Source organism: Cyprinus carpio, chromosome A6 (assembly GCF_018340385.1).
Source record: "Cyprinus carpio isolate SPL01 chromosome A6, ASM1834038v1, whole genome shotgun sequence".
Taxonomy (NCBI): domain Eukaryota; kingdom Metazoa; phylum Chordata; class Actinopteri; order Cypriniformes; family Cyprinidae; genus Cyprinus; species Cyprinus carpio.
The window spans coordinates 7,943,256-8,084,764 of NC_056577.1; the positions used below are offsets into that span (position 1 = coordinate 7,943,256).

At 36.5% G+C, this 141,509-nt stretch overlaps 6 protein-coding genes, 1 long non-coding RNA gene and 4 pseudogenes across 21 annotated transcripts; 7 read left to right on the plus strand and 4 right to left on the minus strand.

Annotated features, from left to right (window-relative positions):
- Positions 1 to 2,468: 2,468 nt before the first annotated feature.
- On the minus strand, positions 2,469 to 22,463 carry LOC109088998 (cyclin-dependent kinase 15). 3 transcript variants are annotated; one of them, XM_042757828.1, is made up of 15 exons: positions 22,370 to 22,463; positions 21,250 to 21,611; positions 16,069 to 16,100; positions 13,066 to 13,203; positions 11,735 to 11,829; positions 10,702 to 10,781; positions 9,934 to 10,028; positions 9,779 to 9,841; positions 9,571 to 9,694; positions 9,364 to 9,484; positions 8,115 to 8,208; positions 7,942 to 8,005; positions 4,388 to 4,436; positions 4,069 to 4,211; positions 2,469 to 3,849 (listed from the first exon to the last, which is right to left on the minus strand). In XM_042757828.1, the coding sequence occupies exons 2-15, from the start codon at positions 21,293 to 21,295 to the stop codon at positions 3,737 to 3,739; spliced, it is 1,257 nt and encodes a 418-aa protein (XP_042613762.1). In that variant the 5' UTR covers positions 21,296 to 21,611; positions 22,370 to 22,463; the 3' UTR covers positions 2,469 to 3,736. The 3 variants fall into 3 exon arrangements, with proteins under 3 accessions (XP_042613762.1, XP_042613763.1, XP_042613761.1); XM_042757829.1 differs by lacking the exon at positions 22,370 to 22,463 and having other exon boundaries at positions 21,250 to 21,800; XM_042757827.1 differs by lacking the exons at positions 16,069 to 16,100; positions 21,250 to 21,611; positions 22,370 to 22,463 and adding an exon at positions 14,719 to 16,056.
- Positions 22,464 to 22,492: 29 nt separating this feature from the next.
- als2b (alsin Rho guanine nucleotide exchange factor ALS2 b) lies at positions 22,493 to 48,141 on the plus strand. Of its 10 annotated transcripts, none has more exons than XM_042757817.1 (37): positions 22,493 to 22,666; positions 23,270 to 23,354; positions 23,474 to 23,622; positions 25,044 to 26,113; positions 27,461 to 27,637; positions 27,797 to 27,977; positions 28,448 to 28,498; positions 31,619 to 31,787; positions 31,959 to 32,055; positions 32,153 to 32,230; positions 32,589 to 32,783; positions 32,961 to 33,132; positions 34,100 to 34,289; positions 34,654 to 34,719; positions 34,920 to 35,082; positions 36,233 to 36,364; positions 36,555 to 36,683; positions 36,868 to 36,891; positions 39,042 to 39,112; positions 39,196 to 39,262; positions 39,344 to 39,546; positions 39,629 to 39,694; positions 39,778 to 39,876; positions 40,342 to 40,506; positions 40,596 to 40,707; positions 41,089 to 41,166; positions 41,569 to 41,708; positions 41,794 to 41,958; positions 42,916 to 43,033; positions 43,131 to 43,288; positions 43,368 to 43,475; positions 44,130 to 44,306; positions 44,403 to 44,448; positions 44,932 to 44,993; positions 45,086 to 45,235; positions 45,812 to 45,908; positions 46,355 to 48,141. In XM_042757817.1, exons 2-37 carry the CDS (start codon positions 23,338 to 23,340, stop codon positions 46,391 to 46,393), a joined length of 5,181 nt encoding a protein of 1,726 aa, XP_042613751.1. In that variant the 5' UTR covers positions 22,493 to 22,666; positions 23,270 to 23,337; the 3' UTR covers positions 46,394 to 48,141. The 10 variants fall into 10 exon arrangements, with proteins under 10 accessions (XP_042613751.1, XP_042613750.1, XP_042613755.1 ...); XM_042757816.1 differs by having other exon boundaries at positions 23,284 to 23,354; XM_042757821.1 differs by having other exon boundaries at positions 22,494 to 22,666; positions 23,284 to 23,354; positions 27,797 to 27,935.
- A 1,478-nt stretch (positions 48,142 to 49,619) lies between these two features.
- On the plus strand, positions 49,620 to 60,931 carry mpp4b (membrane palmitoylated protein 4b). Of its 3 annotated transcripts, none has more exons than XM_042757830.1 (22): positions 49,620 to 50,054; positions 51,252 to 51,370; positions 51,557 to 51,678; positions 51,754 to 51,831; positions 52,823 to 52,906; positions 53,196 to 53,327; positions 55,315 to 55,396; positions 55,520 to 55,605; positions 56,224 to 56,295; positions 56,887 to 57,083; positions 57,265 to 57,323; positions 57,429 to 57,446; positions 57,929 to 57,970; positions 58,073 to 58,093; positions 58,280 to 58,294; positions 58,430 to 58,471; positions 58,723 to 58,902; positions 59,019 to 59,099; positions 59,201 to 59,294; positions 59,393 to 59,501; positions 60,425 to 60,559; positions 60,670 to 60,931. In XM_042757830.1, exons 2-22 carry the CDS (start codon positions 51,319 to 51,321, stop codon positions 60,859 to 60,861), a joined length of 1,893 nt encoding a protein of 630 aa, XP_042613764.1. In that variant the 5' UTR covers positions 49,620 to 50,054; positions 51,252 to 51,318; the 3' UTR covers positions 60,862 to 60,931. The 3 variants fall into 3 exon arrangements, 2 of the variants coding, with proteins under 2 accessions (XP_042613764.1, XP_042613765.1); XM_042757831.1 differs by having other exon boundaries at positions 51,263 to 51,370; XR_006160216.1 differs by lacking the exons at positions 56,224 to 56,295; positions 56,887 to 57,083; positions 57,265 to 57,323; ... (9 more) ...; positions 60,425 to 60,559; positions 60,670 to 60,931 and adding an exon at positions 53,622 to 53,898 and having other exon boundaries at positions 54,046 to 55,396; positions 55,520 to 55,586.
- A 1,189-nt stretch (positions 60,932 to 62,120) lies between these two features.
- On the plus strand, positions 62,121 to 66,905 carry LOC109060098 (transmembrane protein 237B-like). Its single transcript, XM_042757832.1, has 14 exons — positions 62,121 to 62,282; positions 62,369 to 62,419; positions 63,250 to 63,281; positions 63,406 to 63,419; positions 63,584 to 63,655; positions 64,172 to 64,297; positions 64,416 to 64,509; positions 64,627 to 64,787; positions 64,944 to 65,070; positions 65,882 to 66,073; positions 66,209 to 66,282; positions 66,388 to 66,484; positions 66,565 to 66,656; positions 66,730 to 66,905. The coding sequence occupies exons 1-14, from the start codon at positions 62,265 to 62,267 to the stop codon at positions 66,792 to 66,794; spliced, it is 1,215 nt and encodes a 404-aa protein (XP_042613766.1). The 5' UTR covers positions 62,121 to 62,264; the 3' UTR covers positions 66,795 to 66,905.
- Positions 66,906 to 67,289: 384 nt separating this feature from the next.
- LOC122145225 lies at positions 67,290 to 68,101 on the minus strand. The gene is made up of 3 exons (XR_006160173.1): positions 68,070 to 68,101; positions 67,917 to 67,995; positions 67,290 to 67,303 (listed from the first exon to the last, which is right to left on the minus strand). It is a non-coding gene; the product is annotated as an uncharacterized LOC122145225 (long non-coding RNA).
- Positions 68,102 to 72,848: 4,747 nt separating this feature from the next.
- Positions 72,849 to 77,509, plus strand: LOC122145408 (annotated as a pseudogene).
- Positions 77,510 to 78,049: 540 nt separating this feature from the next.
- On the plus strand, positions 78,050 to 97,890 carry LOC122134380 (annotated as a pseudogene).
- Positions 97,891 to 98,616: 726 nt separating this feature from the next.
- LOC109089056 (integral membrane protein 2B-like) lies at positions 98,617 to 107,907 on the minus strand. Of its 2 annotated transcripts, none has more exons than XM_042757834.1 (6): positions 107,691 to 107,907; positions 104,578 to 104,709; positions 103,590 to 103,805; positions 103,357 to 103,467; positions 103,000 to 103,150; positions 98,617 to 99,614 (listed from the first exon to the last, which is right to left on the minus strand). In XM_042757834.1, exons 1-6 carry the CDS (start codon positions 107,775 to 107,777, stop codon positions 99,526 to 99,528), a joined length of 786 nt encoding a protein of 261 aa, XP_042613768.1. In that variant the 5' UTR covers positions 107,778 to 107,907; the 3' UTR covers positions 98,617 to 99,525. The 2 variants fall into 2 exon arrangements, with proteins under 2 accessions (XP_042613768.1, XP_042613767.1); XM_042757833.1 differs by having other exon boundaries at positions 103,590 to 103,841.
- Positions 107,908 to 109,812: 1,905 nt separating this feature from the next.
- LOC109089006 lies at positions 109,813 to 110,472 on the minus strand (annotated as a pseudogene).
- Positions 110,473 to 111,217: 745 nt separating this feature from the next.
- On the plus strand, positions 111,218 to 119,451 carry LOC122145268 (succinate--CoA ligase [ADP-forming] subunit beta, mitochondrial-like). The gene is made up of 11 exons (XM_042757835.1): positions 111,218 to 111,369; positions 112,312 to 112,507; positions 114,702 to 114,801; positions 114,888 to 115,050; positions 115,276 to 115,401; positions 115,495 to 115,633; positions 116,197 to 116,358; positions 116,474 to 116,616; positions 116,721 to 116,841; positions 117,536 to 117,624; positions 118,619 to 119,451. The coding sequence occupies exons 1-11, from the start codon at positions 111,286 to 111,288 to the stop codon at positions 118,691 to 118,693; spliced, it is 1,398 nt and encodes a 465-aa protein (XP_042613769.1). The 5' UTR covers positions 111,218 to 111,285; the 3' UTR covers positions 118,694 to 119,451.
- A 10,554-nt stretch (positions 119,452 to 130,005) lies between these two features.
- LOC122145269 lies at positions 130,006 to 135,036 on the plus strand (annotated as a pseudogene).
- The last annotated feature ends 6,473 nt before the right edge of the window (positions 135,037 to 141,509 follow it).

Below are 141,509 nucleotides of genomic sequence, written 5' to 3' on the forward strand. Positions count from 1 at the left end.
AATGAAACGTTACCCAACAGGCCACATGCCTTTCTCATGTTTATCCTCCATGTGAAAGGCTAATGCAAAATCCTGTTACATCGCATTCATGATTTAGTGCCTGTGTCATTTCAAGTAGTGTCATATACCATTTGTTTCTTCCTTCCTTTGGGTACAGTCAACACAGTAACATAAATCTGATATTAGTGAATTACAGTAGATAGCAGACTTTTTTTCAAAGCAACTCTCTGGTGCTCTTTGGTAATTTTTGACCGAAAAATTTTACGAAAAAGTTTCAGTTTTTTAGAATTTTCCAGTTCATTGGAATGGTACAAACCTTGGTAAAAGCTCATTGGTTGCTGAGGCATTACTATGCTTCCTAAAGTCTTCTTATCGGTTGCATAGATAGATAGATAGATAGATAGATAGATAGATAGATAGATACCAATGTTTTCTGTGCTGTTGCTAAAACGTTGCTAGGGTGCTCTGAGTGGTTGCTTAAGTGTTTCGTGTGATTGAAAGACATTTGTGAGAGAGTTCTGGGAAAAATTTGCCTTGGAATAATTTGAACTAATCACTCTGATGTTACGCTGATAGGATTTCCAGTAAGGAGGGGACTGTGCACATCTACTGAGAAGTGTGACTCAAGTTTTCTTTTCACTTCTAACAAATCATTTTTAAGTGGAGGGGGTGTTAAAAGAAGCTAAGAGGAGATCTCAGGGTGTTAGACTGGAGATACTGTAGTTATTCAGGTTAAAGTATCCTACAGTGGGTGGAGTGGGTGATGGCAGATGAATGGTTTAATGGAATGTCCTCATGCATTCTCAAATCGTCAGGATATCGGATGAGATGCCTGAACACTGGAGACAGACGACAGGTTCATTTTTGTTCTTTGTGTTCAGTTCTTCAGGGATCCTGACCTATGTTTCTGTAGGAACCGGCTGGAACTGACTCTCCTCGTATTGAATAAACTCATGCGTAAAGAGAAACAAGCATGTGCATCATCACAGATTGCTTTAATTCAGCAGTGAGTAATGGATCTCCATCACGGTATTGTGCACACTTTATGAGTGAGTTCTTGCTTGCGTGACGTTTTTTGGCTTGTATGTGTGTTTATACAGGCTTTTACCATTTTATATCTGTCAGAGCTTTACAGATGTCAGTAAGCACTTAATAGTTTCTGCTTTACCTAACGGCAGTCTTATGACCTTGTGCTTTGACATTAATTAATATCATAAATCCATATAAAACCTGGCTGGCGCTGCAGAAACGGTAACAAGACCACATCAGAGCGAGTTAAGCCTTGGAAAATACATACTGAGAGAGACCATCTGAGCTTTCAGCTTTTCATTTCATGGCCTTGAGTCACTCCATCAAAACCCTCTCCACCCACTGACTCCCGTGACGGAAACCAACACACATTTCACAGACTTGCTGAAATCAGCTTTAGGGAGAAGGTGTAGGACGCTAAAATGTCTGCAGATCTAAGTCTGAGGCTAGACTTAATAAGCAATTGAATATTTCTAATTCTGTTTCTATTCTAAAACAGGTACAGTTCAGTAAAAACATTTTAACATGTTGACCTTTTACGCCAAGGTGCCATTCTAAAGGCACATTTTCATGATGTTTGCAACCAACATACAAAATCAGTGTGTAAGCGGACTTTTAGAGCAGAGCCTTAGTTATTAAACCTCTTGTGACAACTTGCCCCGTCTTGTCTGTGGGTAGTCGTGCGAAAGAGCGCGACCTCTCATGGCTGCTACAGGAACTGCAGGAGCGCTGCATTTAACAGCCAGATGGATACTATTGAAACTGAGACGAAAAGACTGGAGGAAGGGAAGACAGAAAGAGGTTGATCTTCCTGTATATATGTGTGTGTGAAGCCCTTTAGGTTTAAATTAAATTCGATCTCTTGAGAGCTTGTTGGTACACTGTGTTGCATCTTCAAACAAAACTCAAGAAGTTACACAACTCACCTGATCCAGCCCAATGAAAATGTTTTTTCTCTCTCTCTCTCTCTTTATCTGTATCATCTTGTCACGTGTTTTCCATCTATTTCGTTGTCGTCCCTCCATCTGGATTGTGTTTTATGGATGGTTAGCGTACTACTTCTACTAATAGAAGAACCGGAACATTCATTATTTGTTGCGTCATTGATTTCAGATTCAGTCATAAAAACAGAACAAACTGCGGTTGGTAGGAGCTATCTTGATGTCTAAATGGGCGGTAATTGGCCAGAATAAGTAGACCATGCTACTCAAATGTTCTCCGGGTTGTTTGGGACGGAAATGTCCATGTAATAAGTGTAGATTTATGAGACCCATTTAAATTTTTGTCCCATCATTGAATGATCCATGTATAAACCTTAAGAGAAACATACTGCTATCAACAAAATAAAAAATACGAATCCTCATGAATTCCAACCAATTACTTTTATTTATGCATTATTTCACTACCCCATTCCACTGAAACTAAAGAACATACAATCATTTAATTTTTTTTCTCCAATATTTATTCATTAGTCAAGACAGTGGAATTGTATACAACTGTATGAACACATGCACAGTTTTCACAGTATTGCATGATGTTGAAGTGTGTGGATGTACTCCATTAATGACATCAGCATTGAGTGATGTGAAATCACAATGTGATTCTTTCTATTATTTGAAACGGTTGTTGTTGGTGACCAATATTGATGTACGTCGCTACTTTAATACGTTGACTGAGAAGCAGCAATTATTTGAATCTCAGCATCATATACAGACATTGCTAATATGTAAAAAAAAAAATAATTTAAAGATACTAAAACTATTTATTATGAACTTGATACAAACACAGCTAAAACAGTTCTGAACATGTTCTGACAGTGCCCATCAGCATACAGGAGAAATATGAGTATGTGCTGTACAAAAACAGGTAATTTCAGGTGAGACTCTCTCCAGGTGTGTTTTATGAATGCAAACCAGTAATTTTTTTCACCTGCACACTACACAATAGAGCTTTGAAATATTTGTAGGTATATTCTTCTACATATTTTCATATCATATTTCAAAATCATCTCTCACACACTCTTATTCTCTTTTCTGTGCAATATACAAAAACTAAATTACATATAAAATTAAGTGCATTTAATTGAAACTTATTCACAATGAAAGTGTGCTGTAAACAGTCTCTGGACATCAGTTTGCAAAGAGGCAGGAAACTGTAAAAGCAATATGCAAGACTTCCGATTCATTAACTGCTCCAGGTAAATAACTGGAAGAATAAGAAAAAGCTGCAAATGGTAAAACTATTTGTGCAGCAAACTAGTCAGTTTATGATTACGATAATAAATTAAAATAATATGATAACAAATACCAGTTTGCAATATCAAGCAGCATAAAGGATTATTTTTGTACAGCTAAACTGAAACTGAAAGCCTCACAAATTCAAGTTACAAAATGCCGCACCCTTGTTACGTTAAAAAATAAGGTGGTTATGAATCTCAAAATATAAAATGCATTTGAAATACAGTGGATTCTGATGAAATCAGCTTTGACTTGGATCATCATGATCGACTGTAAAACATTTTTAGGTAATACTGGTCCAAAATGTAAAAACATGAATCTTATGAAAGAGAATCTGATATTCTTTCAGAAATATATTTCTGAATAAACAACATACAAACTGACCGTCATGCTGCAACAGTGTCACGTTTACTCATGCTGGTGTGTTATTGGTTTTACAAGCACACCAACTATTTACAAAGGCGAGACTTTCACCAGCACTTGGCCAGCGGAGCAAGAGGTGATTTCATTCGTCTGCTGGGGCTGAAGATATCCCTCGCTTCCGTCTCTAACCTCACGCCCGGCACCTTAAAGATGGACACAGCTGACAGAAAAGAAGAAGGGTTAGAGAATGAGGAATGAGAGGGGAGGAAAAAGACGTTTCTAAGATTGCATAATCTTTAGTCTGCGTTGAAAAGGTTGCCAGTTTTGACAGTAACTAAGAGGGATTTAACTTTGATCTTGTGTGTAACTGGACCGGATTAACCTTTGAAGGTGGAATTGCGTGCATTCCGCTCATATAGTGAAATTCTTCAGCACTTACTGTCCCTTAGATGCATTAACGGAGGTGGAAGTGTGTTGAAATATGGATGTAGCAATGCATCCTGGGCTGAAATCCTGTCCTTTGGATTCATCATCAGCATCTGCTGGGCCAGATCCTCCGTCTTATAAGGTAACTGAGCGAGTCTGAGCCAATGTACACACACACACACACATACAGAGAGCTATGGGTCAGACATCCATTAGAGGTGGGGGTGGAGGAAGGGAGATGAGGACCGCTATACAAAAACCCTTCTGTTCCCACTCGGAGCCAAAACGCACACACATACGTGCACAAGCATGCACACAAAAACTGGTCTTACCTTTTCCAGACATCTCGAAATTGCTGGGGCTTGCAAGGCAGGAACCACTCTACAGGAAAACAAAGAGACCTTTTTTAGTTAACAGACCACCAGAACAAACAGCACTGATCAGGTATCTTCACTCAGCGCACGTTAAGACAATGAGCCACGAGACAATCTATGAAAGCCTTCATTATTTACTATCCTTAATGTTGTTCCAAACTTGTATCTTCTGTGGAGCATGAAAAGAGATGTTTAGCAGAATGTTCACGCTGCTCTTTCGCACACAAAGACAGTGAGTGATGACTGGGGGCTGCCAAGCTTCAAAAAGGAGCATTATTAAAGTTGGCACGAGATGAAAATTTAATATCCATTCTGTAAATACATGTTATAGATCTTATTGTGAACTATACATTCACGCACCTGCCTCATTTTTTTTTAACTCATATAAATTGATCTTTCAGTGAAAACTAATAATTTAGTCTGCTTAAACCCCTGACTAATACAATGACAACATTAAAATGAAAATAAAAAACAAATAAAAGCTAAAACTATTAATAAATTCTAGTATAGTAATAATAGATATATATCATGAAATAAAGAGTATATATATTGTGGCGATGATATAAAGTGTTTCTTAAATTGTATTTGTCCTATTGTTTATAATTTGCATATTTGTTCTTATTTTTTGTTTAAAAAAACAAAAAGAACAATATTGTGATATATATTGTTATCATGAAATAAAATTAGGAATACTCGTATTGTGAAATGTCATATTACCCACCCCTATATAACTATACTTGTTCCTGTGGCTCAGTGGTAGAGCATTGCATTAGCAGCGCAAAAGGTTGTGGGTTTGATTCCCAGAGAACACATGATAGGTAAAAAGTTAGCCTAAAAAGCGTCTACTAAATGCATAAATGTAAATGTATATATAAAAAATACTAAAATAACTACTTTTTGTTTGAGACAGTGAGATAGAATTTCCATTTTTGAGTAATTTAAGTATTTTAAGAACTTTTTTAACATCCACAGAAAAATTCTAACCACTTTTAAGAACCCTATAAATGTAAAAATGGTTCTTGCTATAAAGATGGTTTGAAGAAGCTTTATTATGAGTGTCTGTGGTCACAGGCCACCCGGCCATTCTTGGCTGAAACCTGAGGCCACACTTACGCTTCAGCACACCTGGATATACCCGAGAGACCACAGCGGGTTCAGGTTCTCTCCAATACACAGTATGCACACATACATGGTAGCCCGGGGCTTGGGTAAACCCAGATTCATGGAGAAACACAGCAGACAAGGCCTGCCAGCAGTTTACCTACCACACACACCATCTCCATCAGTACCCACACACTCTAAATGAGGCATATTTCCCAAAGCCACCTCACATTTCTCATTTGTGCACCTGTGTAATGAGTTTGCACTTTATTTCCAGGACTGCAATGGAAAGACATCAACCCCCTTTCCTGCAGGAGTGTGTGAAGGTGTGTGTTTGTGTCTGACTCAAAGGTGTCAAGTCAACTCATGGCCAACACAACCGCTAACAGAACACCTATACACACAAAATGATTTATACTGGAAACACAGCTTCAGCACAACTCTGTGAATTTGCTCTAGCCATTTTCTGTTTGTATGACTGCATGTTATTAAAACGACAGGCCCTTGGCAACAAGTTTACACCTACACATCACCCAGCACTCACGCAGTGCATGCAGATGACGGTGTCTATGTGTAGTTCTAGTTCTAAATTTAGGGGTACTTTACTGAATGTTTCAAAATAACAAATAAATCTACTAAACTGTAAGAATTGAGCGTGTGGAGGAAAAGTTCACAAAAAATTACAATTCTGTCATCATTTACATATGACTTTCTTCCATGGAGCACAAAATTAGAAATTTAAATTGAAGAAACTTGATATTTTGGAGCATATAGGCCTTAGTTTTTGCAATACAAAAGCAAGCAATTTTCATGTGGATATGTGAGACTGCCAATTTTTTAGCTGCTATAGGTAAATAAACAACAAATAACATATAGACAAATAACAAAGTGCAGTAAACATTATATTGTTTATACAATAATAAATTAATATAATATGATAACAATTACCAGTTTGCAACATCAAGCAGCATAGGAAACTGTTTTTGTACAGCTAATATAACTGGATTCACCTGACACTGGAAGTCTTGCACATTAAAGTTACTAAAGTCTTTTTAACTTAAAAAAATAGCATATTATCGTATTGTACTGTACAATATGTTACAGATTATAATATATAAATGGCTGATATTCAAATTCTATACATTCTGTCCAAATAAATTATAATAAAACACACACACACACACACACACACACACACACACACACACACACACACACACACACACACACACACACACACACACCACTTTGAACAAAAAACAAATTGTTTAAATGCTACAATTGAATTTAGGTGTTGTTACTATCAATTTTGTTTACATTTAACAGTGTCATTAAATTAATAGTGTTTTTAAAGATTAACTTTATGTGAGCATTAGTGGCAAATGTAATCTAAATAAAAAAAATGACCAATGTCCAATATCCAATATCGATAAATAAAAACATCTATCAATATGGTACCAAGATATTGTTTATATTCCCAAAACTATGTTTCTTAAATGTGGTCTTAGCAAACTTCAAAGGGGGCCTCGGGATGACTTTGAAATTATTTAAAATAAGAACAATCATTAAAATATGCTAAACAAGAAAAAAAAAATCAAGATACTCTTTACTTTAAATTACCCTCCAAATTATAATTTTTTTCCTCTTTGAAGAACCAGGATTCCCACACCCTCATTTTAAAAGTATGATTTCGAGACCTTTAAATTAAAAAATGAATTAAACTCCATTAGCATTTTTACAATTAATTTAAATTTTTAAAAATCCTAATACTTCTCGAGTAAATCACGAACAACAGTAAAAGTCATGAATGTTGTTGTTGACAATGAGATGTCTTGAGATGTCAGTTTTTTGGCATAAAAACTGCCCGTATGATTTGCAGCTATATTTAAAATCTTTAGAGACCATATGGGATGAGTCATTCTAGAATTAATTGCTTTGATGAATTGCATAATGCATCTGAATTTGGCAAGTTTAAATATATGCATGTGTGAATGAGATTTGAGTGCTATGATTTAGGGGATGATTATCAATGAATAACAACATAATTCAAAACATTTTCTGTTCCACAGAAGGAAGTCATACAGGTTTGGAACCACATGAGAGTGAGTAAATGATGACAGAATTACATTTTTGGGTGTACTAGCCCTTTAAGGACATATTTCTTCTTGATCTGAGCCCTAAAATTACTTTCATTGCTGCAACATAATTTAGTCAAGTTTATTCAATCATATTAAAACATTTATTTGACTTAAATTAATTTAGATGTTAACATTAAGTACAGTTTTATGTAACTAACACTTGCATTTAATGTATTAGACAAATCTGTGTTGAGGCAGGAAATCACCTCTCATAGCGGACACATCTGTGAGATTACAGTACAGAGACAGATGAAAGAAGGATTTTGCACACACCTGGTTTATAGTTCGGTAGATCACTGACACCTGGCCAGCCCTCCTCAGTCGGGACCCCGAGGACCTCAGACAGACAGAAGAGGACAGATGAATAACGGGAGGAGAGGAGGATAAATAAATGGATAGTAGAGACATTTCACACAATTCTAGTACATTCTCACAAAAAGACTCACTGTCCAAATCTTCAGCAGCTGCTCAAAGACATCAGCTACTCCAGGAAACGCTGGTGACCCCTGTAGCATCTCAATAAAAATGCAGCCGGCTCCCCTAAACATCAACATATATACATATATGTCAGTCCAGGGTTGCAGTTCTGCTTTTACCGGTGGTGGGAAATAGTTGATTTTCATTTCAGATACAAAATACCATTTTAATATGCAATAGATTATCAAAATTAAACAACACAAAGAACATTACTTTTTTCAAGAAAATTATGTAAAGAATTTCATTTGCATATCTTATGTGGGAAAACATGAATCCAAAAGTTCTGTAGACAAATATGTAAATGTTTATCATGTGTGAATTTATTACAATACACAAACTTGTACATAAGTACATATACAGGGCTGCACATTCAAAATTTGGTTTTTCATTGTATTTGACCCATGTAACCTTGTTTCTTAATAAATAATGTTAGATAAAGACAAATAAACAGTCAGTAATAAACTTAAGAAAAAATTAACAAATTACTAGCAATAGCACAAATAAATACAATAAAACTAAGATTTCAATGAAATAAACAGTGCTTTATTTTTTTCAGGTACATGTGTCTAATAGTATTATTCAGGTACGAAATAAAACATTGTATAAATTTAAAACAGAATCCTTATTAAAGCTAAACAAGTTATTTAGTCAAGAGCAGATGTGAGCAGAGTGATTTAAACATTTTTTTTATCTTTAATTAACATTAATGCTTCAGACAGCAGCAAGTATATTAAACTGCTGTCACTTTAAGAACAAATGCATGCATCAGACACACATCAGATTTTCTCCCAACTGTTTACGTTCATTTAATTCTTTTCATTCTAACTCAGTTAAGACTCTGCTTACGAGGATTCTCGCCAAAATGGGCATTTTCATTTAATTTTGTGTGCATTTGTTTATTCAAGAACTTCAGTAATGGCGCGCTGTCTGAGATGTGGCTCTCTGCGTGTGCACGCACAGAAAACAGTGCTGAATTTAGCACAGAATCTTTCGCGTCCTCTCGTACTTGAACAGTTTAAAATTATTTGAATGCTTAAACTAGCAAGACTTAAAAACACGTGCATATGATACACTTTCGTGACGAGTCAAAAATAAAGAATTAGGGGGAAATTATCAAAGAGTGGGGGGACACTGGGGGGAAATTCGCCGGTTGCTCTTACTCTTATGAACATTTCTAGAAACAGGAATGTCTATGTGTGTGTGTGTACAGGGACTCACCAGATGTCCAGGGCTGTGGAGTAATCAGTGGAGCCCATGAGAACATCAGGTGGCCGGTACCATAAAGTCACAACCTCGGAAGAGTATGTTTGGCACGGTATGGACTTAGATCGGGCCAGACCTGAAGGAATAAGAGACCCATCATAGTTTAGAACGTATGACAGAGCATATTATAAGCATGTCAGGGTTTGCATACGTGAAACCTACCAAAATCAGCTAATTTGAGTTCCCCCAAATAACTGATGAGCAAATTTTGAGGTTTGAGGTCTCGATGCAGAATTCTTCTGCTGTGAATGTAAGACAATCCTCGCAGCAACTGAAACATGAAGAGCTGAAGAAACATACTGAGCGTGAGAAAGCCGGCTCATTCTTTCTGACCTTTGTTTATGTTTTACGCATTCATGTGTTTGTTTACCCTGATGTTGTACGAGTGAAGTCCACCAGGATGCTGAATCATGTATTGAGCCAAATCTGTTTGCTGAGAGGGAAAAAGATGTAAAATATGACTGACAGATAGACAAAATTAACAAAATAATCTTTGGAAGGTGACTGCCAGCGTCTTAGACTCACCACATACTCAAAGACAAAGGTGAGAGACTCTCGCGTGTGGATGATGTCGTGAAGCAAGACTATGTTGGCATGTTTAAGGCCCTTTAGCAAGGAGGCTGGGAATAATCACAAGTAAAAACAGACATACAGGATCAACAAGTCACATATCTAGTCTTGATCACCAAGGTTGCATTTTTTTTCCCATCAGAAATACATTAAGAACAGTAAATTGTGAAATACTATTATAATTTCACATGACTGTTTTCTGTTTTTATTAATACAGTTTAAAATGCGATTTATTTTTCAGTGGCCATTACTTCAGTCGTCAGTGTCACATGATCCTTCAGAAATTATTCTAATATGCTGATTTTGTGCTCAAGATTTTTTTTATTATTATTATGAATACTGAAAACAGTGATACATGATTTTCAAGGTTCAAAATAACAGCATTTATTTGAAATAGAAGTCTTTTGTAAAATTATAAATGTCTTTACTGTCATTTTTGGTCAATTTAGTGTGTCCTTGCTGAATAAAAGTATTAATTTCTTAATAAAAAAAAAAATCGAACATATAATTTTTTTTAAATATGAACATAAATAGGTAAACATGTATTAATGCACAACTCCACTATTCACATTTCAATCACATATATATAATGGATACTTCGTGAATATATGCTTTATTGTTATTCTAGATTGTGTACAACACACACACGTCATAGCCCACGTCCCTTTGCGTGTGTATAAGCACTTTTGTATCTCGGCTGTGTGTGTTGTGTTGTTGCAGTACCTTCTCTAATAGCTGTGAATGGAATTCCTTCCTCAGTTTTCATGTGAATCACCTTTAAAGCCACAAGATGACCATTTATCCTGTCAGAAACACAGAAAAAAACTCTGCATAATCCACAAACATGCATCTGCAAACAGTTTACCTGACCTCTACTTTCTGGAGAATAACCACCATCACAAGCTCTCCCTTTTAAAGACCTTATGAAATCAAAATGGGAATTTTTACTATTAGCTATAAGGTTATTTATAATGTATTCTAAAAAGTTGGCAAATTAAACAAAAGGCTTTAATTTGTAAAAAATGTAAAAAAGTTTATATTTCATTTTTTGTCTAATTAAATGCAAAGAGAATGTGCCCTTGATCTAATAATACCCGTCTATGTCTAGCAATAGCATGTAACAAATCATAGTTCATGGCTGTAAATTAGTCTATTGGCTATTTAAAACTAAGGGGTGAGCCCCTGAATGTCCCAACACAACTTCTTGTTTCAGTAGGAAATACTGTGACACTAAAAAGAAATCTGCAATTTTATGGGGTCTTTAAAAGCTTCTCATCTTGTCATCTGCTGGTGTTTAGTAGTAGCTAAGTTCATGATGCCATTTATGGATCCAAATTCCACCCACTGTGGTGTTTAACTCTATTCCAAAACCTTCTTTAAGTGAGGTAACATTGTTCCTTTAACCGCATAAATAAGCAAAAATGTTACTAAATTTAAAGCTCTCTATTCTTAAACAGCTGCAAAGAGATATATGGGGGCTGTTTCTTATTACAAAATATTGGTTGTTGTACAACATCAATCTGCTTATCAGTGTAAGCCTCAGGTGGGTATCCATATGTTGTAGGTTGACCTTATAAAATGAATCCATGTAAAACAAGCTGAAGTCACAGGGTGGTGTATCTGAATAATGTGCTTGCAAACTGAATACTGCCATAAAACATTCATCTGCCTCAGTGAATACATTTCCCCCTATTGGCAACATCTGATTTCTGTGTATTACACAGTTTTGAATGTGTGTCTATGAGTGTCTACTAACCTGCTAATTCCTTTGTACACTGAGGCATATGTGCCCTCTCCAAGTTTTTCAAGATTCAGATAAGATGTTGCATTCCCAAACTGCAGGCCAGTTTTCTGTGAATGAAATGCACACGCTTAAAATAAAAAAAAACTTTTAAATAAATGACAGGAAGCTTTTATAGACCTCCTTGGTATAGCTGCCATACATTTTAAACTAAAAACAACTGAACCAATAAATTAGTAAAAGAAAAAACAAACAAACAAACAAACAAACAAAACCTGTGTGAAAGATTTCTGTGTAAATACACTTCTGATACATTACAAATTTGGGAAAGTCAGCTTTTCGTATTGCAGCCTTCATATCATTCTATGCAAACTATAAAAAATAGCAAATATAACACTTTTAAAGTAAAGGAAAGAAAGAAAAAAAGATTGCTGTCTCAAAGTGAGACAGCTGAGAAAATACAGCACAAAAGTACTGAACCCTGTAAAGTCTGACATATAAAATAATAATCAGAAAAAAACCTTTTTTTTAAAGGAACAGTTTATCATACCTTTAGACAAAATATTAAAGAAAATGGAAAAAATGTTTGCATATGTGTTTTATGTTTTATATCATATTTGATAGTTCAGGTTTTTGGATCATATTACATTGTGATGTCTTTAGAATAAGGTACTCATACTTGAGGAAGAAAAGAGTTTTATTCCGAGGCCCAAACTGAGCAAAAATATGCCATATATAGTCCAGATGCATATGGCCAAAAGGAAAGATGAAATTCTGATAGCTTGTAATCTTTATAATAGTATAACAGACTACTTCTACAGACACAAAATACATCTAAATATCAATTTTCAGTCGACATCTCCTAATAATACTTGGTGAGATGAAATTTAACTGCATTATGATTTTATGATTAAAGCTCTGTAGTTTTTATTGCGGGGTGCAAAGCATATAATGCAAAGCATTACAGTGATATGGATTCTCAAGTAAACCTAAGTTGCTTCAGTCCATTAAATGTTCATCTTGAAATATAAATAACAGTATAACATGTATTTTTATACTTTATAAAACTCAGCAAAAAAAGTGTATCATAAAGGTGGACAATTTTATAATTATACTAAAAGGACTTTTATTTGCTAAAAAGTCTAAACTATCAATAGGATGAGAGAAGGCTTATAGGGTTAAAATTACTTTTAACATAAAAACAATGTGACATTATTACAGTTTATAATAAGGCATGTAAATTTGTAATGTGTTACTGTATTCCTCAACATTGTGCACTGTTTGTTTATTTCTTTGAATCCGTGAAGAAGCTTAAATCCCTTGTTGTGTTTTGTTGTATATCTCACCCACTGGAACTCTTGCTGGAAGCTCTTTCCTCCCATAGGATCGCTGTTACTGCGGCCCCTCTGAACTCTGAGCCGTCGCACCTGCAGCGTGTGAAACCAGTGCGGCTGTGGTTTCTCCACCCCGTCCAGCTCTCCCAGCTGAAAGCAGAGACAAAGAGAGAGCAACACATGGGGATAGCTTGATCTATATCAGATACAGCATGAGATGTTATTACACCTCGTCTTACTGTATCCATCACACCTGTCTGTGTGCGTACAAGTGTGAACAGTTTCCTCAATTTCATGCCTATGTGGCTTCAGTGGCTATGTGGTTTTTATTTATACCAGCTCTGAAGCTCTGAATCCTAAAGTGCTTTACATGCTGAATATATGTAGATATACTACTGTTATAATGCAGTTAAATGTGTTTCAAAAAATTAATTATTTATAAATTTACAGAAGTTTTCTCTTTCAAATAAATGCTGTTATTTGAACTTTTTATTCATCAGTGAATCCTAAAATTGTATATCACAGTTTCCACAAAAAATATTAAGCAGCAGAAATGATTTTCAAATGTAATAATAAGAAATGTTTCTTGATCACCAAATCAGCATATTATAACAATTTCTTAAGGATCATGTGACAATGAAGACTGGAGTAATTGCTGCTGTAAATTCACCTAGGGAATAAATGAAAATATATTAAAATAGAAATCAGTTATTTCATTTTGTAATAATATTTCACAATATTACTGTTTTACTATATCTTTGATCAAATCAATTCAGCTTTTATTGCTTAATTTTCCATCTTTTTATGGTAAAAAGGACTCATAACATTAAATTCAGACTGAAGATGCACATTCATATAGAGTACAATATGATCTATTTTGTGTGTAGCTGTACTTTCTATAAAAGCAGTCAGATTATGTGTTAACAAAGAAAGAAAGAAAGAATGGGCCTACAGTTATTGATTCTACTATCAAACCATAAATTAATGTAAGAGTGCCTTCAAAAATCAATGTCATTTAGTTTAATTTGTTTAATTGTAATGACATTTTGGCAGGAACTATAGTTACCTTGTTTTATTTTTGTAAGGATAACAACAGCACATAAAGCTGTACAGCCAATGATGCCAGAATATCCTGACACAGAAGTCTATTTTAGCATTAATGTTCCCTATTTCTCTCTCCTTGCCTATATTCTATTCATCCAAGTGATTTCATCGCACACAGGGACAGCTGACATTTTCAGAATGGACTTCATGGTTCACTGTACAGAATGTACTGTAACCGGACAATTATATCTTTAGATCATTTGGAATTAAAATGGCTTCCCTTCAATCAAATACATTACTTTCGACTCTCAATATTTTCTTGAAAGTGACACAAGAACACTAAAATAGTTGGAAACGCTAAAATAGTTTAACCATTTACCTTACAGTAAATCAGAGACCATTATGATACAACATTCAAAACCAGACCTATTTTTCAATGACATTACAAAGTTAGTGACATTTTTATGAGACATTCTTCTATAATTTTACAAATTTCAATGTTATCGTTATTCAAAAAGACATAATCATATAGCCCTGTTTGATGTCAAACACACACTCTCTCTCTCTCTCTCTCTCTCTCTCACACACACACACACACACATGCACACAAACCCATCTGACCTCAGCAACTGGGAGGGAGGACACACTCCAAGTTTTTGATGGTTTTTCTTCCATTTTCATTGCTTCTTTTAACTCTTCCACTCTCAAGTCAAACATTTCCTCTTTTTCTTCCCTTCTGACTTCATTTGTTTTATCTCCACAACACCAACAACATCTCCTCCAGCTCACAGATGCCCAAACCCGCATTCTCCACAGGAAATCCTCCATCTCCAAATCTTCTCCTCTCTCACTCACTCTGACATCTCTGATTAAGCTGTACAACTCATATGACTTGCATGGGAAAGTGTGTGTGTGTGTTGTGTGTGTGTGTGTGTGTGTGTCTGCAGGCCTGGTCTTATGACTCCATCTCCAATCCATGAAAGCCAAACACAAACAGCCATGTTATATTTGCTAAGGGGAACAAATGCATCCATTCAACCGCAGGAGAGAAAAGCAGGATGGGACGGACAGTGAGAAATAGTGATTGTGAGACAGAAATAAGAGAAGAGAGAATAAGAGAACAAGAGAGAGAATCTTTTAATTAAAAATTTAACCCAAAAGTTGGGTTAGTCCATATCTGAACCAAAGTTGGGTTGAAACAACCCAACATTTTTTAGTGTGTGTGATGCAAAGCTGAATTTCCAGCATCATTACTCCAGTCACCAGTGTCACATGATCCTTCAGAAATCATTCTAATTCCAAATTGTAGGCTACTGGGGTTGCTGGAGTGTAATTGTAAAGAGAAAGAGCATGATGGATGTTTTCTCTGTTCTTTATTGTCTTTGGCTATCTGGACTCTGTTTCCAGATGGGACATGCTGGAGTGAGCCATGAATAGGACACCAGTTACTGACAGGAGGACAGAATGTTGTGTGCTGCTGTGCTGCCACTCTCCCTAAGAAAATACTAGTTTACTATTTACTGAATTCTGTGCAGTAATATTGCATATGCATTGTTGTCACGTTCTTCAAAATAAAAATAGTTATTGTGCAACATTTGGGACAGGGTGTATTTGCTCTGTTGTATAAATAATATTTCGGCAAATATAGTGGGTTATCTGGGTATTCTGTGCATAAAAAATTATGTTCATACTGCGTACATACTATACACTGCAGAACAAGTAAGAACAGAACGGCAGTATACCATTCCAAATACAGCCTCTCTTTCATTTCCCCAGTAGAGGGCAGTGCTGATTTTTTTCTCAGCTTGTTATTTTGTCTTTCCTATCTCTCCCTCTTTTTCTCCCCCATTAGGGGGTAGTGCTATATTTCTCTCTTCCACCTCCAGCTGTCATCTGTCCTTTCTCTGTGGGTGGAGGGATGTTTGTTTGTGCTCATAATATGTTGTGTAATGTCATGTCAAATGTTCTTACCTCCTCATAGCCCAGATGTCTTTGTTTTAATCCTGTAAAACATAAGAGAGCAGTTTAGATGGACCTCAACACTTTAAATGTCCAGACACACAGTGTGTTCCCTGCAGTACACTTAATGTGTAAGAAATGGGTTAACTATTTGTAATGGTTTTATAAAGATATTTAAAGACGTTTTTAAAGGGAAAAAAGCACACACACACACACTCTCTCTCTCTTACATGTACGTAAGTGTATTAAATATAATTATATATTATAATCTTATTAAATAATTATAAATTATAATTTGTACTTAATGTATTTATATAATATTTGATTTATTTAGCAACTATATATATATTAAATATTATTGCATATAATCTAAATTAAATACATAAATATTATATATTTAATTATATTAAACACATTTACATGCATTACTTTCATTCAATACATCTGATAAATAAAATATAGCATTCACTGTAGTACCCTTCATGTGTGATAAATGGATTTTGGTGTGTTTGTAATGGTTTTATAATGATATTTATAAGAACTTTTTATAGGAACAGCACTTGGTTGCAGTGAAAAATGAAAGCAATCCTTCTAATATTATGTCAGATGAGAAAGAGAGCGAAAGAGAGAGAGAGAGAGAGAGAGAGAGAGAGAGAGAGAGAGAGAGCCTTATCAAGTCATATATCATACAAAGTCAACAGTATAAATAAAGATTTAATTACATTTTAATTATTAATGTAAAAAAATACATATATAAATAGTTAAAAACACAAATATATTTAAATATAAAAATGTAAAAACATGTATGTACACAAGTGCACTGTATCAAATGATTAATGCTAGTTCATAGTATTTAAAGACTGGGTCCTATAACATAAGTATTTAAATAACAATATAAATATAATGCATAATATTATAATATCATATATTTAATTATATTGAATACACACTTTCCTTTAAAGGTGGGGTAAGCAATTTTTCAAAAGCGCTTTAGAAAACTGATTCAGGCCGACTAGCAAAACAAACTTGTAGCCAATCAGCAGTAAGGGGCGTGTCTACTCATGATGTGGAGGAGAGAGCGTTTAGTGCACAGGATGGACATTAGCTGAGCCGAGCAACAGAAAAATAGAGATGGCGGATAAAAAACTAAAGAGGAAAACGTCTGCGGAACAAAAGAAGGCTTAAGGCAAGAGGCAGATCTCGTGTAAATATTGGATCAGCTTTCCAGCACTGAAGAGAACTCAAGGAGCAGAAGGCCTGTGATCGGACGCCGAGGTTGCTTTGTTTCTTCTCAATAGGTGAGTAACACTGTGTCTGCGCCACAACAGCTACAGTCTGTCACACCGCTCGCGTCCGTTGTAGACACGGTGTAACATTGGTTTTGCTATGTTTCACAGATCTAATCGTTGCCTGAGTTGCGTATGTATGTGTGGGGCGGAGCTATCAAAATAGGGGAGAGACCCTTTTGGGGTAGAGGCGTGTTTGTTTTGGTGATTTCAAATGTCAACATTGGCTACCAGAAATCACTTACCCCACCTTTAATACATTTAATAAATGAAAAAGCTTTTATTTTATATAACAAGCAGGAAGAACACATAATACTTCGGAATTCTCTGTATGTAACTGTGTGTGTGTTTGTGTGTGTGTGTGGTTTGATAAAGCAGGTACAAGGTGAGTCACGCTCCGTGTTTAAGCTCCTGACAGGAGAGGCGAACAGGAGCAGGTGGTTGTGTACAGGGGGTCTGAGATTTACCCTTCACCTTCATTTAAATTTCAGCAGCAAGTTCAACACTAAACGGGATCAGAGAGAGAGGAACGGGTAAAGAGAGGAAGAGAAAGACCCCATGATCACAGTTCAGCTGATGGGTGCACCGTAAAATAGCACTCAGCTTTTAAAACGTTCATTTCGGTGATGTATATTTGAAAAGTGTCTCTAAGAGGCAGAGTACATCTGCTATAATGCGTGATTAGATATGTTCTGACAGTCAGTCACAATGAAATGAACTCTGTTTAGGCAAAAGATACAGGGGATATAAAAATATTCTCCAGGAAGACAGTTCTGCCCTAAAACTGTCCAGTACCTTTTACAATGTCAAATACTATAGAGAACTTCTCTGTTAAGAAGAAAGTTTTTAAAAATATATTTTTTTAAAAAACTCACATGATTGTGATATAGGAAGGATTTCATTAAAGGCTCCCTTTATAGTTGACTGCATTAATGTTGTTATAACTACATACCATTAGATGACTGAATTAAAAGGCCCTGTGAGTTGACCCAGAAGACTGTATGTCTCTGTTGGATCGTTTGAGATCTAATTTACTAAAATCTCTTTTAGGCACGGCTGCAGGTGTCACTCTGAGGAGCTCTGCTGCCATCAGATTAGTGTCGTCCTTGACAGGGAAGAAAGGTCATCATCCAGCAATGACCAGTCTCCATTAACCAAAAACTGCCATGAAACTCATTCTAGGAGGTTTTAGGGAGTCCATTTCACATCAAACATCTATTCAAAAATGTATTTATTAGAAATACATGCCAAGGGGAAGCATTAAATATTATTTCTAATATTTAAAGGAATAGTTCAATAGTTAGTAAATTGCTGAAAATTTACTAACCCTCAAGCCATCCAAAATGTAGATGAGTTTGTTTCTTCATCAGAAAAGAGAAATGTAGCATTACATCACTTGTTCACCAGTGGATCCTCTGCAGTGAATGGGTGCCGTCAGAATGAGAGTCCAAACAGCTGATTAAAACATCACAATAATCTACATGTAATCCACACAACTCCAGTCCATCAATTAACATCTTGTGAAGTGAAAAGATGCGTGTTTGTGAGAAACAAATCCATCATTAGGGCATTTAAACATTAAACCTCTGCTTCTGGCTAAAATAAGAGTTCATAATCCATAATAACGCTTCCTCCAGTGAAAAAGTCCATCCCCTGTTCTCCTCTTAGTTCAGAATCCACCAACATATTGAACCATTTTGGACTGTTTTTTTTTTTTTTTTTAACTGTAAACTGTTTTTGATCTGTATATATTTCTCTCCTGATTTCACTGGAAAAGGTAATATTATGGATAGAGGACTCATAATTTAACTTGAATCAATGGTTTGAAGTTAAATGTGTTAATAACGGATTTGTTCATTACAAACACACAGCTTTTCACTTCATTGGAGTCATGATGATTACGTGTGATGAATATTGTGATGTTTTTATCAGCTGTTTGAACTCTCATTCTGACGGCACCCATACACTCCAGTGGATCCACTGGTGAGCAAGTGATGTATTCCTAAATTTCTCGAAACCTGTTTTGATGAAGAAAAAAACTAATTTACATCTTGGATGGCCTGATGGTGAGTAACTTTTCAGCGAATTTTAATTTTGGGGTGAAAATGAAATGCAAACTCAGGCCCAAATGTTATTGAGAAGTATGCTGTATATTATAAAATGTCAATCACAGAGGTTACTCAGTGGAGAGTATATTTTGTTCACTCTTGTGTGTCGACCAATGATCTCTGCTGTCTCTGTGTGTTTCATTTTTTCCCTTCTCTCTGTCGATCTACACAGATATTTATGAGTCAGGGTAAGGCAGGGCTAAGAGAGCTCATAACTCATGCTCAGATGCATCACGGCTTCCTGCTCTCTGTTTTTATCCTCTCATCCATCTCTACACCCTTTCTGTCTCTGCACGAGTATCTTTCCTTATTCCATCAACTTTGTTCTCTCCTTCATCACCACTTGTCATCCTTTGCTTACTGTTCTGCATTCTGTTGCCAACTCTCCATGTTTTCCCTCCTTTACTGTCTCTCATTGCTGATCAGTATTCTGTGAGCAGTGTGTACAGCAGTAAGTGCTGTTTAGTATGTTGCCAGCCACCCATCACTCACATATCAGACAAGTGCAGTGATTGGTTGGATGAAGGCCATGAAACTCAGATAAATCATGTCAGGTAAATGAGTCAAGTTAAAGACCTTAGTAAATATCTGTCAGCTTAAATATCCAATATCAGCTGATAACTATATATAATAAATAGCAACCATGTACATTTTTTGTGTGCATTCAAAACTGACTTTCACTAATGCCTGCTTTTTTCACACATAACACACTGAGTTTTCTTCGCTCTCAGGCCTCCTGCCTCTCAAGAGGTGGACACAGATGCTGTTAAAGGCTGTTTTCCTCTTACCTACAGGAACCTGCCCTTCCCTCCTCCATCAAACAAAACCAGGGATAAAATCTTTGCTGTATTTTGTATCCACAGGTCAAGCAGAATCCTCTATATTCTGCTACAAGGATACATGGGCTATTTGTCTTCCAACGCACATCAACAATGACATGTGCTCAGCCACAATGAGTTGGCTTCCTCTGCTATGGTTTAGTTACATACCATGTTGAAAAAACATCTTAATGCAGCCTTAAGAAGATAATATGTATGTCTGTTTCGGTTCTTCTACCAGTGTTATTTTAATAATATATATATATACTTCTACAGTTTTTTAAAATCATTTTAATTAGCTTTTATTTTCTTTTTTTTCTCATAGTGTTTTTTTTTTTTAATATTACTATTTATTTAAGGTTAAGTTTAAGTTATTTTTTAGTATTTAGTTATTAACTTATTTCAGTTAGTTACCTAGTTTTTTTATATATATATTTTATATATTTATATTGTATTTTATTTTAGCCATTACCAAAATGTTTTTAATAGTTTTAATTAATGATAACTGGGAGTTAACTGGGAGACCAGATAAACCAGCTTTAACTAGCTCAGACGGCCTTAGATCGGTTTAAACTTGTTTTTGTTTTGTTTGTTTTTTCCCCCAGGAGGGTATGGTCTCTTTAGAAATTTAAATAGATGTCAGGAGCTGTTTCAGGGACAGTCAAACCAACAAATTTGAGACAGGTTGGTTTATTGTCTGATACAAGAAATGCAAATGAGCACAAATACAAATAATATTATCTAATAATTATGTGAGGCACAAACGAGAATGCAAATGTAGCCATTATATGCAGCTCAGAGTACATACATGAATCAAGTAATTTACAGGTTGAGAGATGCTGGGGATGAAAAAGATTGTTGGTTTATCTCTTTAATTATGTACTATTCCTACTTCCCACGTGATGAGACAGTAACACACGTTATTAAGGACAGATTGTCCTACTGATTGTATATTCTTAGATACAGCTGAAATGTACTTACCGAGACGCTGGAAAGCCTCAGAAGCTGCATGCCGGAGGTTCTGCATGCTGTCTGCTTCTTCTGAGGGATCTCGATGGAACTAGTGTTGTTATGACAGGAGGCTCTCACTGTGACCTGGACATTTTGAATGTGGTACCGGACATCATCGCTGCCCCTTTATCCAGCATGTCCTTCTCCTGCTTCAGACAGACAGCACCCACACTGACACAAGTTCCCTTCTCTGTCCTCTTACGATTACTCTGAGATCTCCTCCTGTCTCTCTGTACCACTCTCTCTCTCTTTCTGTTGCTCTCTTGCCTCCTGCAGCTGCTTGTGAGGTCACAGGCCAATCAGAATTCTTCTGGAAACTACCATCCAATTGGCTGAAAAATAAAGAGAGGCAAGAAATTGCTGGTTTGTTTTGAAAGGCTGGTGCATCTAAAACACCCAGAGGGTGTAAGTGTGTGTGTGTGTCTCAGTATGAGTATGTAAGAAAAAGAGCTGAGAAGGAGCAGTAGAGATATAATATTTTGAAATCAAATGTTAGCTTGAAATTCCACTCATCCCCCCCAAACAACACACACACACACAGAGGAAACAATGAATGAATGAATGAATTTATAAATAAATAAGCGGTTTCTGATTGCCACAGCAAAATACATGTACAAATATAGGCCTACTATAAACTGCTTTATTGTTTATATCGGCGCAAAGTGTAAACTTATCGCCCAGTGATATATTTAAAGTTGGATTTATAGTATATTTGACTTTATTCGCATATAAAGCAAATCTCGTCTGCGTGATTTGATCAACATTAAACAAAAAATCGTACTACTGTATATTATACATGTAGGCCTATATCCTGTATTAACTATTAGGATATTTAAGGGAATTATCATGATCGCAGAATAAATCCCGATAGGTTGGAATACTAATTTTAATAATTTTACTTGTAATTTAGCTTACTGCGTTCGCTAAGAAAAATATTCAACATAGACAATAATTACTTTATCGACACGACAACTGCAGGAGCAACAATAGTCCATTTATTATTATTATTATTATTATTATTATTATTATTATTAATCTGCAATCCAATTTACAGTTTCTATCGACTAGTAAGCTAATATATTTAGCTTACCAGCTCAACATTTCAAGCAACAAACTCATCTCTCCTCTTCTACCGAGTAGAAAAAGCGAAAGCGTAAATACGCTTTGTTTGTCCCTCCTGCTTCTCCGTCCGTTGAAGCGCTCACAGCAGCACCACAACAACACACCCGATTGTCATCATTATAATCATCACGAGCTTCGCTCTGCTGGGTCTGCTCTTCTCACCGGCTTATTTTACTTCTCTGATCAAGTGTTTTAAAAGCTGACAAGCTATATTAAGCCAAGAGTCATTCGCTTCTCTCTGAGATCTTTAATCTGACAAATCGGGGTAAGAATGAACGAAGCACCATATTTATTAGCTTGAGTGATGTTAAATCAGCGAATAGAATGAAAAATAGAAATATTTATGTCTTCTAGAGACTGTATTATGGCTTGACAGTGGTATGTTTAATTCATGAGTTATTTAACTCCTGTCGACGTAGGTGATGCAACGTTAGTTCCAGATTTGTTGTGTTTTGTTGTGTTGCATGACTTTTATTTATGACCATCTAAACCTGTTTGACAGCTTGTGTTTTAATAAACTCAGAAAATAAGTTGTTAATATTAATTTTGAGTATTTATTAAACAGTAACTGTTCTTGATCTGTTGCTGTGTGTTTACTAGTGTTTACTAGTTCATCTGATTTCATCACAGCTCTGCGTCACCTTCGGCCCTGACCGGTGTGTGTACATGTGTGCTTACACTGTCAGGACAAAAACATTTCATTTACTTACTTTACAATTAAAAAGAAATGTAGCCTAGGTACAGAAATGCTCAGAATTTGCTCAGTCACTTTGTGACTAGTTTTATGAAACATTGTCTCAGGAAAATTAGTTTAAACATACAAGTCATTGTCGAACCCTTTGTTGTCATCCAACATCTGAAATCATAGATCACTTCTTACAGGACAATCATCCACAGTGACAAACACAACAGCTGTGATATGGGGAACGTTTAGAGATGGAGAAGCAGATAAGGTGAGTGTGTGCAAAGATAGACTGCCAGCAGTGTAGAACAATGCAATGTTTGTACACTTCTTAGTTTGTTTTTTTGTCCTAAGACTTTTCTGAAAGTGTATTCATCACTGCGTTTCTAGTTGTGGTGAGGAGGATGGTTCTGGGGAGAGAGGACTTCTCCACACGTGGATGGGATACTCCTACAGCACCACACCGGAGAGGATTCTGCTCTCCCGGCCGGTTCTGCAGGCTGCCCTGGGAGCTAGACACGGTGTTCTGCTGGTAGAGGGTAATACATTTATTATTCACACTGGATACACATGCAAATTTGGCTGGCCAACCCTCTTCAAAATACAAATATTTGATGAGCAGCACTTTGTTAACAGGTTAAAGTCAACATCAAAATGGACTATTTACGTGGTCTTATTGTGCGCAAGTTATGGATTGCAAAGAACAAATGTTTTTCTTTGTGATCTTTTATCAAAATGTAATAGCATGGTCTGCCTTTGACACGTGCCTTTGGTGTGACAAGCCTTGGAATAGTAACAGTAATTTAACACGATAGTTCACCCGCATAAATAAATACTCATCGATTACTCATGCAGTGAAATTCAATGGTGTCCAGTGTTGTTTTAGACCCTATTGACTTTGTATGGGTTCTACAGAAGAAAGTCATATACTGTAGGCTTTCATTTTATTTTAAGGGAAACTGTCCTAAAATGAAAAAAAAAACATCTGGATACACTGAGGTGTTCTCAAGGGTGAATGTGACCCGCAGCCTCCACGTCATGATAAAAAAAGGTTTTTTTTTTTTGTTTGTTTTTTTATATTTGTTTCACAAGAAAACTAATGAAAATGCTTCATGTCCACAGTGATTTTCAAACTTTATGACTCTTAAGACTGCCTCATATAGGATAAAGGCCCGTTCACACCAAGAATGATAACTAGAACGATAGCTATAACTAAGTTTTGATAATTGTTCTAATTCTGTGAGATAAGGAACGCAACTATAATGATAATTACACAGAGGAACGATATTGTTGCAGTCACTTTCAGTTTGATTATTTTTTCAAGTTGATGAACGATAAAAACTTTGACAGCCAATCAGAATCCACCTGACTTTAAAACACTCAAGCATTTAAGATGGTAGATGACAAAACTGCAGCGAATGCTCGCAATAAACAAATCCATGTGACCAATTTAACCCTGTGATGGATAACTATTGAAATGACTGGATTTCATCTGCCAAAAAAATCACCTAAAACAGTAAATGTGTTTGCACCATAAGGGATTTCTCCTGCAATTATGACAAAGCAGCTGTATTATTCACAGAAACTGGGAGTTTAGAAATATTTAATTAATTAAGTAGAAGTCTTTTTGTGACTCCAGAAGTGAAAGAATTGTAAATTCTTGAATAAAAGCAATCATTATTGAGAGGGGGAAAAATAAATATGATTTCAATATACATCTTGATTTTGTGTGTTTTTAGCTTTTTAATAAAGTTATATTATATTAATATAATTAACTGAAAGAATTTTAAGTCAACCTGTGGCCCACTTGGAAGTTCCTCTAGCTGGCACCAGTCCTCAGGTGGAAAACCACTGCTTTAACCAGATTGGGAAGGTTGTGAAAAGACTTGACTATTGCTTCTCATACATTTTTCATTAATATTGCAATCCACAAATGTAATCATTTATATACTATATCTAGGGGGACAAGTCTACAGCTTTGGCGAGCTGCCATGGAAACAGAACCATACATCATCAGTAGTGACTGAGCCTGTTTTGGAGGCGGTTCTTAGTGAACAACGCGTTGTTTTTGTTGCTGCTGGCTCCGTCCACAGTGGAGTCGTGACAGAAGATGGAGGCATGCACATGTGGGGAGAAAACACTCACGGCCAGTGTGGCCTATCAGGACTCTCTGTTATCCCTAATCCCACCCCTGTGGGTGTGCTCGACTCCGAGGCCATGCCCCCTCAGACGGTGAAGATCCTGGAGGTGGCTTGTGGGGATCAGCACACTCTGGCTCTTTCAGCCAAGCATGAAGTTTGGGCTTGGGGAAGCGGGTGCCAGCTGGGACTGAACACTTCAAAGTTTCCTGTCTGGAAGCCCCAGAAGGTAGAGCACCTGGCTGGAAGGCACGTGTTGCAGGTGGCTTGTGGAGCTGCTCACAGCCTGGCTCTGGTGCGCTGTCTCCCCCCTCCGCATGAGCCTCGGAAACCCCCTCAAGACAAGTGTGGTCAGTGCCATCAGATGCTGTACACTATGACAGACAGAGAGGACCACGTTATTATCTCTGATGGACATCACTGTTCAGTAGGTGTTGAGCTGGACAGCGGTGAGACCACATCTGCATTTGAGGGCAGCCCAGATCAGAGCTCGAGGGGTAAGCAAGGCAAGAGCTCTCCTACAGAACCCGTTCTATCCATGCCAACCCAGATCCCAAACTCACCCACTTGCATCACTAACCCTGAATCTACACCTCCTCCTGAGAGCAAACCTGCCTCTGAACCACAAAACAAGGTTCCTGCATCTAGCCAAGAACCTGTAGAACCAACCATAGAAAACCCAGAGGAGCCTGAAGCTCCGCCCACAAATGGAGAATTCTGTGTTGAAGCCTCAGAGTTCAGCACTCCTGAGCCGGACAGCTGTAGAGCCACAGGAGGGAAGTCCTCCCCATATCCTGATGAGCAGGCAGTGAAGGCCTACCTTAAAAGACTTTCTGATCATGCCCTGGCCGAGCACACCACCAAGACTCCCAGCACACTTCATTCAGCTCAGGTTAGTCTCAGAAACAACTTCCAACAAGCAGTAAGTTGATATATGAGCACCATTTTTTATATATTTAAAACTTTTCTATATATTTAAAATGCTTTTTTTTTTTACTGTGTAAAATAGTGTGATCATTTTGATAAAAATGCATTGGGTATTAAACCCGTAACAGTATTAAAATTTTGCCTGATACCTGTAAGCTGATAATTAATTTCATGTTATGGCCAATAACCGATAAATGACCAATATTAAAATTCAATACTATTTAGTTTAAATAAATTAAAAATAAATGATAAGTGAACTGGGGTGTAGCAACATAATGATGTAGAACATGAAATAATGTAGATTCATTATAAGATTTGCTGAAGATTATTTTTAACTGTGTTATGAAATTATTAGTGTTTGTGAAGATTAAAAAGTGAGGAAAATGTAAAAGAAATGTGAAAATGAAAGTAAAGGCGAAATCAGCATGCACAGCATATATTTATCTATATCTACACTACCATTCAGAAATTTAGGGAAGGTAAGAAGTCTCTTCTGCTCACAAAATTACAGTAAAAAGGGTAATATTGTGAAATATAATTACAATTTATGATTTGTGATTTATTCCAAAGCTGAATTTTCAGCAGTCATTACTCAATTTTTCAGTGTCACACGATCCTTCAGAAATCATAATAATATGCTGATTTGGTTCTGAAAAAAAAAATTCTTCTTATTATTATTATCCTAGTTTAAAAAAAAAAAAGATTTTGCTGCTTAATATTTTTGTGGAAAAAAATATACGTTTTGTTTTAATTTTTTAATTTTCATTTCATTTATTTGATTCCTTGATGAATAGAAAGATCAAAACAACAGCTTTTGTAACATTATACTTGACTTTACTCTCATTTTTAATCAATTTAATGAATGAAAAAAAATCTTTAAAAAAAATCTTATTGACCCCAAACTCTGAACAGCAGTGTATGCTATGATGCATAAATTCACTCATAGCATTTACTGGACTGATTTATTTATTTATTAATTTTGGTAAATTTATTTAGACTAAATTTTTAATGCATTTTCACAGAATAAAAATATAATAATAAAAAAAAACACTTACTGACCCCACACTTTTGAACAGTAGTGTATGTATTTGTATATCTATATCCAAATTTAATTTAAAACTGTTAGCACGGTGACATGCCAAAATCTGTAACAAATATTATAGTTAAAAATATCTAGATTTTTGTTTATTTAGTTAAAATCACTAACCTTCCATCACTATCCAACTAGTTGACTCTTCCAAGCCATCATAAATCAAACTGTTTAATTGCTTCTAAATGCACAATTTAAGTTCTCACATCTTTCCTATCACAGCTCTCCAGTGACTGTGCTGATTGTTTCACCTCTGACCCCTTGATCCCGGTCGCCCAGTCTGTGACTCCAATGGGCTCTGCGTTAAACAACTTGGTGGTGTCCTGTGCCTCTGCAGTGGGGGAACGTGTAGTGTCCACATACGAAGCTCTCTCTCTGAGAAAGGTGATTGGTTACTGGGTAAGTGTGTTTTCCAGTTTTTATACTGTGTGTTTACAAGTTTGTTACATCTCCTTAAACATCAAACATTTATTTGATGTTTTTGGCACTTTTATTGGGAAGAAACTGAGAGATTATAATCTAGCTATGATGCGTTTGACCAAATTTTTTGTGCTCCAGGTTCCAGGAGAGCGAGTAGAAGAGAGACTGCGTCAGGAGGAGCCTATGCAGGGGAAGAAAAGCTCCAGCCTGGGGGACATCCGAGAGGAGGAGGCGGAGCTCAGTCGTCGCCTGTCCCTGCCTGGCCTGCTCTCTCAGGGTACACATGCTCTCCTTCTCTTACACCCAGTGTGCCGTCTCCGTAAGTCTGCATGGGCATGTTGATGAGCATCTTGTAAAGTTTTGCCTCTCTCATCCATCAGCTCATTGCACGCTTGGTGTTTCTGCTGCAGAGGCTATGAATAACTAACAACTCTATTCCTTTTTGTAGCAAATTTCATAAATATTTAAAGAAAATGGTCTGCTTTTTTAATCATCTGAGTGTAGAGAGTCTGTTCTGCTGTTTAGACGCATAAGAACCAAAGGAATGATTGCTATGAATGTATTCTTTTATTAGCTGAATATGTGAAGTTTCATCATAATCCTGTGCAGTGTGTTAAGAATTAGTTCATTCAGTTCAAAGTAAAAACCCTGCAAATCGCTGCCTGGCCAATTTTAACTTGCAGTAATATGTTTGTCAGTGGCATTGGTTGTTTTGCCATGGCTCTTCAAACTCCTGCCGATGGCACTTGTGGACAGGTTTCCAATATATTACTGTTGCCATGGTTACAGATATTGCAGAGTTTGAGGTGAAGGAGTCGGCATCCAACGCAAAAACTGAAGGTATTTTTATGTAGTTGCATTTGTAAAATGTTTTAAATTAGAAGTAGTTTCATGGGTGAATCCCACAGACACATGTCTAAATTTCAGCCCAAAATCAAAAGAAAAAATACATTTGCATAAAATAAATTAAGCTTATTTTTGTACAATTAAATTTTTTTTGCATTATGATTATTTTCCTGACACGTTAGCACATTCTGCTTACTTTAATGTGTCTGCACGTTACTTTTCATCACTTTTCATTCTCATTGTCAGTGGTCATTATATTAAAAACATAGTAATACTGTAATTAATACAAAATATATTTAAATTAAAATTAGAATAAATAAAAGGAAGCATAGCAATTTCTTGAAATCTAATAAAATATCTAGCAATTTACACTACCATTTAAAGTCTGTGGTCAGTAAGAACAAAAATTTTGGCAACACTTTATTTAACAAACAAATTAAATGATTACTGTCATATGAAAAAAAAAAATATATATATATATACACACACACAAATTAAATGATTATTGTCATATATATATATATATATATATACACACACATATATATATATAGAAATTTTTTGGAGAATCTTATATACATATACAGGTGCATCTCAATAAAATTGAATGTCATGGAAAAGTTAATTTATTTCAGTAATTCAATTCAAATTGTGAAACTCGTGTATTAAATAAATTCAGTGCACACAGACTGAAGTAGTTTAAGTCTTTGGTTCTTTTAATTGTGATGATTTTGGCTCACATTTAACAAAAACCCACCAATTCAATCTCAACAAATTAGAATACTTTATAAGACCAATAAAAAATATTTTTAGTGAATTGTTGGCCTTCTAGAAAGTATGTTTATTTACTGTACATGTGCTCAATACTTGGTAGGGGCTCCTTTTGCTTTAATTACTGCCTCAGTTCGTCGTGGCATGGAGGTGATCAGTTTGTGGCACTGCTGAGGTGGTATGGAAGCCCAGGTTTCTTTGACAGTGGCCTTCAGTTCATCTGCATTTTTTGGTCTCTTGTTTCTCATTTTCCTCTTGACAATACCCCATAGATTCTCTCTGGGCTTCAGGTCTGGTGAGTTTGCTGGCCAGTCAAGCACACCAACACCATGGTCATTTAACCAACTTTTGGTGCTTTTGGCAGTGTGGGCAGGTGCCAAATCCTGCTGGAAAATGAAATCAGCATTTTCAAAAGGCTGGTCAGCAGAAGGAAGCATGAAGAGCCCCAAAATTACTTGATAAACAGGTGCAGTGACTTTGGTTTTCAAAAAACACAATGGACCAACACCAGCAGATGACATTGCACCCCAAATCATCACAGACTGTGGAAACTTAACACTGTACTTCAAGAAACTTGGGCTATGAGCTTCTCCACCCTTCCTCCAGACTCTAGAACCTTGGTTTCCAAATGAAATACAAACCTTACTCTCATCTGAAAAGAGGACTTTGGATCACTGGGCAACAGTCCAGTTCTTCTTCAGAGGTAAGACGCCTCTGACGTTGTCTGTGGTTCAGGAGTGGCTTAACAAGAGGAATACGACAACTGTAGCCAAATTCCTTGACACGTCTGTGTGTTGTGGCTCTTTATGCCTTGACCTCAGCCTCAGTCCATTCCTTGTGAAGTTCACTCAAATTCTTGAATCGATTTTGCTTGACAATCCTCATAAGGCTGCGGTTCTCTCGGTTGGTTGTGCATCTTTTTCTTCCACACCTTTTCCTTCCACTCAACTTTCTGTTAACATGCTTGGATACAGCACTCTGTGAAAAGCCAGCTTCTTTGACAATGAATGTTTGTGGCTTACCCTCCTTGTGAAGGGTATCAGTGATTGTCTTCTGGACAACTGTCAGATCAACAGTCTTCCCCATGATTGTGTAGCCTAGTGAACCAAACTCAGAGAGCATTTTGAAGGCTCAGGAAACCTTTGCAGGTGTTTTGAGTTGATTAGCTGATTGGCATGTCACCATATTCTAATTACACGAGATTGAATTGGTGGGTATTTGTTAAATGTGAGCCAAAATCTTCACAATTAAAAGAACCAAAGACATAAACTACTTCAGTCTGTGTGCACTGAATTTATTTAATACACGTGTTTCAAAATTTGAGTTAAATTACTGAAATAATTGAACTTTTCCACGACATTGTAATTTACTGAGATGCACCTGTACTTTTTTGAGAATTAAATTTTTTCATATAACAGTAATTGAATTTGGATGAAAATGTGCATAATTGTCAAGAAAATAATGTCACAATGAAAAATCTATATATATAAAAATCTTGCTTCATTTTATTAATTCAAAATACAATTTCTTAGTTTTTTGCTTGTGTTTGGGGAGAGATATGAATATAAGTCATGTGTTGACACTGTGCGATTCAAAGTAGTCCTTCTGGTTTTAAGTTGACCAGCAGGTTGTTGATACATGAATATCTTTTAATATCCGTAGTCCAGAGCTGTCAGAAACTTTCTGCTCTAGTGCTTTGCATGTGTTTAAAGTGATTTACATTTAGTTTGCTGAATTAGAAATTGTAATGCAAGGACTTTTTAAGGTCTCTCTGCTCATGAGGATACCTCAGCCTGGTGTGTCAGTCTGAGTTCATAAATCAGCTGAAGGCTGATACGCATGCTAGAGAAGACAATGGTGGCCAGGCCAGCTACCTGCAACACACACACACACACACACACACACACACACACACACACACACACACACACACACACACACACACACACACACACACACCTTTTCTCATCTCCTCAGCCCCACCTATGACAGATGGACCCCAGTGGGGCTGGAACAGAACTCAGCATGGCAGCAGTCTGTATGTGTTTGTTTGTGTGTGCACCTGGCCATACTGTGTTTGAATGTGTGTGTGTGTGTGTGTGTGTTTTGCAGGGAGTAGAATTGGAGTTGGCCAAGTCTTTGGGTCTGCGTCTGTGCTGTTAAATGATTCATGTGAAATTTCCCTATGCTGTTTGTTTGTGTTTATATGGCAGAACTGAACTAATGCATATTCAATGAGGAACAAACTGCCAAGAGTTGCAGTTTCTTATGATTTATCATTTTGGTTCTTAGTTTGGATATGGATTTAGTTTGGATATCTCTTTCTTGTTGCCGCTCTCTCAGTGTCTCCACGTCTTTTGCGGCGAACGAGCCGCCACCGTGCACGGGCTGTCCCGCTCGCTCCAGGAGGCATTCCTGAGGCCGATGCCCACCTGCCGCCTTTGCAGACAGAAGTGTGGAGCTGGGGACGTGGCCAGGAAGGGCAACTTGGACATGGAGACCTCCTTCCCAGGTCAGAATCCTCCCATCAGCAGAGGAATGGAGACTATCTTGCCTAACAACTCCTAAATTACATAAGATTCCAGGGATTTAAAATATAAAGTGCTCCACTAAAATGAGGACAGACTCATTAGATACATCACAGAGGAACATAATGGGGTGATTTCTTTCTCTTTCTTTTCAGACCGCAGCCCGTCTGTGTAAAGAGTCTGAATGGTAAAGAGGTGTTGAGAGTGGCTGCAGGTGCTTATCACTCTCTCGCCCTGACCGCCCAATCACAGGTGACACACTTCGCCTGCATATCCGTGGCTTTTCTCTTGAGCACTGTATTAGTGTAATCCTCCTGTAATTTGTGTGTGTTGTGTGTGTGTATGGCAGGTGTTCTCCTGGGGCTGCAACACTTCTGGACAGCTGGGACACATGGAATCCCCCACCACCCTTCCTCACTTAGCCAAGGTGTGCACACATGCACTTAAAACAGAAAAAATATCACAAGAGGGAGAATAAAATTCCCTGCCTTTTGAAATCTTTTACATGGTTTTGGAAAATTCAAATTTAATGATGGCACTGTACTTAATATTATCTACAAAGAAAAAGCATGATAAACAAAACGTATCAAAAGGATGTTGTTTGTGATGTTATTGATTTACCAATGACATTTAATGTGCACTCACAGAATCATGTAACAGTGAACCGAGTCATCAGTGTTCCAGTGTTTAGTGGGTTAAGGCCCTAGCTATTGACCAAATTAGTGTTGACAACATACTGATTCATGACTGGTTTGCTTTGTTTGTCCTCTTTTGTCTTTACACAGCTGTCAGATGGGATTCGTGTGTGGGATATTGGGGCGGGGCAACAACACACTCTCTTATTGGCTGATGGAGATTGTATCCAGCCAATCCTGTATTATAGTGGGCAGCAGGTGAAAGAAGTGATGGAGCAAACTGAGGAAGAGGAGAAGACAGGAGAATACACACAGCAACCGGTGCTGCTGCCCTTTTGTATGAATGTGAGCAAGACTTTGTCATCTTCATCATCATTTTTTTTTCAAATTGCTATTGTATAGAATAAATATACTTCTCAAATAATTTTGAATACTACTGTGCTCTGAATCTTGTGCAGTGATGCTGTTATTTACATGACTTGTTCTGACTCGTTTCATTGTGTGTGTGTGTGTTTGTGGTAGTTGGGCTATGTAAGCAGTGTTTGCGCAGGAGGACGGACATGTGCGGCGCTGACGGATTGTAATGTAATGGGTTTTATTGCAAGCCTGCATGAGCTGGCGGCTGCAGTGAGGAAATATTACTGCAAACTCAGCAATATCAATAGTCTTCTGCTCCAGCCTCTGCTCAAACTGGGTATGACAGTGTGTGTGTGTGTGGGATGATAACTTGTTTTGTTCAGTTTAGACTTTCATTAGCATATCTCCATTATAGCCCTGCACGAGCTGTACAAGTATGGTGTAATTCAGTAGCAAGACCAGTGGAAGTGAAACAGCTGAAGCATTTAAAGTTCCTTAATGTATGCAACAGGGTTGTTCTTGTTAACTGAAACTAAAACTACAACCATAAACATTTTTTTTTGTGTTAATTTAAATAAAATGAATGTTAACTAAAATAAAATAAAATATAAAAAAAACTCAAACTTTTTTTCACCTAGTTGCCAAGGTAACATTTCTCATTTTTCATAGTTTAAGTGATAAAATAACTAAAACGAAATTAAATAAAACCTAATTAGTAAAAATCAATAAATACTATATAGTATGTAATATACTTGTACATACATACATATATGTGTGTGTGTATGTATATGTGTGTGTGTATAAATACATACACACACACACACTATATATATATATATATATATATATATATATATATATATATATATATATATATATATATATATATATATATATATATATATATATATATATATATATATATATATATGTATATATATATATATATATATATATGTATATATATATATATATATATATGTATATATATATATATATATATATATATATATATATATATATATATATATATATATATATATATATATATATATGTGTGTAGTCAACACTATATAGAAATATAAAATTGACAAAAACAACATAGTGACTAAAATTAAAGAGAAAGCAAGTTATAAAAATGCTCTATAATATATAAAAATCAAAACAAAATATACTCTATAATAATCTATTTTAATTATAATATAATGATGACTGTCCTGTTTATCTGATTTATTATTTGGGATTTTTATTTGTCATATCATCAGTAATTTTTTATTAATTATTTATTTATTTAATGCTTTTAGATTCCCTAAGCTCCACCCTCGGTCAGTCCTCTGCAGGACTTCTGCAGAATCTGATTGGACGATTTGGCCGGCTGTCTCAGCTCACTGGTCAAAACTCGGCCTCTCTAACCTCTTTCCTGCGGCGTTCACGTGATATCCGAGGGCTTGTTATTCTAGATGATGCACATCTGTTCCTGGACACATATTCTGAGTAATAAAAATGAAGATTAAAACAAAAATGAAAATGAAGTGGTTATTTTGGTGATGACCTCAGCAGATGGAATAAGAGGTGTTGGTTGTTGTTCCTTACTTCATGCTGAAAAGAATTCAAATTAGAACCTTGAAAGTCAAGGAAATCTGTGTTATCAATACATTCATTTCATTAACCAGAAATGTATCTTCGTGGCTGCAATCTCTATGCAGATATTTATAATGAGTATATATATATTATTTAGTAATAAAGAATTATTGTAAAGTCATGGGAATTAAATACTCAAAAATGTTGAACCCACCTTCTCAAGTGCTGATTTTCCTAGTTGTAATAATGTCCTTATTCTTCTAATTTTGTCATAAAGGTACTGTTCTGCAGTTGGTGATCTCTTAGTCATGGGAGGATTTCAAGCCCTTGTCAAACCTTGTCAGTAAGTAATATATGTGTGTGTTAGACCCTATCCCAAATGCTTTCCTAAGACTTTGCTGTCCTAGGATTCCACACTTGCTGCAAAACTCTAGAGTAATGGAAATGATTTGCCATTGTTCATGCAGTGTTCATATTTACATAATTACAGACTTAATTACATTAGCATGTATATTAAGACTCTCTGTCTTACTCTGTTTGAAGTGATGTGTTTGGCAAAGGGGCCGAGGTTGTTCAGAAGCTGTCTGAATGTTCTGAAGAGGATTTGCCCTTAGCGGATGTTCTGGCGCATCTCTTTTACCTGCCCATAAAACACCTGCATGAATACGGACGACTGCTGCTCAAACTGGCTACCTGCTACGAGGTGGTGGGTACTCACTAGAAACACAGTAACACTTCATGTTTTGTCTATTTTTTTTATTTTTTTTGTTTGAAGGAGTTATTTATTTTTCTGACGTTTATTTATTTTTTGCTTAATCAGGTTACTCTTTTAGTTATTCACACGTATAGAAATTGTTTGGACATACGAAATGTTAAACCAGACTACCTTAATAAGAAAATTTATGGTTACACTTTATTTTAAAGGTTCTGTATGTAAGTTTTTGACTCTGCTAAAGCATAAAAATACCATAATATGTTTGCAGATATTTAAGAAACATGCTAAGTTAACATACTTGTTTATGTGAAAAACAATGCTACAGTCAGTTATTCTCCTTTGAAAATGTGCGTTCGGGCTAGAATGTCGATCTTTGTTTTGGTTTGTAAAACCCGCCCACTGCCAGTTTACCCAATTGTACTTCGTCACCCCGGGTTGCCAGTTGGCGGGAAACATAGTGTATTTCATTTCAGTCATTGTCAAGTGCGCTCGTTCCTGTTTGTGTCGTCAATCTGGCAACCTGCATGTGCGTCAAGTCTCCAATATTTTGAATTTGGACTGCAATACCTAGTTCAACCACTCAGTGTCAATCCTACATACAGCACCTTTAAGGTGTCATGTTACAGTGTAATTATACATATAAGTACTGAGTAATATTAATTAATTACGTGAACTTACTATATGGTTAGGGTTAGGATTTGGGTTTGGCTTAGGGTTACTTGCATGGAATTATGCATAATTAATTGTTATTATAATAGTAAGTACATGTAACATGTAACAAGGACACCTTAAAATAAAGTGTTACTGTATTTATTTATTTGTTTGTGCATTCTTATTTTTTTTGCTTTCTTATTTAGTTTTTGCTTTTATATTGTTTACTTATTGCTTATGTATTTATTGAGTTTTTTTGCTTTTATGTTTTATTTACTTTTTTGCTTATTTATTGTTTTTTTTTTTTTTTTTTTTTTGCTTATTTATTTGTATAGTTGTTTATTGCCTATTTGGGTTTATTGGGTTATTCTTTTGTGTGTGTGTGTGTGTGTAATTGTATTCTGTAATAACATGACTGGCTGTATTGTCCACTGATTTTCACTCGGTGCACTATCACTATATAAATCCTACTTCTATATCTTTTTGACAGAGTTCTGTGGATTATCAAAAGCTGCAAGATGCCTGCTCAAAATATGAATCCATGGCTCTTCATCTGAAGAGGAGGAGGAAGGAAGCCGAGTACACACTCCACTTCTGGAAGAGCTTTCCAGGAAAGATGACCGTGAGTCTCCTTGCTGCTGTTCAGGCCCTTAGAAGCACTTTACCTGTCAAAAGCCAGTCAGTTTAATGCACACCAGACAGCCAGGTGCTCTTCCTGCCGAGCAAATCATTTTATTTCGGTGCACTTGTGGAGGGGAGCTAGAATGTGGATGAAGTTGGGCTGTTAATTAAGAGTTCTCCTCTTCTTTCAGGACTCTCTTCGTAAACCTTCTCGGCGGCTGATCTGTGAGAGCAGTAATAAGGCTTTGACTCTTCAGAACGCAGGCCGTTTTTCCGTCAACTGGTTTATCCTTTTCAACGATGCACTGGTTCACGCACAGGTTTGCTCTCTTCTATATACTTTCATTTAATTTCAGTATCACTTCTGCCTTTTCTCTGCCTTTTCTGTTGATCTCGTCCTTCCTTCTTTACACAGTGCTTTCACTTCAGTTTTTTATTCGCTTACAGGGCCAAACTAACAATCTGTATCCAATGTTTTAGTGATGTTTATCTTTGTTTTGGTAGGGCATGGTCCCCTATAAGAGTCTTGTAAGTATGGGCTGTACGAATGAAGAGTTTCCTCCATAGCATACTGTCCCCTAGTGCCCAAGGATGCACCCTACAGCTGTAGTGTTTTGTTTGTCCAGTGCTGTTGTTAAAGGAATATTCTGCGGTTAAATAAAACTTTTATTTGATTACTTTTTCTCACATGGAACAAGTTAGAAGCACAATTCATCCATGTAAAGTGCAAGATGCACAGGCAAATTTTGCTACCCTTTAACCCTGTGTTGTAAAATAACACTGACATAATAAAATGATCAATGCATTCAACAATACCTTAATATCTTCATAATCTAGACTTATTACTAATCATAGAAAAAATAAATATTATAGGCATTTTGCTTACTTGAATATAGATTATCCAGTCCAGTAAAACAAGATGATGTGCTTCAATGGAAGTTCTCAGGTTGTGTGAGTTCATGGCCAGGCAAACAGGCCCATGTTTAAAATCTAGCATCTAATAGAATTGCAAGGTTGAACAATAGGGTCAATGAACAATGTGGTCTTAGAGGAAAAAAAACAGATGAGCAGCTTTATTTTAGTCGAGCTAAAACTGATGTTGTAATATTACAACAGTGGACCCTACAGTGTTAATCCAGAAAATAATTTAGACACATTTAGACAGTAAAAACCAAGACGAAATGTAAATGCTAATCAGTGACATTTAGTATAATTGAGATACTATTATAGGTTTTATAAATTTTCATTTTATTTTAGATCAAGTTTTAGTAACTTTTTAATATATATATATATATATATATATATATATATATATATATATATATATATATATATATATATATATATATATATATATTTATTTATTTATTTTAATGTCTACATTGTTTATTTGTTTTATTTCAGTTTTAACTATTTTAGTACAACAAGTTAAACTAAATTAAATTGAGAAATTGAAAAAGTTTTTTTTTCTTACCTACTTAATTCCTCTGGGTGTAGGTTTGCTCCGCTAAAAAGTACTTTACTCATAGTTACATCAGTTACATGATGTTTTTATACTTTTGCATCAGTTTGACTGTTTCATATTTTCATCTTTTTGTATTGCTTTGCAATCTCTCTATAGGCTTTTATTTGTAATGCATTACTGGACAAACTGATGGATGTGTCAAAGTGATTTTCTGTGGCCACAGATACTGTCAAGAGATTTTAAGTTGTATTTAACTCTGAATATTCCTTTAAATAATTTTATCGATTAAAATCACATAATATCTGTAATAGCTCAAACTTTAAATTTCTAGTTTTTGACAGAAATTCCTGTAATGCTTCATTTAGACTCTACTTTTTCCAAAATGTAGTGTTCCTGAGTGGTTTAAAACCATAGAAAGATGACAGTACATCTGGTTGGGTACATTCCAAGGCTTCCTGCTTGCAAACCCTTTGTAAAAGATATGTTAAAGCACAAATGCATAAATGTACCTGGTTGTAGTAAGGGGCATGTTGTGCTGGATGGTTTTATGTTGAACAGTAGTGGTTCTGTTTAATGCTGAGTCTCATCGTAGTGAATGTGCCAGTGAGTATTTGAGATGATAATCCATTATTTTCCTCCCTGTTGTTTTGTTCTTGATACCTTTCACAGTGCGTGTATGTGTCTGTTTTTTCTTTCATCAGCATTGTCCCTTTCCATCATAATGTGCTCCTAGGAAAAAGAACCATATGTTCAACATTTTATATTTTAAAATAGTAGTTGTCAACCTACAGAAAATGTAAACCCTTTGACAGTTGGTTCATGCCTGAGATGCGCTTGTGTCAAGTTTTTGACAAATATTGTATGGCAACAAGGTTTTCACCATCATTATTATTAATTCAATCCTATTTAGTCTAAATAAATTACAAATAGAACACTCAAAAAACTAAATGCAGTACTTTAAATGCTATGAGTGAATTTAGACATCATCGCATACACTGCCATTCAGTGTTTGGGGTCAGTAAGATTATTATTATTTATTTTAATGAATCAAATTTGGCAGTAAATACATCAATAGATCTCCTGTATGCAGATATGGTACTGATATATTGTGCATCATTACTCTGGAGTGGACAGAATTGTGTACAATCCTAGTGCATTTATTTTCTGTATGCCATTCTTGCATTAGTTGCATTCCTTTTTCAACCCCTCCTAGTTTTCCACTCATCACGTCTTCCCATTGGCTACATTGTGGGTGGAGCCTATTTCTGAGGAGAACACAGGCATGTGAGTGTGCCAGTCATGTTTATTATCTTTATATAATTATCAAGTGTTATGAAACGTTATGAAGTTTGTGTGGTTCTCTGCAGATATGGTTTAAAAGTGACTTCACCTGAAGAGAGCTTCACTCTGCTGGCCTCGTCCCCAGCTGAAAAGGTAGACCTGACTTGATTATTTACAAAATTATTATTTACAGAAACCTGTATAGTTGGTTAAACACTGATGTTCTGATTCTAAGCGAAGTGGCTGCGTTCTATAAACCAAGCGGTGGAGCAAGCGCTTAGTGGACTGGGGCATGATGGGATACCTCCTTCTACGGGGGTGACGCAGAGAGCAGATCCGCCCATTTCACGGACAGCATCATACACATTCTACAAAGACAGTCGGCTCAAGGAGGCCATTTATGAGGGCCGATGGGTCTCAGGGAAACCTAATGGGCGGTAGGTCAATAGAGAGGGAATTGTGGGTGTGTAAGTCTTCTTAAAACGTGGAAGTTGATGATTGGCTATGTCTGTGTTCTAGGGGCGTGGTCAAATGGCCCGATGGGCGAATATACACAGGGACATTCAAGAACGGCCTTGAAGATGGGTAAGTGATTACACTTTTTTTTTTTTTTTTTTTCAGATTATTATGCTGACGTCTCTTACTTCATAATTTATTTTTCTTTGTAGTTATGGAGATTATGTTGTGCCTAACAAAAACCCGAACAGCTGTGATCATTACCAAGGGCAGTGGAAGGATGGCAAGATGCACGGCTTTGGAACATTCAGGTTTGTGGTTGTGTTTTTATTTTGGCATATTATTTTTCTGTATGTAGAGTGGAGATCAAAATTAGAGAACAAGCTACAATTTCCTAAATTTCAAGGTCACTGCTTAGTCCTGTTTGAAGTTATCCTAACAGGAGAAGAAGGGCTGGTTTTTAAGCACATTTCATAAATGAATAGTATTCTGAAGCACAGTATAAAAAACTTAAATGAGATATTTGAAAAATAACTCTGATCAGAATTAGAGAACAGTACAGATACCTCCAAGCTATCGGTGTTATTCTGGCTCCTGGTGCTAATTTCCTTAATTATATGACAAACCCTATTTAACTGGCAGCATACCTCTAATTTTCACTGAGATTGCAAGATGAATAAAAAAAAATCTTACTGACCCAAAAACTTTTTAACTGTAGTTTGTTGATGTGATTCGATGTAATAAAACTGACAGTGTGTGTGTGTGTTTGTGTTCAGATATGCCTCTGGTGAAATATATGAGGGTTCTTTCCAAGATAACATGCGTCATGGTCACGGGATGTTGCGTAGTGGGAAGCTGAATTCCACCTCTCCCAGTGTCTTCATCGGCCAGTGGCAGTATGACAAAAAATCTGGCTATGGAGTGTTTGATGATATCACCAGGTATGCAGATTCACAAAATGATTGCGGCACTTTTATGCCTTGAGAGTGTGTGTGCAGTTGTGCACTATACTAACTGTCTTCTGTGTCAGAGGGGAGAAGTACATGGGCATGTGGCTGGATGATCAGCGTCAGGGGAACGCAGTTGTTGTTACGCAGTTCAGCCTGTACTATGAAGGATCTTTTAGCAACAACAAAATGATGGTGAGATTGACATGCACACATTTGGTTTTATTTTAGCAATGTAGGTACGAGACACCATGTTATATTATGACTTTATTCGCAATATATCATGACCTCTTGTGCTTTATTGCTTTTATAAAACAGTTACTACAAAATAAAAATAGTATGGATACAAGGTTTTATCCAAATTATATTTTTTAAACAAACTGAAGAAAAGAAAAACAGCTCCTGTTTTTTCCCTATTGTTTCAACACATTAGGTATTAGGTTTTTAATGACTTTGAGATGCATTTGATTCTACCAAAATGACTAAACCTGACACATACACACACATACTTACTAAAGTACGAAAAAAGGAAACTTCAGATTATTAATTTTATCTTGTTAATTGTTTCTCTCCAAGGGAAATGGGGTGTTACTCTCTGAGGATGACACCACATTTGAAGGGGAGTTTTCTGAAGACTGGACTCTAAACGGAAAGGTGATATTTATTTATATTTATTTTTTTTGAAAGAAACTAAAAAAAAAATCTAAAAAAGGGCACACTACAATGATCAATATTGGCAATAAATACACCTAAAATGTTACAACAAATGTCAATTTCAAATAATGCTTTTTAAAAAAATTTGGCTAGTGCAAATTCAGCTTTACCATCACAGAAATAAATTGCATTTTAAAAAGTATTAAAATGAAAAACAGCTGTTTTAAATTGTAATAATATTAAAAATCTCATATTAAAATATGATAATAATATTATATTAATTTAATTGTATTATAATTGTGTTATTAATGTTTTTAAAAATATTTAAACTAATATTACAATAAATGGAAAATCTTGCCAACACCATTTTTAATGGTAATGTTTGTTTATCTCAATCTGCAGGGTGTGCTGACCATGCCGAATGGAGACTACATTGAAGGCTCTTTTAGTGGAGTCTGGGGAACCGGACTAAAGATGTCAGGAACCTACTACAAACCCAGCCTCTACGACTCAGACAAGGAGAAGGCTCATGCACTGTACGAGTGTGTGTTGATCTCTGTAGCACAATTCAATTTTAAGCTGCATTATCAATGTTGATGGGAAACCGATGTGTCTGTGCTCTTGCAGTAAACTGGGCAGGTTAGCAGTTCACTCTGAAGAAAAGTGGAAGGCCGTGTTTTTGGAGTGCTGGAACAGGCTAGGTTGTGATTCCCCAGGACAGGGACAAACCACTACAGCGTGGGACAACATCGCCGTAGCACTCACTGCTAACAGGAGACAGCAGAGAGACAGGTACACTTAAACACACACACACAGTGCAGAGTGGACCTCAGTGTCTACTACTGCATAAAAAAACTCTCCTGACACTAACATATGATTCCAGCAGAGTCTGACATTAGTTAGCTAACAAATCGGTACTCTAATAAGCAGAAAAATATTACATATCATACTAGGGGTGGGTGGTTTGACCAGACTCTGAAATTACAGTATGAGTAATGTTATACAACTGTAATTGTTCATATCACAAAACAAAAAATCATTTATATATTAAATCACAATGAGGTAATGCCTGTTTTTTGATAATCCAGTGAACTGATATATGAGTAGTACTTCATCTAATTTTTTTTCTTCTCTTTTTATTTGTAAGTTTATAGGTGTAAAAACATATGGAAGGCCATTTGTGCCAAATAAGAAAAGATTTAAGATGAATTTTTTTAATTGTTAATTATAAGTCGAAATTATGAAATTCATAAATTATAATTATGAAATGTCATAATAATGATTAATCAACTTTTATTTCAACTTTTTGTCATAATTCAAAAATAAAATGTATGAAATAAAAGGTCTAAATTATGAGATAAGAGGTCCTAATTTCAAGAAAAAAAAATCGAAATGCTGTGAAATGCTTTTTTCGACTCAGAATAAAAAATAACATAAGAGTAGCAGAAATAAAATATATTAAAAAAAGTTTGCCAATTTTTTTGTCATAATTTATACTTTTATCTCATAATCATAATTTTTTATCTTATAACTTTTACTGCATTAATTTTGATTTACCTAAACATGATTTTTTTTTTTTTTTTTTTTTTTTCCTGGGCTTCCACACAAACCAAATTATTCATAACAAATGAATATAAATGTAAATAAATTATGTTTATAATCTTGGATGAAAACCTATGGAACATGAATATTAAGTGTGTATTGTTAAATGTATAAAGTATAAACTGAATTTATGTGTGTGTGTTTCAGTCCAGAGTTACTGAGTCGCTCTCATCACAAAACGCTGGAGAGTCTAGAGTTCATTCCTCAGCATGTGGGTCCTGTGACGTTAGAGGTGTATCACACAATCCGCCGCTACCTTGTCAAGGTATGCATTGCCTGATGTCATAATTTGCCCCTTCTAGTAGTTCAGTTGTCTGATGATTTTGCTCTAGAATACATTGACCCCTGATTTTTGACCCCAGGCATGTGATACCCCACTGCATCCTCTGGGTCGGCTGGTGGAGACATTGGTTTCAGTGTACCGTATGACATATGTTGGTGTTGGGGCCAACCGCAGATTACTGCCCCAGGCAGTCAATGAGATCAAGTCCTATCTCAGCCGCATCTTCCAGCTTGTCAGGTAAATGTGTCAGTCAGACTGATGACAAATTCTGTTTTAAATGTTGTTTCCATGAATATTTATGTATGTGTTTGTTTAGATTCCTCTTTCCTGATCTGCCAGAGGAAGGAGGTTCACTAGCTGACCCTCCAAAAGAGAAGGGCGGCTCAGACCCTGCTGGGAAGCAGCTGGAGTCTCCTAAACCTGGGTACGTAAGATGGCTCACTTATGAGTAAAATAATACATAGCACACTGGGGGTGGTTGGTTTGACCAAACTCTGAAATTATAGCATGAGTAATTTTATTTTATACAACTGTAATGGTTTATATCACAGTTAGAGTTTTTGTTGTTGTTGTTACTGGAAATTAAATAAAAATGTTTATATATTAAATCACCATGAGATAATGCCTAATTTTGATAATCTAGAGAATTTATAAATTAAAAGTACTTTACTCATTTGATTTTTCTCATTTTAATTGAAACTTGATGGGTGCAAACTTTAAGAAGCCTAATTCTGGCACATTAGAAAAAAATCGTCTGTCATGCTCTCAAAAATCATAATCATGACATAAGCAAAATTATGAGATAAAAGGTTTGAATTGACAAAATGATGACACATTAAGTAATAATTATGAGATAAGTTGAAATTATGAAATACTAAATCATAATTATGAAATACAAAAAACTAAATTATGAGATAATTGTTACCAACTTTTTGTCGTTATTATTTTTCCTCATAAATTCAGACTGATTTTACTGTGCTTTTACCAGCAGTCTTTTGCACGTCATTTTTACAAGTTATCTGATGCATTGTCCATGTGTGTGTGTGTGTGTGTGTGTGTGTGTGTGTGTGCATGGCAGGTGTGTGGTCAGCAGCTCTGCTCTCCTCCTGCCGGTGCTGTTGCCCCGTCTCTATCCTCCTCTCTTCACTCTCTATGCTCTAGAGAAAGAGAAGGAGGATGATGTGTACTGGGAGTGTGTGCTCCGACTCAACAAACAACCAGACCTGGCACTGCTCGCCTTCCTCGGGGTGCAAGAGTGAGTCAGACACACAGCTACACTGAAAAATACATACAGTAGATTTTATTATCCTCTAGTGATCCATCCTACTGCCACTAATACCTGTTTTCACAGGAAATTCTGGCCTGTGACTGTTACAGTACATGGAGAAAAACAACAGGTAGTTATATGTGACCCTAGAGAAAGAGCCCTTCACACAGAATGTGTCTTTGCATCTAAAAACACGAGACGCCGTGCTCAGAAATGGCTTTAAAAAAAAGCGCAGCACAGAATGCCTCATCCGCCATGTTCCGGTCAAATAAAACAGTTGCCATGCCAACTTGCTCCTGTTAATAAAAGCTCACAACACTTGCCCGTCTCCAGTGTTCTGATTGGTCCACTGTTTTGGAACTGACATGATGAACAGTGCTGCGTGTTGAAATTCTTTTAACTTGCCCCGGGTCTTAAAAAACGCAGCACTCGTATGCATTTACATAGATAAACATCCAAAAGTAGTGCATTGTAATGGAAAAATGCATTCTGTGTGAACGGCCCCTAAGTTTCTTTTAAAGCTCTCATTGAAAGCTATATGCTGATTATATTACCTGAAATAAGACTCTGGAACATGAAGCAATATTCATTGATGTATTTTGGTGGTGTGTAGGTTCTCTCAAGCACTAAGGACACCTGTTTTGCCTCAGCAGTTGAGACTTTACAGCAAATAAGGTTGGAGATTTACATCAATTTCTGGCTAATAAAGTTTGTAATTTTTCTCTGGTAAATGGTTTTTAAGGTTGTTTCTCTTTTTATTTTGACAGCACAACTTTTACCCCCTCAGACAAGCTTCAGGTCATCCAGCTGACCTTTGAGGAGATAACCCAGGAAGTACTCGCACTTCTAAAACAGGATTTCTTATGGTCTATGGATGACCTTTTTCCTGTCTTCCTCTTTGTTGTTCTGCGTGCACGGTAAGGATGAGATCACAAGGTCCTGTTTTTTAAGACCATGTTTGCACACTACCTTTCAAAAGTTTGGCATTAAGAGATTTTTAATGTTTTGAAAGAAGTCACTTATGCATGCCAATGCTGCATTTATTTATATCAAAAGTATATGTCAAATATATAAAAAAATATAGTACATATAGTAAAATATTTCACAGATTTAAAATTACCATTTTTCATTTGAATATATATTAAGATGTAATTTATACGTGTGATGCAAAGCTGACTTTTCAGCATCATTGCTCCAGTCTTCAGTGTCACATGATCCTTCAGAAATCATTGTAATATGCTGATTTGGTGCTGAAGAAACATTTCTTATTATTATAATGTTGTAAACAGTTGTGCTACTTTGTGGAAACATGAAGATGTGTCAGATAACTCAAGTCAGATATACATACTAGGCTTAAATATAAACGTCTTAGATAAAAGAGGATGTGTTCCTTTAGACATCCAGTTTCTGTTTTTCTGCATATGTTTCAGCACAGAAAATAACACTTTGTTAAAAAGGCATGTTTTCGTTGACATAACGGTTGTTCTCTACAGGATAAGGAATCTGGGGTCAGAGGTCAGCCTCATCGAGGACCTAATGGATCCATGTGTACAACACGGAGAGCATGGCATCATGTTCACCACACTCAAGGTATAGTCTGCTGTATAAGGGTTTTTCACAAGGGTTTTGTCTTTTAAACCTTGCTGCAGAAAAGTAAACGGTGTGAAACAATGCAGTGTTAAGATGCAGACATATTAGCAAAATGTCATATTAGTCAAACATTGTTAAACCACAGTTCAGAATATAAAAGATAGTAACAGACAGCCAAACATAAACTGCCTCAGTGCTAATCTTATTAAACATTAATTGCATTAAATATCAGTATTACGTATTAATTTGCTTTGTATAGTCACAGGATCTTTTATGTGATGTGTTAACCACTGAGAGAAAAAGTTAAAAATGTTTTACGTGACAACATTTTGACAGATGTGCAAACATATTGTATTGTCATCTACTCAGCCATTCATCTCATAAATATGCAAATAAGCCCAGTGTGTACAGATTGCTGTATTGAATTCTTCCTCTTCCTCACTCAGGCATGCTACTATCAAATCCAGCATGAGAAGATCACATAATGAACACATCTCTCCAGACTCATCTGGTAAGGCAGTGGAATGACTGACAAACAGACCAGCCAATCACAGTGTTCGAGACACGGCGCTTGCCATGATGTGTGAGGAGCCAATCACTGGATCACATGACCAGGAAGAGTGATTCCATTGGAATCTGTGCTGTCTTTGCTTTTGAATTTATTAACGTGTTCTTTTCATTTTTGTGTCTTCCTCACTCAGGAAGCCGTTATCGAGGCTTTTTAACTGCTGTCATTCCATCATGTTAAAGATATGTTCTCCAGCTCAGTGTTCTTTTATTAAAGAGCCCATGCTTTGTCGGCTCAGAATGAATGACGTTCATGAACAGTATGTCACGATCACCTCTCCCTCCAAGCACACACTGACATACTGTATGAGGTTCATTAATGTACTGTAAGCCATCCGAAATAATGGGCATCTACCTCTGTCTTTGAAGTAAACTACTACATTAATTTTCCTGATCTTATTACATCATTCAGTGCAAACAGCAAACAGCCTTGGACCCAAATCATGAATCTGTTCACATAAATCAAAAAGATGTGCGTTTTATTAATGAATGTCCCAAGAAAAAAAAAGAAAAAAATAAACTTTTATTGCTGACTTCTGATCCATTTGGAGCTTTCGTAAGAAACTGGTGACCTGCTTCTTTATGTATAAATCTTTGTTTACAAGCTTCTTTGTTCAGCCAAATTGAACTTAGTATTGAAACAGTTGATACTAAACTGAGATAGCAAGTGCTTGTGGATCAACACACACACACATTTTTTTGTTGTTTCTCTGTGCACTCCCACAGCAGTTTTGTTTTGATGCACTTTTTTCGGGGGAAGTTAAGTATTTTTGTAGTCAGTTTTCTGAAACTGTCCAAGCCTTTATTTCAGAAAACGTTTGGAATGGTTTCAGATTTCCTCTGCATATCCGAGTATCTGCCTCCAATGTATGAGTTTTGTGGTGGATTTCACTGGCACACTGGAACAAGAAGTTGAAGATCTTGCTCTCTGATGAGCCACAACGCTTTGCATGCTGAACTAATTTGGTCATGAGATGTATTTCCTGCATTTTGCTGTTGTTAAATTAAGCTGTTTTTGCAGAAAGGTCACTTGACACACGCAAGCACTGTAGTATTCAATGCTAAAATCAGTGCAGTATTCTGAAAAGTGCCTCTGACAGTATTATGGACTTGTGTCATTACATCTCTATATCCAGCAATAGCTTCGAGTTGAGCCTCATGTTTTAAAGCTCAACATCCTAATACATTATTTTCTTTTATTGACATTGTTTTATTCATATGATGGTTAGATCTGGCTACAACACAGATAATGTGAGCATTGTAGAGTATTTCACGTACAGAGCACCAGAAGGGCGGAGAGTTTGAATAAATGGTCACAAAACCCATTTCCAAGGATCAGGGATGCTTGCGTGTGATTGTATGTTACTAAACGTAATCGTGAAAACTGTAATGATGAAGGACTGTTGATGTTTACAACCATTGACACTTGAGATGTTGCATGAAAACCATAGTTCATGTTGTACTTTGGGTTCAGGAAGGTACGGTTTGTACTTCCACATCAGTTTTTCTATGCTGAGCCAAGGGGTGCATATTAACCTGTGTTTGGATGTTTGTGTATGCAAGTATGTATGAAGTTTATGTGTGATTTTTGAAGAATATTGTTTGTGCCAGTTGTTTACTGACTCATAATTCAAATGGATGGCAATAAAATGGTTCGGAATTGAAATTGTCATCTTGACTCTTTTACTTGGCCTTTAATACAGCAAACAAAGCTCTGTTCTCCAATACTGGCTGAACAAGTCAAAATGGTTGCTCGCGAATCATTTGGTGCTGGGTTCAATGGGTTTTAATAAGATGCATTTATATTGGTCTGTTTCCATTTTCATCCAAAACTGTTGAACCCCATTTCATTGACATTTGTTTTTGAAAAATACAAAATTCCGGTCATGCTGCATCTGCATAATCTGAAAATAGTTTCTAGTTACAAACTAGAACAAATTTTGATGGATGTTTGACCGTTGATGTCAACAACAAATGAAGAAGAAATGGTGTTTCTTCTTTCTTATAAAAGTTCATGAGCCTATTTAGTTGCTATCTTATGCCTGATTAAATGGTTTGTTGCATTTTAGTATTTGCATTTATTATTTGCAGCCTTGTCAGAATGGACAAATCTGTGATACATCTTTTGAACGATTGCTTTGGCATTAAAGGGTTAGTATCAACATCTGTTTGTACTTTTTATGTTAAACTGATTTTTGGTTAGTAGAGAGAGAGAGAGATGAGATTAAGTAACAAATCATAAAAATTGGAAAACATTTTTTTAAAATCAGCTAATGCCTGTATACGTAATTTAAGAATCATTTTTCGATATATTTTAAAGGCCCCTTTTACACAAAGAGTTTATGGTGCATCAGAATAAAAATGCTCTGGATCATGTTGTGTTAAACAGACTTATTGTCATTGGAACTTATGTAAAGTGTTTCTAACCGCTCTGTAGTATTAAAAGTTAAAGTCAATAAAAGAAATATGGGAGACCTTATCAATGAGTAGGTAAAGGGATAGTTCATCCAAAAACCAATCACTGTTCCACATGTTCTTCCAAAACTGTATAAATTCCTCACATCTGCAGAACACACAAGTAGACTGACAAACAACATCCGAATGACTTTCATTATAAGGTCAAGATGAAGAACAAGAAAGTCATGTTTTTTTTTTTTTTTGAAAGAACACAGGAAAGTAAACAAAGACAGACTTATTTTTTTATTTACTTTTTTTTTTGGTTAACTAAATAAAAATAGGAATAAATTAAAACTGTTCAAATCAAAGCAAAGATAGACATTTAAAATAAAAATCTAAATTTTTTAAAACAAGCTTTTAGACAATTGAAATTTTTGCCCAAAAGTAGTTACTGAGATAACCCCCCTGTGACAGTTAGCCTCGATCTGCCATGCAGTTTTATTTTAAAAAAAGGTATAGTTTGAAAACAGTGCAGTGTGATAAAAAAACAAACAAACAAAAAAAACAAAAAACAATTGTGAGTGTGCCATTGGGTCCATTGTTTTAATCCCATGTACTGTACATGTGCGTATGTGATGCAGAATGTATTCAGTGTGGTATCATCAGATGTTAAATGTGTGTGTGTGTGTGTGTGTGTGTTTTTGTGTGTGTGTGTGTGTGTGAGAGAGAGAGAGCGAAGGAGAGAGAGAGAGAGAGATTGCATGTGTTGTGTGAGATTGTGTTATAATGAATCATTAACTGAAAGACTAAAGGAGTTTTGTGATAGAATGACATTTGAAAGAATATGAAAGGACACACATTCACTCACAGACACATCCTGAACTCGTTCTCCAATCCCTCCCTTCCTGATTTCCTCCCTACGTTCCTTCACACTCTCTCTCCCCGATTGACTCATTTGCTTGTGAGGGATTAAGCAGGATAGAGAGGGATTACACTTCTTTTTCCCAAGAGGACTTTTCCGTGCTCTGCTATGGAATACTATTCACGTTATTCCTCTGTTTATACCATTATATCTGAGTGAGTTAAAACTGACCATCATCATGCAAACCCTCTTCAGAAACTCTTCGGTGTGTTAAATTGGATCCAAACAGAAAGACAAACTGACCGTGAGGGAAGAGGGAGGTGAGTGGACAGGATTTGCTACATAAGTTTCTCTGCCTGAATGTGGTTTCTGGTTCTTTCTTCCCAGGCTTATATATGAGGAAGCTCCCTCTGTGACAAATGTAGTATGCTGTTTATTTACTGTAATTATTAAATCCTTCTTTGTGTGTGTGTTCCTGGGATGCTCAACTTGGATTCAGAATTGTTACGCGCAAATTCTAGACATAGGCCTATTCTGCAGTCAGAAATCAGATTTGGCTATGCAAATAGACTCAAATGCAGAAACACTGAGGTAAAACCACTTTTAAAAGGACAATAACTCTCAGAAAGAATATTTGAAGATGTCCTGAGTTTTCTATCACACCCGTTAAGTCATAAAGTCTAAAAAGTAAGTAAATTCAAAAGATCTGTAAATTAACATCCAGTGTCTTCACCTGCAGTGATCATAACAAATTTAAATCACGCTCTTCCTTCTGTTATTGTTATTGGTTATGTAGAGTTTTTTTTTTTTTTTTTTTATCCAAAGCCACTTAGGGTGCACTTATTACCAGGACATGCTCCTTGGAGCAACCTGAACTTACGTGTTTTGCTCAAGGTCAAACGTTGACAAGGGCATTCGTGGACCACCTCCACTCTGGGATTTCTGGATTTAACCTAAGACCTAAGCGTTATCAGCCCTTACACTTTAACCAATCAATTGTCTTTAGTTTTGCAAATTTGTCATAACCTTGATCCTTTTATTCAAAGTAACGTATTGTAAACTAATAATAAGGACAGTCCCTATAGACCAATGATCCTTATAGGGACCTACAAACGTTGGGTTACTAGCCCTGATCTTTATGCTACACCACCCTAAATTACCACTATTGTTTGTCTGTAAAGGTTTTAAGTGCATATCCAAATCATAATGTCTCAGACATTAACCACTTATTTAAGGTAAGGCTGGAAACTTGAATAGTATTTACAACCATAAAAGTTCTAGAATGCGTTTCCCAAAAGCATTGTAAGGCTAAGTAGATTGCAGAGACCATCAGTGTCAATGGTTCAACGGTACTTAACCTTATGGTGCTTTTGTGAAATGCAGCCCAAGCTAGAATGTCTTATTCACAACAATGAAGAGGAAGTAACAGCATAAACACAACATTTCTGTTGAATTTACAGTTTATTTGTATGTAACAGTCATCAGTTTTTCTTGAGTTCATGTGCTTTTTCTTGCAGCTGTATATGAGGAGGGTCAGTGCATCATTTATTTGTTCCTGAACCCCCAAACACTCCAGGATTGACAATGAGACCAGATGTGGAGACTGAGTCAGCTCCACTGGAGATGGGAGAAAAAGGTATGATGCTGCAAGTAGCTGCTTAAATTCCAAAGCTGCCACATTAATTCATGTTTTGTCCTGCTAATTAACATCATGCTAATATTGGCACTGTTGTAGCTGCTGAAAAAGCAGTGAGCATCACATATAACTGAAATGTACTCAGCCAGCTTTCAGTTCTGAAAGTGCTTGCATTGCATGTTCCAGGCCTGACACAGATCTTGGCACATGTGATTGCTGAAGTGAGGGGCTCTGTCAATAAAGATATAAATGGAGCTGAACTATTGCACAGTCTCCTCAATGCCCCCTGGTTGCAGTCCCTACTAAAGGTAGAGTCCATCCTAAATACACTTATTAACAGTGAGTTAAAGGTCAGGGTTCATCATCTCCTTCTTTCTCTGCAGGTGTATGAATGTCTACAGAGGCACCTAAAGGGTCCAGCTAGGCCATATCTTAACTATTCGTCTGGACTCTCTCTACAGGTCAGCTCAACTCTAACCGTCCTTAAAGGGTTAGTTCACCCAAAAATGAAAATTCTGTCATTAATTACTCACCCTCATGTCGTTCCAAACCCGTAAGACCTTTACTCATTTTCGGAACATAAATTAGTTTTTTGAAGAAGATATTTTAGATGAAATCTGAGAGCATCTGACCCTCCATAGACAACAATGCAATTGAATAAAGTCGTTATTTTTGTTTTGTTTTTTGCGCACAAAAAGTATTCTCGTAGCTTCGTAAAATTAAGGTTGAACCACTGATGCCACATGGACTATTTTAACGATGTGCTTACTACCTTTCTGGGCCTTGAACGTAGTAGTTGTGTTGCTGTCAGAAAGCTCTCGGATTTCATCAAAAATACCTTAATTTGTGTTTTACGGGTTTGGAACAACATGAGGGTGAGTAATTAATGACAGAATTTTCATTTTTGGGGGAACTAAACCTTTTTTTCACCACAGTTTGTGCCACTCATACCTTGTAGTTTCGGTTCATGCTTCCTTGATGGAGTTCAAAATATCCAAAGTATGACATCTAAAGCTTCATCATTTAATGTGCCTGAGGACTTTATTGCAGATTGTACTTGGTACTTAGACCTCTTAACACCACATGAACATAATGTTATTACCTGACTGACATGATGTTATTGCTCTGCTGGGTTTAGGTTTTGGCCTGAATGGGCCTGGGGCTCATGAGGTTAACTGTTGCCCTTGGTCTGGGCTGTAGGGGGTCTGGTATTGGTTTGGATCTAGGTCTAAGAACAGGGGTGGGCAACTTTGGCCTTCGAGATCAACTGTTCTAACTAAAAGTATTCAGGATTATTTGAAGATTAGAGGCAGGTGTAATTGAGTTAAACTGCAGGACATTGTCTCATCTATTGTCTTAGATGGTCTGTTAGAGGTCTTGGACTTGACTTCAATTTTTCTACCAATATATTTTCCATTCCTAATAAGTCCTGACTCATGTTTGGCACTCTAGATTCTGTCTGACCTGCTGGCAGTCCCAAAACCTTCAAATGAAGCTCGAGAACTATATGCCCTCCTAAGTCATCCCCACCTACAGGTGAGCAAACTTTCTAAGGATATAAATACATGTTTTTTTTAAATAGCATGGTGTTTTGAGGGGCATAGTTTCTTGGCCATCACCCTCTTCATGAAAGAACCTAAAGTCTCAGGCCAGACATTTTTGCAGTGTTTCGGGGCAGACTTTATGGACCAGTAGATGATTGTAGACATTGTTGCTTTGCATTTTTGCTTTAGAAGGTTTTCAAGTTGACCACTTCCATTATTTGATTAGTTGTGTGGAATGTGTGTCAACCACAGAAATAACAGAAACCACATGTGTTTTTCAGGCTCTCCTTTCTGCTCATGACACAGTAAGTTTGAGAGACTATGAGCCAGATCTGCCACCATTGCCTAAAGACCTGCCTGAAGATGAGGAAGCCATGAGGATTGTTTGCTTGGTCAAAAACAATCAGCCTCTGGTGAGCATGACCAGAAAAAGGAGTGGCAGGCAAATCTAAGGCTTGTTTTTACTAGCCTGTGATTTCTTTTGACTCTTTCAATGTACATTACTGGAGCCTGTCTTTCAGATCAGCATAGCAACAAGGTTCAGTGATAAACAAAATGGTTAAAAAGCTTGTTGCTTAGGAAGAGTTTTGGCCATGAGGTTCTTTCTTCTTCTATTTCTTAAATATAACATTGTTTGTTAATTCATTTTTTTTTTAATCTAGTAAAAGTGTTTCTGGTAACTATGAGCTGTGTGTTGTCATGGATAGACGGGAGCTGGTAGAGAGTTTCAAAGCCACTGGGACACTTTAAGGCAAGCAACCCACTGTAGACTCTTCTCAGCTGGGGGACGGCTGGCTGGAGGCTTAGATGCCATGTTGGAAGGTCCCAGGGTGGGTGGTTCAACATCCAGCAAGAATCCTGCATCCCGAAGCATTGTTGCTCCCACCCCAACACACCACTGCAACACTTTAGGCCACAACAGTATATTATGGAAACAGAGCCTCAGTTCCTCCACCACTTGTGTCTGTAGCTCTGTTTTGATTGGTAAGGACCAAAACCCTAGATTTGGAGGTTCCCATTATTACATTCATTTGTGACTTGTATGCCTCTGCTGAAAGCATTATGTAATTAGTGTTCTTTGTCTTCTTGTCTTCAACCATTTCACCATTCATTTCTCATTCTTTCACTGAGACAATTTGATTGAGGATTTAGACAGTGGGGATGAGAGTAATGGCAGTTCTATGCTACATAAATTTTCCCAACCATCCCCATGGATTTCCTCAACATCTTGCTGCTTTCATGCTTCAAATCCTCCTCCAAAACATCCTCCCCCTCATTCCCAAACTGCTCCCCCAAGCCCAATGCACTGTCATCAGGTAAGGGAGACCATCACATGCTCTCATACAAGGCCGGAAAAGGAGGAAGGTCTGAATGAATTGCGGAATACATTGCAGCAGGCCACCAGCTGCATGGAGCGCAATTCTGAAAACGTCCACCTGCTTGGTGAGAGGATGGCTGCTGCTACCGAATGCATATCTGAGAGTGTGCAAGAGAATTCTCAAGCTTTGGCGATGTTAACGCATGTAGTGGAGAAGCTTCAAGAGTTAGTCTCCACAAGCAACACAATTTCAGAATCACCACATGACACCGAGACTGCAAGTAGAGTGGTTAACCGGATGGGTAGCAGATCGCTCAGTGTTCCCACCAGTCCAGCTATTGCCTCATCCTCTCGCATTTCTCATTGTCCTTCCAGCTCCTCTTCCTCCTCCTCTTCTTCTTCATCTGCCATCTCTTTTCTGGAGCAGCCAATGCTATCAAATGGGAAATCCTTTAATCCCAAAACAAAGACATCACAATCTCCTCAACGGACACAGCTTGATGACCAGCACCAGATGACCAATGGCTCCTTGAGGTCCAGTCCTGCCCAAAACCACAAAGTGAACAGCAGCGCATTTAGATGTTTCTTAAGCCAGAAGAAAAAGAAAAACAAGAAAAAGGAATAAAGCCACTTCCACGTTTCCACAGTTATGAAACATCCTTTCATATTCTTGCTGTCTCAAGCATGCAGGTCTTTCAAATCTTTAATATGTGTGTATTCATCTAATATGTCACCACCGGTCCTTGATGTTACCATTGTCACATTAGTGCATGTCCAACCTATTTGGAAGTGATGTTTTGTTTTGTTTGGTATTTTATTGGACATTTTCATTGGTTCAAACATCACCATGACTGTCCGTTCTCATATTATCATTTCTCTTCTTAGTTATTTGATTATTCTTTTGATTTTTTTTAAGATCTTCTTTCTCTTCCTGTAGCATTGCAGTTCAGTTTGTCATTAAATATTGTTCCTGGCATGCCACTTCCATCAGATGTTTGATGAATGTATGTTTTGTGCTTGATTCATATCAAATGAAGCCTTGTAGATATTTAGATTGATATCTGTTTTCTTCTAACATATAGGGAGCAACAATCAGGAGAGATGATGTGACAGGGGAAATATACATTGCTCGGGTTATACATGGAGGACTGGTTGACCGCAGTGGTGAGGGTTGCCTTGGCTGTACTATTTTTCTGAATCCTTCCTTTCTATTTGTGTCTCTGATATACCATGCTCACGTATTTTATACTCTCTATGTCAGAATTACTCCTCATGCTTCTTGTTGAGGTCTTTTGCATGCTGGAGATAGGCTGGTGGAGGTAAACGGTCAACCCGTGTTTGGACTGGAACCAGAACAGATTATACAAATTCTGGTTAGTACACATTTACTCTTCTATTATATGTTGGTCCACAAAATGGGATTCTGTTACACTTATGGCCCACATTCCCATCCGGGTCACGGCACCATTGTCAGATAAAGTCAAGTCACCTTTATTTCTTTAGAACTTGATTCAGATTGTGTCAAATCAGTTTCACAGAAATAAACAGGAAATTATCAGAGTTAATTATGCAAACTCAACTATTGAGACAATGGTGTCATTATTTAGCTCAAGTCAGTTGAGTGTTGGTTCAGTTGATCAATAACTGTGTGAAGTTCATCAATTTGAAATGAGTTCAGTTCAGCTATAAGCAATTCTATAAAAGGCAGAAATGTCATTATTCAGTTTGAGTCAGTTCAGTGTTGATTCAATTCAGTTCAATACCAATTCAATGTTGCAATATGCAATTCAGCTGTAAAGCAACTCTATAGAAAACGATAGTGCCATTATTTATTCTACAGCAAAGTAGAATAGATAATTCTCTTTTAAATCACAAACCAAGGCTCTACTGTACCAAACAACTTTTCTGACTATTCTTCTATTTCAACAAGAAAATAAGGATAAATCAGCAATATTCAGTTTTGAGTTTCTTGTCTTCATTTCCTACCACAGGCCCACTCCCATGGAACCATAATGTTTAAGGTTGTTCCCATCACTGACAGGCCAGTCAACAACCAAACCATGGTGAGTTACCAAACATCAACCCTAGATCTATACTAGTCTGGATCTATCACAAGATCATAACTTGTCTATAGTATGGAATACCCAAATGAGCTACTTATATATTACTATTTTACTTATACTTATATATTACTATTTTTATTCAACCACATGTATCACAGCAATCAGTGAAACAGTGACACACACTACTTCATTTTCCCTAAACAAAGCACACTGTGCAGTATACTGTATCCCAAAATGCATTGCACTTGCCATGACCTTCAATTTGTAGTATGATGAATGATTTTTATCTTCAATACTTATTTGGCCAGACTTACAAGAATGAAAACATTTTATACAAACTTAGAATAAAAAATACAAAATAACTGTCAAAGGACATTATTAGATTCCACTTACAGAATTATTATGCATGTAATGAGGTCATGTGACAACATATTGGCATACTACTCCTTGACATATTTATTAATGTTGCTGACTGTTTCATTTTTTTTTTTTTTTTTAATAATAGGTAAAGGAAGGTTTATTGCATAGATCTGTGTGTCTATCAACTGTGAATGTACATGATATTTTTAATGGCTTTGCTCTCTTCACAAGCTGTATGTGCGTGCCATGGTGGACTACAATCCCCACGTGGACCCTTCCATTCCCTGCGCAGATGCCGGCATGGCATTCAGGAAGGGAGATATCCTGGAGATTGTGGATCAGTCAGACACTCTCTGGTGGCAGGCTGTAAAACTACCCAGTATCTCTGCCTGCGCTGGCCTCATTCCTTCCACCAGCTTGCTGAAAAGGTCAGTTTTAAGTAGTCGAGGGTTAAAAGTCAGTGACAGAATAATTACACATCTGCACACATAGGCTATGTGATGATGTGATGAGATTTGGCAGCTGACTTGAATGTGATTTGAGATTATGTTGATAATCACTGCCGGGCCCGATTTTAAAACCCAAATGTGACTGTGTGTGCTTTTGTAGGAAGCAGAAAGAGTTATGGTGGTCTCAGCCTTATCATCCTCACACTTGTGTCAAAACCTGTGAGTAAACAGTATATGCTGTTATTGTTTTTGTGCATTTACTCAATATGTGTTTAATTCAACTGTTATGTATTGGCTATCTTTTGTTTTCATGCCAACCTGCAGTGAGCACAGTGGATGAAGGTGAGCATTCAGTCGAGAGTCTAGAAATACACAAGCCTGTAGGTTATTATAATTATTCCAATTTCTAATTTCCGTAAAATTTCAGTAAATTATAATTTTTTTTTGAAAGAAGAAATTGTTTTGAATAAAGACTGTTATGCTCACCAAGGCTGCATTTATTTGATCAAACTACAGTAAAATTGTGAAATATTATTACATTTTAAAATAACTGCTTCTTTTTTTATTATATTTTATTTATGATTTGTTCCTGTGATAGTAAAGCTGAATTTTCATCATCACTACTCCAGTCTTCACTATCACATGATCCTTTTAATCATTCTAATATGCTGATTTGCTGCTCAAGAAACATTTGTCATTATCAATGTTGAAAAAAGTATTGCTGCTTAATATTTTTGTGTGAACACTGCTTGTGTGTGCATTGTGTAACACACCTTAGGCTCATCTCTGATCTTACTTTTTTCCTCTTTTTTTTATTCTTACAGAGGATGAACTGATTGCCATTGATGAAAAATGTGTAGAAGCAGGTATGTTTTCTTGTCTGATTTAAATAAAACCTTATCTATTTAATTAAAACATTATCTATGTAATGCTTGTTTTGCTTACACGTTTTTTTTCTTCATTCACAGATGAGGAGGCGTTTGAATCTGGTAGGTAAGTCCTGAACATATCAGGAGTAAACTGTACTGAATTCAGATTTAGGGTCAATGTTTACATCTTTAACTGTTCTTACAACTACAGCAACAACTAGATTTGTGAGAAAAAGTTCAGCTTTAAACACTTTCAAATGATTGTCTCTTAAAACTTATGTTCCTGTGTCCTTCATGATTCGTCAGAAGAGCTAAAGGATGGTAAGTGTAGAAATCATAAAATTTTATATTAATTGCAGCTGCTTGTGCTGATGATATTTTACTTTAATCAAGTCATTGCTAATAATACTGTATTTGTTATTAGATGCATTAACTGTGTCTTGTGTCATTTTTCAGAGGAGAGTGAATTCAGCACCAACGTTGAGGGGATTTATCTGAGTAAGTGACTCTCAGATATTACAAGAATTACTGGTTAATATTTATTATAGCTTATACAAACATTAGATGAAGGCAACTGAAAAATACTAGATGTAGGCAATTTAGGTTTATCTACGACTACAGCATTTTGCACATACTAGTGATTTAAAGGAGTAAAGGTCACAGTTTTTTATATTGACTAGTCAGGTAGAAGATGACATCATATGACTGTGTGCATTTTTGATTGTGTTTTTATTCTTTGTGTATGTCAGCTGGTTTTCGACGAAGTCTGCGTCTCTGTCGTCAACGGAGGGGTCAGGCTTTTGGAACATCCCAGTTCTGCACCCTACGCTACCCCGCGAGCTGTTACAGTTCACTGGCCAACCCGTATGAGGAGGTGGTGCGGTACCAGCACCATCCAGAGCACCCACACCGCCTCATAGCACTGCTGGGTGAGTGTGTCTGAGTGGGCTACAATCAGCCAGCAAAATACACTTATACCACCTTGTACAACCATCCTCGCCTGCACATTATCATGTGTGTCCTGAACCCGGAATTCTGCCATCAGGACCGTCCGGGGTCGGGGTAAATGAATTACGCAGGAGGCTAATTGAGATCAATCCAAAGGTCTACCAAGGAGCTGTTCCCCGTGAGTTTCATATTATAGATATGACTTTGTGTGATATAACTGTGCATATGAAAAAGTGGTCATATGTGCAGATTTTGAAGTTGACTTTCATTTCCATTCAGATACCACACGGCCACCCAAATGCCATGAGGAATCTGGCAGAGAATATCACTTTATCAGCCGAGAGCAGTTTGATACCATGGTCTGCAATCACAGGTGGTCCAAATATACTCAGCTATACTCATGTATAATCCAACAAAATGTTTTTATTAATCCTAGATAGGCCAGCGACTTTTTCTCTCTTTCTTCCTCAGGTTTATTGAGTTTGGGGAGTTGAGAGGTCATCTCTATGGCACTAGTGTCGATGCGGTTAAAGATGTCTTGGCGAGTGGAAAGATCTGTGTGATTGACATTGAGCCATATGTGAGTTTCTCTTGGGAATATATTCAACTGTTGTTGTTATTAGTGGTGTTTGCTAAGTTTTATTATAAATATTTCAGGTTAGGAAAGTGAAAAACACTTTAACTTACGTATTAAACTTAGGTGAGTAACTAAAAAGTTAAGATTTGTTGAAGAGAACAGTGTTATTTTAGTATTATTAATATACTATTAGGGTTATTATTGTTAACTAAAGTTAAAACTATTAAAAACATTTTCATTACTTGATATAAAGCTAAAATAAAATTATAAATTTAGATGAAATATGTAAACTAAACAGAAATTTAAAATCCTGCCATGGCAACTAGCACTAAAATATTATACTATTAATGTTTAGGCTTAATTTATTTGTTAATATTTAGATTTTATTATTTATATTTTTAATATTTAGGTTTATTTTTTTTTCAGTTTTATTTTTTGTTTTTTTACTTTTTTCCAATAATAAATAAAAACTAAAACTGAATAAAAATGAACCTAAATAGTAAAAATATAAATAATAAAACCTAAATATTAACAAATAAATTAAGCCTAAATATGAATAGCAAAGTAAACTATACTATTATAGTTTGTATTAATATTTTAAATTAGCTTTTATTTTTATATTATCAGTTTTTATTTTTTACTTTTTATTTAAATTTTTGTGTTCTTTTGCCATTTTTATAATTGTCTTATTATTACATTACATATTTAAATATTACTATTTTGGTTTAATTTATTTTCATTTTGTTTTTTTTATTTTTAAGTTTTTCATCTATAATATTTTTCATCTATAACGTTTCATCGATAATAACCCTGGAAGAGAAGTGTGCTATTATTATGCTACTATAAAGCAAAAATGGTTGTCTAATCTGGATTATGCCTGACTTGTTCTGATGCTTTACTTTGCTCTCTATGTTCTTGACCTCCAGGCATTAGAGTCTGTGAGGACTGCAGAGCTGAGGGCTTATGTCATCTTTATAAAGCCTCCCAGTGTTGAGCAGATGAAACGCACACGGATGGACTCGCATATCATCACAAATTACTACACCAGCCGACCTTTTAAGGTGAGCTAGCATCTTTACCTATGTCCACTCAATTTATTTTTAGGTATGATTTGTGTCTTAAAAGTACATTATTTTTCATTAATCTCTATATTTTCTCTCTTTTGAGTCAGGATGAAGATTTTCAGGAGATAGAGGATGCAGGACGCGATATGGAACAGCATTACTGTCAGTTCTTTGATCATGTGATAGTAAACGATGGCCTGCAGGCCGCATGTGTGCAGCTGCTGACCGCCGTGAGGAGAGCTCAGGATGAACCGCAGTGGGTACCGGCAGCATGGATCAGACCAACTGGCCAGTCTTAATATGAGCTCAGGGATACTATAGGAGAGCGGATGAGCACAAATATGCAAATAAAGTTTCTTTTTCAACTTTTTTGGTGAGAATAATGTGGGTTTTGTCTTTAAAAATGAATATTTGACGTGCATATTTTCATGCTTTTTTGTAACCTCTGGGACCCAGTCATAGACTTTTGTCCTCTGTAGAGGACATGATATTTTAGTGAATATCTCTGAGACCATACATACCACAGTCTTGATGTCCTGTACAGAGCACATTCAGGGCTTTTTAAGAATATCAAATGTTTGGAGGTTTGATCATAAACAGACCTTCTCTTTGTTCTTTAAAAATGACTGATCAAATTTAGCACTCTTAGGAAAATAGGATAATATTTGTAATTATTATTTAAATAACTAATTCTCATATTGTCTGTCATAGATATGGGGTTTCAAGACAGAATGTGACTTTTTGTTATGAAACAGGGCATAGTTTTTATACATGTCTTCTGTAGAGGACACCAGGACAAACATCATGTTAATCAGGCATTTTGGGGAAATGCAACAAGTCATAGGAAAAACAATTATAGATCAATATTCCTATGAAATATAAGATATTCTTATGAAAATGTTGTCAAGTTATTACTCCCTTTATAACACTTCTTTTTTGATTATGGTTTGCCCCAAGAACACATTAATATGCAAATTAGATGCAGTTATAAAATGTGAATATCAGTTTATGGATATTTTACACACATTGAATAAAGTAAAATAGTACATCACATCATTCTGTTATATCTTTCATAACATAGTTGAGAATCATCTTTGTACGAAGTTTGGTTAAAAATAGTCTGCAACTTAAAAACTGATTGGTGAATGAAAAAAAAATCATTATTTTTGCTTATACATGCCTTTCATGTCTATATATTAATTAATTTATTTTAATTAATTAGTCCTGACATCCTCTACAAAGGACATAGAATAAAATATGAATAAAATAAAAAAGTTTTTTCTACATTTGTTTCTTATGCTCCGACCAATGTAACGACATAAAAAAATCACAAAACTTTATTTAGGAGGGTAAATAAAAAGAATAAGATATAATAGGTCATATAGTCTATTACTAGAAGGAATACAAGTATCTTAAAACGTAAGTGTTATCTATCTTTTGTGTACATTGTAGTGTGATTTGCAGCCTTTTATAGCGATTAACAGCATCTGCCCTTATATACATATAATTACGGTTTGAATTGCTGGGTGCCTCTAGTACGTCTAGTACGTCCGGGAAGTTAGACACGCCCACTCGTCTCCAACATCAACAATAGACAACGTGCAAAACAAAATCTGAGACCACAAACGACATGAACATACAAAGATAATGGTTTTTCCTCATTAATTAAAACGACAACGCTTTTATTATTCAGCTCCAAACAATGGATACGGAAGCAAAGGTTTGTTATGTGCTTGAAAGAGAAGTCTCGTGCTCTGGAGAGTTAGTTTGTTGAAGCAGTTACTGACAGATGTGAATTAATTGTAGGTTCCCAGCATAAGGAGAAGAGATCTCCCTCCGATTCCTCAAGCACAGAGAGTAAGTCTAGGATTTTCATAAAATATCCCGTGTGTTTCTTTATATTATACTTTGAGCTGTTGCTCGTCAGTCTTCCAGTTCTATTTGATTTTAGTGAATAATAAGCTTCACATTGACAATCACAACAGTAGTCAGTAAAGCACAAGTTCTCAACTCTGGCTCTCGAGATCAACTTTCCCAGAGTTTAGCTCCAACCTCGATCATGAATGATTGAGAGCATAGTTCTCACTTAAATTTTCATTAATGTGATGCTTTAAGTTGATCATAAGTGAGTAATGACATTATAAAATCAAAGAATCGTTTAAAAAAAAAATGCATCATGGTTTTCACAAAAACATTAAGCAGCACTGTATTTTTGAACAAATAATTCTTTTTTTTTTATAGACACACATATTTGATCAAATAAATGCAGCCTTGCATAAATATAAACCTTTTGGGGGGAAATTCCCTAATACATTTGCTCAAAAAATTTAGTAGAAAATATAAATGGTGTGTGCTTATGTCTGACATAAGTAACAGTATTTGATGGTGACTCCTGAGTAGCTCCTCCCTTACATAATCCTGCTGCTTGGCAGATGCCCGTCTCAGATTTAGACTCACATTAATCCTTGCTTTAAGTGCTTGGGGATGTTTGTTTGTACATGCGCAAATATCCACATCTCTTCCTCTGTGTTCCTCTTGTACTCTTGAGTGGAATGGCGAAAAAGCCAACAGTAAGCTTTATTAGACACTATATACAAATGTAGAGCCCTCAACAGATGCAGCATCTGATGCATAAATTTTATTCGAACTGTTTATTGCTAATCTAATATTATCTTTTAACATTTTAGCGGGGACCACGAGCACTGCCATCTATGCCAAGGTAAGATCACCTAGCAGATCACATGTTGTTAAAATTTTACTTTTATACAGCAAACTCACATGCTTTTATTTCCTTCCTCTTCCTTCATTAACACACACACACACACACACACACACACACACAGTCAGGACACAGCAGGTGAGTGTTTCTCTTAGAAATGTTTTTCACATTTGGTTAAGTCTTATTATGTGTTTGAGTAGGTAATGTTTAAAATGATTGTTTTGCCTTTATGTCACAAATTGATGTTTATTGGTCAGTTAACGTTAGATCATATAATGAAGCTCTTCTGCTGTCCTTCAAAGAGGAGATTCCTGCTCCAAAGAGTAGGAAAAAGAAGCCCAAGAGGGATGTGGAGAGTGTGGATGAACCTGACGGTGAGTTTAGGTGGTAAAAGCAAAGCAACACACTTGATATGAGAGAATGGGGTTAGTTGTCACACAGGGAAGTTGTTACAAGGGTTAAATCTCAGAAACAGAAAAAGTTCAATTGCATAAATTCCTGGGACAATGATCAAGTAGACACAAAGAGCCAGTGTACTAACATAACATTTTCAAGTTATTAAGGAAGATGGGTCATATTTATACCACAGATTCATACAGCAACATACACGATGTCCTGGACATCCAGTCAAAGTACTCAAGATCTGCGTGTGTGTATTGTGTGTGCTTAGTCCCTGTTTTCATGCGGGTGTACCAGGGTGCCCAAGGTTTAGTTCTTGTTCTGTCTAGGTGTGTCCATGATGGGCACATAACAAAAGGGCAGTCAAAAGTGAAGGCCAATAAATAAGAATTATTAACACCTTGCAACCAGTCAAACTTGCCTGCTTGGTATCACCTGTAGAAGCATGGTGTGCATGTGATGAGTTTGATTCGCCTTTGACCTTTTTTTAGATGGTGGAATGGAAATGGGAGGGCTTACCAGTCGCAGACAATCCGAATGTCAGGAACCTTTGACCCCAGAACCTGTGGAGAATCCGCCACAAAGGAGGAAAAAGAAGAAGAAAGCCCAAGCCATTGGTAGAAACGGTGTTCAGTAGCATGTCCTGTTCACTTCGACTCATCTGATACCTGTAGAGCTGGGGCTTCATTAACATAGAAACCCCAGAAATAATACTGGTTTGCTCTTATTGGTCAGATATGGAGGGAGATCAGACAGACCTGGTGTCAAATGGAGATATGGTGGATCAGAATGTCGACGAAGAGGTGACGCGCAGACCAAAAAAGAGGAAGTACGTCATTTTTTTTTTTACCTTAAACTGGTTATCTAACTTTTATATGAAAGCTCTGTTGAATTTAATTTGTCATTCAACTAACGCTTTCTATTCTTTCTTTATTTCTTTCTCCAGAGTGAAACCTAAAGTCACAGAAACACAGTCCAACAATGAACTAGACATAGAGGATGATGACATCATCACAGACCCCCAGGAGCCTGTGTCCCAGCATTCCTTGTTCTCTGCTCCCCAAGGGCAGAGCCAGCCTGTGGGAAAGGTGTTTGTGGAGAGGAGCCGTAAGTTTCAAGCAGGATATTGTGCATATGTTGTGCAAAGTTCAGAAACTTTTGACATCTAAACATTTAAGTATTTCTAAGGGGTAATTGTTTGTATGCAAGTTGCTCTTTACATCATGAAATGAAGGTCGAGTGACCGTGTATGTTTGGCGGCAGGTCGTTTTCAAGCAGCCGAGAGGGTGGACCAGTGGAAGGCCAGTGCCCCGATGGAGCAGAGCTTTATGGACATCCGCTCAGTGTGGACCACTAGAGATGTCTCCTTGAGAGTCCACAGTGGCTTCAGGTGTGCTTTAAATGACACTTAATTTTCCAGTAAATCTTCAAAACTGCTTTCGACTTCAACTTAATTGGGTCGTTCTATACATAAGGTGTCTTTTTGACTGGAAAATAAGTCGGATCCGATTTTTTTAATAACTCAATATGAATGAGAATAATGATAATGGAATGTGGCATAACATGGTGGGAACAATAATAAGGTTTCTTTAAAAATTAATTACATTACTTCTTTAGTATACATCGAAAAATTACAAAATAATGCATTTTAATAAGATTCTGACCTATTCTAGTCTAAAGGAGCAGAATCTATCAGGGTTCAGACAAAGTTTAGATTTGTGATGTTGTGTCTGTTCAATGGCCGACTTTCTATTCAAGACCCATGTCACATGTTTTAGTTTTTAAATGTATTTTTCCATATAATTCGGCCTCCACAGGCTAGATTGTGTCAGACAAGCTGGTTATAGTGAAAAAAAGATTCAAAAGATCATAAATCAAGAAGAGTGTTAAAGCTTGTTACTAATTGAATTTCCCTCCAATGTTGATGATGTTATAGTATACAATTTAAAAGAACTGTTTTCTATTTTAATATATTTTGAAATTTTATTTATTGTAATGGCAAAATGTAATAGCTTTTTTGTTTTTTTTTATGTTTTTGTAACATTCTAAATGTCTTTACTGTCACCTTTGATCAATTTCACGCATCCCTGCAGAGTCAAATAATTCATTTTTCTTACAGAAAATAATCTCCCTGACATCCAAATGCTAGTGTACATCTGTGGAAAGACGTTTTCTAAACCCTGACTGTTGTTACTGCACAGGGTGATCGGCCTGTTTTCTCATGGCTTGCTGGCTGGTTATGCTGTGTGGAATATCATTGTGGTCTATGTTTTGGCTGGGGAACAGATGAGCACTCTGTCCAACCTGCTGCAGCAGTATCACACTCTGGCCTACCCCGCACAGTCCCTGCTCTACCTGCTGCTGGCCCTCAGCACAGTTTCTGCCTTCGACAGGTGAATCGCCAAAACATAATGCCCATTCACTTGGACTGAAAGAAACAAAAGTCGAGTAAACACAGTAGCCTCAAGTATTTATAGATGCCTGAACCATTGAGATGAAACTAGTGTTTGTTCTCTCTCTCCTAACAGGTTGAATCTTGCCAAAGCTGCTACAGCCATGAGGAGTTTAGTGACTCTCAGTCCGGTGGCGCTTGCCTCGTTCTGTGAGTTTATCACATTTCTTTTAAAAAAAAAAATGGATTTGTTTACTCATACAGAAGCCATATATGAAAACAGCAATGTTTTAATGTACGCCTTTTCTTTTTCAGTGTACTTTTCTGCCCTTGTTTTATCATTAAGCCAGCAGATGACGAGTGATCGGATCAATCTCTATAATCAGTACTCTGGCTATAATGTGACACTCTGGTAAGATCCCTCTCATTAGAGCATGCTGGGTAAATATTCTACAGCAATAAGAGCCGAGCAGTTGTTGTGTCTCCTCACAGGCAGCCGGGCTCAGAGCACACCATCCTTCACCCCTGGATCACAGTAAACCTGGTGGTCACTTTGCCAGATATTAATTCTGAAAACATCTTCAGTTAAAAACTGAAATTTTAAAATTAGAAATTAAACTTGCATTAATATTCCATGCATGTTTTTCCCCTCTGTAGAGTTTTTAATGTCGATGGAAATGGAATATCCAAAAGCAGAAGAGAAGGGAAACATCACTGCATAAGGCACCTGAAGGCATTTTTTTCCTCAAATATATTTTGATACATGGTTGTAGATTTGTCATTGTATATATTAGAAATGCCAAACACTTACCTATTATGGAGTCTCAGCAATTTTTAAATAAACCAGTGATCGCACAAGGTGTCACCCTTTTTTTTTTGTTATTTTATTAGCGTCACGCTGGAGCGGGCTGAGGGCGAGGTTTGGCCAGCTGTATTAAAGCATTCACCACAAATAGAGACACCTTAACACAGTGAGAGCCCACGCTGCCCATAATCCATAATCCAATATCTGCGGATGGACTAGAAAGGAGGCAAACATTTCCAGGTTAAAGCTAGTTGCATGGGTCATTAACTATAGGAATGTTAAGCAAACACAGAGAGTTCTTACCTTCCTTATCAGCTAGATTTAGCTTTCGACAATCTGGCCAAATGGGATACAAGTAAGGACTCTCCCCACCAAACTACAACCGTTCCTCAGAATCCTTCGAGTCTTTGCAGGAAATGGACCTTCCTAAAGGACAAAGAAAGAAAAAAAAAGAGGGGAGTTTTAAATAAAAGTACACACACACACACACACACACACACAAATTATTATTATTATTATTATAATATTACATTATTATTATGGTTTTCAATCTTAATTTAATGCTAATAATGTTGATAATTATTCATATTTATTAAATGTTACATTTTTGTAATTGATAATGATTATCACATTTATTCATTATTTGTACAATATTATTATTATGTAATAAACTGCAACCAATGTATTGACAATTATTATTACACACACACACACACACACACTATTATTATTATAATAATAATAATAAATTACTATACCAATGTATTGACATAATAATACACTTCATAATAATACAATAATAATAATAATAATAGTGTATTATTATAATAATAATAATAAATTATTATTATTATTATTAAATTGTAATTGTTGAAAAATGTGTTTTTATAATAATATTATCATTTCTTCATATTTATAAATATGAATGCATATTAGTTGAACAACAACAACAACAACAAAATAGAATTAGTAATAGTAGCAATATTAATAACTATTATTATAATTCACCACAATATCTTGAATCTATAGGTGTACTCACTTGTCCTGCTGCCACAGCTGGGCTCACATGACTCAGTGATGGAGGGATGGCAAACAGACGTAGTGCAGTGAATAAAAATCTAGTAAAGACGTGGCAGAGGGAAATATAAGTGAGAGGAAGGGAGAAATGTGGTGGGCAAGACAGTACACTTACCCTTTCCTGCAGAGAGTACAAGTGAGGACTGATCTACAAAAGAGAAGCGCCTTCACGACAAAACGCTTGTAATGAGATGGGTACTGCAGTCCTGAGTGCTCAACAGCAAGCATTGTGGCTCAGGTAATGGGTCATCCTATATATATGGTTACAGCTATGAAGAGTAACAAGTAAACCAGTGATTTGCATAATTTGAGGCTGTCATTTTGGGAATTGAACAAAATGCCCATTCTCATTAACTTATTTCTGGGATAAATTGGGGAAGGTAGGAGTTGCCTATGAAAAGAATTTAGGTTTACCCATTTAGCGGAAGGTCCATGAGAGGCAGACTGGTGGGCTCAGGATTAGAAGTGTGCTCCAGCAGTGGTCTAGGACCAGGATAAGGTTTGGATCAGTCCTCTCCAGAACTGCACCTCCACATACACAGGTTCTCTCAACACTTTAGTAACAGCAGGGGTAGTCTGCCTCCGAGTAGTATGAGGTGTACGTATGCTCTGGGTATAAATACACAGAGAATATTGAATTAAATCAATTGCATCACATCATGACAGTGATAATCATCGACCCTGGTAATGAAATGAATTCCATATTGAAGTGGTATCTAAGGTGAATTAAAAAAAAAAAAAAAAAAACCAATTAATAATATGCTAATATTAATAATAATACAAAAGAAATTCCACAGAACTGCCAAATCAAGCATAATTAGGAATGAGTTTCAAAGAAGAATCCATGTGAGCCGCTAGAAGGAATGACCGAAAGTAAGCCAATTACTTATTCACAAGAATAATAAAATTACATTTTAATACATTAAAACCGATGTTATTTAAAATTTGTAATAATATTTCACAATATGACTGTTTCTGCATATTTTTTTGATTAAATGAATGCAACCTCAGAGCATAAGCATAAGACTTATTGTATTTTTTTATAAACCATATTTTAAATCTTAACCTCATACCTTTAAATGATAGTGTATTTAGACATTACTTTTACTTTTTGGCTATTGTGTCCTTGATATTTTTATCCAAATTTCTTTAACATTTTGGCCATTGGAGAACAGTCCAAATTTAATATTTTTAGATTTTTTAAATCTTGTATTGTTTGAACAAGGGCATTTTAGGATGACTTTTGCGTAAAATATGTAATTAGATTATAGTGAGTTTACTAGATTAGCCACAATGTGCAAAAGACAGCTCTTATTGGTTTTGCTTTCTTAGAAATTGCATTTCAGGATTCTGTTTCACCATCAGAGCATCCTTTGGTAGAGCACTGTCCACTGGCGCAGCCTGAGCTCCACCTGGAGCAGGCCGCTCCCAGGGAAGCCAGGGGGGAGGAGGAGGAACCGCATTCACCTCCACCACCAGAACCTCTCAACTGCTGATCCAAGATACCTGCACTGGAACTTCAGCCTTCAGGACACAGATAGGAAATATTGGGCCACCCCTTCCACCCTTTGTTACCAAAAAACTTCCAGCATAAAAAACAGTTGAGCCTCCCTCACTCTCACTTAAGAACTATCCCTTTGAAATTGGATCCACGAGGGTCCAACAGCCACTTCATATGCGGATGACATCATATTCTCATGAAATAACAAAACCACTTTCTTCCTGAAGGGTATAATGGAGGACAAATATTAGTCACCATAGGTAAACTAAAAAAACAGTGATCTGCAACAATGTCATGCTCTCTTTCTCCCCATGATTAATAACATACTCAGAAGGCTCTTCCACAGTTCATACCCACCTTCATTCTGGGTGCCACAGGGCTAACAGTAAACTGATAGATGTAAAGCTGGCAGTGCTGTCGACAAGTATATGACCACTGAGGTCATTCTCCAGCATGTGGTGAGTCTAAACTGATGCGTGGCATGGCATCTGACAACACCAATACAAACTGCCCATCCTCCTCATTACTTTCTGCAGGAAGTAAGCGGAACAAACACAGGGAAAAAAAAAAATACCTTCAATGTAATGTTTTGCAGGTTGCAGTAGAGGGTATTATACAGTGACAGTGCTTAGCCCAAATAATATTTTTTCATATATTTAATGCATTAATCATAGTTTTATGGTGGTATTTGGAGGGAAACCTATAGTAATCACCAGAAAAATCATGGATACAACTCATAACAATAATTAAAATAGTAGATGGTTTCTATAAAATAAGAAAGTAGTATTTATGTAAAAAATAGCCTAAAACAGTGCATAGATGTCAAATGTTTTCACCCCATAGAGTAAAAAAATAAAATGTTTGGAAAAATTTTAAGATTTTTTACTGTTTTTGAAAAAAATCCCTTATGTTCAAAGGACTGATTTTTTTGAAAAAAATACATAAAACAGAATATTTTTTTTTTTTTTTTTTTTAATAAATGTATTTTAAAAAATTTTGAATGGTAGTGTATCACTTTTTCCAAAATAATAAGCGCAAAAACGGTTTTCAACATTGAAAAAATAAAAAATTTTACTGACAAATCGCATAATAAAGTTTTTAAAGGGCTGGGAATATACTGAAAATTGATGAAATGGCTGCTAAAAAAATCTAGCAGCTTTGATTTTTTTTTGTAATAATATTTCACAATATTGCTGTTTTTAAAAAAAATTTTTAAAAAAAAAAAAATTTTTAAAAAAAAAAAAAAAAAAAAAAAAAAAAATTAAACATTAAAAATTAATAATAAATTAAATTTATAGTTACTTTTCTTCATAAAATTTTTGATTTAATGTAAAAAACTAACAATAAAGTCTTGGAATCCAATTTTAGTTGCACCTGTCCCAAAATGTATATATAAAGGGATAATCTTGTTTTTGCTCACCTGCCCCGGCATGAACAGCCCCCCCCCATAAAACAGCTGATACCCCACCCTTCAGCCGGAGTGATGTCAGGCTCCCACCTCAAAGGTATCTGCTCCACCAAACAGGGTGAGGGCCGGGGCTAAACGACTCAGTCCCGGGGAAAAGCTCTCTGGGAAGTTCCTCAGGACCGGGGGGGAATGATAAACCCCCGGCCCCGAACTGGGGAGCCCGGGGAAACTGGGATCCTGAGCTTGCTCAAAACCTGCAAACCTTAAGCGTTAAAATTTTTTTGGGGGTTTTTTGTAAATGCGTTTTTTCCTCGTTCAATTTAAAGAGTTCATAACAGCCCAAACCCTTAGCCCCCCCCCTAATTTTTAACAAACTCACAAAATTGTAAAAAAAAAGTTAAAACTACAGCTTAGTCCCATTTACAATTTTTTCAAAAAGGCTTTTATGGATTTTTAAAAAAAAATAACGTATTTCAAAAAAAAATAATAAAGGAGGGGGCAAAGAGATTTATATTAACTGTTTTGGCAATGTGGGTAAAAATAAAAAAAAATAATAAAAAAATTACAATAGGAAGGTGTTTGGTTAAAATAAATATCCAGGGGGGTACTAAAAAACTTAAAAAAAGTATCCCCAAACAACAACCCTTTCGTTTATTGGTTAGCCTTGTTCCCAGGAGGTAGTTTAGCACCGGTACAGAAGCGCAGGGTTTCTGATGACCCCTGTAGACGTGGATTGTTGCTACTTCCGTGAACGTTTGATTAATTTATGCGGTCATTAACATTTCTGAAAAGAAAAATGCGGTTTTGCTATATTTTCAGTGACATTTGTCTTATCCTATCGGTGCCCCTTGATTTGTATCCCGGGGAAAAAAATTAAAAATTTTCTGATCTTTTTTTTGTTTTTTTATTTTTTGTGTTATGTTTTATAAAAAATGAATATTACACATTTCGGTTTTAAATTCTCACCCGCGCTTTGAAGAAATTTTTTGGTTTACAGTTAAGTTACTTATTTTTTTTAGAGAAAAGCATTTTTGTAAAAGCTGATATATGTTAAGAAAGTTAATTAAACCGCTGTAATTTGCTTCTGGGGGCATATTTAAATTTATTTAACCCCGGTTTTCTTTTTTTTAATTCCGTCATTTGAAGTGCCTCTGGTGTGCCTGGCTAAACCCCCCAAAAGAAATAAATTTGCATTTTTTCCTCTCTCTCTCTCTCTCTCTCTCTCTCTCTCTCTCCCTTTCTTCCCTCTTTCTTTTTCTTTTTTTTTATCTTTTTTTCTCCCCAAAAGTTTTCTTTCATACTTTTCCCGAGTGGGAATCTGCAAATTAGTGAACAAAAGGGAAACCCGCATGAGTTCCTGGTGGGTCTTTATGTGAGTTGGGTCTTGGCATCTTTTTGGTTTGGTGGGAGACCCGGGTCATCTGGGGGGCTGGGACCAACTCGACCCAAAAAATCAACCCCAATGGACCAGTGAGTAAAAACTTCCTTTAAAAAAAATTAAATTTTAAAATTTAAAAATTAAGTGATTTTTTTGTTTCTTTTATTCACATAACACCTTTTAAAAAGGGTGGGGTGATTTTTAATGCTTTAAAGAAGTTTTTTTCCCAGGCTGCATTTATTTTCTACTAAAACTAAAAAGAAAAAATTTCAATTTAAAACATCTGTTCCGATTTATTTTTAAAAGTAATTTTCAGCATTAAAATGATCTTTAAAATCATTCTAATGTTTTTGGTGTTAAAACATTTTAATATTTCAATGTTGAAAAATAAACCTTTTGTAACAATACATAAAGATACGTCACTTTTGATCATTAAAAAAAAAAAAAACTTTCTGACCTAAACATTTTGATGGATGTATAAAGTAGCATTTTATTGCCTTACCAAATTTTTTTTTACCTTGATGGGAAAAATACAACCCCCTTTTATGCTTTTATTATGCAGCTTTTCTAATGCATATGTTTGTACCCTCCTCACGATTTTGAGAAAATGCTCAAGTCGTTGCTGGGTACCAGTCGGGTTCGGGGGAATTTGGAGGACGATTTCGTGATAAGAAAAAAAGTTAAGGAGGGAGCTATCAATAAACCTGGAGAACAATTCCCTCTTTTTCAGGTTGTAGGAGTGTTCATATCACAGTTCAGGATTCACTTTGGCCAACAACAAATTTTTTCTCTACATTGCATAAATCTAACTGATGCAGTGATGGTCTGCCTTAAAGGAAAGTTCTTGAATTCTTTTTGATATTAAACCATAGGTGATTTTTTTTTTTGTCGTATAATAATGGTTGATAAGTGTAATGAACAGTGCCTATTTTTAAACATGCAATCTCTCTCTTAAACCTCTGCTTTTTTTAGCTGGTGGAGGAGCTGGTTGATAAGTGGGCATTTTATCCTAAATCACAGCAACACCTCTTTGGGTCATTGCTGGATTGGCTATGAAAGGGTGTCCTCAGCTCCGCCATGGGGAGTCGCTTTCGGGATGATGCTGAGATCATTTATTCCGTAAGAACCATGAAGCGGTTGAGATCCTCACTAGTTATATTAGGTCTGCTTATGAAAATTCTTGTTTATAAAATTGATATTTTACATGTAAATGATATAGATCTGGTTCTGAGATCGGTAAAGGTTATCTGGATGGACCCTAGGAAGAGTTCCAGCAGAAAGGCCCATTTTGAGAGTGGTAAGAAGGCGAAGCGAGCAACATTTGAAAGTGCTGACTTTATTTTGATTGTTCAATGTCAGTGATCATGTGGTTTGTTGTTTTCAGCTCTGGCTGGATGGAGTCGGTGCTGAAGTCTGTGGCAAAGCAGAGGAGTGGGGCAAGGATCCAGTCAGGGCATCTTTTGTTAACTATTTACTAAGGCCAAGCTGACAGAGCGACAGTAAGCATCAGCTCAACACAGAACGATTTTATTTTCAAATTGAGATACTAATATTTACCCTATTTATGCATCAGTTATAAATAAACAATTATTTCATATGTTTTTGCTGTTCCTCAGGTGAGGAAATGGTATGGTTTTTACTCTGGCTGTGGGGATCCTGCTAACTGTGAGTTTCAATTTCTTCTTTCTAGTTGATTTGGGATAGCTTCAATATATTTTAGTATTGTATAGTATTATAGTTTTAATTAACATTAGCTTTGTTTTTATATTTAAATTTTTCAATTTAATTTTAGTTTAAATATTTTTTATTTTTATGGTGTGGCTTTATAATTTTGTATTCTTTTTTTTACTATGTAGTTTTTTTTTTTTTTTTCTTAATCTTAAACTTTTCTACATTTTGTTTAGTTTACTTTTTTCATCTAATATTTTATTTTATTTCAGCATTTTTTCAGCAAACAAAAATGTTTTTAATAGTTTTAGTTTTAGTTAATGATAATAACACTGTGTAACTTTTCTCTTTTTACCTTATGTCTGTATTTTTGTTATTCTTATATATAATTTATGCCTGCTCTCATCTGTGTTATTTCCCGTGTGCATCTGGGCAGTTCACTTCCTATCAGTCTCAGAGAGCAGTGCAGGAACGTCTCTATCATGAGCTTGTGAAGTGCTCGGCGAGGAACTGTACCTGGGAGAAGAGTTCCACAACTAGGTGAGACCCCAGGTCATAGCTTGTGATATTATTTTGTAAGTATTAGCCACTGGTATTGTTACATTTATTTATTAGCAGATTGCTAAATCAAAAATGACCCAAAAGTGAAAAAAAATGTACACATTGACAAAATTAATACTACTTTTTTTTTTCATACTCCTTTTTTTTTTGTTTTTTTTTTTTTTTAAGAGCTGTTTTGGTCAAGAGAGGTTGGTTTACAGTATGTACATGCTTAAGGGTTTACAAGAGTTATCCCTGGTTAACATGTTAAGTTGCAGTTTTTCTTTTCGTTCACACCAGGTGGGCATGATGTGTGTCAAGTCTGTTGATTTTCCACATAAAATTACCTGTACTTTGAGTGATACTTTCTTCCACATGGCCATCACTTTGTCTAGAAGTAATATCATGTTTTGATCACATTGTACCTCAGCTAATGCCCAGCAGGTTGCTGAAGGAAACAGTCCGCACAGCCAAACTGACGCCCATGGTTTTGGCTGGCAGACTGCAGGAGGTGGAGGGGAAGGTGGACCAACCACGTCATTCCCAAAGAAGTAGAACCAGCCGTTTTTCATTACTAGGCCCACACCACAAACTTAAAAAATCTCTGCATGTTTCATTCATTATATCTAGTCTAGTCAATATAGAGAGTGCTGTGACGTATAATGTTAAAAAATACTTTCTGGTTGTATGTTTGTAGACATTGGTTATCTATGCCCTGGGCGTCGTCCTTCAAGATGCGATTCACTTGGTCACTTCCATACAGGCTGTGTTTGTGTGTTAATTTTATTACAAGGTTGTGTTAAGGTTCATGGTTTTGCTGGAATTCTCCTGGTTGGTCTTCTTTGACAGGTTATTCCTGATGATTTGCTGATGCGTCAGTAAATGAAGAGCTTCTCGCTGCTTGGGTTTTCAGGAAGCCAGGCCTGCATGAAAACTAAGGTTACAAGGAGGAAGAAAATACAGAAAATTTCTCTAAAATAAATAACATAACAAAGATCACCTGAAAATTATAAAAGTTTATCATTTCTTTACCCGCGTGCCACTCAAAGCCTGTATGGAATTATTTTTCTGTTAAACCAAAGGAGATGTTTAACAGAATGCTCAGGCTGCTTACTTAGTGAATGGGAACGCTGTCAGTCAGACTGCAAAAAAAAAAAAACATATGACAAACAGCCGACATAACAATTAGTCTCTACGAGTCCCTATTGAGATAGGGATACTCAACCTGTTTAATTCCCAAGACACTCATTTTCCAAATATTAAAGACTGTGTATACTTATTAAGGTGGTGCCACTCACATTACAGTGACTGAGAGAAAAGTGATAATGTGCCATTATGGCAAAATTAAGTCTTGCTTTTGGAACAAAGCTTAAACCAAAACTAGAAGTTAGGAACGAAAAACACATTTATTTGACAGGGTTAATGTTCAGATTTTTCCCCATTCAAGTTAGAAAGAGTTGTTCTTGTATGCCCCCAAAATAACTGCAAAGATATACTTGCTGGAATGAACGTTCCCTTTCATTGTAAGGGGACTGTTGACCACTATTTATAGTCCCATGTAAAGGCGATAATATTCTGGTACTGCTATAATGACCCAAAAAGCTGCTTGTTTTCAAACTTTATGTTTGCAACAAACTAGGAGTTGGGCTATATTGGTAACGGGTAGTTCACCCAAAAAATGAAAATTAGGCCTGCGTTTTTTACTCACCCTGAGGCCATCCATAAGATGTATATCACTTTCTTCTTTCAGACGAAATTCAGTCGGAGGCGAGTTTATAAGATTGTCTTTTATTCATTCAAGCTCTATCATTGCAGTCAGTGGGTGTTGGCATTGATTCAGTCCAAAAAGAAGGTCCACGTGAAATAAAAAGCGCCCCCCTCCATAAAAAACGTTGTTCTCACACGGCCTGCCGGGGGGGGAACAAATGCCTCCGGTAGTGAATCGATGCTTTTTGTTTAAGAAAACATATCCATATTCCAAAAAACGTAATAATCACTTGAAAGCTAGCTTACCTTCGCTAACTGTTGTAAAACGGAAGCCGTACGGGGGGAATTACGTTTGACGTCAGTTTTGCGCAGCTGCGCGCGGTTGTGAGTCTAATTTTGAGGACACTTTTGATTTTCTCAGTTTGATGAACCCCTTTAAAATAATTAAATAATTTGAAATAATTACAATTTAAAATGATTAAAATTCCATATTTCTAGAAGTTCAAGGAACTGAATGTTTGTCAAGGATCACACTCTTAATCAGACGAAGTAATGTACATTACTTTTTCACTCATTTGTTATTACGAGATAGTTTTTTTTACTCATAAATTCCGTTTTTTTTAAATCAATCTTGAGGTAACTAGAAAGATGTATTCAGTATGTTATAGAAAATTTCACTAAAATATATCTATTATTATTATATTTAAACTTTACAGGTCTAACAAAACCACTTTTAAAATTAAATCATATACCCAGGTCTTCTAGATTAATGGAAACCCTGGGTCATTCCAAAACACGGTTAGTTGAGGGAAATTAATTAAAATAAAAAAATATTAGCCTGATTTCTGATCGTTGTTTTTTTCTTATTTAAACGCGTTCCGTGGTTGCCTTAATTTTAAATTTTTCTCAATCATTTTGAGGTTGTGATTCCCCCTAGTTGGACTCTGGCTCATGGTAGAGAACCAATGCAATATGTAAACATAGGAATATATATATTTTTGCTATTTATATTTTTTTTTATCATAGAAATAAATTATATGTGTTTTAATCATCATGAGGCTGAGTAAATGATGACCAGATTTTTCATTATTGGATAAACTGTTCCTTTAAGAAACATTCAGATGTCCCATAGCTCACAAATCTTCTTGCCCCATCCTTCTCTTCCTCTCTTTAGATTTGCATACACTGTGGCCGCAGTGCTGCTCAGCACGCTGGTGCGCAGGTTGAGACTGCACAGAGTGGAAGGGCAGGTGGTTGAGGCCAGGTATGAGCTGGTGACCACACCCAAAGATGACACCTGGATCACAGTCAGCAAGAGGAACTGAAGGACTCATAGCTCACGTCCCAGAAATAAACTCTGGGAAATGTGAATTATGCATGACCAGATGTCATGTGCTCTTAATTGTGTGGGGCAGCAAATTGATAAGATCAAAGAAATGTCATTTTTAGAAAAGGTCCAGGTTATTAAAACTATATGCCACGGTTATTTTAGACGGTCATTCCCTTCTGAATGTCACAGACATTCCATAAACGATGATCAAACCCACATTGAATCGCAATCTTTTAAATGCAATCTTTCTATACTAATAAAAATGTGATAAAAAAGTATGCATCTAATCTAGCTATCTATCTATCTATCTATCTATCTATCTATCTATCTAGCTATCTATCTGTCTGTCCTATCTGTCTGTCTGTCTGTCTATCTAGGCCAAATAATGAAACCATTCTGTATAGAGCATTTTTTGGGATACAGCAAAAAGACAGAAAAGGGGGACAGAAAGAGTGACAAAGGAACATATAGGGGAGGAGGGAAAGAGAATGGTGAATGTGAGGTAATGTGATGGTGTTTTCCTCCTGCGTGCATCACACAGTGAGGCAGAGGGGAGTGTGATGGTGGTGTTTTCCTCCAGCATGCATCAGTAAGATGTGAAGATGGCGGAGCTGCAGATGCTGTTGGAAGAGGAGATTCCTGCTGGTCGAGGAGCTCTGCTGGACAGCTACGCCAACCTAGAGAGAGTCGCCGAGTACTGCGAGGAGCAAACTACATTCAGGTTCGTGACATTACAAAACCTGAAAACATCCGAGACACGGCCAGATACCGGATGAGAAATGACACAAGAGATTATGATCCGACTGCTTGTGTCTTGTCGAGTGACAGTGCAGTCGAGCGGACTGCCTGACATCGCGTATTATATTGCTTGTAATTCATACTGTAATTGCTAGCCGAAGCGAAACCAATGAGTAAACCTCAAGTGTATCACATCAAAAGACAGTTTACTTTAGCTCTTTTTAAATTTAATATTAATATATACACAATTAAAATGCATAATTAAAACCGAGTGATATGATTTAAAGTGGTGTGTTAATGTATAATAGCGTTTGTGAAGATATTTTAATCACAGCAGCGCAGTGTTTTTGAAGTTAGCTCTGCTGCTAAATACTGGGGGCTTATGGACTGTTTTATTTGATTATTTTGCTTTTTAGTGTAATTATCTATTAATGTTAGTGTTTTTACTAGTTTGCTATTATTATGGTGTTGTTTGTGTTAGTTTATTATCGAGAGCGAATGTGTACAGTTTTCTGTTTTAGTATTTTGGTACTATCGCGTTTATTTGCATTTTCGAAATCGCAAAATTTTACTATTGTTATACATGATTAACTGTGGTATCTTTTCATGACAAATATGGCGGTTAGGTTAAAATCTGCCTTTTGCCAACAAATACCGTTTGTTTGTTAGTTATGTTTGTCTAATTATGGTAATGCAGTGCTTGCTTACTATGGTATTACACAAGTACCATTGCTAGAACTATGGTAAATGCAGTTTTTCCTGCTAGCATGAGTTTTATGATTCACTCTGGAATCTGTAAAGTGCTTCTGGAACGATAAAATGAATGACTAAATTTGTGTTATTTTCAGCATTCCTGGGGGATCCACAGAAGTGGGTGTGTAAGGATATGGACTTCTCTGTTTAGTGTTTGTAGTCCCTCAGAAATAGTGCATTAGAAATCAAACTTTTGACATTTATTGCTCCAAAAATACAGAGTGTCATATGGACCCCAGCAGATCAGTGACTGGATGTCACTGGAAAATGAGTTTGTTCACTGTGGATGCTGATTCCAGTACTTTTGAGTCGTGATGTGTTCCCGGTTCCTGAAATATTGCATACTTGACTAGTGTTTGCCGGCCTGTTAAAGCGGAAGGTTAGAGTTTAAGAGTGAGAGCTCACAGTTGTAGAGATGTTAAACAGGTTTTGATTTGTGGTTTGACTCAGGGAATCGTGCAGAGCAGATATGATGCTCTATGAATGCATTTTGTTATGTCATCTGAAAAGAAAATCTGTTAGTTGTGAGCGAATTGTGAACATTGTATTTTCTCATGGCTTTGTCACAGCAGGTTCAGAAATGCCATAAAAAGCTTCTTGTGACCAAGCTTGGATTTCTTTCCATGGCAGCATTTAGCTTGGGTTGATATGAGTCTTGCTTGCATGTGGTCTGGTTTTAGTTTAGTATGTAACCCAATATTTCCCACTCCCTGAATTCATGCATATTGCATACAGATATGTTTGTGAATTCAGACAGGTTCTCATTCTTGTCAGGAATTATAATTTTTTTTTTTTTTTTTTGCAGAAATAAGCCTAATCACATTCGTTTTTTGTTCTGGGAAGGTCATATTAATAGATAATTGTTGCATTATTTTGCACGTGTCATGGTCATATATAGAAATGTTGCATTTGATAGAAACATTAGTGCGTTTTGGACCTCTAGTGTTTTATTGAATGAATCTGATGTTTTCCTCAAAGCGTTAATGACAAAAGAAGGTTTTTATCTCGAGCTGACAGTGCAATGACTGTTCTCCCATAGTTTGTCTCCTCATCATGACATTCAAACCCTGTATGATTGTCTTTCTTCAGTGGAACACCAAATGGCTAAATGTCCATACATATTAAAAAAGGAGAAGATGAAAGTACAATATAAGAAGTACTAGGACTTGAGAGCAATTCCAAATCTTGGAAAGCCATATGACTGTTTTGCAGGAAGAAAAAATAAAATAAACTGTTTCATCTCTGAAAATCTGAGCTGGAGCTCACAAATCTCTTTTATTTGTGTTGAATTAAAGTAAATGAACCTTTCATGACAGATATGACATTATTATTCACTCCAAATCACCCTTGGTTCTCGCATGTGTTGCATTGTAATCTGTCACATGACATCTAAAATCATGACTGTAAATTAGATTTAAGCGGTACTGCATATTCATTATCAGTGTATAATTATTCAATATCAGTATGTAAGCAACAGGCCATTCCTTACATAAAGCTTTCGTTTGGCTTTTGAAGACCTGACATATAGTGCTCAAACTAGTTTTGTGCCGATAGACGATAGTATTGTGTATCGACAATAGTTAGAGATATTGCCTGTTGCAGCATTGATGATATAATAATAATACTGCATATATTGGTATTATATTATCAGGCTGAGTATTATCTAATTAATATTAGGGCTTATGTGTTCCGTCAATATTTATTTTCTCAGGGATTACCAGGTTTTTACATGTTAAATAACATGTTAATGCGTGTTAATATTTTGTTTCTCAGTTTCCAATCAGGCAGGAGAGGTCGTACGTGCGATGTAAGTATAAGAGATTTATTCAACGAGTCATACGGGTGTAGATAGCTTCATTGATTATAACAAGAGTGTTTTTTTAAAGTGCGTAAACTCGCGCTAGACTGAAGTCAGTGATGATTTTCTTTGATAATGTAAATATTCTTTGCTCATTTTCTGTAGCTGCTGTTAGAATAACTTACAGGGTTCCCACAGGTGCTTGAAATCCTTGAAAGTTTGTGAATCTGAAAAAAAAATTTCAAGGCCCTGGAAAGTTTTTGAAAATAAACATACATTGACACAGGTCCTTGAAAGTGTTTGAATTTATTTTGTGCAAGAAGTTTTCAGGAAAAAATTCCATATTATTCAATTCAAGTTTATTTGTATAGCGCTTTTTACGATACAAATCATTGCAAAGCAACTTTACAGAAAATTAAGTTTCTACAATATTTAGTAGTAGCTTATCAGTGGTGACTGTCAGTTTATGTGCATACGGCAGAATTGTTCGGAAAAATCAATTAAAAACGTTAACAAACAGACGATTAACACTATTAATAGCAATTATGCAATCAAACTTATAGCAAAATGGGTTAGTTCTGTATGTTGTTTCAGGGTTAGCATCATCTGAGGTCCTCTGAGGGGTTGGCATCATCTCTTCTCAGGTGTTCTGGATCCAGACTGGAGCTTGTGTAAATCCTAGTTACAAAACAGAGAAACAAATAAGAGACATAATTAGCGTAGCTGCTGTTCCAACCCAAGTTAAAGAATAATAATGTGCATCTGATCAGATATAACTGCAGTCCAAAATTATGAGATGCATTATTTGAATGCTTGACCAAAGAGGTGTGTTTTTAATTAGATTTAAAAAGAGAAAGTGTGTCTAATGTGTTATTTTGCCAATACCTCATGGCTTATGCGTATTAGCTTGCTTGATTTACATTAGTTACGGGGATTTACGTGTTATGTTAAGTGTTTCCCACCTAATATACATTCACTCACAAAACTACAACAATTTAGAGTGACCATATTTCCTCTTTTTCCCGGACATGTCCTCTTTTTGGATCTAAAAAAAGGCCTCCGGCCGAGATTTCTGAATCACCCAAAATGTCGGGGATTCGGTTTTTACTTTCTACAGTCACCAAATCTGACACCTGCAGCTCGTGTTGAATGCAGGGTTGCCAAGTCTGCATTTTCTTTCCTATGTCTACCTTTAAACTGTAAATGGGTTAATTTTCCCCCGTGGGTTAAAGGTTTCAAATGTTGCTTAAATTAAATTTGACTGAAATGCTTGTATTGAAACATTTTGCATTCTGCCTATGATACAACTGTGCTAGATGTTAAGTTTTGTGAAGGAGGGGCACTAGTAAGAAGCTTTTTAGCTGTGTTTATGATCAATATGCATAACAGTAACTGTAAAAATGTATTTTAGGTATGGAAATGACATTTTCAGTTTTGATATTTGGAATATGGTCATTGCACTACTTTGGCCACTACTTTAACCACCAACTAACCACACCCCAGCCCCCTGCCCTGCCCATACCCACTGTCCTCTTTTTGGAAAACTAAAATGTGGTCACCCTACATGACATTCATGCACGCACAAAACTACTACGATGGTACCTCAACGTTTCACAGACACACCGTAAAATTAATGTTGAATTGCTTTGCTTGTTAAGATAATGCAAACACATGAGGTAAGAAAAACTTAAAAGCACACATATATATATATATATATATATATATATATATATATATATATATATATATATATATATATATATATATATATCTATATCTGACAACGTCTGGTTACATGAGCCTGAGCTCTTTACAATAAAATCCATGCAAAAGTTAATATCAGATCATTTTAGAATACAGTATAGGATGTACTGAATATTCTTCAGTTTTATGAGAACAGAAATACAACAAATGGAATATCAGATCTCTGTCATATGGCCAAAAATAAATGCAAAAAGTAGTAAAATAGTTGTGTTTGAGACATGAAAACTGTAACAATGTATCTTACAAGATATGTCTTACAATGTTACCTCGCTCTCACTTGAAATGTGTCCCCACATCAAGTCCTTGAATTTGAGGGTATTGGACCTGAAAAGTCCTTGAATTTGAAGTTAATCAAGGTGTGGGATCCCTGAACTTAGGACATGTAAGCATTATAATTAGTAACTTACAATGATTTTATCAAATTGTCATAATCATGTTAAAAACAAATTCAGTCATAGAAAAATGTTTTATGACATGACATCCATATGCTACTTTACTTAAAAGATATAATGTGTAGTTAATAGATTACACTAACATTAGGCTACTTTTAGCCTTACCCTGGAGTTTGTTCATTCTCTGGCTATGAAACTAGGTAAGTAAATAAATAAATTAGCACGATATTATCATATATCAGCGATCTCACAGGTTGACGATAGGATGATTTGACTATGGAGCATATCGCCCAAAACTAGCACAAACCAAGTGGAATATATTTATGATGCTTTTAAAGGTTGGCACTGGCAGAATAAATCACCATCCATTGATGTTAAATGAAAAATAGCAGCTCAGACATTCTGCTTAATGTTTCCTTTTGTATTTCATGGAAGAACCAAAATAATATGCGTTGGAGTGACAAGGGGTGGCCTATGGGTGAACTAATGACTAATGGTTAGCTCAGGTACAGGAGTAAGACTCAGTCAGCTGATATTTTGGAGAATTACTATTTTAGTTGGATTTGATATGAATTAGCTTTGGCTTTTAATTTGTTTTGATGGCTATCAGGCGTGTTTCTCTCACACTTTCAGTTCCACACACTACCCTCCTCCCCTGCTATCCTCACTCACCGTACATCACTGGGCCTTCCCATATATTTGACAGCATCACCATGGATACGCCGGCAGGGAGTGAATGAGGATTGTAGGCGGCCAATGAGGCAGTGACTAGAGGCGTTTTTTTTTTCCCTGTTCCAGTGCTTTGCTCTGATTGGTTGCCGCAGTGTCTGTTTTGTGCATTCATATAAAGGAAACAATCATGAACGGGAGAATAGTTGTGTGATATTGACAAAAAAATTATATCTCAAACTGGGATTTTTTAAAAAATATTTTGAGTGTATTTTTGTGTTGGTGCCTTGGCTGTTTTTTCAGTGAATGTTGATTTTATTTATTACTTTTAATATAAAAACTAAATCCAAAAGTAAGTGATGGCAGCTAAGTCACTGTCTTAAGCGAGTCATTGAGTCATTTATTAACAGATTTGTTCAAATGACTGATTCATTCATTCAGGAGCAAAATCAAGTGACTGCATTTATGTATTGGTCATTGAATCATCGACTCACTCGTTTCATTCAAAAACACGGATTCATTCAGAGACTTGTAATGGTTCTTCTGTGGCTTTGTTTGAAACTATTTTCATTGAAGACAGACAGTATTGTGTCTAAAATATATATCACCTAATATTAACTTGTTTATTCAGCTGTTGGATAAAATCAGTCACATAAATGATGCTGATATTGAGGAAAAGAGCACTCTTGCATGTGAAATTGCTCAACTTTATCACATAATATAAATAAAAACAAAATCTCATATGGGGAATTTTTCCCTCCATATCTTGAATTTTGGGGGTGTTTTAAAGGGATAGTCCACCCCAAAATGAACATTTTTCCATTAATCACTTACCCCCATGTCATTCCAAACCCGTAAAAGCTTTGTTCGTCTTTGGAGCACAATTTAAGATATTTTGGATGAAAACCTGAAGGCTTGTGACTGTCCCATAGACTGCCAAGTAAATAACAGTGTCAAGGTCCATAAAAGGTATGAAAGTCATTGTCAGAATACTCTGCCACAAGGATCTGTGCCACAAGGATGCGTTGTTTCTACATGTATTTTGCTTTGATTTGAAATAAAACAGCGCATCCTTGTGGCGTGGATGACACAGAAGAGCACACACAGCATACAGTGATAGGAAGAGACACAGAGGAGACCGTTGACAAAGGAATTATTGAATAAAGTTGTTGTTTTTGTTTTCTTTGCTTACAAAAAGTGTTCCCGTCTCGTCATATAACCCATATTGCACGTCTGATGGCAGATGAAGTATTCTGACAACGACTTTCATACCTTTTATGGACCTTGACACTGTTATTTACTTGGCAGTCTATGGGACAGTCTCAAGCCTCCCGGTTTTCATCCAAAATATCTTAATTTGTGTTCTGAAGATGAACTGAGCTTTTACGGGTTTGGAACAACATGGGGGTAAGTGATTAATGACAAAATTTTCATTTTGGGGTGGAGTATCCCTTTAATAGGATACATAACAAAATGAAAGCATGCACTCTCAAGACACACTCAATAATGTAAGCTCGCACGCCGTTAAAACAATTATTATGTTATAGTAGATGAAACATATTGCACACTCCTCAAGGGCAGTGTAAACGAGGGAACAGAAATTAGGCCACGAGTCAATATCATGTTCTCTTTCACCTCTATTCATCCTTCTGTGCTGAGATTAACACACACACACTCTCTCTCTCTCTCTCTCTCTCTCTCTCTCTCTCTCTCTCTCTCCTCTTCCTTTTTCTTTCCATATAGTCTCCAGATAAGCACAGAGCTCTAGAAGAAACCAAAAGCTACACTACTCAGTCTTTGGCCAGCGTAGCATATCTGATCAACACTCTCGCCAACAATGTGCTCCAGATGCTGGACATACAGGCGTCTCAGCTACGCCGCATGGAGTCGTCCATCAACCACATCTCACAGGTGCTTTTTACTGCTATACAGACATCTGCTAGTGTGGGTATCTTATACTTGTTGAGATGAGCAGGGTGGTACATTGCAGTTTTGTTTGCAAGTTATTTTGCTTCTATATTCAGTTAATTTTCTAAAGCAAGCGTCACTATTAAAATATTACTACCTAAAGTAAAAGATTTATTCAAATCAATAACCCTAAGTATTAAACTTTGGTGTATGACAGTACCTTTATATTAACTAAAATAGATTTATTTATCAACTGACTTTTGAAAACACGTCTATGGACTGCTTGTGTCATTCATATTTTACTTTTAGGCTCTTCTTGATTTTAACATGGTTGTGATTTCATGCTCAAACCTGTAATCTGATGTGTTTCCATGAACATTTCTGCATACATCAAATCATACGACATCATTCCTCCACAGACGGTGGACATCCATAAAGAGAAGGTGGCCAGGCGAGAGATTGGCATCCTCACCACCAATAAGAACACTTCCCGCACGCACAAGATCATTGCACCAGCCAATCCTGAGAGGCCTGTACGCTACATCCGCAAGCCCGTTGACTACAGTCTGCTGGATGACTTAGGCCATGGCGTAAAGGTAGGGATGAAGCCAGTTTATATGTGTGACCAACTTGAACCTGATGCTAAACCTGCATGGGAAACTCATTCGCCCTCACACAAAATTCCCAAATTTTTATTGAAATGACTTGATTTCAACAGTGAAAAACTGCCAGAAAACAGTAGTTTTTACTGCACCTTTAGAGTCCTTGTGTGTTTTACATAAACCAAGTATTATTGTTGGTTTTAACAAATATGTTTGTGAAATGTGAAATAAAGTAAATTCATATGAGATTTTCCTTTACATAAAGGGCTACAGCACTGCACCAGCCATGTTAAGATCACATGACCAGCTAAATACTACTCACTTTATTTCTGTCACCCATGTGTTATAAGACTTTTTGCCTTGTTAAATAAGTCAGCTAGTCAGCTGCTATATCAGCCTGCAAATCAAAAACAAAAAATTATTGTGCACCTTTTAATATTAATAATGTTGTCAAATACCAGTATACTGTGCATCACTAGTTAATATGAATGTATTTTGCTTTGGATCATATGGACTGCGCTACCTAACTAGCTGCTCTGTGTGTGTTTGCATGTGTGTGAGTTTCTCTTTACACTTCACGCTAACTGTTTGCATCTTTTCTCTCCTCACCTCTCTTATTGCCTTCATTTCTGAGTGTAGTGGTTACTAAGGTTTAAGGTAAGGATTCAGTTGGGCTTGTTTGATGTGTGTTTTGTGTTTGTGCTGGAATGTCCGTGTCTTTACATTTGTTCTGATAATGATATTTGACACTTGCCCCACAGGTCAATGCCCAGAATATGAAAGCGGGTACAACTCCACGCACAGCTGCCCCGACCCAGAAACCACCCAGCCCCCCCGGCCCGGGCAAAGGAACCCTGAGGTAAGTACATTTGCAAAGGCTCTTTTTTTATTTATCTTGATATTTATAAAATGAAAGCAATAATTTGTCAGGAAATGGCAGTTATATACTTTTGAAATATTTACTTGAACTACTCATGACTAACTGTAAATATCACACATAACTGAAAACATTTTCAAAAGTCCATATTGGCCATTGAAACATTCATAAAAAAAATTACTGAGTGCATTTCAGCCTACAGGTCTCAGAACATTTCAGCCTGATCTGAATTGTTTTAGCATCATATTTTTAGTGCAAAAAGCTTAACTTGCATTATAAATGGACATCTAGGAGTGAAATAATATGATAAAAATGCATGAAAAGACCCCTTTGAATTGTGAGATACTATTGTGCACATGTTGATCTGGTGGTTGAAAAGGAAATTCTCATTGTCGCTTCTCTCCATCTCTTATCTAATCTCTATTCCTGACAGCCATGCTCGCACACATCTACGAATGTTTGTATTGTAGTTAACAGTTTTGGCTTGTTCTCTGTTCAGGGACTGACACACTGAAGCTTTCTGGATCTTTGTGTTTCAGTCTTTGTGCCTTTTTCTGCCACTGCAGGTCACTGTGGAGAAAAGACTGTCATGTTGTGTTTGTGATGTGTTATTATTATTTTATGTCATTGAGTTTTTACAGCTGATGTCTGTTACTGTTAAATCTCGACTGTGTTCTTCCCGCTCATACCCGTGTCCATGGCCCCAACCCCTCACTGTCACCATGGCAACACAACGGCCAACCACAAGCAATGCAGACAACCTTCTGTAATGCAACACAACAGGCTTCTTTAATACATACAGACACATGACAGATTTCTGCTAGTATGGGAAGCCAAACAACCCAAAAGTGGGATGAAACAGCATGGTACAAAAGAGTTCATGCTGCACTGTCCTGTCATTTGTTATGAATAACCATATCTTTTGTTTTGCATCCATCTAAAAAAAAAAAAAAAAATAGAAGTTCATATTAGATGAAGATAAGGATTAAGCAGTAATGCTTTTTATATGACCAAACAATTTTTGTGTTTAAGTATCTGATTTAATAAGTATCTTATTCATTTCTGTTTTTTATATGTAATGTATACAGCAATTTAATATAAAACAAAAACTTAATAATAATAACGCATTTGCTTATTAACTAAACAATAGAAAATTGCATTTAGAAAATGTCATTAATAACAAAAAATGATGTTACATGAAATAAAAGTATTTCATTCTTTCACTGTGTCTAACTGTTAAGATAAAATGCTACATATTTCTCACTTGAGAATGAACTAACACTGTTATTTCCTGTTTAATGCACAGTGGTGTGACATTTACTGGTAGACTCTATTAGAGAACCACTAACTGAAAAGTGTAAAAAGTATTGGTCGAACCAATTTTTGCTCTACTTCTAATTAAGTATTTTTTTTAAGTATTCAGTTCACTTTATTATCTTAAGGCATTGTCAGGTGACTTTATTATTTAAACCTATTACTGTTTTTTGTTGTTGTTGAGTTTAAAGCAAAAATAACTGTATTGTCATACATTCTGTTCAAATATTGATATTATTTGTAGATCCAGACATAAAATTACTCCTTGGTCTATTTTGGTGATACTGCCAACCCTAATTGCCTCGCAGATCTACAAATCTATAAATTAGACATGACTCATGAGGGTTTGCTTTACTGTTGTGATGTTCTAAATGGATTTTCAGACTACAAGATGTGACACAAGATCTCTCAGTATGTAATTATTGGAGTCTGTCAACAATGATGTTTGACTCCACCCCTTAGTGGATATTAAATTATTTTAACCCCGCCCCCCCTCGGCAGGCGCCACTCCCCTTACCGGACGCTCGAACCTGTGCGTCCACCAGTCGTCCCTAACGACTATGTGCAGAGTCCAACACGAAACACCGCACCACCCCTGCAGAGCCCGGCTAGAACTGCATCCGTTAATCAGAGGACCCGCACGTACAGGTACTCACACACACAGACACACAGCATTATCCCCTGGACAGGCTTAAAAAAAATTAACTTTAAAAAGGAAAAAAAAGAGGTCCCTCACACTTTCTCACCCTCTTTTTTTTGCATCCTCTTTTCCTTTCCCGTCTGTCCTTCCTGTCGCTGTTGTTCTGTTTTTAAGCTGTCTTTATTTGGTGTCTGTTGCAGTGTGACTTTCGGCCAAAGTAACAGTCACTCACTAACTTTCTCTTTTCTTCTCCTTTGCTTTCTATCTCTCTTATTTGGATCTTTTTTGGGTTCAGACAGCCATAGCCTACTTAAAGAAGAGCTCTTTCCTGCTCTTTCACTTACCGTCTTTTTCTATTTCAGTCTTTTTTACACGTATCTCGTCATCTCTTTGCTGTGTGCATTCTCAGCACTCTGATTTTGAGAGTCTCAGGGGACAAACAGAGAGCACATAATTTCATTCTTACAGAACTCTTCCTCCTCTTCCTCTTCTCAGATTCTCACCCACAATTCCTCAATTCATGACCATGCGAGATGTGTATGAAGAGATCTATCTTTGTACATTAATACAGTACTGTTCAAAGTTTTTTTTTTTTTTTTTTTAAGAAATGAATACATTTATTCAGCAAGGATGCATTGAATTGATAAAAAGTGACTGTAAAGACATTCAAAATGTTGCAAAGGTTTCAGTTTCAACCTTTAAACTTTGTTCAAGAAATATTATCACGGTTTCCACAGAAATATTAAGCAGCAGATTATTTTTCAGATGTTTTCCACCCTAAAATCACCCTGAAGTTGATCATCCAGGTGGAGTGATTGGTACGTTTAGAAAACTTTGATTGTGCAAAAAACTAAACTAAGCAAAATTGTTAAAATGTAATTATCTTAAAACTCTTTAAATACAGAATGTGCATTATTCATTGACAAGGCTGTTGTTAGATTTAAAACTGACAAAAGAAGGAAATGCTTATGTAATTTGGCCAAGTGGATAAGTGTTGGCTGATCTAATCTGGAATTACTTCTGCTTGACATTAGCGGATAATTCAATTCAATTCAATTCAAGTTTATTTGTACAGCGCTTTTTACGATACAAATCATTGCAAAGCAACTTTACAGAAGATTAAGTTTCTACAATAATCTGACAATGGCCAAATACTGTCAGAATAATGGCCAGTTTTTCCAATCAGTCTGCCACTATTATTGTCAACCAATCTAAAAATGGTCAAATATTCTTCATAGTCATTTCATCATTCCACCATTAGTTAGTCTGAAAATGACCAAGTATAGTCTTTATAACCTTAAGTCATCTATTGGTAATCTGGATATGAACAAATACCGGCTATATATCATCCAGGCCAATTAAATTGTTTTATCTGTAGTTATGAGCCTATAATAACTGAAATTCTGAAATAATCAAAAATTGATTAATTAATTGGCCTGGTCACTGAAATTTTGATGAAATGTGCTGAAATGATTTTTTTTTTTTTTTTTTTGAATGTGAGGTAAAATTAATTTAATGCACACACTGTTGTGAATGATTCATTCTTTAAACGAAATGTAATAACATGTTCTTCCTTTAAAATGACTTTTCTTTTCTGTTGACGTCACTTATAACCAAACAGTTATTTAGCCTTTTATATTCAGTCTGACTTCATTCTGGTACAACCGCTTTTGGGGATCAACTCTCGAAGGATGAAAATGAAGTCCCACCCTACATTTTTTCCACCTAGTCTTGGAAATACGTTAAGTTATGGAAGTAAAAAGTTCATGCCGCGCTGTCCTGTCATAGGCATGGTTCTTGACCATTGGCAGTTAAGTAGCATGATGTGTTTTGTGTGTCAGCAGTGGCAGCAGCGGCGGCAGTCATCCCAGCAGTCGCAGTAGCAGCAGAGAGAACAGTGGGAGTGGAAGCGTGGGCGTGCCCATTGCCGTGCCAACCCCAGCCCCGCCCACAGCCTTTCCCGGTGAGATTCCTGCTCTTTGTGTGATTAAGTATTAGTAAATGAATCTGACAACTGTCCAAGGTTCTGAAGAAATTATCGTTGTTACTGTATTGAAGGCTATTTCCTGTCCCACTATTAGCGATGATAATTCTCTTTCTGTTCACTGCCTCTTTATTTCTTCTCTTTTTACTCGCTGCACCTATCCCTTCTCCCTGTGACCCTGTTTTTCCTTTCGACCTTTCTTCACCTCTGTTCTGTCACTCTTGTTATCTTCTCCCCTGGGCTTCCTGTTTCTGTATGGCACGCGGGGCTGCAGGTACAACACCTGCCCCTCCCAACCCTCCCAAACCCCCTCCGAGCTTTACTATCCCTGCCCCTCCCGTACCTCCGCCACCTCCCACCCCAGAGCCAGTGCCCCCTGCCCCTGCCCCGACCCCTGCTCTGCCAGCAGAGGGCCCTCCTGAAATACCACCACCCCCACAGCTTCCCCCCAACCTTCCCATTAGCACCAATACCAACCCTGCTGCTGCAACTAGAACCCCCGCTCAAGGTGAGTCCCCTCAGCTCCTCCTCAAATCCATCTCCACACTCGTCCATCTTTGAGTGACAACCTGCACGTGATCATACGTGATTTACCTGACGTCACCCAGGATTCATCCCTCCTGCATCTCACCCAGGCTTCACCAGCATGGGCTTGGTTTGTCTTGGCTTGCTGTGCATCCGTGCTCCAGCTCTTGGTTGGATTACATTCCCAGTGGCATTTGTCTCCATCACATCATTTGGTCCATCTTTACTTCCTGTTCATCCTTCTTAGATACTATTTTGGGGTCTTTCTTTTTAAGATGAGATGTTTCATAAATCAAAGTTAGGAATTTATCATGGGCCAACATATTTACATGGACAGATTGGTTCGAGGATAATATTTTTCTCTGTAGCTCTGTTCCAAAACTAGTGATCTGCCTACCTAGACAGTATTTTAAAGCATCGTTTTTAAGACAAGGTATATGTTCCCTTCTAGGATGCATCTTTTAGGCAACATTACATGTACTCTTCATGGTGAAGGTAATTCCATAATGCACTCCAACAAGCTCAGACAAAATGTATCCAATGCTATGGCCAAGTGAGAGAAATGTTGTTTATAGCAATGCACCGTATTTAATGGTATTGGCCAATATTGGAGTTTTTTAGATTAATTTGTGGATGCTCATTTCCCCATTTTTACATTTTAAATGTAGATTACATTTGTTACTTTAAATCTTTATAGGAATAGTTCACCCAAAAATAAAAAATTTCATTTTTCAACCCTCTTGTTGTTCTTTCTTCTGTTGAACACAAAAGAAGATATTATAAAGAATATTGGTAACCAATATATACTGTTGAAGTCAGTATTTGTGTTTTCAGTTCATTCCATATATCATTGAATGTATCGTGGTCTGCCTATTGTGTATCCCGTACTGCTATTCAAAGAAGAAACAGAATTAGTTTTATTAATTAATTTTCTCTTTGTCTCCCAGGCAATGGTCCTCACTTTTACAGTATGAACCGGCCAATGACACGGCACACCACGCCCTCAGTGGGAGGTTCCCTGCCCTATCGCCGGCCGTCATCAGTTACTGGACAGCCCAACAACATGCCTCAGAACACAAATCCAAACATGATCCAAAACCAGCTTAATGGAGGGCCACACTACAACCAAAACCAAGGTAGACACACAAGACATGCTCAAGTGTCCATATAATGGTAGAAAATTAATACAATAACTAGAGAAGGAGCTTGTTTGTATGTCATTTAAATCAGTGTGCTCGGTCTTAACTTGCCATCTCCTACTGTTTTCTTGTCAACTTCCTCTCTTTTCATTCCTTTTGTTTCACCCACCCCTCAATTTTTTTGTTGTTTCCTTCCCTTTCTGTTTTTCCTTTCTGAACTGAATTACCCCTGTTGTTGGGTTGGGTAGCCCTATGGCCCCTCGCCCCCCTCTATTCTCCAGATCACCCCCCAGCTACCGCCTCATGGGCTTGTGGCTCGGGGTTCAGGAGACCAGTAAGTTATCCATTGGGAAAATACTCTCAAATATATGGAAGCCCGTTTCTGCTGCAGAATAAAAAACAATTTTTTTTTTCTTTTTTTCACAAATCTGACTTTTTTCCCCCTCACAAATTTTTGAGTTTGTGTCGTACAAATTGGACCTTTTTTACCCTGAATTCTGAGTTTACAGCTTGTTTCAGCCATAGGATAACAAAAAAAAAAAGGTAATTGTGACCTTTTTTTATCTCACAATTTAGACCTTTTCTATTGCAATTCTGAGTAAAAAAGGTGAGATATAAATTTACAATTGCAAGAAAATTGTGAATTGTGATATGACAAGTCACAATTACCTTTTTTATTTATTTCATGGTTAAAGAATTGTGAGATGTTAACTCATAAATCAGAGTGAAAAAAAGTCAATTGTGAGATGTAAACTTGGAATTACAAGAAAACTCTGAATTGTGAGAAAGTCACTATTACCTTTTTATATCATGACAAAAACGGGCATGCATGCAAATGTGTGTTGTAGATTAATTAGTTTTTTTTTTTAGTGTTTAACAGTTTTTGCATGCTCTTTAAACATGCATGTTTGTGTTTACATATTAAAATGTCTCATTGTATTTCGCAGATCTGTTGCATGTTACTTCACATGTGATTTGATCCATCAATAACCTGCTAGAACATAGTGTTAAAGGGCTCATCAAATGAAAATCTGACTTTTTCCATGTTTAAATGTTATTATTGAGTGCCCGGTGCATCTACCACAGGGTTATTCAAATCTTGCCCTGGAGGGCCCATGCGGTGCAGAGTTTGGCTCCAATAAGGCCAACTTGTGTGAAATTTTAATTTGATGAGCCCTTTAAGATGTTCGGGGAATTTCCAACAGTGTGTCCTAACCAGACCCGATAAGATTTCAGCAGCAAGTAATTTGTCACAAGATGAAATCAATCACAAATCACAGCCAATCAGAAGAGCATGTGGGCAGGATCGTATTCGCAATGAAATGAGTACATTATTAAATGCATACAAATGAAAATCCATTTTAACATTATTCAATATACATAGTGGCACATAGATTACAGTTGGAACGTTCTTATTTCCCAAGATTTGAGCTAAATTATCCATTGTCGCTTTCATTATGGTTATTAAAATGTTACACACATTGAGTCAAAATAAATATGAAACCTTGTAAGATAAATACAAAGCACATAATCAGTACCTGTGATTGTCATTTGGACATATAGTTTGTAATGTTCTTGTTCCCAGCTGCGGCGTTGCAGAAACAGAGGATTCTATTTTTTTCCTAACGGTTTCTATCACAGCTGGTTAGGACAAAAAACTCTGATTAATAGGGGAAAGATACTCTTTGTGTTTTGAGGTTTCACGTCACGTCTGGTGAGGAGTGTTAGGCCACGTACACACTGAAATATTTTTTCTGAGAAAGTACACTGGAATTGTTCAGCTGTTGCTGTTTAACAGCCTACGTTCTGTAAATACACTTTGTTTCATTTGAAGTCAGACATGACTCAAACAGTTATCAATACTTCACTTTGAGTAATTCTATAGAACGGGCGTATAAGAGTCAGACTAATCATTTGTTTGTTTCATCTAATAACATTTAATTCAGACTGAAAGAGTTAAAAGTATAATTTATTAGATGTTGTGGTGGAGAAAACACTACCTTGGACCTTATTTATCTGTAGTGTGTACATGGCCTTAGTGAAGTTCCCTTTTCAAAAAAATAGCTTATTGCTGTTTTGAGGAAGTGGAAATTCTTCCCATTCTAAATTTAATACTCCCTAATTTCTGTACTAACACATTTTCCTCCCGAGCCCCATCCAGCATGAGTCATTTGTCTCACATCAGCTAAAAGAAGTTAGACAATTCTCCCAGAAATAGCTTGTGTCTAAGATTATTTGTTCATCGCTTTAGTCTCAGACGCTCCTCACCGCCGCCTCCTGCAGAGAGGTGGTGGAGTTTGAGGAAGCAACCCCGCCTCCACCTCCTCCAGAGGACTATGAGGATGAGGAGGGTGATGATGAGGAAGAGTCAGCGGTGGTGGAGTACAGTGACCCTTATGCTGAAGAAGACCCGCCATGGGCCCCTCGCAGTTACCTGGAGAAAGGTACATTTCTAGCTGTTTCTCAGAGTGTACAGTAGACACTGGTTTCACCATGTAGGAATGCTCCTGTTGATTTGAATGGAGAAGGATCAAATAATTGCATTTCAATAATGTATATCATACCAGCAATGAATCTGACAACGGTATCATAAATGTTACTTGTTTAGCTCAATTTATTTATTTTTTTTTTATACAGTTTATACGTTTTTATTGAAAATCTGTGGTAGCCCATTTTTGCTACACAAGAAAAAGAAAATCAAGCTTTGGTAAATCATAATTATGACATAAGTTGGAATTGACAAGTCATAATTAGTGACATTGAGATAAAAACTCAATGACATGAGTCCAAATTTCTTGTGTCATTGTGAATATTAGCTGATGACTTTTAATGTCATAATTATGTCTTAATTTACCAAAGTGTGTATTTGTTTCTTGTAGTGGAAATGGGTTACTATAAAAAATTGTAGGGTTTTAAATTTTAATTGAATTTGTAGGGGTATTAAAAAATCTGGCCGGTGCCAATTATTTTTTTATTATTTTGGCTAATGACCCATAAATAATAAATAAATATAGTAATATATAAATGAAATAATATAATAAAAACTATATAAATTAATAAAAATACAATAAAAATTCAAATCAGTCACTTATATTACAACTAAATAATAAATATATACATAATTGAAATCAACAAACCCAAAAAATCATTTTAAATATTAAAAGTGAATTTAGGCATCACAGTAATTTCCAGTATGAAAAATGGATACAGTGTTATTACATTATTACAACTAAAACTGAACACCATTAAAAAAAAAATTATTATTTGAAATAAACTTGGGGTCTAGGGGTATGATTCTCGCTTGGGGTGCGAGTTGTCCTGGGTTCAGATCCCGGACGAGCCCCCAATTGTCACGACCCTGTCTAGGGCTAAGGCCGCAACATGAACTAAAATCGACAATCAGCGATCCTTTACACATTTATTTACAGAACCATGAGTGAAAGCACAACTTCAGGGGTGCGCAAAGGCCAAAACAACAAACAAACACAAAGCTAGCTCCTAAGAGAAAAGCCTAAATTCCCTAACAAAAGAAAAGTTGATCACAGCATCACAATATACAATATTTAGAGTGTAGCACAGTCTGTCATGCTGTAATACTTAATTACAATAAAAACATAACCAGCCATTGATTTTCTTATCTTTATCACACTATTCCCATCAGTGGTGGCGATTTACGACTACACGCGAGACAAAGAAGACGAGCTATCCTTCCAGGAGGGGGCGATCATATACGTCATCAAGAAGAACGACGATGGCTGGTTCGAGGGCGTGATGAGCGGGACCACAGGCCTCTTCCCAGGGAACTACGTGGAGTCCATCATGCATTACGCAGACTAAGCCACCCGGTGGCGCCACTGCTCCTCTGTCCATCATCTTCCTCATTCTTTTGAGTGCGCACATACACACACAAACACAAATGAATTCAGCTACACTACATCATGCACAAGCTTGTTGAAGACAAACAGACTGAGGAAAAACTGCGGTGAAGATTTTAACGAAAAAAACTGTTGTATAAGATAAATACATTAGGAACATTTATTCATCTCTTAATTTCAATCTCTTAGAAACATGTATCAGAGAAGTGTTGGTTTGCTTGACTTGTGTTGATAGTGATCGCTTTGCTTTCGCTCCTATCCGTCTCTGCTCTGGAGGAATGGGTCTGACAAGTAGAAGGACAGTTGTACATTCTCATGTCATCACAGAATTGGAAGATTGCCATCTTGGATGTGCATGTTCCTTTTACATCACCTCTTAACCGTGTGCTGTCAACTGACCAGCGACTGACAGAAAAGCTTTTGCCAAGAATGACAGAACGGGGATTTTATGCATATTGTTGTGCCAGGTAATAAAGAGACGCATGGGTTTCTTTAGGTTTTCATTGTGTTGAGAGTTGAATTTCTTTTAAACCGTTACATTTTGAGTGCAGTTCAGTTTGATATCTTTAGCAGGAGGATATACCAAAGGATTTCAGAGGAGTTTGGGACCGACTACAACCTTAAAATACTTCTTTTTCACCATTCCTTTACAAGATTTTATTGCTTGAAATATTTGCAAGTATGTGTATTCTTTGTATGTATGATAAAAAGTAAAAACACTATTAAATTGTTCAGGAAGTTTGTGCCATAAAGAAATGTTCATAGATGGTCATATTTTTGGATGTAAGAGGTTTGTTGTTTCTTGAATCTCAGCACCGGATGTGGTGTTCTTCAGGATGAACGTGTATTGTGATCTTTAACCTCCGATTCATCCCTTTGACCAACTGTGGACTTAAAGATACAAGACTATTCTATATGTATGTTATATATTGATTTATATGATAGAAATACTATTGTGTTGGTGTATGACTGGTTTAGAGACAAGAGAACCCCATTTATCTGCAATAACAAAGGCACAGTTAGAAAGTCCTCAGTCGACAAGCTATAGATTTTTAAAGCACAAGAGATAAACGTGATCTTAGGGAGACCTTATAAAATGTGAAGAACTGATTTTTGAATGAAGAGATGTTAAGAACAGAAACCAGCCCAAGTTTTAAAATATCCTCATACCCACATGCAGATAATGTGGAACAAACTGTACTAATGCACAGAGACTTTTTTATCAAGTATTTTGATGTCTATATGTAAGTGAGAGTGTGAAACCAATTGATTTCACTGGATCATTGGTGAATGACTTGCTTGTCTGTGTGCAAATCTTTATTTTCAATGAACGGTCTGTGGTGAGGGTGTGTGAATTGAGTCTTGCATGTTGATCATTTCTGTGATTTTTCTGCTGATGGAGAATAAACTGGATATTTCTGGTCTACTTGCTCATGCTTCCTCCAAGTTCAAGGGTCGTAGAAGGTTTTCTACTGGAGCGTATGAGGAATTCATTTCTGGTTAGATTCATCTGTCATCCAGAGCAATCCTTACACTGCTGAGAACCTCTTAGGTAAAGAGAAATTTAGTAGTTTTACTCTAGGTTTTTATATTAAGTGAAATTAGTGGTTATATAGAAATATGTCTTAAAAAATTACACTTTAAATGATATAAATATAAATAAAGGAGAATATATTTTTTACTAATGCACAACGCCATTTCAATGTCTTTTCTGCACCTTATTCACATTTACAAAAATCACTCAGTTAAATGTGTAATATGCAGCATCATTACTCCAGTGATCAGTGTCACATGATCCTTCACAAATCAATGCTCAAGAAACATTTTATATCAATGATGAAAACAGTTGCGCTGCTTAATATTTATGCATAAACCATATTAATTTCTGCTTGTCACCAAGGCAACATTTCTCATTTAGCTTACCTGAAGGTACTAAACTAAAACTGAAACATTAAACTACATTTGCCACATTAAAAAAAGGAAAAGAAAAATGACAAAACGATTACTAAAACCTTAAAAAATGAAAACAGAAAATATAAAATTCTAAATACTAATAGATACTATAATAGTATTTCAACGACACTAAAATAACTGAGTTATACAACTACAAGATTTTCTTCTTAAGAAAAAGCAGAAATGAAGACAAGCAAACTGAGTGGTCAAATTTTTATTAGTATTAACATGTTTAACATTGAAACCTTCTGGGTTATGTGCAAAGTATAAATCATTCCAACTCATGTTGAACTTGGTAGACATTTTAGTCAATTTAAACAAGCTTAACATAGTTCATCCATCAGTCTACCCTCAATACCTCGGCAATCCCTAAATTAAATAACACACATTTTATTAGTCTGCATTTTGACATTTCAACTTTTTTAGATATTTAAGATTTTAAAAAATGTTTTGCAACCCTTAATATCTGATCCAAGATTTAACTTCTTTACTAAAGGATGTTTTAGCAGTGTATTAACTTACAGCAGAGCAAAATCTGTCCTTTAAAATAAAAATCTAAACTAAAGTGTAACTAGTACAAAAATCAGTTCTTTTTGTATTTCCTACATGTAATAACTGGCCATATATCACAAATCTCTAGCCAAATATATTTTCCAGTATATAATCTGGTATCTGTGACAGTTCACAGTTTTAAATGTACACTAAACATGTAGTTCATCTTTTATAGATTTCATAGTACATTTATCCTCTGCGAGTCTTTCCCTCTCCCATGGTACTAGTTGGTACTTGGTACTAGTTATTTTCATACATTACACCCCACACACACTTAACATAAACCCAGACACAGAAAAATGTTAACTAAGAGAGAGAAACTGGTCAAATGTTTGCCTAAACACAAATGTTTCTATGCATTATATTGCTCTTAGCATTCGGTCTCATTCTCTCTCTGCAATTTTGATTGTTGCTATACAGAGAAACAAATCTGAGAGCAGCACACACTCCCACGCACACACACAGGAAGAGGTTTAATGGAAGGAGAGGAAGGGTCAGAGTGGAATTTGTCAAAAGTGGTTTTATCTTGTTACCCAGCTGTCTTCACCCCACCCCCCTACGGCTCACAGATAAGCGTCTCAACCACAAACTTATTCTCAAAGTGGAGAATCTTGTGGCAGTTGAGCGCCTCTCGCTTCTGGATACCTGTGAAAAGAGAAAAATGGTATGGTGAATGTGTGTGGCTTGTGTGGTCAGAGTTCAATAACCTATATTTAAATAAATATCAACTTTAATTAAAAAAAAAAAAAAAAAAAAAAAAAAAAATATACATTAAAAATAATTTTATATATATATATATATATATATATATATATATATATATATATATATATATATATATATATATATATATATATATATATAAGGGCTGGACGATTATGGCCTAAAATCAAAACCTCAATTAATTGAACATTTTACCTCGATTACGATTAATGAACGATTATTTTGTTTCTGTTTTGTTTTTTTGCCCTCACAGTTCACTGACAAGTTTTGTACTGTAAATATGATTAACTATTAAAGGTGGGATTTTTTTTCCTGTTGAAAGAGCGATCTGACATCATAGCTCACTATCAGCAGTTATTTTATCTATGTTCGTAACATTTCTTACAGATTATTGCTCGGTGTAAGAGATAAATAAAGATCAGATAAAGATAAATTAGCACAGTACCAGTACGAGTGATTGCGTGTGAATTAGTCATACCGTCTCTATATTAATTGTAAAGCTGTGGGTTGTAAATAGCAGGGCTCTAGACTAACTTTTTGCACTGGTTCCACTGGTGCGCCTAACTTTTTTTCTTAGGAGCACCAGCACAAAAGTTAGGTGCACCCAAATTTTCGACCACATCGCATTTAACACCTCATTATGACAAGTTCACTTGTTTGTTTTTTTTAAATCGCTGTCCATATAGGCAATATTGACTTGTAGCCTAAATGATTAACTAAAAATCTGGTCAACATAATGTTCTTTATTTGAAGCACAATTCTACAAGAAAGGTAACTTACTGAAAAAGTGTTGGTGCTTAAAGTGCTTCCCTGAGCTGAAATTTACACTTAAAACATCTCAAGATAAAAGAAATAAAAAGAAAATCTAAATTAAGTGTTTTAAGGGCTTCAAACTGAACATCTCATGGCTCAATGTCTTATGGACTATCCTCAATTGCAGTCACATGCCCCTCGGATGGCCAACTCATTTAGTTTGGCCTTCTTGATCTTTGGCCTTGGCTAAACCAGCTGGCCACACTCTCTCTAGCATCAAAATCTTCCAGACTTGGCCCCTCTACACTGATTCTGATCAGATCTTCCACTGTGTCTGAATGAAGGGATGCTCTAGTGTCTGATCTGAACAGCTAAACAGTCCCTTAACAGCTTATACTACTGTCTCAGCTATTAAAATAGTTCAGTTTTGTATGTAATAGCAAAGTGATTATATTTTGTTTCGTTTTTTAATTAATTTAATTTAGAAAAACGTTAGGAAGAAATTTTTGTTTGTTAAATATAAGGTTTAGTTTTTTTTTTGTTTGTTTGTTTAAGTAACGTTAGACAGTGAGCCTATGTTTGATCAATTTAACCTTCTCAAATCATCACGACCTGCCTAAAATAAAATCTATAGATATAAAACAGTTCAAGCATATAACAATGTTTAAACGTTAGACCCAGATAAATGTGCGCTATATCCAATAGTTTGTGCGGAGATGCTTCAGGACATGGAGACGCCAGCATGATCACTTGCATTTTTTCAGTGGATACGCCTTCATTTTTGCTCATTAAGGTAAGAGTAATACATCATTCGTAACTGCAAAGGGTCTTTTTTGTGTGCACTCACAGTATCAACAAAACGTTGCGCTTTCTGCCGTGTCGTCTTTAACAGGAGTACAAAAAAAAACGACACTGCCTAAATCATAAATATATCTATAGACATGCTAAATATATCTATAGAAAGCTTTAAATGACTACTTAACGAAATAAAACAAATTGAAAACAAAAACTCTTTCGTTATAATCATAATCCGTAAAGATGCACTTCTCTTTAATGATCGTCTGAGGAGATGGCGAGCCTGGATCAGCAACTTCATCCTTGCGACACAGACTCAGAAAACACTAGTTTATTAGTAAATAATTCAAATATCTCCTTACTATTTCCCCCTGACACATTTATGGTAATTACTTTTGCCGGTGCTTTGCGGCAAGCTTGAGCTTATTGCATGTATTTGAACACAGAACAGGTCAGCTGCGCTGACAGCACACACCATACTGCTGCTGCGGGACACTAAACACCGTCCAGCCGCTCTTGACAGACACGGTAGCACGGTCTCATGTTGTTTCCACCAGCGCAACAAACAGGCGGGATGCCGGCCCCGCGTCTGAACTAAGACATGAAAATTGGCCCGAAGCCCGGTTCGAGGGGCGTAAAAAAGTCAGGGTCCGTCGGGCTTGTGCTGAAATGTAGCGCTCTAGTGTCTGTTGTTGAACCACAGGGAGACTTTCAGAGTCACGGATAATTATTTTTTCCCTTGAACGTTTGGTCGCACGGGTGCAACCTCTGATTTTTTGTAGTTGCACCATTGAGAAATTAGGTTGCATGAATGACCAAATTGGTCGCACTCTAGAGCCCTGAAATAGCCTAGTTCCTTCAAAAGTAGAAAAATATGCTATAATAATTTTTGAGATTCTAATCTACTTTAGTGATAAATCACTGGACAGCGCTGACAACTAGTTTCTGTGTTCCTCTGTGCACGCGATCTTCACAGCTACTGTTTATATGAGTGTTCGTGCCACAATGTAGCTGCGCGAACATGGTAGCTCGATAAAATAATACACATCCGATCGTCTAATCGCTTGAATGTCCAAATTATAAAACAAATACAACTGACAAAGTTTAGTGAAGACACAAGGCTCACCGCTCGCGCGCCATTACTATGTGTTGAACTGGCGTTCACCTCCCTGTTTTGCTTTTATGCCACTGACTGAATGGGGCAGAGTCATGTGGCTACACGTGGTAGTATGCTTTTAAGGGGGAAGTATTAACAGGATTAAAAAACCGAAATAACCGACATGGGAAAATTATGTCGGTTAGAGGTTCTGAATTTCGGTTTCGATTACTTTTCAATCAATCGTCCAGCCCTAATATATTATATGTATATATATATATATGTATATATAAAAATAAAAATAAAATATATATATATATATATATATATATACACATACATATATATATATATACACATACACATATATATATATATGTTTTTGTGTATGTGTGCGTGTATGTATATATATATATATCTGTGTGTGTGTATACGGTACACATATATAATACACACACATATACATACATATATATATATATACACACTATATAAAAAGGTATTTTGTAACATTATAAAACACTATTTAAAATACTTCCTAGTAAAGACTCATAAATGAGACAAAAATCTTAATTCGCAAATATTGTCTGTAAAGGTTAGTGCGTAAACAACCTAAGAACAATGGGATGCTCGTCAAAAGTATAGATGGATGCATGTGGTTACCAAAAACGGTCTCTCTGCGCTCCAGCATGTAAGTGTCTCTCCCTCTGCAGAGGCCATAGATGAAGTATCCCAGCTGATCCACATGCTCCAGCTTCCCGGTCACTACCATCTGTTCACGTACCAGGTAGGACTGCGGCAGGTATGTTCCAGCCTACAAACACAACAACAGTCACACTGTCACATGTTTGAACACCAGACTAAAACTGCATAGCAAAGACTTGCCAGCTGACAACCTAGACTTCATTTCTGGGCATTATTCAAGTGTCTAAGTTGGCAATTCATGAGGTTTTGTGGCAGACTAAAGGATGGCTATTTCGAAGAAGCTCAATTATAAGATAGCAGTGTTGCTGCAGTTACCTTGATGTTGACAAGAAGCTCCAGGAAGTCTCTGGGCGGCATCACAACAGAAGTGTTGAGAGGAATGACGTAGCATTTGTTCAAACGCAGATCCAGATAGGCTGTCAGTCTCTAAAAGCAGAGAAGGAAAACCAGCATGTTACTATTTTGGCAGAAGTGGTTTATTTTTGGGAATCTGATGAAATTGTGTGTGAATGTATGGCTTTGTGAGGGGGATAAATATCTGCGCTCACTCTGTTGAAGTCATGAACGATGTCAGCAGGGTCACTGTCGCTGAACTTGGGCACCGGGATGTTAATGAGCTCCACACCCTCATCCTCCAGAACCCTCACTCTCTCCTCAACCCTCTTGTATGCGGCTGGCAAATCCATGTCAGTTTCCTCCTGGCTGTCCTGCATCTTGTAATTTTCCTCACGGTAGTTCACCCCACAGAAATACATCCTCTCCTCCTGAAGACCATTATTATGAATAGACATATTCTTTCGCTGATCAAATAGACACATATCATTCGGTTAGATGTTTCAGCATGTCTGAGGAAATGGAACTTAAGACATCAATGATTTTTTTAAAGTTTGCAACAATTTTGTAACCAAAGGTTTTTTACCCCACATCAGCTAGGTTAATTATATGGGAGATATGGGTACAAAAACATCCTATATACAAAAATTACTGAAAAGAGGTGCTCTACCAAACAAAATTATGTCAATTATAAAGCGTGCAAATAGATTGAGAGTTGCACTTTTTCTAATTGACATACAAAAACATCCTAACAATTTTTTGCATTTTGATGCAAAATTCTTCTAGAGTAACCATAATTTGAACCATATAGCAATTATTACAGTGTAGATTAGTAACAGTTAAAGGGGTAATTCACAGATGACAAGATGGGCTTTTCCATTAGCCAAAAATGTCAACACCCATAATGCACTTTTGATTTTGGCCTGCCCCCTCTGTCCATACAACTTAAAAATATACTACTAACATAGTAACAAAAGGTGAACTTATCCTGTAATGCAAAAACTACAAAAAAATAAAATTCAATAAAAACCAAGTTAAGGCATTTTTTTTTTTTCATTTAATCATACTGAATCTATGTTTGGACTTTTTACTGCCTTAAATTTCGAAGTAAATCTTCATTTTAATACTTGTCAAGGACCCAACAGATTCACCATTTTATTCTGAGTTCTCATGTGTTGCAGCTGATGGAAATGACTCTCTCACCTCTATGAAGTAATACCTGTACAGGTAAGCTCCGCCCACAACCACACCAGACAGAATGAGGGCCAGACCCAAACACATGCACCAGCACCAGGCCCTGGACTGCTGCCTGATACGCAGACCGTCCTCCACATCCTTTAAACACACACAGGAAGAAATATTAAGTACATGCTCCTAGTAAAAATTATGTTTCTTTAAGCAGTTGATGACTTCAACAATACATGCTACATTTATTCTTAAGTTAGTTTTGGTATAGATATAATCTAAATTTTCATGTAATATATGGTCTTTTCTATGACGCCATGTGTTCAGGAACCACTGTCGGGAGCTGTGTTTTTGTTTCGATCTGTTCAGAGTTTTCTCTCTACAATCCCCACAGATCCCACATCACTAGTGCACCTGCATGAGTTTATCAGTGTTAAAGGAGAGAGCTTTCATAGATTTGATCTGTGAGTGCATTTAGTCTGGGTGTGGCTTTGTACAAAATAATTGCATTGTATGCAACAGATACTGGGAAATTTCCAACCTTCCTCCAGAGACCAGCAGGTACAAACACACTGCATGATGCAAACGAACAAAACCCTCAGCTGACACAGTGACTGATGAACAAGGACGAAAGTGAAAACAAATCAGACAGAATCTGATGACAACTTGGCACCAAATCCTTTTTTTCTCTCATTTGTGTTGATTTGTCATATTTTTCAACATAATAAGAGCAAAAGAAGCTAAAGTAGCCAAGCTTTCCTGTGTTTTCATAATTCATGTTGCAGACTCCAGGGGAATTATGAGCAACATAAATGACTACATTTCAGCTGGAAACGTCTATAATATCCAGAAAGGTTTGTTTACAGGTGTGTCTAAGGGATGCAGTCTGTGCTAAATTTCCTATGACGATGCTGCAATTTAATTTAATTATAATTTAGTCTAGTCATCATTAGCTCTCCTCTAGTTCAGTAAACACCAACCTCCTGATCTTCCACAGACACATTTCAGATTGTGTCTGTTTGAAAATGATTAGGGCTGCAAACACTGATCAATAATGAAAACAGTCAACTAACACGTTTTATTATCGATTAGTCTGGGCTGTGACTGGATTTAAATACTAAAATATCCTGTTGTTTATAATACTTGTTGTTAGACATGAAACTATATATATATATATTAGGGTTAGGATTTATATATATTATTTTTTGGAATAATTTTATTTTACAGTGTCCTTGTTATACATGCTACATGTACAATATATTATCATTCATAATAGTACTCAGTATTTATATGTGTAATTACACTGTAACAATGAAACCTTAAAAAAATAAATTACAATATAAAATTTTGTGCACACATACACACCAACATATATAGTATCCAAAACCCTCAAAATAAAAAACCTGTACATAACCTATAAATGCTGATTAAGCAAATATTTGAAGATATATTCTAATGATTTTTTTTTTTAAGTTTGAAGCTTGCCACAATCTACCAGTCCACAATTTAGGCACTACAGAAAAGACACCCAAAATCATCCTAATGCAATGTTCGGCTAAATACATTTACGTTTTCTATCATTTTAGATTTTATTTATTTCTATCTATTTAACTGCATTTACACAAATGCATCAATATCCTACGTTGTTCATGTGGTGCTCTGGTTGCATAAACGCACTTCCTGTTGTGGAGTTTGTAAAAAATGAGTTGAAAACAAAAGGCTTCAAAGATTCACTCACACTTTACACCCTCACACACACAGACACACACTGCAGATTACAGCTTAGCTAACAGAGGCCGTCTTTGTTTAAATAACCAGAGCCTTCAGGAGTTTCTCGAAGGAACAAAGATAGCTGTTTTTGGTAGTCGGCTCCAGCCACAAGTTCAGTGAGGCTTTGATCACCTGTGTGGCAGAGGATTTTAAACCACACAGCACGAACTTTTCAGCTTATCTCATGATGAATTGATACCTTTTAACCGATTTAGATAAGTATCAGAGTCTCTGATTGCTAGAAATGTCTAAAGGTAAGGAGCATTGCTCCATGCATGAAATCTTCTGAATCAATTTCTCCTTCCGAAACGCTCTTCGCTGAAACAGTGCCAGTGAAACCAGGCTGTACCGTTAGTCTGATAGCAGTGGCAGTGTTTCAGCAGACACCACAGTGTCTTATGAATGATTCACGACCTCTTCTTCTTGATTATCAACCCAGTTCGCACACTAGGCGCTGACTCATCCTCAGTGGCAGCTGATGATCGTATTTGAGGAACAGAAGCAGCCAGACGGTGCATGCATCTGAGTGGGAGCTGGTCTCACCCTTATGAAAGTCTCCCACGATAGACTGGTTAAACATGTCTTTCCTCTTCCTGATTTTACTATGTTTACAACTGCAACCTATTCAGGAAGTGCAAGTGACAAATTTATACACCCACAAACCTTTAAATGCAAATCTCATTTTAAAATTAACTTGTGTTTAATTTTAAATATTGCAATGACTGCACAGACAAGCATCAGGCTGCTAGAACAAGCATTTAAAAGTGCAATGCATGATTACTGAATTTTTTTAATGCAATATTTTTTATATTTCTGAACACTGCATGTGCATGTATTAGGAATCTTGATGGAAAATATCTTAAACGTGCGATAAGATTTTTGTGTATTTATCCTGGTGTTTGTGTCGAACTGTCGGCCATTTCCTGTAAACTCAAAGCTGACACTCTCACTCTCTCTCTTTCACTCACACACTCACACACACGCAAACACACAAGGCAGGAGATGGCTTCCCTTTACACACACAAAAACAAAACTATCTGACAAAAAATAAGGTTATAATCCTCAAAACCCAAACAAACATTGTCTATGTGTTTCAGTCACACTGATATCAACAACGTCTATAATAATCCAGTCAAACATCAACTGGTTATATTTTCGTGGTTTATTTTTGTAAAAAAAAAAATATATATATACTTCTTTATGCATTAATTTAATGTTGTCATGTTTATCTATACACTTTAACCGACCACCATTACAACAAATAAACACGTTAGGAATTTAATGGTTAAAACCAACGTTGTTGTTGTTAACCTTGTTTTTAATCTCAATGGCCGGTTAGCGTTTGTGCTAACAAAACTCACCACATCCTGAGGAATCAAAGCTTCATCCTTCTCCTCCTTTTTTAAATCCTTCTGTCCGAGAGCGGAGTTGAAAGCGAGTTTCACCATCTTGTGCAACTGGAATTAGTTTTGTCTATGCCTTTTTTCACCGAACTATAGCGAAACCTTGGCAAAGACGACGACCTCTCTGTGTACACTGCGCTGCTTAACTTGCTGTGGCGCATTTAGGTCGAGACGACCGGATTAATACTGTGTGTTCCTTAATGAACAGAAAGGGGGCGCTGTTTCCACCAAATACAAATAACATCGTTTGTTTTGTTTTAATGATGTTATACTTTCAACGTAATAAATATATTACATGATCGCACAATATAATATAATATAATATAATATAATATAATATAATATAATATAATATAATATAATATAATATAATATAATATAATATAATATAATATAATAATCAGTTCACGGATAGGGGGCGTGGTTTCTAAAAAATAAAAGAAAAGAAAGACTGTCCAACCTACCAGGTCATGTTTATCTGAGTGCAGGTAAGGTTTATGTGGAAAAAAATAATATGTTATGAAATCCTTGCAGTAGTATTGCAAATGCAAAGGGTGTTGCCTTGTGGGAACGGATAGACTAAGTTATGCCTGAGGAAGTTATGACGAAATATTGGTAACACTTTACAATAAAATACAATTCATGATTAATATAATTACATTCATATAATATTTATATAATATTCAATTCAATAATATAATCTAATTCATTATAGGTTAATGTTAATTTATTACTTGAAATGTTAAAATGTATATGTAGAGATTTTAACTTTGCGCAATATTGAATACATTCAAAGTATTGCTTTTGGGATACCTAATGTATTCAGTAATGTTAACAAATCTGACCATATTGTAAGCTGTTACCTAAATATTTGAACATAACATCACCTATAACATGTTCAATACAGACTTTACTGGCATGTACAAAATAAATATCTGACTGATTAGACCTAGTAGTTTAATAGACTTAGATAAAATTTAATACACATGTGTTCAATAAAATCATTAGGCTGCTGAGAAGCTGGAATAACATTCAGTAATTAATTAATTATGCATTACAGTCATTTTGAAAGTACAGTATGTCAGTCTCACAACTTAAGGTCAGGGCGTGTGTCGTTTCGTCAGGTGAAAGCTCTCTTAAAAATGAGTGAGAAAAGGCCTAAGGTGAGTCAGGAAGTGATAAGGTTGATTTATTAATGACAGAAACGCCTTTAACTCTTTCTAAATGGCTGGAAGTCCTGCTGTCTCAGGCTACGGGCAAGAATAGCTGGTCTTTGTCCAACTTGAGAAAGAAATAACTAATGAATCTGAATCTTTCGGTTTGCCATTTGAACAAATACAGGTAAATAATAAAAAATTAATCACTAATTTTTCAGTATTACCTACATTTTTACAACAAAAAACATGGGAATTAAGCATTTAGAGCTTTATATAAAAAATAAAAAAAAAGCCATGCCATCATCTTACACTGTTTTCAAAAAAAAAAAAACATTCAAAAAGTATTCAAAAGCCGCGCGCTTCAGTGAAAACATTTGAATCTCAAAAGCGCGCTCGGCGCGGGGGCGTGGTCGCATTAGAAGATAATGAAGGAAGACGTGAAAAACGGACATCGCGTTGTTTTCATATGGATTACTTTATCACAGAATATTTGTTTTCGGCAGCACTTGTTTAGTTTAAAAGTAGACATGTCAAGCTTTCTATAGATATTTCTCTCTCATGTCTCTTCGTTGAGTATTCACTGAGTTACAGTTCATTTTAATGACGCATTTGTATCTGAAGATCAGCGCAGACAAAGGCTGCAGACAGCACTCCTTGTTTGTTATCTTTATTTTATAAGTGCACAAAGTTTTGTTGTTATTATGTCTGTATACAAAAAAAAAGTAGACCCTTTACAGATTCGATTGATGTATTGCACTTATCTGTACGATCAAAACTGAAAGTGTAATTTAAGTTCTTTTCGGGGTTATCAGGAGAAAATACCCCAAAACGCGTATACGCGTTAATCGACTCCAGAGGGTTAATATTTGCTCAAAACTGTTAAAACCTGTTGTAATGGTGACTGCCAAGTTGGCGTGAGACAGGCAATAGTCTCACATGACAGATTTTTATCACTATCATGAATGATCTGTGGGTGGGCCATCTGGGCCTGAGACTACGCAGGCAATAACACATTCAAAGAAATGGTTTACCTTTATTCTTCTCTGGCTCCAAATTAACTGGTTCAGCTGAGAAAAACCTGTCCAGTTCTCCCTGCATGAAGATTGTGACATAATGGTAGTTTTCCTCCAGTTTGATGGAGTTGATGACGGATGCAAAGCAAATGTTCTTCAGTCGGACGCCAGCTTCCTCCATCACCTCTCGCTGGGCACATTTCTCCCAAGTTTCTCTGATAATTCAAATTAATTTACATGCAACCCGTGTGTTTAAATGCACTAGCACATAAGAAAAGTTAACACGAATAGAGCAGGAATTAGGAACATTAATGTCTTTCTGATTTGATACTGTGAAGGTTAACATCAGTAAATGGCAACACGGATGTACTTTTGTGACAGAGAACTCACCCAAATTCAATGTGACCTCCTGGTAACTGATAGGTGCCTTTCCCAACTTTGTTTGTTTTTTGTTTTTTTTCCTAGCAAGACACATCCTGGATTGAAAGAATCTGTCACAAGAACCCGAAGTCCCACTCCAGGACGTTTGAGGATGGGTTTTGCATTTTGAACAGCCTCGGACATTGTATTTAAACTGTGTTAAACCAGACAAACAGTTATATAGTTGTAGTCCAAACTTTATGTGACCTAAGTTATTTACTTGGAGTACCCTCTGAGACTTAAACCAAGTTCTAACCTTTCAATACAAAATAAATAATAAAAAAATAAAATAAAAAAAAAGTATATACCATAATAAACAAAATCACTCTTTATTGTATTTTACAAAGCAAAAAAGTTTTTATTTTTATAGTTTTAAATTAAGAAATTGAGATATCTTGAGAAAAGGCTGGAAGAATAATTAATGTGTAAAAATGATTGTTGACCATGCACAATTAAATTGATGTAAACTGTAGAAACTCTTGTTTCTGTCTTTTTGTTGTAGCTTCTCAAAAGTCATACATAGATCTTGACAAGGTGGAGGAAACATTATTAGATCTGCTTAAATATAATTTGTGGGTAAAACATCAATTTGTGAATGAATCCATTTTTTGAATGATAGGTACATGATTCAATAACTTGTCACAACCACAGACTGTATAGCTCTCAACGCACAAAAAGACACACAATTGCTGCCATCTACTGGCGTAAGGATGTAAAGAGTCAGAGGATTGAAAAGATTCGAGTCACTTGAATGATTCAACCCCCCCTCCCCATTATTCCCAAAATAAAGCTAATCTTTATCACAGTAAACACGTGAACTGATTTTAATAGTAAGCTTTGGTTCATGGGTAAGGAAATAGCCAGCTGCGATTCTCGATGCGCAGTTGCGCAGTTGACGTACGTCCTGACGCAGGCGCGTCCAGTCATTCGTTTTTCTGCTGCGCTGCTTGAGCACACAGAAACATGGCGACGTCCCTGATCTGCGGCCGGTTGTCCGCTGGACTGAGGAATTCCGGTTCCAGGACGACTTTAAGCTCGGCAGCTAAGGTCAGTTTTGCGTACACACATTAGATGGCTATATCCGACTGTCATTTGTAATCCCTGCTTGGTTTTTAATGCTTTTAATGACCCCAAATGGGCGATTCTCCTTTGACATTAGCCTTCAGGCTAACTGCCATCATTATTAGTAATGCTTAGATTAGCAAACCTATTTATTATCCACTGAGCGGATGCTCAGTTTGTAGTTTGTTCATATGGTTATCATTCACACTGAACCTGTCATCTGGGTTTTCGAGTTAACTTTGACCTACATGGACAGAGGGCCAGTCTGTGTTGTTTCACTTCAGTGTTTCTGTTTCAACTCTAGTAGTTAAAAGTCTAAGTTAACTCTTAAACCACTCAGATCTGCAAATATGCTTGTTAAAATGAACAAAATGATAGCGTCCTTAACTATAATCCTTCCTGAATCATAAATTTCATATCATAAATGTCTAAATGTTTGTTCAGTAGAAGGTTGTACCCTTGAGTAAGACACCCATGTTGCTCCATAAAGGACTATTCCTATATTGAGTGTCCTGTATGTCACTTTGGATTACGGCAAATTATTAATCAGTAATTAATTAGTCAGTAAATCATCTCTATATTCATGGTGCAGACAGTCTGTTTCAGTAGGTGTTGTAATTCCGCATATTCTGATATCCCATATATTACTGGAAGACTCTTGACTTTGTTTGGCTTCTACTAAAGTCTGTTAAGTGTTCATCTGTTGAGCAAGGGAAAGGGAAAATCCTTTTTCTTGTAAAGCTGAGACTTTGCTTGTTCTTGTTTCCGTTAATGCAATTCACAAAAGTCATTGTTGGCAATGTAAATATGAGCATGGCTTTAGTTTGTAGCCACAGTATCCCTTGTTCAATCTTATTTGGCAGGGTGACCAGAATTTATTTGTGTTGGATTTAATGTCCATTTTCTCTCTTTACTTTCAATTACCAGGTGTTTGGTGGGACATCTGGTCTATTTGGTAACCATGGAAACCAGCCGTCTCCAATGCTGTCAGTGCAGCAGCAGAGAAACCTCTCCCTTCATGAGTACATGAGCATCGGGCTGCTGAAGGAAGCGGGCATCTCTGTGCCTGCGGGTTTGGTGGCCAGCACGCCTGATGAGGCTTATGCTATTGCCAAGCAGATCGGTAAGAACTCATAAACATATGCTGGGCACTAATTGAGAAAAGTCGATATTTATTCTCAAAGGGATGCAGGCTGCATAACTGTTCCATAACATATGCATACTGATTCATTTGTATTTTCCACTGTTTACATATCTTACACATTGGAATGATCTTGAGTAGTATTTCAACACAGCATATATAAATGTAGGGAATACCATTGCCTATGCTTTTACGCAGGTCAGATTACAGTGTTTTGAACAGGACAGCCAGATCACTCTATGTTAGGGGTCTTGATTTTGCTGAGTGTTTGTGTTTCAGCTGTTGTGCTGTTCTCAAACGCACTGCAGTCTAAACATAGATTTGCGCCACCTCTGGAGAATGTGGCTACCCTAACCTTTAATCTAACTGTCAGCATATAGGCAGCACCTGCACAGACCCATGATGGACAGGCAGTGCTGTTAGCTGGAATACAGGAGGGTAGGGTGTCACAAACATGGAGGAACTAGCTTAAGACTGAGACACATGTAACATTAGAGATTGGGTTTAAGTGAGTTTAAACCAATAGTTTGAATCTTGCTGTGTCTCAGATCAGCATAAAATTGGATTTCACTCCTTAAAGGGATAGTTCACCCAAAAATGAAAATTCTGTCATCATTTACTCACCCTCATGTCGTTCCCAACCTGTATGAGTTACTTTCTTATATTGAACATGAGGGTGAGTAAATGATAACAAAATGTTAATTTTTGGGTGAACTATCCCTTTTACTTGCTGTTTCCAAATGAATAATAATTTGCTGTGCATTTCATTACTGGGAAATGCACTGAAATGTACATTAAGGGTGGCAAAAAGTGGAAGTGTTTTATTTGCAGAATTGCAACATGGACAAAGTTGGAAATATCCCTATTTTCACAATGTAAAATCAGCGGTTTAGTGGCGTTCTGTGGGTACTACTTCCCTTTTTCAGAGCTCCAACATTGTACAACTTTAAAAGGGTTAGTTCACCCAAAGCTGAAAATTCTGTCAGTTAGTATTTACTCATCCTCTTGATGTCTAAATCCTATAACAGATGTTCTGTGGAGCACAAAACGAGGTTCATCAGAATGTTCATGCTGCTGTTTTCCATACATTGAAAGCAATCATGAATAAAGATAAAAACAGTAATATTGTGAAATGACTTTTTTTTTTTTTTTTAATGTAATTTATATCTGTGATGTCAAAGCTGACATTTTTAGCAATCATTACTCCAGTCTTCAGTGCCACATGATCTCTTGGAAATTATTCTAGTTATGATGATTTGGAGCTCAAGAAACATTTCTTATTATTACCAATGTTGAAAACAATTGTGCTGCTCAATATTTTTGTGGCAACTGTGATACATATTTTAAGGATTTGCTGATGAATAGAACGTTCAAAAGAACAGCATTTATTTCAAATCATTTCAGAATTGTTTTGTAACATTATGTCTTCGCTGTCACATTTCATAAATGTAATACATTCGTGCTGAATATTAATTTACTAAAAAAAAAACTGCCTCAAACTTGAACAGTAGTGTAGTGAAGAACAGTCAAATTCAAGCCATTAGGCAGGGAAAAGGCAGCATGATCATTTTGCATAATATCTGCTTGTTCACATGGGTCTTGGAACAAAATGTAAATAATGACAATTTTTTATTAATACCATCTTAACCAATACCACTATAAAATGTGTAGTTATGTCTGTTTATTGAAAAGTTGGCTTGTAAAGTTCCCATACTCCCAGTCGAAATTGTATTAAACTCCACCTTATTGTTTTTACCAAGCAGGCGGAATTGAGGCTTTCCGAAATCATTCTTATTGGCGTCATATGTCTGCTGTTTACAACTGGCTATGCAGTTTCAATCCTAGTGAATCAAAACTATTTAATCCTTCCCGGTCCTGTTATGTGTTTATTACATTTATGATAACGATCAGTTCCAGACTTTCATAAGCCTGTTCCGTGTGTCTGTACACCAGGTCTGTGCAGGTTTAGAGACTGTAGCTAATTACAGTGTGACTCACTGGTTGAGGATGCAGCAGTTCTGTAGTGAATTTTTCATCTCTGTCAATTTAAGTGGTTTTTGTTTGTTTGCTAATGGCCTTTGAGCGTGGCCATATGTTTCGTGTACTTCTGTGTCTGTTTGGTTGGCATTATTCAAGGCTTTTTTTCATTCTTGTTTATTCTTTCTCTTTTTTTCAGGCTCTAAAGACCTGGTGGTTAAAGCCCAAGTGTTGGCGGGTGGTCGAGGCAAAGGCTCTTTTGAGGGAGGATTGAAAGGCGGAGTCAGAATTGTTTACTCGTGAGTGTTTGTGCCTGCTTTATTGTTCATCACTTTATTACTTTTCCAATTTCCTTTTTGTCTTCTCACTCTCATTGTGTCTGCAGGCCAGAGGAAGCAAGAGATATCTCCTCTAAGATGATTGGCAAGAAGCTGTTCACTAAGCAGACAGGAGAGGCAGGGCGGATCTGTAACCAGGTGTTTATCTGCGAGCGCAGATACCCACGCAGAGAGTATTATTTTGCCATCACCATGGAGAGGTCCTTCCAGGTGAGAGGTCCATACTGTGTGGTTTATCTATGAAACTGCTTTGCATATGTGTGCATCCAATTACAGGAAGTCTTTTTACAAGTTCAAAAATGACGTCACCGCTCTACATGCTGCAGTAAGCAGAGTGGCCAGTAGAGGGCAACTTTTACAGTGTTGTGAGCCAGCACTTTACTGGTTTCACTTGGCCTTAAAATGATCACATAGGTTCTGCTTCACCCTCTACAGGGCCCTGTGCTGATTGGCAGTTCTCAGGGAGGCGTGAACATTGAGGATGTGGCTGCAGAGAATCCTGATGCCATTGTGAAAGAGCCTATTGATATCATGGAGATAAAGATGGATCAGGCTATTAAGGTGAGGTGCAGAGTATTATATAGCTCTGCAAGACAGTTCCCACACTGACCCCTGCTTGAAAATTTTTTTTATTCTACTTTTTCTCTCTCTCAGGTGGCAGAGAAGATGGGTTTCCCCCCTGCATTGATCAACGAAGCTGCAGAAAACATGTTGAAACTTTATGATGTGTTCATCAAGTATGATGCATCTATGGTAGAGATCAACCCAATGGTGGAGGATTCATCTGGCATTGGTACCCTGAAGCAGACACCTTGCACTTTAGATCATTATGTATACATTAAAGAACCCAGTCCTAGGGCTGTACAAAATAATATCAGTATCATGGAATGGCTTTTTGGATAAGGCGATTTTAATCAAATATTTGTCATCACTGTGAGTTAAACGTGACACTGTGTTCATTTACATGTGTGCAGCTCATGATCTAGGGTTTGTTTCAGCATATTAGAGCAGATTGGTTTGTTTACTGTGAATTGAGCCACTCTGAGATGATAAAACACTGTTATAGTTCATGCTAACTCAAAATAGTAATTTTCAGCTTTTTTATTATTATTTTTATTTTCTGTGCTCCTCGAGAAAATCCCTCCAATCATTTTAGATTGAATAATAGCATCAAATAGAGCTATTCAAGTCATCTGGTGGGAATTTCTGTGTTTTTTCAGATCCAGTAAATATAGCAGAAAAACAAATGCAATGTCAGTTTATTCCAATGTTGTGCAGCTCTACCCAACACTGTAATGCTCTATAACAGGCTCATAGATTTATGCATTCATAGATGATTTCTTATGTGCTTTGCAGTGATGTGTATGGACGCTAAGATCAACTTTGACTCAAATGCTGCCTTTAGACAGAAGAAAGTGTTTGACATGCGAGACTGGACCCAGGAGGACGCCAGAGACAGAGAGGCAGCCAAAGCAGACCTCAACTACATCGGCCTAGATGGCACTATTGGCTGTCTAGGTCAGTACAAAAAACTTACTTTACTTTTAGTAAACTAGGTATGATTTGTACCATTATAATTAGTTTGAATATTGAATATGTGTGAATCTACACATGTGATGTCATCTGTGTTTAGTCAATGGGGCTGGACTCGCTATGGCAACTATGGACATCATTAAACTGCATGGTGGAACACCTGCTAACTTCCTGGATGTTGGAGGCGGAGCCACTGCACAGCAGGTGACGGAGGCCTTCAAGCTCATCACGTCTGATAAAAAGGTACTGTCATAATCAAAGGAATTACATTGGCTTCTGTGTTTATTGCCGCTCTTTGTATTGCACCTCTTATGTCAGAAAATGTTTGTCTGTGTTCTCTGTAACAGGTCCAAGCTATTTTGGTGAACATCTTTGGTGGCATCATGCGGTGTGATGTCATCGCACAGGGCATTATTATTGCTGTCACTGACTTAGAACTGAAAATCCCCATCGTAGTACGGTTACAAGGTGAGAGAGATCGAACTTAATACTATGATTATGATTGATGGTGCGGGTGAGTGCTGATCTGAACAACTGGATCATATTATCAGTTATGCCTGTAAGAACAAGCACTTCAGGTTTCCTTAGAAAATCACATGAATAGAACTTATCAGGCATATCAGAGGTTCGTTTGGTCATGGGAAAACCTGGAAATATTTGGGGATATTTTCAAATAGTATATTTCCAAGGCCTGGGAAAAGAGAAATGGCATATATAGATAAATATAGATTTTTCTAGTTACACACAACTTTAAATTTATGTCATTGGTTAGATGTTGCTCTTGTAAAAAGTAAAACTTGATTGCAGCCATTATGATGTTGAAGTTGTTTCAGTTTCCTTTTTTCAGAGAACATGCTTCTTAGAATACTTTAGAGAAGAAGTCTGAATTTAAAGAATTATTGAAAATCCTTATCCAGTAAACACAGATGACTAGAAAGGTCATGGAAAAGTCCTGGAAAATTTGTTAGGTGAAAACTGTACCATCTATATCAAGAAAAGTTTGCACAAATCCCCCAATAAGACCTAGAAACGTCTGGGAGAGTAGAAACATTGACAAAAGGGGTGACAGAAAGGAAAAAGGTGTCTGGAAAGGCATATTAGTGCAGGTGGCTCATGTTTTCTGTCCTTCATCTTACTCTCATTACGCTTGTCTGATCTCCAGGAACAAGAGTAGACGATGCCAAGGCTCTGATCGCTGCCAGCCCTCTGAAGATCCTGGCCTGTGATGATCTGGATGAGGCAGCCAAAATGGTGCGTTACTCTTATTTATGCATGCATATGAGCAAATCCAAAGTGACATGAAGAATAATCTGTCCATCATGGTTCAGGAATCAAATTGATAGTCCAAAGAAATATGAGATTTTAAAGTAGTTGTTCACCCAAAAATAAAAAAATCTGTCATCATTTAGTCGTTGTTCCAAACCCATATAATTTATTCTCGAGAGACAGGAGAAAATTTCCCACAACTTTACCTGCCATTAATGTTTAAAATAGCAACATTTACACTTTTTTGGGGGGAAATAAAGAATAAAAATTCACATGCATACACTTTTCAACAAGGTTCAGTTCATTAATAGTAGTTCATTCTTTAGGTTGCATGAACTAACAATGAAACATACTTTTACAGCTTTTAATAAACTTGGATAATATTAATTTCTACATATATTACTTTAATATTTCAAGTTATAAATAAAAAATAAATACATAATACATCGTTCAAGTATAAATTATAAATGGCTTTAATGTATTGTGAGTGAACAAACAATCAAACCAATAAATTATGAATAAATTCATCTAGATTAATTAATGCTGTGAAAAAAAAAAAAAAAAAATGCTGTTCATTGTTAATCCATGCCACCTAATCCAATAACCAAGGGTAACAAATTGCACCAGTGTCATTTAAAAGGGGTAAGTGTACAAAAGGAAAAATGAAAGCACATGTTGCAGTCCATACAACTTTGCATGAAATAGAATCAAAGCAAATCTAATTATTACTATACAATGACTATACAAACCAGATTTCCAGCTACAAGCAATTTATCTTTCCACCTCTGAATGGTGGAAGTGATCATACAGCTGAACCGCTGGATGATCATGACAGCCAAACAGAACATATAGAGTTTTTATATACCGTTATGTAACAATCATCACTTTTTGCTTTTTACACTGTGTTATAATTAAGCTGATCATAATTAAAGGTCAACTGTTGAACATTTACCATACCTTTCTCTCTCTTTTCCTCTAGGTTGTAAAGCTTTCTGAAATTGTATCATTGGCTAAAGAGGCCCAGGTTGATGTCAAGTTCCAGCTCCCCATCTAACAAAGCAAACCTACAAGCCACATCACTATTCACACCATCTTATATGAACTAAATCTAAGCCCACTACTTGAGCTTGTCTAGTCTTAGACCACCAGTAGAGTTCTCCACAACCCTGTGTCCTGGTCAAGCTTCTGTCATCTCTCGTTTCTGTCTCTCTGTGGTTCCCTGTTCCTTCTGTCTCATCAGTGCTTTCAGATTGTTAAAGCACATGTGTGTCTGCATGGTGCCACTTTCATTTCATGTGAATCAACCTCACCTGCAGAGCCCATCAAACCAGTCCACTAACATATTGTTGGATTTTTTTTTTTTTGGTTACATTGGTTTAGATCGGGTCAGTGTTACTACCTGCTGTTGTTTTTGTCAATGTTATTGTTTATTTGATTTCTTAAGTGGAGGATGTATTTATGTGGGACTGTATTTATACTGTTGAAATGTATGGAGACCTGACTTTCTGGGTAAAGAATGTCTCAGACATATTGCTCATATCTTTTGCCACATATGTATACACACACAGTATCATTAAAAGAAATTCCCACCCCCTTATTCTTCATCCCTCCCTCCCCTCCTTCTCTTTTCCGGTGGGAGGGAGTGTCGCTGCAGGATGTCTTCTCTGTTCTCCTGAAGAGAAATGCACCATTTCCCTTTCAAGTAAACGCACAAGCACTCACAGGGAATATGTGTGTTATTGGTGTTCTCTCAGTCTGACATGGAGCCACCGGTGCAGTGGCTGCAGAAAACAATAAAAATACTGAAGTGTCTCAGAGGATGATGATTGATTCCACCCACAGACTCTGTCACAGTCTATTTTTGAAATGTAGAACATGTACTTCCATGGTAAGTCCTTTGAAGCATCTTTCATGTTAGAGTTGGTCCTGTAGTGAGAATTTTACTTTCTCTAAAGGAAAGTGCTCTGAATTTGACAGCTCACAGTTTGAGGTCTGTGATACCTCAACTATCCAGTAGCATTCCTATTGGTTGCCCAGCTGGTGCAGGACCCCCTGGACGTATGTGATATATTATTTATGTTTAAAATATTAGATTTTTTGTCTAAAATGTCTAAAACTGCACTTGGTGAAGTTACAAATGACTTGCTTCTAGCATCTGACTAAGACTGCATTTCGCTGCTTAGATCGAGTTTAGTGCAGTGTTTGACATCATAGATCATGACATACTATTACATAGATTAGAATGACATTGGTATTCAGGAACAGTCATTAAGATGGTTTAGATCAGGGGTGCCAAACAGCCCTGCAGAGTTAAGAGAGCTTCAGCTAATCAAGTCCTTCAGGCTTGTTTGAAAACTACTTGATATATGTGTTGGAGCAGGGTTGGAACTAAACTCTGCAGGGCTTGCCCCCCAGGAATGGGGTTGTTAAATCCTATACATCTGACAGTTACCACTGTGTCTCTGTAAATGAGAAAGCAACTAACCTTACAGCTGTAAAATATGGAGTGCTGCTGCAAGGATCTGTGTTAGGCCTTCTGCTGTTTATATATATATATATATATATATATATATATGATATATATATATATATATATATATATATATATATATATATATATATATATATGTGTGTGTGTGCTGCTTCTTGGAAATACTATGAGAAAACACCTGGATTAGTTTCCACTGTTATGCTGATGATACTGAGTTATATATTTATTCAGTTAACAGATTTACCAAATTTACCAGGTTAACAGAACATTTTAAAGATATTAAAGGCTAGATTACTTACTGGGCAAAATAGCCTATGCCATATTTGCTTATATTTAGTCAGTCACCAACTGATTAGCTAGAACTATTCCTTTAACCCCCTGGTTACACAGACAAGGCTTAAGCCTAGTCCCAGACTAAAATGCATGCCTGTTCTGTTTTAACTGTACTGAAGAAAGAAACTTGCACTGACATATTTTAAAATATCTTTTTCTCTCTAAGGCATCTTTATAAAACTCTAAGGCATCTTTATAAAAGTCCTAACAGGATCATGCTAACCAGCCAAACCTCTGTTGTGCTAGCTCATGTAAATATTGATATTAGATGCAAATATTAATTGACTGATAAATCCACTTCTGTAAAGGATGTTGTATTAGTGTTGATTTGAAATCAGTTGAATTGTCTTTTAAAATGCAGTGTTCAGATAAGTGCTTGAGTGGAAGCGTTTGGCTTCAGGCTGCCTGTTTCAAATGCGTCATGCTTTTAAATAAATTAAAACAATATATTTCTTTGCCAAGGGTGATGGTAAACCAACCTATTAAAAAACTGTTTCATATGAACAAGTTTTAATTTCATGCAATCTTAGAGATGTTCCATCATAATCCCTAAAGGGCTATGGAATGTGTTTAAATGTTTATGGGAATACGTTGAAGTTTGAAGATGGAATCATGCAAACTCATGTTGATATGGTCCCTTCTGTGAGCATACATAACCTCTTCAGCTCATCTATCTGTACTGAATGTGAATCGATACTGCGCTGCTTCATATTTTTTTAATTACGTCCCACAGTAGTTGGCCTCATACAACTTTAGATGCTCTTCTTCTTGCATGCCTGGGATTAATCTAAATAATTCTTTAAAAAGACACATTTTTATTAGTAGTTATGATGAAATGCAGTTATGGTGGTATGTGGTGTGTAATAAAATATTTTTTAAATGATTTTTTTCATCCCCTTGTTTTTTTCTTCTTGTTTTACTTCTCATTTTTACTTTAAAAAAAGCTATAAACATCTTAAAGCAAAAGAAAAACAAACTCAAATGTATCTTTATTGAAGCTTGTTTTTAACACATTCCACTGGCAAAGAAACAAACAAGATATATTGAATATAAGTCTAAATATCTTGTCTTAAGGGTTTTAAGGATATTTTTACTGACATTCACCTCTATCAGACAAAAACTATGCAATTTTAAAGTTGATGCTTTTGGACAAATATATAAAATCTAGTCATCTGTTTGATATAGTGATGGCACGATTGTGAACACGCACATTTAGCAGTTGTGAGAATGATTTAGTCAGAGATGTTTCACAACTGCTCTTTTTGAAAATACAGCCAGTCGCTACTGTGGTATTTTAATTTCCTTCCTCGATCGGTATAGCTCAAGTCAAGATTCACCTCAGTGGAAATAAAATTTGCATAATTTCCCACCATGCCACAGGCTTGTTCATATTTACCTGTTTATTTTTGGTGGAGTGGGGCCTCTGAATTTTTTCTTGCAGTGCTGAGGTTGATACGCCCCCGAGGCTAAAATTATCCTCAGCTTTTGGAGAAGAACTTCTTCAGGGCTTTGCCTGTTAACTCACTGGAACTAAGTTGAAATGACATCCTGGAACATTTTATATTGGAGATTTGCATTTGACTGTGGGAACTTTTCAGAAAAGTAATTTGTGGATTTAAACAATTCTTATAATATCAGAATGTATCATTCACTTCATTGCCCTGTGAATTTAGGTGACAAAAATAGGGCCCTATGATTTACACTATGCGGAAAACAAACTGACTCGCTGAATCTATTCATTAAAATGGAATTCACTGTCTAACAGAATAGGGCAAAATTTGGATAAATTTATCAAAAATAGGGTTGTACACTTAATCAAACCACAATATGGACTAGTGTCTGTGAGTATTAGACATAAATTAAAATTGTAAAAGATTAATTAAACTGTTTTATGCATTCATTTGATTGACAGTTTTGAACAGATAACAAAGTTTTGAATATATATATATATATATATATATATATATATATATATATATATATATATAATAGTGCCCTATATATATATATATATATATATATATATATATATATATATATATATATATATATATATATATATATATATAGGGCACTATTACTGTTTACTATTAACTATTATACTGTTTATTGACTATTATACTGTTACTGTTTTAACATTCTTAATTTTGGATATTTCCTTTACATTTGACTAGTTATTATTGTTGTATAAGCTCTGTTGTGTTCAGTACAGTCTTTGGAGTATTTCAGGTTTCCGTTTTCATTATTATGTTTATCCTTCATATATTTTATGCACTTTCTAAGGAGCAAACATTTCAGTGCAGGTTGTATGCTGTATATAACTCTGTGTCAAATAAAAGTCTTGCATTTTTAAGTTTTATGAATTAATTTTGATTAAAATTAAGTTAAACCATTAAGACCAAATTCAGAAAAAATGTAAACACAGAAACTGTCCAAAATATAAAATAGAATTTGGGAAAAACTAAAACAGGGCCCTGCACAGGGTATCAAGTGGTTTTCAAATGGATGGTAAAAAAAGCACAGATGGATGCAGTTATCTCACTTGCACCTCGATTCTTAAAAATTGCCCTGACCAAAGGCCGCAAATTAAGTCTTTAGAGTCGACCTCGCTCCAAAAGCCATATCCCTTTATTAACTATTCTCATCATATTCCCTATAGCCTTTCTCAATCCATTCATCCCTCTCCCCCTCCCTCTGTTGCCCCATCTTATCCCTCATTAGTTGTGCGGCTCTGACGGGGGTTCATAAAATCTTTTGCTGAGAAAAGGTGAGAGAGGGGAGGTTGAGGATGTCTCCGCAGTCCGCACCCCTCCCAGCTCACCTGCTGTTATGGAGCAATGTGTCAGGTGGTCCCTGGAGACTCACTCACCGAGTGTGCCGAGTGTTTTTAATCTCTGTGCTCTGAGTTTGTCAGTTGCTGAATGAGACGTGCTGCATCAGTCATGCTGCTTTCACACTATTAAAGATACAATGTGTAACTGTTAGCACGGAGCCACTGTTGCCTGAGGGATTTGATGCTAAAAGACTGTCTTTGAAAACACACAGCGTGGAATCATTTGAAGGGAATGTTGTTGTTTAAAAATGTCTGCTTTTGTCATATGCTCAGTTGACAGCTGGTTGTACATTGTGCCTTAACGGCTTTGCTCAATTATCAATTTTCCGATGTTGAGAGAGATGCTACTGATATGGGTGTAAAAGTAAAGAAACAGACATGGTGACATGAGTGCTAAACAAACTTGTTCATCAGTTTGTGTCAACAGAAATTACTCTCTGTTGCCTTGGTAATTGTAGATTCCAGCTCCCTTTCCAACCCAACACTCTCCCACTATTCTACCGGGGTGTCAATTATTTTTATCTTTATTTCGTCCTCTCCTCTTTTGACTTTCCTAATAAATCCACTCTGATATAATAAATCTGATTCCATGGGCAGCCCATCCTTCCTCACACACTGTGCTACAACACAGGCCTATATCAGAATCAGAATCAGAAGTATCAGTCGAGTATCAGTTGCATGGGGAGTGGAACTCAGACATCTTTAGGTTTCAGCACCATAGAGAAACATTGGAAGATCCGAAGCTCACATCTGTTTGATGGTGTTTATGCTACAAAAATGGGAAAATGATGTGCCTAGGATACTTGTAACACTAATTCCAGTTATCCTGGAGGATAGGCAATGTTATTTTATTTTATCCCATTTCCTAAATACAACCAAAACAGAACAAAATTTACGCTTTAGTGCATTCAACCCCAATCACAGAAAAAAAAAAAAAAAAAAAAAACGTTAATTTTCTGGTTGTCATTCTCTCATTAAAAGGAATAGTTCACCCAAAAAATGAAAATACACAAAATGAATATTTTTAACTCAAACCCGATGCACTCTGTCAGTCCATATAATGTAAGTGAATGGGAATCAAGGCTTTGAGAGTCAAAAAAACATACACAAATAAAACCAAATTAAACCCTGCGGCTTGTGATGATACATTGATGAGTAAGACACAAAAAGATCCGTCTGTGCAAGAAACTGAACAGTATTTATATCGGTTTTTTTAACCTCTGATTTTCACCGCAATGTCTGAACTGTCCTGAGCGCGTCCTGAGTGCGTTCTCAACAGCTGGCGCCTGACATGTCTTCTTTTCTCTTCTTCTTGTTTTACGGTGGATCGCAGACTTATAAGTCCATTACCGCCACCTATCTCTCAAAGGGACCATTGACACTCTATCTACAATACTGTAAAGCAAGAAGAAGAAGAAGACACATCACACGCTGGCTGAAGAAGAAGACCAGACACGCACATGACAGTTCGGCAGGGGTGTCGGACTGGGGGTAAAACCAGTACTGATTACCAGGGCCCCAAAGGAAGAGAGGGCCCTTGAAAAGTATGAAATATATTTTATTTTACCTGGATATTTTCATCGGGGCCCATCAGGACTGCCTATGCATAAGGCCCGGGATCTTGTGCAATGCCCCTTGTGATGACATTGCGGTGAAACCTCAAGCAGAACGTTAATGTCATCTTGTGCTTCAGCAAGGTATCTCTGGCTAAAAGTTAGTGAGTCCATGCTAATGTATAAACCTAAATAGCAAACAGTTCTCACGTCATGTACCGTGCAGTGAAAGTCAAAAACACATAAACCAAAGTCTGTAATGAGAGTGCCTCTCCATATTAATCTGGTTAAATATGGTTCTAATATGTACCCGTTTAATGTACCAAAATGGACCCTTTAAGTACAAAAACATGTACTCTTTTGAAAAAAGGTACCACCCCAGTGACAGCTTTTGTACCTTGATTTCTGAGAGTGTATATATATATATATATATATATATATATATATATAGAGATATATATATATATATATATATATGTTTATATCTCTCCATATATGCAAAAAGATAAATGATACAGAATAATAAAGAAGCCTAGAAGTTTGAAAGAAGTTAAATTATTTTTTTAATAATTAAATTAATAATTAAAAAAACCTGTTTAATTCATATCCAACAGAGAGAACCCTAAGAACCCCTTTATCCCAAAAATAAAATTTAAAAATTCATGGGAATGAGTAAATGTCATAAAAGGCATTACAGACCCAGTCTTCAAGTTATCCTTTTTTTGATGATAATATTCCATATATGTAAGTCCTATTTTAAGGCCACAAGAAGGATTTCTCTCTTGTATAATAAGTCTGATTCTGAAATAATTTTGATAACTTTAGCAGATATTGAAGCCAAGCTTTGGTGGCTGTGCTCCAAGTTGGGGTGCATTAAGGTTTTCAGTGCTCAGTCCTCTACTTTTCTTCACTTAAACAACTTCACTTGGCACAAAGGCACATGGCTTCTCCTACTACTGCTATGCAGATGATGTGCAGCTCTTTCATTTCAACCTGATGACCCCCCTGTATAAACTTGTATCTCTGACAGTCTTTCAAACATCTGCTTAGATCACTGTTTCCCAACCCTGTTCCTTGAGGCACACCCAAACAGATCTCCAGTCTCTCCATTATCTGACTCATCTATTCAGGTTTTGGAGTCTCTTAACATGCTGATTAGTTGAATTAGGTATGGTTTGATTAGGAAGAATTTAAAATTGTGGAGTATTGGTGTGCCTCCAGGAACAGATTCAGGAAACAATGGCTTAGATGAAGGGGCATCATCCATAGCTATTTACACGCATATTTCAACAACCTTGTTTGCACTTTACAACATCAGGAAAATCAGACCCATTTGTCAGAGTATGTGTTGCAGCTCCTTGTCCAAGTTCTTGTCATTTCCAGACTGGACTACTGCAATGTTCTACTGACAGGCCTTCCCAGCCAGTGCCACTAAGCCTCTGCAGATGATCCAGAATGCAGCAGCACATATGGTCTTCAAATCAGCCAAAGAGAAACCCACGTCACAACTCATCCTGATCTCACTCCACTGGCTCCCAGTTAAGGCCAGAATCAAATTTAAGGTTGTGATGCTGGATTTGGCAGGACTGCCACTGGAAAAGCACCATCCCTACCACAAGCTCCACCCTACAAGTATAGTATTACCGCTCCCTCTCCCCAGCCAGCCCAGCTCAGGAGCTAAAAGCCACTCTCCAAAAAACTCACCCTCTCAGTTCCTCTCTGGTGGAATGAACTATCAACCTCAAACTACTGAGACCCTCACATCTTTTCCACCAGCACACACACACACACACACACACACACACACACACACACACACACACACACACACATCTTCCTTACTTGCGTAAGCCGCTAATATCATTAAAAACAGATTTTAATGTGATTGAGGGCTTGTATCTGAATACACATGGGATGTGCTAATTGGTAGCCATGAAGTATTTATCAGATAAATGAAAGCCAACAGTCTCCCCAGTCTGGTGGAGGCCTGTCGACTGTGTGTTAGATCGCACTGTGCGTGTGGGAAGTAAAGGAGTCAGCATCGATTCATGAGTAATAGCAGGTTTGCAATTAGAATGTGCTTAATGTTGTTACACTTGTAGAATATATGTGCATATGTGTATGTAAAAGCCACAGTCTTCATTGCTGTACAATTAATATTGATTATTTTTTAAAAAAAAATTTAATTTAATGAACTTTTACTTTTTTAATGATCAGTAAGTAACCCCTCCCCCCCCCCCCGCAAAATGGCATATTTTTTTGCTCAGTTTGGGCCTCTGCATACAACTGAGGTGTGTACGAGGCATTGAGATGCTCCATGTTCTCCATATTCATAAGAAACACTCATACTGTAAATGAGCCATAAAAGGCCTGATGTATCATATGTTACAAAAATATGATACATAAAAATCATATACTGGTAATACACCTTTTCGTAAAGCATTACCAGATAATCTCTGATAATTTCAAAACTCTCTCCTTTGTCTGATGTTTTGTGCTTTGTCCTTTATTTTGCCTCAAGCACCAGCTGTGCATGTCTAGGATTCTGGTATCAAACGGATCACAAATCAGGATGAAATTTTTTTTTTTTTTTTTTTGCAAATTTGTTACTCTTTTCATTATTGGGGCACTAAGCAGTACAGTACAGCTTTGGTTTCATGCTTTTTTTGCCCGCAGACCCTCCTGCAGTTAAACGGTATCATGTTTCTCCAGGCCTGGTGAGTTTGGAACGTTGATGAGGTTCATTTATCACAGCATTGTGTGCAAGAACAGAGTCTGACACCTGAACTGCTTCTCACTCTCCTTGTCTCCTACTGCTCCCAACACACAAACAAAAACACACACACACGCAACTTGACACACACACACACACACACACACACACACACACACACACACACACACCACTCACTCTTGATCCAGCTTCTTTCTTATGCTCACACACACTCCTTCCTTTCCATTACCGAGGAGTGAGTGAAAGAGAATGCTCCATCAGTCTGTCTGCCAGCCGAGCGATTCCATCATTTATATGGATGGAGACAGACAAGTGGAGTTTTTCCTCCTGTTCTGTCCCTGTTCTGTCTTCTTGAGCACTTCCTGAGCTTCGCTTTTCTGCTACTGTACATATCTGTTTTTACTGCCCTTCTCTCTTTCCACCCCTCTCTGGCGTTCTTCATCTTCCGTTAACCTTTGCCTGCCTTTTTTCATCACAAACCTTGTAAAATAGCAGGACCAAAGTGGTATGGATTTTTCTGCGCTGCTTTTTCCCCTCTTTTTCACTCATCAGTTGTGTGTCTCACCTTGTTACTCTTCTTTGCTCACACCACCGTGTTTTGGCCCAGTTTCTGTTACTCAGTCCTGCGTTATCTTTTTTGCGTTTATTTTCTTCTTCCTTTCTGTATCTATTTCTAACCCCTCGTCCAATTCCAATTTACCTCTCTATCCATCTCGCCCAATTTTGCCTAGGAGGAGAGGTATCTCTCATTTTCACCCCCATTTTTAATAAAAGTGAGGATGTATTCTTGGAAAATTTTAATATTAATTCATGATGTGTGATTAATAAATGCATTATTAATATCCTGTGATGACAGAGATCTTGGCTGTGGAAAAATTTATCAATTTACCCTGGATTATTTCAGGTTATATCCTGCAGGAGGAGGAGAGGGATCAGGTGGAACACCGGTTTCGCAGGATGACATCATGCTCTTTTTATAAATATTTGCTTAATTAATGACACAATCTCCGTTTTCACAGTAATGCAATGGTTACAAATCTGTGTGATGTTAAAGGCAGCAAATAAAAATATTAAAAGTCATGCTTTTAGAATCTACTAAAAGACACTGGACAGTTCTTAAAACTCTAAAATATAACAGATTTTTTGAAGAATGCTGGGATTCAACAACATTGGCCCCATTGACTTTCAAAAAAAAAAAGATAACTTTTTTTGGGTCCTTTTTTTTTCCATTGTATTTGGAACAACATGAGGATGAGTTAATAATATGAGTTAATAATGGTAAATTATATATTACACATAAATGATAACTGATGGTCCCAAATGCCATCCACAGTAAAATTCTGTTTGTATTTGTTGTTTAACTAGCCACTTGTGGAGAACACACCAACTGGTTGGCAACTGCCGCCGTAAACACCTGATTTATAATCTAAATATTGCCCTTATGTTTGTAATATTTGCTGTTTCTTTCCTGGATATACAATACAATTTTAAAAGGTAAAATGGGATATTCCTTCAGATCCCCTTTCAGTTTTCGCTCCAGCCTGAAGTGCTTATTTGAATATCTGTATAAATGTGTGCTCATATGTCTTTGTTTGCAGCTGAAAAGCACCAAAGGGACCACTCAGAGGCAAGTCTTTCTGATGGGAGCTCAAACAGTCTGGCTTCAGTTACAGCTGGAGAGAACTATCTGCAAAGAGAGAGAGGGAGGGAGAGAGGGAACGAGGGAGCGAGGGAGGGAGGGAGGGGAGGGAGATAAGAGACTGAAGTACTGAAAGGAGAAGAGAAAGAATGAATGGAACAGGACCACATGTTGGGCGCGTTGATGTGAGAGGCACGCATCATCAGTGGCTCATTCTCCAGCTCTGGTGTTCGAGGTGACTGGAAACAGAAAAACTCCTCCAGATTAAGCGGTAATGTATATAAACACAACATAAACAGAGTTTGATGTTCTGCATTGGTGAATGAGTCTAGCTGCAGAAGCCACCAGTCTGAATTTTCTTAATTTTGGCTGCATGCAATTTGCGTTCATAGGGGAATGATGCAATGCATAAGATTGCTTGTTTTGTGTTTGTCATGTTTTGTTTAAACCAGGACAGCTGTAAGCATGCAAGGATGAAACATCAGTGCATTCCAGTCTCTCGTGTGCCCTCATTCTGTCTTTCTCTCACACTGTAAATGCGGCTGTAAAGTTGCCTCCTCTATTCTGAATTACAATCCATCTGGATGTGGAGCTCTAAACATCCGCGTACAACAACCATCAACGGGGGTGTAGAAAACAGGAGGCTCTTCAAGGTGACTGTGAACATGTTGTCAGTCTCAAACTGGAACATTTTGGGTTGCGCAGACTTGGAGTGCAATGCTTCATATGGACTATGGGTTCCACAAATTAATCGATGTCGCGCTTGAAAAAAATAGTCCGTTAATGGCCCTGAATGGGACGACTGCTGAAACTCAGGTCCTCCGGGATATCAGCTGAGATTTCAAAAGACAAAGCAGCACCGAACATTGGCTCATGGAGCAGAAGGTGGTCTCTGGGTAATGCAGTTTCTTAATAACTCAATGGATTACAATGGTAGTGAAGACAGAAACAGGTCAAAACCATTTGACCTCTGAGTATGTCCAGAAGAACTGGGTGGCACTTTTGATTTCTCTGGTCATAATCATCACGGTGACAGGTAACATCCTGGTCATCATGGCGGTGAGCTTGGAGAGGAAGTTACAGAATGCCACTAATTACTTCTTGAGGTCTTTAGCCATTACAGACATGCTTCTGGGTATCCTTGTAATGCCAGTAGCCATGGTGACGATCCTCTATGGTGAGTTTCTTTACATGTTTACATTTGTATTCATCATACATGTATTAAATTTACAATAATACACAATGGAAGTCTATCGGGCAAGGCATTTCAGCAAAAAAGCTGTTAAATACACCCGTTTCGAATGTATAGCCTCAAGTCATAAACATTAAAGATGCTATGTGGTGTAAAGCTGATTACTAACCTTGCTATGGAAAGTCAAGAAGTCTTTCATCTCCCATCATGCCATTTTAAACCAGTAAAACATGTAAAGTACACATGATATGCACATGAATCCCAGGACTGTTTACAATGAGAATCATCAACAGGAAACTGGGGTCCCGGGACCCCCAGGGGGCCACAAGGTGGTGCTGAGGGGTCACTGTTTTTTAGGGCTTTTAGGGTTTTTAGGGCTGTCAAAGTTCTGTGTAATCTTTTTTTTTTTTTTTTTTTTAAAAACATTTATATTTATAAAAGTAATTAAATAATTAAACATTAAACTAATAAATTCTATAATATTTAAGTAATTAAATATTTAACACAATATAGTTTTTATATTTATATTTATATAATAATTATATTATAATATAAATATTATATAATAATATTATATAATAATTATTATTATATAATAATAATAGTGAGTAGGAAAAAATGATAAAAAACTTTGTCTTTGTAATACCACCCTGTTTTTCTCACATGGTGTAAATTAGTATTTTATATATTAAAATATATACAACTGCCTTTTATATTTTTATATTTTATACAAAATGTATCTGGGGTCCTTGGTATCAAAATGAAAAAAAAAAAAAAAAACTGATTTCAACAACTTTGGTTCAAATAGTACATATTGATTGATTGATTGATTGATTGGTACAGAAAACACAACCTGCAAATCTGCCTCAAAACCTTTGACTTCCATTAAGTATTTTAAATTCAAATGTTCTTTGTTTTTACAAACTGAGGCACAAGTCATGATTATTTTCTGCCATAATCAGAGTCTGTGACATGCCGTTTACTACTACAGATAATTCTAGTGTTATTGTCTGTGGTTGTCGACAATGTGCCACAGATGCTGTTTATAGACTTGAAATTGTTTAGAAGCCAGAACATTCCCTTAAAGTTGTGTCTGGGGTTGTGCACAGGATTTTTTTTCAGCTGTTTTACTGAATCAGCACTCATCAGACGCCTCCAGTGAATTTCTTTCTCAAAGGTGTAAACTGCAAACTTGCTTGTGTTGTGTTGTAACATTTGGTAGCTCTGGAAAATTATGCATTTTCTCTTTAGAACAATATTAGGCCTCCATATATTTTGCTGGAAGGTGATTTATTTCAGCGTGTAATGAGTGTGTTTTGGGCCGTCTGGTATGTCCTAATTAGCCTGCTTGTACTCACGCATGGGTAGAGAAATTCCTCTTCCTGCTCCTTCCAGCGCTTTGATGAGGAATTAATTATGCAGTAACGATGCTGCGCTTTGGTGTGTTTGTGCAGAAAAAATTGTTATGCTTCCTATTTGATGTCCTGAATAGTTTGACCAAGGAGAATAAAACATGCCACTCCCTGGTTCTATCAGATGTACGTGGCTTTGGTGTTATGACAGCTGGCTTTCAATAAATGATGTACAGACAGGTTTATGATAACACAGAGCTAAATTATTTATTCTCCTTCTTTCTTCTTCTTCTTTTGTTGGTGAAGTTTGTCATTTAGAGATCAGAATTGTCAGTGAAAACCTAGACAAAACAGAGTCTGCCTAAAGCATAACACATTGTTTTTAGATCAAACATGCAAACACGCGATGCAGAACTCATTTTGAGTGACCACAACTAATCCACAGCTGGTATCATCTTTTGCTCCCTGAAACATGTTATTTCCACATCTGTGATGTAATGTTATTATATAACCGGGTAAGAGTAATTGAATTTATATAGCCTACATGAGACATGGCTGTGTTCTGGAACACTCCAGGTACTAAGAAACAGCTCTCTGTCTCAGCTGAACCTGTTGTGGGAATTCTGGGAGATTCTATGACTTTACATTCCGAAGCACACCAATGAATGTGATGGTGCTGCTGAAGACTACCACTGTCTGTATCTGCACTCGAGAGTCTTCTACTCTCTTATCTCACATTCCTTCGGGTTCAGACCCAAAGGTATCAAATACTTCCTTAGAAAACATATCTGTTCTTTGTGAGTCACCAAAATAAAAGGCTGAAGCTTGTGAAATACAACACTTTGTTTCAAGATAATTATTATTGGTGGTAATGAAGACTAAAGAAACAGAAGATTTTTAGATTTAAATGTTCAGATTAAAAATAATGTATTACACTCCAAAAAAAAAAAAAAAAAAGAAAAAAAAATTTTGTGAAGAAGTGTGAAGAACATTTTAATAATCTAAAGAACCTTTTGTGGAAAGTTTCCATGGATGTTAAATGTTCTGCATGGAACCAATGCCAATAAAGAACCTATATTTTTAAGAGTGCAGAACAGTTTTGTGACAGTAATTCTTAAACATCACTGTTCTCTCTTCTGTATAATGTGAATTACATTTAACAAGGTTATATAATACATTTGTATTATTTATGTATTTCACTTAAAATGTAAGTGTTTTTTTGAAAACAACTAACAGATTTTTCATGACCATCTTTGCTGTTGTTTTAAATTAATAATTATATTATTACAATTTAAAATAAGTGTTTCAATTTGAATATATTTTAAAATGTATTTCATTTCAGTTATAGCAAAGCTTACTTTTCATTAGAGTAAAATAAAAACAAAATCTGCAAAAATGCATCAAAAGTGACAGTAAAGACAATGTTTCACAAAATTTCTATTTGAAATAAATGCTTTTCTTTTAGCCTTTCTATTCAAAGAATCAAATTATGTAACAAGGTTTCCTCAAAAATATTAAGCGGGACAGATGTTTCTTGAGCACCAAATAATCACATTTGAATGTTTTCTGAAGAATCATGTGACACTGAAATATAATGGACTAATGGCTGCTAAAAACGCAGCTATGCCATTACAGGAATAAGTTACATTTTAAAATATAGTCTACTGTATAAACATATATAAAACAGTTATTTCACATTGTATTAATATGTCGCAAAATTACTGTTTTTACTTGTGGTTTTGACAGTGTGAACACCTTGTACAAATAGTCTGATTTTCTCACTTAGCTCCATGGATTCCTCATGCTACGACCCTGGAAATATTTAATATTATTGAACTGTATTTTAAATGTATACATATATTTATATAAATATTTAATACAATCTATTACTGTAACCGAAGACACACAAGTACATGCTTGTCCAGAATGTGACACTTTTTGTGTCTCTGATGTGTTAGATTACACCTGGCCCCTTCCCTGGGCTCTATGTCCGATCTGGATCTACCTGGACGTTCTTTTCTCCACTGCCTCCATCATGCACCTGTGCGCCATCTCTTTGGACCGATACATCGCCATCCGTAACCCCATCCACCACAGCCGCTCAAACTCTCTAACAAGAGCCCGTGTCAAAATTATAGCAGCCTGGACCATCTCTATGGGTAAGTTCTAGATTACAGCAAAGGCAAGCGGAAATTGCTTTCCAGCTCAATTCTGAAATGCTTAACAACTGAGATTGCACCTATTAGCACTGGTATGCCAAACCATAGCACCAAGCTGTCTTCTCACTCTCATTTTTTCTCCATCTGTCTCAGTTATCTCCATGCCTGTCCCAGTCCTTGGCCTGCATGATCACACCAAAGTCTTCCGGAATGAAAGCTGCCAACTGATGGATGACAATTTCGTTTTGATCGGCTCCTTTGTGGCGTTCTTCATCCCGCTCATCATCATGGTCATCACCTACATTCTCACCATCAGTGCTCTGCAAAGTGAAGCGACTTTGTGCCTGGACCAACTCATGCGGCCAAATTGGTCTTCCACTATTGGACTCGTCGCACGAAGCTCACGAGGCTCACTTTCTTCTGAAGGTCTCTTCTCACGTTCGTCTGTCTGCCGCAATGGGGCTTCCAAAGGATCCGGCCGTCGCTCCATGCAGTCCATCAGCAACGAGCAGAAGGCGTCTAAAGTGCTTGGTGTGGTCTTCCTTCTCTTTGTGATCATGTGGTGTCCATTTTTTGTGACAAACGTAATGGCAGTGGTGTGCGGTTCAGTGTGTGATGAAGATTTGGTGGGGGGACTGATGAATGTGTTTGTTTGGGTGGGTTATCTGTCATCGGCGGTCAACCCTTTCATCTACACGCTCTTCAATAAGACTTACCGTGCAGCTTTTGTCCGGTACATACGTTGCCGCTACCGTGAGGAGAGGAGGTCTCTGCAGCTGATACTGGTCAACACCATCCCTCCTCTGGCATACAGCTCCTCTGGGCTTCCCTTGAAGGTGGAGAACTCATTAAAGACGAGGGCAGAGGGCAGCCGGTCTGGGAGATTTTCCAACACAGACAGGTCAAACTCTGAAAAAACACAAAACAAGCAGGAAAGGGAAGAGGTAGTAAGCCATTTGTGAGACTCCTGAGGGTTTTTAATCTCTTTGTAGGTGTAAAAGCTTGAAAAATGAAGTCTTTTATTTTAATATGTGTCCACCTGTGCAGCACAGCACAGTCAGCAGATGATACTACCTACAGCTCACAGCGAAAAGAGGAGACAGATGCTTTAAATTAAAAAAAACAAAAAAATAAACCACCCCTATTACTCCTATTACATAAAATAAAACAAGATAATACCCCCAAAAAAGTCGCCCCAAAAAAAATGCAAAAAACAAAAACAATACTTATTAGTTCATTCAAACTCAGTTGATAAATCAGTAATTTAAACTTTCCATTAGGCTTGCTGCGGTAGTCGGTGTTACCTGGTATTAGGCCATACATGAGTAGGCTACATTACTTGTTCACCGCGGTACCACCCCCACTGTCGTTTTACATTTTTATAGAAATAAAAACCATTTCGTTCAGTTAGACAATGGACACTACAATTGTAAAGTGGAAGCATCTGCTCTGCTCCATACAGCGCGTGCTGCAGAGCCACAGCAGGAGTCAGATTTCACTGATGGCGAGAAGAACTTGAGAGAGGTGCTTCAGTGTGAGCGGCAAAAATCACTAGGAAATGGATGAAATATTTGGTTTTCAAGCAAGTGTAAAAGCAAAACAAAAGACTGCTTCTTAAACCAGAGAAGGTGAACATGTTGGTTTTCTTGAAGAAAAAAACATGCAAGCACTGTCAGGACAGGCCAGTGTAGTTTTAATATTCTTTTTGTTTTCATTTTGAAAGGTGCCATTTACCTTAAGTTACGCTACGGAGGCTATTTTATTTATTTATTTATTTGATTCCACATTGTTTGCTAAACCTTATAATTTATTAGTCGATATACATCATGTGGTGTACGCTATGCTATGCCTCATCAGGCTCGTCTTATTCATTAATAAACATCCTAGTTTGTCATACTGTTTTATTGTTGTTGTGTTTGTAGGAATAATAATAATGAATCCATCTTTCAAGCATTCGTTTTAGTCTCACAAAGTGAAAGGTGTAAAGATGTAAGCGCAAAAGACAACTAAACAACAAAAATCCAAAGCCCTGTCCCCCAAAGCCCTTACCCCACGATACCACCTTTTATACCGGTTTTGTTACAAGTTTGTACCGGTGTGAATATTTCCACACCACCATATCCCTATTTTCTATTTGCATTGTATGGACTCACAGCAACTGATTATTTTTCTAAAAAATCTTTGTGTTCATCTGAGGGAACGTAGAAGTCATACATCTGGGACAGTATGATGGTGAGTAGATGATGAGAGAAGTTTATTTTTGTGGTAGTAGGCCTATCCCTTTGAAGATGCCATAATTTATTATTATTATTATTTATTTATTTATTTTTCTTTTTTTGCAATTTATCTTGCATCTGGACAGAAATAGTTTCATGTCCATTAGCCTAATTTATTAATATTATAGATTGTATTGTGAAGACGTGTATGATGTGGGTAGATTAAATAAATAACCGTATAAGGAAGATTTTGTCTCCTATTTTACAGACAGATTTATTTGGGGTGTTCGATTCCATTTAGCCTATATACTTTAGGCCTACATCAAAACAGGGTCGGGAATAACAAAAGACTGGAGTCGTTATTACACACTTGATTTATTTTTCCCCGACACAATGCCTTAAATTTCCCTTTTTAAAACAACACATACAGCGTGACTGCTAAAAAAAAAGCTAAAAATGCCACTAGCTGTTGAATACAAACTATTAAAATATAATTATATTAATAAATCAGAACAAACTTAAAGTGCCCCTATTATGCCATTTTTAAGGTTGCTAATATTGTTTTATGAGTCTCCTAAAACAGGTTTATATGCATGCAAGGTCAAAAAATGTTAGTTTTCTCAAAAAATAGATTTAATTTTATCTCATATCTAAATGATTCCTAAATGACCCGTGCGAAGCAGTTCAAAGAATCAGTCTCTCTAAACCCCTTCTTTCTGTGAGCCCTCACTTGAAGTAATGACAGCCCTGAAGATTTGTCAAAACATAGAAAAGATTGTATGGATTGTATCTTACCAACTCATGCCGGATTCGATGATGAAACGGTTGAAGTGGTTGATTGATAAGAGACTGATTCACAAGCATGACTGTGAAAATACCTGACGACTCTTTCGGCAATTGCGAGTCGACTTTTTTTTTGACAGATAATAACTTTATCTATCGTGCACTGTTGGCTTCACAACTTTGCAGATAGTTTGTGTTCACATACAGCTACAGTACATGACACACTGCATGAAAGGTAATAGTCGAAAAGGCATAATAGGGGCACTTTAACTTCTCCCTCAATCCTATTTGCTAAGATATTGTCGCATGACGAATCTGCATTTTGGTGGATAGTTAGACTGGAATAATGCTTGCCTGTTGTGTGGCATAAAGTGATAATCAGTGTTTTAACAAGTGCACGAACTGCAGAGAAATCTGGAGATAACACAAAAACTCAGATTAAGATGTCAGTGCCATGCTTGATGACTCCGGACTATCAGATATGGTAGTCCGGAAATTCACTTTAATTATAAAGCCCTTTATAATATATAATAACATTAAACGTATTTCATATTTTCAGTTTAGCTAAGCCCTCAAAACAATTATTTAGTGGTACAGTATTGCATGATTTGTAGATTATATTTAATAGTTTACACTTGTATAAATGTTTGCAAATAGTTTTTAAAAGGTAATATTACATTCTCTATGCTGCTTACATTTCTTTTCAGGAGCACTTGTGCTCCTACTTAAAATGAATGACAGAAATTAACCTTTCTATTATAAGACAATATTTGACTCCTTAAAAGTTTTTTTTATTTTTATTTTTTAACCATTGTAATGCCTATAACTGTATTGTACACCATCTTTTGTGCCAAAAAAATTTGATTTATAAACTTTTATCAAAATTTTAATTAAACAATAAATTCAATTAAAATAATAAGATACAGTCAGGAAGAATAAGTTAACCTACTAGTCAAATTAAATCAACATCAACAATTCATCTTTGCACGGCACAGAAGAGCACAGATGTGGCATTACAGACTTTTTGACAAGACTCAGAGGTGGCATTAATGCATTTCATAATAACAGTGTTATAAAATTAATGTTTTAAATATAAAGTTTTGAATATAGAAATATTAAACAATTTTAATGACTCAATTTGTACTTTAAAATGAAACTGACACCACCAGTAGGTCGCAGCAAGTCACTCTCTTCACTGAATCATTCATTCAGTCAATTCATTCAAATGACTGATTTATTTAGGAAGGAAGCAAGTGACTCCCTTTATGACTCGCTAGATTTGTTCAAAAACACAGATTCATTCAGCGCTGTGTTTGCTTGGAGATGCGCAGCGGCTCAGCTATGATTTGTTTGGAATTCTTTTAGTTGAGGAAATAGAGCACAATCAGATACAGTGTTCCTAAAATGTCACTTGACTTGTGTATAAAATCAAAAATGTATAAAAATGTTGTATAAATTCAATTTCACATTTGCAAACTCCCTTTATAATCATTAAAATTCTGTCACTCGTCTTAGTTCATCTCACAAACTTCCGTTTTAATGAATGAAGCTCTCTACACTGCACACTAAATGTATTATTTTCATCGTCTGCACACAGCTGTGCTGTGAGGAGCAGCACGCGCACAGATAGAGAAGCATTTCCATTGGCTGCAGTCTGCAGGTATTATGGCCAATCACAAAAGACAGCATTGAGCAGCAAACCATAGACACAAAAGTCTTTTGAATGGATAAAATATAGAAATCACTTTGATTTCCAAATAAACCTAACCAGTTGGAAATGAACCCGTGTCCCTCCCCCATTTCCAGCCCTGGATATAGGCTAATAAAGGTGATCCACAGGACGCATGCCGTTCAGGGTTCTACTTTTATACAGAACATTTACATCATCTGATAGTGCCCTGTGAAGTTGACATAACCTAAAATTTGATTTTCAGTCGTCTAAAAGTTTGCGCCTGCCATTGTGCGTTAATTTGAATCAAGTCCAACAAATGTCTTTCATGCAATGTGTTTCCTCATTTACTATGTGTGTTCTGTTCTATCCTTTGTCGTTATTGTCTTGTGTAATGTGTTGTTCTATGCCTGCATTCTCAGGAGAGTCTGTTTTGAAGTATGAATCATTGTTTCCGTTCCTCATTCCTCTACAACGCGTGCAAGAAGACAGTACCACTATTCACAAAGACCGAGATGGCATGCATCTTACAAAAGTATCACAAAATTATTCAGTTTTTACATTATTTCTGAAAGTAATAGTAAAATGCGTCTTATACACCGATGCAACTTATGTGTGTTTTTTGCTGACCTGATGCAACTTTCTGGAAAATACGGTAAATTAGGCCTATATTGTGCTCTTTTGTTAAACAGTACATATAAAATGGGGACCATCTGCACTGTAAAAAAACAATTTGTTGAATCAACTTAAAAAACTTTGTTACCCTGCTGCTTTAAAAAAAAAAAAAAAATTAATCTGGTTTTACGTTGAAATGGCAAAATCTGAAAAGAATTTTTTACAGTGACCAATAAAATGATGTTCACCCACATTACTTGTACACATTACTTATATGTGTACCTAGCCTTATAGAGGAATGAGGAATGTAAACATTGATTCATACTTCAAAACAGACACATAACACAAGATAATAACCGGGGAACTTAACTGGAACAGCTAGGATTAATTTATAAGAAACATTAAATGCATTAGGCTATATAAGTCACCTTGGAATATAAACCAAAGCACGTTCCAGAAGATTAAAAAACGTGACATTAAATATGGAATAGCAAATCATTTTGCAGACCCCTGGCTTTGGGTCATGGGCCCTCAGTTTGAAAACCCCTGCTTTATACAATACTGTTTGTGTCAAAGCATGATTACTCTGTCATACAGGAACATTATTTGTCAATAATGCAAGAGGGGGATCTGTCTCTGGGGCTCATGTAGTTGACATGGTCTCCGCTGAGTGTCAACGGACACACTCAGTGTCCTAATTGACTCACTCGTTTTCATTTACTCCTTCAAGTGAACTGTATTAATTGCCTAATGTAGGGAATAGTGAATGGAGGGTGTAGGGGGCGATTTTGGATTCAGCCTAGGATTTATGGTCTGTTCAGATGGATGGGATTTGGCAAATGAACTCGCAAACAATTCACTCTGAATCATTACATGCCGTCTAAATGAAAAACAAATGTAGTCAAAGTAAAGTGGGTGGCCAATAACAGTCCCACTAGGGACACTGAGGAGTGTTAAATGAATGTGTCTAAACACCATTTGACTTTTAGTCCTGCCAGATATGCAAAATGTTTTGTTCTCAACAGATTTGCTAGGACATAGCAAGGCGCTTTTGTGGGGCGAGTGCCTTGTGTCACCAAGCTTGGCTGCTTAAATTCAGTGCTGTATATCACCAAATCATTTAATTAAGTCAGGCCAGACTTTTTAAATAACTGCATGATTATATTCCTTTCCATTAAGCTAGATAAAAACCAATGTGTGCACAACAGTTGCATTTGCATTTTTGTAAGGGGTTTTCTGTGGATGCTGATGTCATTGGCAATTAAAGACAATTGAAAGTTCATGACAGTCATGTGACTGTGATCTCTGAGAGGTCAGATTGTCTGCTGTTCATCTAAACAAAGCAACAACGTGAACGTGTGCTTCTCTGAAGGCAATGTGTATGAAGATCCTCCTGGTGTACAGTATGGATAAGGTAAGATCCGGCAGAATAGTCAAAATACTGAATCTCTTTAAATACTGATTTTAAAAGGCTATTTTAAGACTGAAGATACTGTTGGTTTCACTGTTGGTTTCTTTGCGTCTGTTGTTATTAAATTCTTTTTAACCATAACAGACACATTGATAACATTTACAAAAAGTAAGGTGGTGGTTTTATCACCATGGTATCAGATTATAATGTGGTATTCATGGTTTTCAAATTATAATACCATGATAATTTGATATATAATAGCCTAAAATACTGTAGATTAACATATTCATGTAGCCTACCATGTGGTATGTCTACTTTACATAGTACGCAGAAGAACTTTAATGAATTACGTACAGACTTTTATTTACCTTATTAATGCTGTGCAACTCCTAATTCATTGGGTAAAGCTTTGCATGCATGCGCCCTAGTGGAAAACACAAATACTACATCTTTATCATGTCTCAGTTGTTTTTGACTTGTTCACCACTGGTTGGCGCTTTGTTATTCTCAGTGTTTCAGTAAGTTGTTGCACTCATTGCTATTAATTTGCCAACAGCATTACAACTTGATCTAAACCACCACAGCACAACAGTTTGTCTATACAGTATGCACTATTTCTAAAGGATAATTTTGAGGTGTAGGCTATGCAGATTTGTGTAACAAATGAAAGTCTACATTTGTACATTTATTTGCTAACACTTTACAATAAGGTTCCATTAGTTAATGTATTAACCTTCATGAACGAACAATGAACAATGCATTTATTACAGTATTTATTCATCTTTGTTAAAATACAGCTGTTCACTGTTAGCTCATGTTAATTGACAGTGCATTAAATAATGTTAACAAGCACAACTTTCAATTTTAATAAGCATTAGTAAATGTTGAAA

Coding starts and splice junctions, on each gene's coding strand:
- LOC109089056 (XM_042757833.1), bottom strand. CDS start 107,777: ATGGTGAAACTCGCTTTCAACTCCGCTCTCGGACAGAAGGATTTAAAA. Junction 104,710..107,690: donor CTTTGATTCCTCAGGATGTG/GTGAGTTTTGTT, acceptor GTGTGTTTAAAG/GATGTGGAGGACGGTCTGCG. Junction 99,615..102,999: donor GCGCAGAGAGACCGTTTTTG/GTAACCACATGC, acceptor CTCTTTTCACAG/GTATCCAGAAGCGAGAGGCG.
- LOC109060098 (XM_042757832.1), top strand. Junction 62,420..63,249: donor CGATTCCTCAAGCACAGAGA/GTAAGTCTAGGA, acceptor TTAACATTTTAG/CGGGGACCACGAGCACTGCC. Junction 64,788..64,943: donor GGTGTTTGTGGAGAGGAGCC/GTAAGTTTCAAG, acceptor GTTTGGCGGCAG/GTCGTTTTCAAGCAGCCGAG.
- LOC122145268 (XM_042757835.1), top strand. CDS start 111,286: ATGGCGACGTCCCTGATCTGCGGCCGGTTGTCCGCTGGACTGAGGAAT. Junction 111,370..112,311: donor CTTTAAGCTCGGCAGCTAAG/GTCAGTTTTGCG, acceptor TTCAATTACCAG/GTGTTTGGTGGGACATCTGG. Junction 116,617..116,720: donor TCATCACGTCTGATAAAAAG/GTACTGTCATAA, acceptor TCTCTGTAACAG/GTCCAAGCTATTTTGGTGAA.
- mpp4b (XM_042757830.1), top strand. CDS start 51,319: ATGAGACCAGATGTGGAGACTGAGTCAGCTCCACTGGAGATGGGAGAA. Junction 53,328..55,314: donor TCAAAAACAATCAGCCTCTG/GTGAGCATGACC, acceptor TCTAACATATAG/GGAGCAACAATCAGGAGAGA. Junction 55,606..56,223: donor AACAGATTATACAAATTCTG/GTTAGTACACAT, acceptor TTCCTACCACAG/GCCCACTCCCATGGAACCAT.
- als2b (XM_042757817.1), top strand. Junction 33,133..34,099: donor CCAGCCTCTGCTCAAACTGG/GTATGACAGTGT, acceptor TAATGCTTTTAG/ATTCCCTAAGCTCCACCCTC. Junction 41,709..41,793: donor AAGGCTCATGCACTGTACGA/GTGTGTGTTGAT, acceptor GTGCTCTTGCAG/TAAACTGGGCAGGTTAGCAG.
- LOC109088998 (XM_042757827.1), bottom strand. CDS start 15,075: ATGGATTGGAGATGGAGTCATAAGACCAGGCCTGCAGACACACACACA. Junction 11,830..13,065: donor TCCAGCAAGAGTTCCAGTGG/GTGAGATATACA, acceptor TTTCATTCACAG/AAAACTGGCCTGCAGTTTGG. Junction 9,485..9,570: donor ACTCAAATTAGCTGATTTTG/GTAGGTTTCACG, acceptor TTATTCCTTCAG/GTCTGGCCCGATCTAAGTCC.